The sequence below is a fragment of the Grus americana genome, chromosome 1 (genome assembly GCF_028858705.1).
Source record: "Grus americana isolate bGruAme1 chromosome 1, bGruAme1.mat, whole genome shotgun sequence".
NCBI classification, from domain to species: domain Eukaryota; kingdom Metazoa; phylum Chordata; class Aves; order Gruiformes; family Gruidae; genus Grus; species Grus americana.
This window is the reverse complement of record NC_072852.1, coordinates 172322059-172462457: the sequence shown is the minus strand read 5'-3', so window position 1 is coordinate 172462457 and position 140399 is coordinate 172322059. Positions and strand designations below refer to the sequence as shown.

The 140399-nt window shown below is 47.1% G+C and overlaps 6 protein-coding genes across 7 annotated transcripts; all 6 read right to left on the bottom strand.

The window, feature by feature from the left end:
- Positions 1-72315: 72315 nt before the first annotated feature.
- On the bottom strand, positions 72316-76488 carry LOC129205334 (T-cell activation Rho GTPase-activating protein-like). Its single transcript, XM_054822727.1, has 10 exons — positions 76325-76488; positions 76110-76182; positions 75532-75803; positions 75101-75262; positions 74814-75046; positions 74499-74694; positions 74143-74268; positions 73801-73856; positions 73555-73714; positions 72316-73171 (listed from the first exon to the last, which is right to left on the bottom strand). The coding sequence occupies exons 1-9, from the start codon at positions 76418-76420 to the stop codon at positions 73594-73596; spliced, it is 1335 nt and encodes a 444-aa protein (XP_054678702.1). The 5' UTR covers positions 76421-76488; the 3' UTR covers positions 72316-73171; positions 73555-73593.
- Positions 76489-82001: 5513 nt separating this feature from the next.
- LOC129205280 (uncharacterized) lies at positions 82002-88821 on the bottom strand. The gene is made up of 15 exons (XM_054822599.1): positions 88619-88821; positions 88266-88343; positions 87189-87367; positions 86710-86803; positions 86470-86619; positions 86095-86262; positions 85874-85915; positions 85627-85711; positions 85467-85520; positions 84737-85000; positions 84227-84388; positions 83940-84049; positions 83625-83820; positions 82681-82982; positions 82002-82328 (listed from the first exon to the last, which is right to left on the bottom strand). The coding sequence occupies exons 1-14, from the start codon at positions 88819-88821 to the stop codon at positions 82923-82925; spliced, it is 1845 nt and encodes a 614-aa protein (XP_054678574.1). The 3' UTR covers positions 82002-82328; positions 82681-82922.
- Positions 88822-92577: 3756 nt separating this feature from the next.
- LOC129195734 (T-cell activation Rho GTPase-activating protein-like) lies at positions 92578-94837 on the bottom strand. The gene is made up of 6 exons (XM_054802074.1): positions 94674-94837; positions 94459-94531; positions 93944-94116; positions 93426-93587; positions 93139-93248; positions 92578-93019 (listed from the first exon to the last, which is right to left on the bottom strand). The coding sequence occupies exons 1-6, from the start codon at positions 94767-94769 to the stop codon at positions 92809-92811; spliced, it is 825 nt and encodes a 274-aa protein (XP_054658049.1). The 5' UTR covers positions 94770-94837; the 3' UTR covers positions 92578-92808.
- Positions 94838-100420: 5583 nt separating this feature from the next.
- Positions 100421-104007, bottom strand: LOC129214917 (T-cell activation Rho GTPase-activating protein-like). Of its 2 annotated transcripts, XM_054847231.1 has the most exons (8): positions 103844-104007; positions 103629-103701; positions 103150-103322; positions 102644-102805; positions 102357-102466; positions 102042-102237; positions 101098-101399; positions 100421-100745 (listed from the first exon to the last, which is right to left on the bottom strand). In XM_054847231.1, exons 1-7 carry the CDS (start codon positions 103937-103939, stop codon positions 101340-101342), a joined length of 870 nt encoding a protein of 289 aa, XP_054703206.1. In that variant the 5' UTR covers positions 103940-104007; the 3' UTR covers positions 100421-100745; positions 101098-101339. The 2 variants fall into 2 exon arrangements, with proteins under 2 accessions (XP_054703206.1, XP_054703197.1); XM_054847222.1 differs by lacking the exons at positions 100421-100745; positions 101098-101399 and having other exon boundaries at positions 102101-102466; positions 103150-103701.
- A 6499-nt stretch (positions 104008-110506) lies between these two features.
- LOC129205223 (uncharacterized) lies at positions 110507-116384 on the bottom strand. Its single transcript, XM_054822464.1, has 15 exons — positions 116182-116384; positions 115829-115906; positions 114751-114929; positions 114272-114365; positions 114032-114181; positions 113657-113824; positions 113436-113477; positions 113189-113273; positions 113029-113082; positions 112311-112574; positions 111785-111946; positions 111498-111607; positions 111183-111378; positions 110756-110952; positions 110507-110540 (listed from the first exon to the last, which is right to left on the bottom strand). Exons 1-15 carry the CDS (start codon positions 116382-116384, stop codon positions 110507-110509), a joined length of 2016 nt encoding a protein of 671 aa, XP_054678439.1.
- Positions 116385-118169: 1785 nt separating this feature from the next.
- LOC129205160 (T-cell activation Rho GTPase-activating protein-like) lies at positions 118170-123443 on the bottom strand. The gene is made up of 11 exons (XM_054822360.1): positions 123412-123443; positions 123172-123321; positions 122576-122617; positions 122269-122413; positions 121954-122026; positions 121445-121620; positions 120924-121085; positions 120637-120746; positions 120322-120517; positions 119378-119679; positions 118170-119025 (listed from the first exon to the last, which is right to left on the bottom strand). Exons 1-10 carry the CDS (start codon positions 123441-123443, stop codon positions 119620-119622), a joined length of 1146 nt encoding a protein of 381 aa, XP_054678335.1. The 3' UTR covers positions 118170-119025; positions 119378-119619.
- Between the last annotated feature and the right edge of the window lie 16956 nt (positions 123444-140399).

Here is a 140399-nt window from a genome sequence, read left to right as displayed (position 1 = left end):
GGAGAAGAGAGGAGAAAAGTTTTAAAATCTCAAAACTTTTTAGATGTCAAAACCTTTTCTTTCCCAAAGGAGCCTTTGAAATTGTACCTGAATGAAATATAATTAAGGATCGTTTGGTGTTTTAAAAAATGTTAGTAGCTAAAAACCAAACCAAAACAAATGTGAGCAATGTATAAGTTTCTTGGATTTGAAAGAATTCGCCTGACAGTACTAGGCTGGAGGTGTCAATAAGCGGGCAGAATAAGTGGGCAGACCTTGAGCAGGGTTATGTATGTTCCCCTTCTTGATTGCAACAGGAGCTGCAGGATGTCCGTGGCTTCACGGAGCCGGCTGGAGGTGAATGGCTGTCTGCTCCTGTCCCTTTGCTGTCGGTCTCGTTCAGATCTTTAACACTTACAAAGGTGAACTTGGTGAACTTGGGTTGTCATACAATGCTTTTCTTTATCCTGGAAAAAACCCCTTCTTTTCCTTTTAAGAGGAGTTATGGCAGAATTATTTTGTCTCTACCGTTAAAATGAAATTCCAGCTTTGGTCCCATGCTTATGCTGGCCTGTGGCTGCAATTCATGGGGCTTTTGTGGTTTTACACTTTTCCGGCCTTTATAGCTTGCCTTACAGAAGTTTAAGATATCAAGTGTGCTTGGGTTTGTCTCTGCTTTTTGAATAGGCAGATGTGTTTTAGGTACTTGTGCCCACAATTTGTATCTGGCAAGTATTACTAATGCAGAAAAACTCTGCTCCTGTTCTTACTGCTGGTTAAGAAAACACACTTTGCTGGACAGATGTTATCAAAATACCAGGAAAAAAAAATAGCTTAAACATTAGCTGCAATTTCTAGGCAAGTATGAAGGAACTGAGGTGAGGAGGAGGAGTAACTTTTTTAGGGTAATGTACAAGGGATGATAGGCTTGCCTAGACATTAACACTTATTAAAGTGAGTATTAAATTACAAGGGAGCAGGGCCATTTTACATCCATATAAGAATACTCACAAAAAGAACTTAGTTCGCTTGAGTGCAGTACATCGTGCCTTTAGCTAATTTGAACTTATCCGCAAGTTTTTCAGTGGCCAATTGCTAAGAAGGTAAATTAATGAAAAGAAATGTAGACGACAAATGGATCCCGACTGGGTGGTTTGATGCAGGTGTCTTCAGTACAGATTTGACCCAAATACGTTTCAAGTTACTGCTGATAAGAAACCAGTTATTAAGCATTAAGTTTTCGGGGCAGTGCCTGGTAGTTAGGGAACATTTATGAGTGTTTTATTTTACATATAAAGCTCACATTGTCTTTACAACAGGATTTCAGAAAAAGCGTTTGTCTCATGACTCCTTGACATCTCTTGTTCCCTTCTGCCCTGTACCAGTTTCTGTGTCACGTATGTTTAATCGTGCACTGTTCTCTGAACAGCAATTAAAGCCCAATTTGACTTGTTGCTGAGCAAGATGATAAGAGCTCTGGCTATCAGCACGGTCAAAGATCAACCATTACCCCATACAGAGCTTACTGCAGCTTCATAATTTATTCTGCTGAAAGCTCCTCTGAGAACAGGACAGACTTTGCAGCTGTTGGTGTGCCTCTCCAGTTGTAACACTTCTGGAGAAAAAAACAAAATCCAGTTCTATTATAGCTATTCCTGGAGTTCTTACTCATATGTGTCAAAACAAGGGATTCCTTTTGTGCTTTTTTTAATTTTTTTTTTTTTTTTTTTTTTTTTTTAAGATTTAAGCTGGTATAAGATGTCAGTTGAGCATATTTAAAAGTTTGTGTGTGCAGTTAAGGATATCAAAGAAACATCTCTGCTGCTGAACCCTACACTGAAAGACTCTGCTTTCCTTCAAATGCGCATAAGTGAAATAGGGTTTGAAAGATCATTTACATGTAAAGATTCAATTAAACTGTCATACTTCTTTATGGCACTAAGAGAGAATGAGCAATAAAGCATCTGTGTGCAAAGAATGTCTACAGTATAATGTGCAGTCAATAATTGTGAATTGTCTAGTCATTCCTGGCAAAAAACTTGAGTCTGGCATTCTCCATAAATAAAGGAACTATAGAATGCATCAGAGATGGAAAATTGATATTAAGTCATCAGTGACAAATGTTGAAATTATCTTTTGCTGCAGCTTTTCCAGAACTTTGTCCTATCACATTTTACTGTACTAGCCGTTAAACTTCAGTTCCAGATGCGTTTAAGATATTCAGTTTAACCAAGAGCTAGTAACATCCTACTAACAATCTGAATGTTTATTTTCAATTCCGTTCTGAGTTACTGAGCAGTGAAAATTACCCAGCTGCTGATAAAAATATGCCAAAGAACCTCCTCCAAACTTCCCTTATTTTATTTGAGTAATTTGCTGTAGAGGACTGAAGCTCAGCTCACCCCTTCTCAAGCTCTGCCAGTTGATGTCTCATGTTTGTGTCTTACATCTGAGGAACTTTCTGGACCAACTCTGAGTAACTGGATCTGTGAGACTTCCATTCACTCGTTCATTCTACAGAGGTGCCTCGAAGCTGTTGGTCTCGGAGGACAGGACACTGATATTCTCTCTCAAGCCTGGAAAACTGTAATACTATGACAGAGTTCTCAGAGTGTTTCTCATACACAAACTCCCTTACTTGAGACTAACAATAGTTATAACATTTTTCTCTGCACAATACTGCCACTTATCTCTGACAAATTTCAGACACATTTCCAGTATTCTCCATTACTTCATTTCAGTAATCTGCATTTTGGGTACCATGCTCTTTTTTTTTCTTTTTTTCCCCTTCTGTTTTATCAGTTCTTAAGATCTGCCTAGTGCATTACATGACTTTAGATTGATACCTTTCAGCTTTCATATTCTTAGATGAAAATTTCTGCACAACAATAATACTGAATTAGGGAAAGCAATGGCTATTCAAAGTCTGTGTTACTACCCAAAACCAAAGGCTCAGAATTTTGACTTTAGTTAGCTAAGTCAAAGCTTCCAGTAAACATTATTTTGTTTGCATGCAAACCAGCAACATACTGGGGATCAAAACTAAATATATTTTTAAATAAGTTTATGAAGTAACCATATGGATAAATTGTGTATTCAAGAATTCAAAGTTGTTCACACTGCAATTTTTATGAATTCTATGACTGATTTAAAAATCAAATAAATTATATTACAGGTCAGGATATTTTTATGAATTGCAGAACATCATTTGATTGTGAGAATGAAATTATAGTCTTGAGCGTTAACATTTTGTTTTGTGTGGACATTTTAAAGCATGTTAGTTCACATTTTCCTTCTTTACTCACTCTTGATTGTTAAAATATTAGTGCCAGCAAGAGCAGAGATTTGTAAACTAAGTCTTTCCTTCCTTCCTTTTGGCCTGATGAGACCAGTTGATATTAGAGGGTGCAGTACCAAATAAATGCAACTAAAGGAAAAAAAGAATGAGTAGAAGTAGATTTTCATTTTTTTTGGCTAAACATTAGCATCCTTTTACATGTGCTGAAGTGATTGGTATGTACTACAAAGGGGAAAAAATGTGGGCATTTTCTTTGTGAAAACAGGCACTGCAAATTTGGGGAAAAAAAGGATTTCTGCCCATCTTTTGCATCTGGAATGTAAAAGAAGTTAAAGAAAGAGGCAAATAGAGCTTCAAGGCTGAAATTTCCAGAAAAAATAGCTTTGTGGTTTAAGAATTAATTTGAAATAGAATCCTTGAATGTGAAAAAGTGTTGCCTTTTATCCTTTAACACAGAAAATCTGAGCTCTCTGGAGTTTTTTATTTGAATGAAGTCTTAAAAACAGATCCTGCAGCTTGGATAGTTTTGTTTGTTGTAATGCCTAATTTATACATCTCTTTTCTGCGTTGCCATTAGCAAATTTCAAATAAGACCTAGAATTTGTTTTTCAGTATCAAGCTGTAAAGGTTCCATAAGGACTTTCCTGGAGTAGGGTTTTCACCCAGTATCCTTAACCAGATTTTCCATTCCTGTGTAATTCAGTCAAATTATCTCTCTTTGCTATCCCCCCCTTTATGCCAATTGTCTGTCACAGAACTCCATCACACACAAAGCCTGTATTGCTTTTGTCCAGTGTTCAGTTTTGAACAAAGTTGTAAGTATTAAAATACATGTGCATCACTCCAGTGAAATGCTTTAGCCATAGAAATCTATTTTACAACATATTTTCAGGTATGCTAATCAGCTCTCTGTGCCATTAGGATTCAATGTTGCCCACAGCTTTATTTCTTCTACTGAAAAATAGTTATGAGATTCATAAAGCTGTTATTCATGGTCAAGCCCTGTGCAAATGGAGACAGAAGAGGAGAAGAAACGTCTTTGTTGAGGCTGTTTATCATTGGCTGGGGAATTTTCCCCCAAGCAGTCCTCTAATAATTTTGCTCAGATTGCGGGTATTTCTGTGTGACCAGGTTGCAGGCTACACAGTGGGTCTCTAATCCGTGAAACAATGTGAGGTCAATCATGTCCCTGCATGTGGAGTAAGCATGAGGCAGTGAAGAAAGTTCTAAAAACAATTGTCTGGTCTTTTCAACGACCAGCATGAAGAACATGTGTAAAAAAAAAAAAAAAATTACCCTATATCATGTTTTAAATATTTCTTTTAGTGGAAGATTATGGCCCCAGTTTAAAGTCTATTTGAACATATGCATTTAGAAATGGGGACATATTTAATCCTTCACCAGAGATTAATTGCTCAGTCACAATTGTTCAGTGTATTAGAAGATCATTGTAAGTTACTGTTCAGCTAAATATACCCTTCAACCCTACTGTTTTATAAAGAGTTTTAGAAGTGATAATAAGCTCAATTTGAAAGATGTTGTTTCACACAGCAGAAAACATGGGACAGATTTTAACTTAATATGTAAATGATAGATAAAATAATTCCAAGAGCAAACTATGTAGCTAGTAAAATTGTAAAGGAAATTTATTTTATGTGGTTTTGGCCGATAAAAGAACCAAATGAATTTTGCACATTGACAACTGTGCATTTTAATATTTTTTATTTTAAAAGAAGTTATTAGAAAAAATGATCACTGTTGAAGTACTGCATATTTGGAGAACTATCTCAAGTATTCAATACAGTGATGAAGATTTGGATTTAAATTTTGTTCCTACTTTTCTCAATATAATATACAAAAATATTTTTCCTTGTGAAAAGTCTTTCAATGAGATCATATTGAAAACATAATGAAATTATTCTTTGAGTAATTTAAAGGCACACCTTCTTCCAAATATTAGACGAGATAAAGGGTTTGGGGGTCCAGAACTAATTACTGAAAACAAAATAGCTCCCTGACGTCAAAAATTTGCACAAGAGATGGAATTAAATTAATAATGAGTACACATAGACTGCATTTTTTTTACTATGACCTCAGACTTTTTTTGGTCTATGTCTCCAAAAACAATAACAGCCTCTAGCCCAAAGCCATTTACCTGGTGGTCTGTACCTCAAAATTTTACAAAGTGATTATAATGAAGGAATTTTTTTTTTTTTCCTGTATATTCATTAACAAATGCCCAAATTAATCTTCAGCCTCAGGCATCTGCCTGAGACCTAGCCAGTGAAAAGAATTAGGCTGTCCCTCTGGACAACACTCTCATCCTAAAACAGGTGGGATAAATCATCTTCTAGAGGGAATTGTCCCTTTTTTTTTATATTAGATGGATACTAGACAAACACCTTTGTTAAGGCAGGTCAGTTTCAGATGGTCAAAATTAAGTGAGATAAGTCTCTCTTGAACCATCTAAGGCCTTAATTGGTTTCTGGAATATCTTTTGTCTTCTAGAGGCAGACTAAAGCAAAACTACTTCTCACTATGGTGCCTTAGCTATATGCCTGAAGTCACACTGTATTCCTACAATTGTGATCCTACTTTTAATGCTTTAACTGTAAAACAAAATTCTTGACAGTAATCATTGGCCACATGGATATTCCCCTTGATTATTCCATGATTAAACCTTTGCAGTGTGATCTGAAGAAAATCTCCTACATCTGCCCAAATTTGCTCTTCTACAAACTGAAAATATTTCTTACATGTTAAAATCTAAGGTTTAGTAAGTGATTGTAAAGTTATCTTTAGTTGGACACGTTTACTATCTTTCACAAGAACTAAAAGGAAAAAAAATGCGATGTATTGTAGGAGATAACAAAGGAAATCTATGTTTGAGCTGGATCGTTTCCTTTCTTTAGTCTCGATACGGATGATTAGAGTCAATGATATAGAATAGTACTTTCCTTTAAGTATAGAGTACGAAAGCACTTTGTATGAAAAGATGGGCAAATTTACTCTATTATCTACACTTGAACAGCTGTTTCCTCTGAAATCCTTTCCTTTAACCTCTTAGAAGAGGTAAACAAACTTTGAGAAAGGTTTCATATGTTCTAAGAGAACAAAACAAATTAAAGCATGAGTCTGAAAATAGTTCTCAAATATCATCTTAGAGCCTTTGAAAGAGAGCAGAAACAATCTAGAATAAATTTTAAAGAGTTTGAAAAGTGACTAAAACCACAGAATATTTCAGGTTGGAAAGGACCTCTGGAAGGCAAGCTAGTCCAACCGCCCACTCAAAGCTCGCCAACTAGACCAGGTTGCTGAGGGCCGTGCTCAGTCAAGTTTTGAATATCTGCAGGGGTAGAGAGGCCACAGCCTCTCTGAGGAACCTGCTATAGTGACCACACTCATGGTAAAAAGATTTTCCATAATTTTCCAAGAATTTTCTTGCTCCAACTTGTGTCCATTGCGTCTTATCACTGTGCACATCTAAGAAGAGTCAGGCTCTGTGTTCTGTACGCCCTCCTATCAAACAGTTGAAGACAGCAATAAGATTCATCCTTAAGACTGGACAATCCCAGTTCCCTCAGCATCTCCTCATACGTCATGTGCTCCAGTTCCCTGAACCTCTTGGTGGCCTTCTGATGGACTCACCAGTGTATCAGTTTCTTTCTTTTTATATTGGAGAATCCCAAACAGGATACAGCACTCCAGACGTGCTGTTGTAAGTGCTGAACAGAGGGGAAGGATCAGTTCCCTCAACCAGCTGCTGACACTCCTACTAATGCAGCCCAAGATGCTGTCTGCCTTCCTTGCTGCAAGGGCACATTGCTGGCTTGTGTTCAACCTGGGGTCCACAGGGAACCCTGGTCCTTCTCTGCAGAGCTGGTTTCTATCCAGTCAGCCCCCTGCCTGTATTGGTGCATGAGTTATTACCATTATTATTCCTCCAGAGGTGCAGGACTTTGCACTTTCCTTTATTGAATCATAAAAAGATAATCTAAGACTGAAATATGTATTAGTACTCTATGAATATACAGAGAATTAGACCTGATGCATGTGCTCCTGGCATGGAGGAGGCTTGCTTTATTCTTATTGTTTCTTGGTTTTGATTGTGTATCTATTCAATGGTACTTGACATTACTATGAACACGTGTATGGTTGTGGGATAGAAATCATGCACTTATTTGATTAAATTATTCATAGGTGCTAATAGTTTACATTGGAAGTTCAACTCTCTCTGAAATAAATATTCAAGGTGCTCTTACACTCTTGAATTACAATCACCATCTTTCCCAGGTGAGCATCCTGGCATTGGCTTTTAAGTATTATTACCGAAAAAGTACTCTTACTGGGTAATATCTCTTAATATAATCCTATTAAGAAAGTAATGGTTATTGTCTGTAAAGCCTGATATTACTATTGTTAGTACATGACACATTCATTCACTATGGCTAGGATGACACAGAAAAATTAACAAAGATCTCATGTTCATTTCTATTTTTCAGGATTGCACATTTTAGAGGATGGTATGAAATTATGCCCCCTCTTCCTTTACTGTTTGCTGTCTGGAAGATGTCTGTCTATTAGACTCTCATCTTGGCAGTTTTTGTGAGCACTAAACTAATTATAGTAATGAAATTCAGGAAGATTGGCATGGGAAGAAAGCAGATGCAGCAAAATGAAGGATGAATTTGAGTGCTAAAAAATAAAGCAGTTTGTCATTCTGTCAAATAACCCATTCCTTCAGACTATTCACATCTTAACAGTCCCAAAAACACTGCTTGTATTAGTTGTTGACTGTTCTATTCTAATTTTATACCTGAAGCTCAACACCTACTTGATTTGTTTCCTTTCTTGAACTACTGTAGAAAAGGTGCTATAATGTACCTCTTTCAGAGCCTGGATATGAGAAAGCAGTCTAATGAGAGACATGATTTGTTTTCTAATTCTCTGGCCTCTGCTGGCATGTGATAATACCTCCTCGCTTTTTAAAAAAAAAATCATGTTTTGCTTTTTGAGTATCAGATTTTGTGCGGCGCCATGAAGTGAGAGAGATGTGTGAGGAGTTTTTTTGTTGGGTGGACTTCAGCTTCTCATGTGGAAAATTGGACCATCAAAAGGAAGCACCTGCTTTTCCCTTGAACACCCACGCTTCTTCAGCTCTGCAATATTGTTGCACGATTTCCCATGTTTCCACTTAGTAGAACACCCAGCTGCACTCCAAGGTCAAGACTTCGCTAAGACTCAAAACACAACCTGTCGTTTAAAGTAATTAAGACACGGCTGGGCAAGTACACCAACATCTAACATCACATCAAAAGAAAATGACAGCACATGTGAAAATGTTGCTTCAATAGGATGAAGAAAGAACTGTAAGCAGATGTGTTCCATTTTAAATGTACTGTTTATATACATGCAAGCCAGCACTACCTGAGTTATTATTGCAGATAAATAATACTGAATCAGCAAGTCAACATTTCTCTGGAAAGTTATTATTATAGACAAGACAACAGCTATCTTACATGTGTTTCCACAAGTACTTTTCAAAATAAATCTATTTTTTTTACTATGTATAAAAGAAGCTTGCCTTTACATGTGATCATCTATACTAGGTAAAGAGGTGTCAAACATAACACGGAATTAGTAGAGAACAAATGTTGATATAATGTCAAAGAGAAAAAAAACAAACACAATAATTGATCTAAAGTAAATATCTACCTTAGAATTTTGTACTGCTGCCAAATTATCTAAATACCTGAAACACCGAATCAACAAGAAAAACAAACTCCCTTGAGATTTTCCTGGAGATCCTGTCACAACACCACAACCTGCTCAGGCAGGTTGTTTTCCTTTTTGGGGGATTAATATGAAAAGCTTTCCGCATTCCTGGAGAATGAAAGGATTTTGAATTATATCACTTCTGTGGGGAATCCTTTCTTATAGGTTTACCTTCAAGCAAAATAATTCTGGTTTTGTAAAGTTTCACCAAAATAAGCCAAAGAGTCAGCAAATCAAATTCTCTGGAAATTTTAGGTTTTAGTCAACATATTTTGCATGGGTAAATATATACATAAAGTGTTCCATGTAGTTAGTTTAACACTGTTTTATAATTAAGCTATATATAACATGCAGGTTTTATGCATTATTTTTAATCATGCTAGTTGCATTACCCTCTACAGCTGTCTACATTGGCCTAGACTAAAAGCTTTTTTATGCATTCTTTCTATGAGTATTTCTTCAAGTTTCTTTACCCAAAGAAAGGTGAGAAATTCAAATGAACATGCCAATATGCAATATTGTATACTTATATATATTTCATGTTTTAAAAAAATATCTGAATTCATAGAATCATAGAATGGTTTGGGTTGGAAGGAAAATTTAAAGATCATCTAGTTCCAACCCTCCCTGCCATGCGCAGGGACACCCTCCACTAAACCAGGTTGCTCAAACACTTCCAGCGATGGAGCATCCACAGCTTCTCTGGACAACCTGTTCCAGTGCCTCACCACCCTCACAGTAAAGAATTTCTTCCTAATATAAAATCTAAATCTACCCTCTTTCAGTTTAATTAATCTGCTCTACCTCAATTATATAAAACTCTGATTTATGCTACTTGCCGTTATTCTGCTGGACCTGCAACTTTCACCATCAACTCATAAATGAAAAGATTGACACAACTGTGTTAGCTTTAGTAAAGATCTGTTTATCAGAGGTGAACTACGAACAGAAGCTTTTGTAAACATTTTGACCTACAAGATTTTTATTATGCTGTTGTTAGGTTGCCTACATCCATCATTTCGTACTGGGTTATGTTTCACCATCCTTTTTAGTGACTGCTTTCTATCAGAATGCACTGGATGTAGAAAACTAATAAAAAATATCAATGATAAAGTGTTTCCTGTACAATTTAAACTCCTGAGAGTAGCATTAGCAGCCTACACAATATATCAAAGTGATATTTTCAAAAGCATCCAGGGATCATGTCATCAGAGACCTTATTTTGGTGTCTAGCCTGCATCTTTGGCTACAGAGGAGAAGGACAACATGGATGGGATGCACATGACCAAATGCAGATGTGTACAGTGCTGCCTAACTTAGGCCAGGTGGATCACCTGTCTCTAAAGAAGCCTAAGGTGACAAACTCTGCTGTAGGTATCTATACCATAGATGTCTCAGGTTAGGTGAAACTAACTTCTAGTAACATCTGATGTGCTTACTCTTCTCACAGACCCAAGAACCTGGTATTCTTAGTTTCTCAATCATTCTGAGTGTACAGGAAGAAGGAGACCATCCAAATCCATTCAAATTATTCTGTAGCCTGGTACACCATAACATTTGGAAGCAAGAGAGGAAGGTATGAATTGTTTCCTCCCCAAGACAGGAGAGGGGAAAGGTACCTCCATTTCCTTTTTCCTGGTGAGTACCTCAGGTACTGAAGTTTCATATAAAAGTCTGCCATTCTTTCAGTGAAAAAAAAGTCACCTAGTCTCTGGTGCCTAAAAGGAGGAATACAGAATCTAAGCTTAAGGAAGTGTTTCAAGGCTGTGAAGCCCAGCTTCACAGTGATCTCTATACTAACTCAGGCATGACTCTATATCTGGAAGAAAGAGATTTCTGATACACATCTACTTTAGTTTTTTCAACTGGTTAATTTAGAACAAAGTTTATTGTGAAACCCAGCCCAAGAGCCTAACATTTTCCTAGGCAGGACAAGCCCTTGGCACCATGTACTTGGCTGTGGGATCTAGTACCTGACTTTTTCTTTGGATATGGCTTTTCAGTTCCAGTCACAGGAAAACAAATGACCAAACATCAGTGAGAATATGTGCCTAAGCAATGATCTGATGTCACACTGGATGCTTGTGAAGAAGCACAAAGCCTAACCAATGAACTGCTAAGTCCTGGACTCTATCTGAAACTTTTATGCTTTCTTCGCCCAACAATATTGTTGCCAGACTATCAAGGTGGTTGAAACACACTGATGATAATTTCTTAGGCAGAGGTACAATTAGCATGTCCTCATGGCAATATATCACGTACAGTAAACAATTTATAACATAGCTCAGGAATATCTATTCGAAGGAAGTTTGAAATATTTAGCAGTCAGTGAACTTCTTTGTACAGGGATAGAAAAGGGTATTAGCTCATCTCTAGTATAAATACTTGCACCCAGTAGCAGAGATCCGTTATAGGAGTACGCTAGTTAATGTTATTTAGGTAAATCAGGAAATTTCAGACCAAATATTTATGTCAGAAATTATGGAGCCATTTACATCCCTATTTTTAGCACACTGAAAACAATAATGAAAAAACTGGATTTAATAGGCTTTAATAGGTAAAGTAACAAGCAGGAAAAGGGATTTCCATTAGAGGCCCTGATTTCTGTACGAGGACCATTCTTTTTTCCATCTTCTCACTGATATAATAACCTAAGTAGGAGCCCTTTTATAGACCTTGTAGAAGGCATGACCCTGGGACTGCCTTTCATCTCTGCAACTAAAGGCTGCCCTACTTAATTTTTCAAGCGTCTCTACCTTATGCCAGGTGATCTGCCCCATTTATTGCTGTCCCCTGTATGGGTAGTTACCTGTACAACAGAACTGCAGTTGCCTGCTTTTCAGAAAACTTCTGACTTCTTTATCCGCTTCTTTGGTCTTCTCCAATAAGTATCTGGTGCTGCAACAGTGAAGTCAATAAAACCAATTTAATTAGATGCAGGTGCAAATCAAAATGTTGCAACTTCTTTTATAAGTAAACAGGGATTGAAATGGGCATTCTACTCGTTAAGACAATGTTTAGCTCAAGCAAGGAAAAATTTGACTGCCCTTTTCATTTCTCTGTGTTATAATGAAAGTCGTCTATTTTTCTGACATGGATGAAAATTGTTTTGAAGTTTACCCCTTTATATATGCTGTAATTCAAATTCAAAATGAGCTATAATTCAGATCCATACATTTGAAAACCTCAAGCAAAAATGGGTGATTTCATTAGCTCAGAGAAGATGCAATACACATGATGAAGTTTTAGTTTAACAATAATTTCAAATTAATTTGTGATTTCATTAATTCAGAGAAGATTTGATACACATGGTGAAGTCTCAATTTAAAATTAATTTTGCCCTTGAAAAGTCATGCTGCTGGTTTTTGAAAGAGTAGAAAATCAAGAACTCTATTCCCAAAATAACTTGAAATCCTTATCAAGAAAGGATATTAACAGCCTTCAATTTTAGCAAGTCTTTCCTCTCTCTTCTCCAGGTTTCCTTTATCATCTAACATTTGACCCATACTTATCAATATGTATTGTAAAGCCTTTTAAACTTGTCATCAGAGAAACTGTAGTTGAGGTGTAGGTAGAGATAAATATAACTTCGCAACATGTTTCCCATGATCCACCCATGAGCAACTTGTTTGAGGTTTGTGGCTTCTTCCTCAGAGAAAGCTCCCTCATTGTCTTCAAAGAATGATTGATTCAGTACGCTGAGCTGAGGACAAGAAGTCACAGGAGAGGTCTCTGCCCCAGTATCATGGCCTGGAAGAATGATGATAGGTTATCATTTCCCTTTTGTTGCAATGAATTCAGTTCATGGATATGCTACGGATAAACATCTAACAGGAACCAATCCCTTTTAGAATTGCTCTCGGACCTGGCAGGCAGAGAAGTCCTTGAGACAGTTGTGAACTATACACCAGAAAGTCTGCTGTGCCTTTTAGGGCCTTATGTAATGTTGGAAGAGTATGTCAAAGTGACATTTAATCAAGGTATTATAGAATAGATGAACTTTCTAGTTTTGATCTAGACTTTGAATAGTGAGTGTTATTTGCTAGGAAAATATATTTTATTTAGGGGAGTGAGTAAATAGAAACAACATTTCCTTTGTCTTTTGTCTTTCAGTTCTCAGAAATTATTGCCTTCTGGACTGCAAAAAAATCAGTCAAGCTTAGTGATTACTATAATATAAATTATATTATATTACATATATGTACTAACATTTTTATGATTAAATTATTATTTCTGAATATATGATCAGATACATTTTTTCCTCCTTGTCCTTTTTTCCTCTCATTTTATTTTTTGTATTTGTTACCAGCCTGGAAAAATGATATCTTATTCTGTTTCTCCCACAGTAACCTGTTCTGATTTACAGTTCAGTGCAGATATGTTTAAAACCCATGATGAAACAGTCCTTTCTCATATGTAGTTTAACATCTACATGAAGGCTGGTGACTGAGCTACAAATGGAAAAAGTACATGAATGAATGCAGCCTCCTGATCTTTGCCTTACAATGCCCTTTTGTTCTATAAATTTCCATGTGGGAAGATTAGGGAGGGTCAGTAAACAAAAATGTCTTTGCAGTTCTTAAGAGAGCTAAGTGCTCTGCCTGTAGAGTCAGCAACTTTCCATTGACTTTCAAATAATCTGAAATAGATGAGTTCCTTTCACAGCATGAAAATTTTGGCTGGGGCGATGGGTATTGTATTCTGATTCCTTATTCTTATGTGACTGAGCCACCTGGCTAGAGGACGTTTGGCCATTTTTACTATATCAAAAACAGGGATTATCTCATCAAATGTATGTACTATCAGTTCCTCATTCCAGTCAACACATTTCCTTTATAATCACAGAATCATAGAATGGTTTGGGTTGGAAGGGGTCTTAAAGACCATCTAGTTCCAAGCCCCCTGCCACAGGCAGGGACACCCTCCACTAGACCAGGCTGCCCAAAGCCCCATCCAACCTGGCCTTGAACACTTCCAGGGAGGGGGCATCCACAGCTTCTCTGGGCAACCTGTTCCAGTGCCTCACCACCCTCACAGTGAAAAATTTCTTCTTAATAGCTAAATTTACCCCCTTTCAGTTTAATAAGACATATTTCCTTTATAATTTATAAAATATGGCAACTGCTTTGTAACAGATTCAAAAGCAGATGAACTGTCCAATCCTCACATGTGTTCGCATATTCTCTAGGATTGTGGAGAAATAAAGAAGAATTTGAAGGGTTATGGAAGAAATATAAGGTGTAGGGGATGCTGTCCGCAGATTATAATTTGGCTTTCCAGCTTTAAATTTCAAGGAGGACAGCGGCTATGGGAAAACATCACAGTTTAATGGCTCACACCTTCTGCTCTTAGGAAATTATCTCATGAAGCAGCTTCTGAAACATGAAACTTTGTGCAGAAACAGATCTGTAAGTCTGATGCTGCAGCTTAGCCTTTGGCTGATGTGGGAATTTCAGAATCAGACCTTGAGAAGATAATTCTGGTGTATTGTGCATAGATAAATGTAATAGGTTGATTTGCTACCTGTACAGTCTCCCATTATACACACTGTTAAGACAAGCAATTCTAAATAAAACAGATGTCCAAACCCCACATACTTATAAGGTCACTGAGATGAGCTTTAAGATACACATTGCTGTTCAGTTCATAACACAGAAGCTTTGGAAGGAATTTAGATACTAATAACTGACCTAAAGATGTGACTGTTTATTCCAACCATTTACAAACATAGGGAATTATGCAATGCTCTGACATCATTTCTGCTAGCAGCTGGAAACCTCCGTTGAACATCTGTCTGAAGTGCTGTTCTCACAATTCAGCTGCCAAAACTAGCTGAGAAAATTAAAATTATATTCCAATTTTTATTTCTTTATAAAGATTTGTGTCCTTTTTGATGGCAAAATACTTTTGTGAAAACTCCTCTTTCAACAATTCTTCATGCCATTTCTGTAGCCTTTAGTTAAATTTTGTAGAACACTGGAACATGTGTCACTGTCAGAAGATCCATGAGATTCATTTGCACTAGCTGTTATTTATATGTTGGCATCTTTGAAATGATTGCATGCTCCTCTGGAAAGCAGGGGCAATTTTAGCCAGGGGCCTCAGTTCTGAAAAGGCAAAAATGCTGTGGGGTAATTTTAGCTTTTGTTAAAAGAAAAGGATCATGTCCCCAAAATATGAAAAAAAGTAAGAAAAATGTTTGGCCCATTCATAATAGCTACAAGTCTAAGCACCATAAGTAGAAAAACAAAGTGATTAAGGGAGGGAAAGGTTCCCTTCCCCATAATCTGAATTTGCTACAGGTACGTATACTTTTAGACCATCTCTAGTGACCTCCACATGTATCCTGAATAAAACATGGAAACGAGAAACAAACTAATTTTCCAGATGGAGAGCAAAGAACTCTCGTTCTGAACTAATTTTAACTATGTCCTTAGCTCTTAGCATTGGCTTTATTTCTCCTAATGTACCTCAAAATAGGTTAATTGCATTAGTAGTGCACTCTGGAATTGCCTGTTTCTGCTCACTGACTTGAGCAGCTTGGACTGACTACTGATTTACATGTTCCTTTTATTTATCTTCCTAAACTTGAAGCATGATATTCCTATGTTTAATCTCTTTATATTTCAGTTCAATTGTAAAATAGGGATTATTATGGTTTGATATAAGAGCTATTTTTTGGGATGGGTATTTTCTGTGTGAAATTGTGCGTAAAGAAAGTTACACAAAATTCATGTTTCAGCTTCATTTAAGGGGCAGCAAATCCCCCCAAAAATCATGACCACTCAATTGTGAAGGGGTACAGTGGACAAAAGACTAAAGTCTTTACAAGCTCTGCCTAATTTCTTCTGAAGAAAAAAAGAAAGGAAAAAAAAAAAAAAGAAGAGTCTGTAAGGCTTTATATGATGGAAATTATTAATTTCCTTATAACTAAATAGCATGGAATTTTCATGATAATTTTTGAAGATTCAGTAAAAGTTGGGTTTTGAATTGATTCCATCCTCATTTATCCTGCCATTAAAATAGAAATTGGAGAAGTTATGCTGTGTAAAATGGATATAAGTGACAGCAGAATTGGGATTTGAGACACACCTCTCCCTCCACTGGGGACAACTGATACTTCTGGCAGTAGGAAAAGTCCCGTAGCTGGTATATTGGAAGGTAGCTGCTCAGTTCTTAAGTGTTAAGAATGTCCAGCCCCATGCAATAGGTTATCTATACATCCTGACCCAACTGCTTTTTTTAAGTAAGTAAGTCCATCATTTATAGGTCTTGTTAAGTCTACTCTGTCTCCCAAATAAGCCATTAGGTCACTAGGCCACATAATTTATTAAACTGCTTTTTGTGAACAGGGAGTTCATTCGTGAGGATATTGTGTTTCCCAAGGAAGTCAGAAAGAAATTTGCCAAAAAGGAACTAAGGTTAAAAATTCAACAGATATCCGTTTCTCTGGAGTTCCTCTAAAAGATGTTTCTGAATAGATGTGAGATGCAACAAGAAAGAAAACCTCCAGTGAAATGCTGAAGTGAAGGGTACCAACGTGGTGAGTTGCACCTCTACAATGAAAACTACTCCAACTGGAATGCAAAAAACCCCCCTAGTTCATAGTAGGCCAATTGAACTATAATGCAAAAATCTAGATCCACAAGAGGATTTCAGGCTCAAGATTCCCAATTTCCACACCTCAGCAGTTACCTCACACTCCAGATTCCTCTTATAGATGTGCTGTTCTGAGTGCCTTTGTCTTGGGAGTGCTAGGCATCTGGGCACACAGCTCATCCTTGTGTCCCAGGGCACACCCAGAGTGTGTGTCCTACAGATGTCTCTGATGGGTAGGTCTTATCTGCTAGCTGTCATATTCTACACCATGCTTAGTACAGAAACCAGTTTGTGAAAAGTATCGGGACTTCATACTCTTCTTTAGTCAATAACTGGCTTATTGGAGTATTTACCTGAGCTGTAAGAGGTGCTATTCCTTACAGCTTCTTCATGAGACCACCTGGAGACTGTATCTCTAAAATTTGTGGATAAAAACACCAGGCTTTTGAGTTTTTTGAGTGTTGATGGTGTGTTTCTCAAAGGGTCTATTTAACTCTCTTGCTGAAACTGTGTTTCTTTACATGGCAATATTAAACATGCATTGGGCCAAAGACACACTGAGAACACTGGAACCTAGTGATGGGGAAACTTAACTGGCAGCAGGATGACTTGCTTAAGAGTGTCTGCTCCAGTGAGGCAGTTTTTGCAAAGTAGAATATGTTCAATAGGTGAGACTGGGAAAACCTTGATCCTGGCTCTCTGACAACACTGTGGTCAGACCTTTCCTGTGAGAAATCAAAGCTGGAAGGAAGCAGAAAAGACAATTTCATTTGTATTTCTTCACATGTCTAGTAACATTAGGCTTTTGGGATAATTGGAGAAGGCAACATAAATTCTTTCTAAACTGATGAACAGATGTGTAAGAGGGGGCTGTATCAAGCACAGGTCTTGGAAGGGTTTCACAACAGAAAATCCCAAATACAAGTTGTCCTGGTTTTCAGGTAGGATAGAGTTAATTTTCACAAGAAGCTGGGAGGGGAAACAGCCAGAACAGCTGACCCAATCTAGCCAAAGGGGTATTCTATACCATAGGACATCATGCTCAATATATAAAGGGGACTGGATGGGAAGGAGGCGTCATTGCTCAGGGACAGCTGGGCATTGGGCTCCAGGGTTGAGCAAATTGCATTGTGTACCACCCACTTTGTAAATTCCTTTATCAGTTTTGTTGTTATTTTCCTCTTCCTTTGCTGTCCTGGTAAACTGTCCTTATCCCAACCCATGAGTTTTACCTTTTTCTTCTGATTGTCTTCCCCATTCCACTGTGGGGGGGAGAGGAGTGAGCGAGCGGCCGCGTGGTTCTTAGCTGCCGGCTTGGGCTAACCTGCAACACAAGTAACTGTTTAACTTAATAAGAGTTGTAGAATATAAGTTTTGCCTTTTGTCCCAGTTTTCATTACTGGTCAACATGATAGCTTAGATTGCTGGCTTCTCTGGAAAATCACCTTGTGTTGTACACTTAGGGCACTGTGGTATGATCTCAAAGTACTGTCTAGCTTGGCCAGTTGTAGGTACTGCTGCAATCTTGCAGATAGTAATTGTTAGTATTTCATCAGAATAAACAGTGTGAGAGCAGTCATTAGCAGTATTATAATAATTACATACTTAATGAGGCCTTATCCCCTCTTGTATTACAGCTGTGATATTTTAATTTTAAATGGTTGATGTCTCTGTTGCCTCTGAATAGCTGACTATAGGGTGTTATTTTACAGTCAGTTTAGGTTAATACATGTCCCTACTGCAGCTATGATGAGTAGCGCTGCCCTTCCCTTAACACTGGCCACATATTGTCACTCTTTTATGCCAGCAACTGTGCGACTTGATGGACAGTTTGATAACTCCCTGATCTGGCTCTGCCTTAGTTTTCAACCAGACAAGCTTCCTTATCTGGCTGCCAAATGCTTATTTAATCATTTGGGCCAGCACAGTGGAAGAGGATGGGATGCACATCTGGAGTGACAAGGTGTTCAAAGGCTGGTTTCCACCAGATGTATTCCCTTATGTAAAGGCTTTTGCTTCTACAGTGAAGATGAAATGATGATAAAGCAGAGACGATGATTCTTTGCAGTAGGAAAAAAAAAAATCTTTTTTGCACATCTGTGCTTAGAGTCTATATCTGCAGGCACTCTAAATGTTAAACACTGCATCAGCAGGAATCTCATATGTGGCATCCAAAAATCTGTATTTCTTGAGATGTGAATACTACATAAAGAAAACACTAAGGAATCTTAATCATTTCTTAAAGTATTTGATATGATAGCTCTTGGAGTGGAAGAAAAATCACTTTCAGTTATCTTTCAACCTCAGTAAATTTAAACAAAAAGACAGAATATCAAATACATGTTATATTTATACACAGTAGAACACGCCAACTAATAACAAGAAATAGATCATGACCCTAGAGGAACTCACCTCATTTAGAGATAATTATTTAGAAATAATCAAATATAAACAATTTGAAATGTGAGTGTAATGCAGACTTTGCCTGTGATGCTTAAGACCAGATTAGCTTTATAAAGCAATTTGAAGCAACTTTTGTTGCATGTCTTTTCGAACAGCTCAGCAGCATTAGAAATACTTAATATCATAGGTATTACAAAGTTATTGCTTCTTGTAACTAAACACCTTGTCTAGATTTAATAGGAGCATCCTAGCTATCCAAATATTTATGAAGGTTGGATTTGACAAAGATTCAGTGTGAAGTTTACCAAGATAAGTGTCATTCAAGAAATGACTAAGATTCCTTAATACAATGCAGATCTTTCTTCCTATGGCGGCAGTGCAGTGCATTCATTACTTTCAGCTGATTCGTTTTAGGAGCAAATGGTCAAAGACACACTGAAACTCTGTAGACTGTGTAGTAAGTAAAATGATTTGCATCCTTTGGAATAGACAGTTATGAATGGCAGACTGGTGCTAAGCATTAAAAGTTCTGAGGTGAACTGCACCACTGATGTACCTTTGAAGTACTGCAACCAGATTAGCTTGGAAATTGCTTTGAAAATAAATTAATGAAAACAAATTGTTTGGAAAATACATTTTCTATGCTGTGACTGCCTTGTTTTCACAACATTGACATATTTCCTACATACTTTTCACACTAACCTCCTTTGTCCCCTGCAGGACTCAAGCTTGCTTTGGTTGCTAATGACTCAGTGGGGGGAAATTTTTTTCACAGTTTATCAGAAATTAAATTATCTGATTATTGAAAAAGCAGGCATTTGGATTATGGATTTTTCAGGGGATGTCAAGTCCATCACTATGTATTTCTACAGGGCACTCTAAACTCCAGCATGGAGTCTCCATGCTAATGCATTAACAGCAATGACAAGTCACGTCTCTGTCACGGGCTCCTGACAGTGCATCTGCCACATGCTTCACTGATGCCTACTGCTACCAGTAGTAGCAGTTTCCTGTCTGTCCCCAGGTAAATCTGACCCTGTAGTAGCAGTACTAAATCAAAATCATTATTCAGAATTCTCTAAGTGTGTGTATGTCTCCTCACAGAGAGAACTAGACTGTTGCTATTAAAAACAGTGTGCTTCATTTGGTTAGGAAGAGAAGTAGTTGACCAAAATAACATCCCCACTACTATTTAAGTACCTAAATAATATAAAAATAGTTGAAACAGAAGTCTGGATAAGAAATGTAGGTGGAAAAGAAATAGTTTTACATGTTTTCAGAAAATGTAGACAATGTCAAAATATTGGCATTAATTTCAGTCTGACTTTACTAGACCAAGACCAAGGAAAAGGGAAAGAAAAAAGAAGGAAAACCTTCCAACAATTGTGGAAGAACAGTTTAAAGCCTAGCAGCTGCTGGCCTTCCAAATACCTACTGAATGCAGTGATACATATATATATATTAGGTCATCATCAGTGCTGGAGAGACAAAGTTGGATGATACTAACTCTACAAGGTTTTCAGTGTTTCACATATGGATTTTGTATCCTTTGTCAACATCAGTATATGGTGTTAGAAAATCTGAGATCCTCTCCACTGAGCTTCTAGTGACAGGGAGGAAATTGTACACAGTACTGGAGTACAGGAAAGAGCTCTGAACCTACAAACTATCACGAGCCTGGTTTTAAACATTGTAATGCCATCTAGCAGAGGAAGTGCAACTGAAAGCATGGTTAGATAGCTTCTATCTTTATAGGGGAAAATAGACTTTAGGCTTGAATTTTAAATAATTTTTGTTCAAAAGGTGAAAAATCAACATTTTCCTTATCTGAGATCACTGTTAAATATATATATCTTGAGTCATGTTTAAAAACGGCACTATATATCTACATGCCTGTGTTTATGTCTGTGAGAAAAAGGAAGACAAAAGGGAAAGAGAAGAGACTGAGGAGATTGCTTTCATAAACCTACTTGGTTGCCCTTGAAAACAAAGGCTCAGCTATTCTTCAGATCTTTTAACTCTGTCTTAATGAATAGGTATTACCTAGCCTATCAGTCTCTCTAGATCCATACAGTTTATTTAATTTTTCCTTATGTGTTAGGTATAGTCTAGTAAATGAGAATATTCTTGCAGTACCAATTGAAGCCCTCAATATGAATTTCCTTTGGCACAGTGGTTCTAATGGCCATGTGAGTTGTGTGGTCCCTCAGGGAAAACAGATATGACCCCTAGCATTTATTGAAGTGTGCTGTACACAGTGTAGTGAAATGCACCCAAATAAGTCAACATGGTGCATCAGAAAAATAAAGTCATGAAAAGGCGAACATAATGCCATTTTTAAGACCACTGTTTTTATTGTACAGGATTTGTAATACTTCATAGAATCATAGAATGATAGAATGGTTTGGGTTGGAAGGGACCTCAGAGATCATCCAGTTCCAACCCCCCTGCCATGGGCAGGGACACCCTCCACTAGCCCACGTTGCCCAAAGCCCCATCCAACCTGGCCTTGAACACTTCCAGGGAGGGGGCATCCACAACCTCTCTGGGCAACCTGTTCCAGTGCCTCACCACTCCAACAGTAAAGAATTTCTTTCTCACATCTAATCTAAATCAACCCTCCTTCAGCTTAAACCCATTGCCCCTTGTCCTGTCACTACACTCCCTGATAAACAGTCCCTCACCAGCTTTCCTGTAGGCCCCTTCAGGTACTGGAAGGCCACAATTAGGTCTCCCCGGAGCCTTCTCTTCTCCAGGCTGAACAACCCCAACTCTCTCAGCCTGTCCTCATAGGAGAGGTGCTCCAGCCCTCTGAACAAGCTTCATAAGCTTGCTCACAAGCTCTGGTTCTGGTAGCATTTGATTTTCAGGGGAATCCTTCGAATTGCTTCAGAAGGGACAGAGCCTGGGTTCTTGCAGAAGGACCAGTGCTTTGGTCTGTGTGGTGACACTGTCAACATATGAAGCAAATAAGGTCAATGAATGACTTCTGCTAAGAAGTGGAGACTAGGGCACTATCTGCTTGTTTAAAGATTGTAGGAAAAACACTTCTGGAAGTCTGAAACAAGAAAGGAACTGTACACTATTTGCTTTGATAGCTGTCAGGCTCTTTTCCTGTCTTTCCTTTCCCTCACATTGTTTTTGCCTGAGTTGCCAGTTGGATGAGTGGGGTAATTAGTAGTGACACAAAGCCTGTGAAAGCAGCCAAGTCCTGGTTAGAATCTGCTGCTGTTCACGTTGTGGAGAGAGGATACAGTCAGGCATGGAAAGTTATTTCCTGCACTTAATATCTGATCAGTCATTTGAAATGTAAACATGAATGGAGGAATAACAACTGTTAGAAATAAACGTACCAAAAGAGAATAGTTCTCCTTCTACTTTAGCAACCAGCTGCTATTCTTAGAAGTCTCCAAGGTGAAAAAATCCTAATAATACATTTATAATACTTAACCTTGGGGGTACATGGGGTTTGAAAATTCTCTACAAACACAGAAAATAGTGTAAATGATCAAGATTACTAGCATCTGCAATTTTGCAAGATTATTCATCTTCAAGTGCTATCCAGATCGTTGTAAATGGCTCTTTCTTCGAAATATTACTACATCATTTGCCCAACCACAACTTTTGGCGTTCTCTGCTGAAAACCAAAGATATGAGTCATGTGAAAGGCCATGGCAAGACATCCAGAAGGAAAGATCCTCATTCAGCTCTTAATGAAAACTAATGGAAAACTGGAAGTGTAGAATTTGTTTCATGGGCATTGGATCTTCAATCATGAACTAGTTGCGGTGAACTTTTTTTTTTTCCCAGTAGATGTGGGGAAAAAGCACCTTTAAAGGGATTAATCTTATTTTAGATGTTTATTTTAGGGTATGATTAATTTCTCTCATGAGGTTTCTCTCTAATGAATTGTAAGGAAGTTCAGTCTAACTATTAGGTATTTTGAGCTGATTGAGAGGAACCTGACACACATCAGTCTTGTGTTGTGGTTTAGCCCCAGCCAGCAACTAAGCACCATGCGGCTGCTTGCTCACTTCTCTGCTCCTCCCCCGCAGTGGGATGGGGAGGAGAATTGGAAGAAAAAGGTAAAACTCATGGGTTGGGTTAAGCACAGTTTACTAGGACAGCAAGGAAAAGGCAAATAACAATACTAATAAAAGAATATACAAAGCAGGTGATACACAATGCAATTTGCTCACCACCTGGAACCCAATGCCCAGCAATCCTGAAGCAGTGATCCCTCCTCCCTGGCCAGTTCCCCCACTTATATACTGAGCATGACATCATATGCTAAGGAATATCCCTTTGGCTATTTTGGGTCAGCTGTTCTGGCTGTTTCCCCTCCCAGTTTCTTGTGAAAATTAACTCTATCCCAGCCAAAAACCAGGTCATCTTGTCAGAAAGGGAATCTAGGAATCAATTGTCTCCATCCCCACTTAAAATCACTTTAAGTGTTATAGTATCACAATAATGCATAAAATAACACAGAATATATTATGTTCACTAATATGTAAGCGCTCTTTTGCTAATTCTTTGCTAATTCTGCAAATAAGTCTGCATAACTCCTTGTTGAGATCAGTGAATGAGTCTTTCATTTCAGGATCAGACTCTTAAGCTCGCATTAGTCACTTACCTTGTAGTTTATATATCTCGTTTGTGGGATCCAAGGAGATACTCTGATTATGTAATAAGATGATACTTGAGCTCAGAGATTGGCTTTGGCTTAGAGTTCACCAGTTCAGTGGAACTGGAAAATTCCATTATTCTCCTGCTGTGTGCTCTTGTGCTCTATAATCCCTTTCTTGAATTGATTAAACATCACCTTATACCAAGATGATTTTATTGTGCCTATTTAATTCTTCCTGAGATGCTGCTCTAATGTCTAATTCCACTAATGTTCAGAAAACTCCTTCTGATTTCCTTTAGAAGTTTATTCACATCCAGTATATATGCATTTGTTCTTACACCAGCACTGGTCTTCAGTATAGATAACTTTTATACTCCCCCAACCAAGTTTACCTCCGTTGTGTATTAATTGAAAGCAAATGTATTCACTATCAGCCTCCATCTTGCAAAGGCAAAAAAGCTATTCAAAGTTCCCCTTATGAGATAACTCTCCTTTCCCATGATCATCTTTGCAGCTCTTCTTTTAATCTTTCAGTTTGAAATCACCTTTCTTAACAGGGGAATTACCAGTATTATACAGAATCCTACCCACTAAGCTTTGCCATCATTTTGAACATCCTATCTGTTCTGGAAAAGGTGTTCCAGCTGCATCTTTATTTGTTCTTTTCACTGCTGGCTAAATAAAGTCTCCTAAAGTAATAGTCCAATTTATTGGCAGAAGTCTTTGTTGTTCTCTAGATGCAGAAACTTTCACTCCATTTGAAGTTTCATTCCATTACTATTGCAGTGGTTCCCCAGATCTTTTTTTTTTCATATAAAAATTTAAAAAAAAAGTTCTATTTGTGATGCCTCTCACATCTGTGTCATCAGCAAATTTTATGCGTATAGCCTCAGTTTTTGTGGTAAGGTTAGTACCTCATTCTTATGGATGATGAGATCATGTGTTTGTAGATAAATCCAGGAAGAAGTCCATAATTTCTGATTGTTTATTAGCAATATAACAAGCAAAGGTATAACCTTTCCTATAAAATAGAAGCAAAACAGGCATCCTTTCATTATAATTACATCATACCAATATGTTTGTAGGTCAATTACATCTCCTTTGTCCTATGGCAGCACAGAGACTGGGCTGGTGAAGCCATGACCCTGGAAGTGGTGATGGTACCCAAATATTGACTTCTGGAAGATAACTGTGATTCTGGTGGGTTCCTCTCCCCAAGGTAACTACCATCCCCACTTTCAGTGCCTGAATCACGCATCTGAATGGAGAATAAGCAGGAACATGATTCCTAAATGATCTCTATATGTGAACTGCTGTACAGAGAGACTCAGACCAGTAGTGTTAAAATTCAAGTGAGTGGGTCAGGATGGCTGTGGATGAGTAGTAAGAATCTATATAAACAAGAGGATGGTCCACACAGCTAGCAAGTTAGGGCTCCCGTAAAAGGATTTGTCAGATGCTCCACAGTTACTTCAGAACAGAGCTTCGTCCATGCATCACCTTGTCTCTGGGCAAAGTCATCTCACTTTTCAGGAAGACTGCTTTCAAAACAGCTACCATTTGGTCATTAATATGACAATGATTTGTAATAAAAACATGACTTAAGGATGTTAAGCATAAAACAATTTAAGTTTAACTTGCAGTAACGTAAAGCCCTATGTCAGTCTAATTTTATTTCAGTTCTGAATGTGTCTGAAAGATCTGTGGAGAGAGAGTATTGTCAGTTTATTGCCTGCTCCGTGGCACAAAGGTTGGAGGCAGAATTTGATCCTCTAATAACATGGAGAAAGGCTTGCAATCTCAAGTCAAGCAAAAGATCTGGCAGCATGCTACAAAGAGACAAGAAACCCAGGATTTTAAAAGCTGACATCAGGAAGCAATAACACTGATTCTTTGATCTTTTTTTTTCTCTCTCTGTTTTTGGTGAAGCCCAAGATTATATGTTATTAGGAGGTGAGGAGGGGAAAAAGAATTTTACTGTAAAAAAAAGGGAGCTTTTCAGATACTGAGATTGGTTCAGGCCTAGTGTTGACTTTTTTTCCTAGTAAAATCTGAATTCCTTGTGATACTTTGAACATTATTTATAGGCAAATCATATAAATAGTACTTAATCATTATTATATAAAAGTATTTGATGACTTTAAATGTAAACAAGGAAAATCAATAACTGAGAACTTGTAAATCACCTGGCCAGAAGTCCTATTCAAACAAAGGATTTATTCTTTAATAAAGTACCATGAACTTGAGTGTGCAATTAATCCATGAAAGTAATTTTATCAACATGAGTGCAATAGAACACAAAATCTGTAGACATAGAGGTACACGGAAGCTGCACAGTTGACATAAGTCAAGCCTATCTCACTTTGCTGCCGATGCCACTCATCTGCTTCTGGAACTGGCATGTAGGATTCTCACCTCATACAAGACAAAATCAAGTAGTAAAATAAAAAAGGTTATGAAGGACCAGGTTCTCCTTGATTCTGGTATTCATATGGATTCTCTTTTCCTGAGGTGCCTCACTGAAAGAGTATTAAGGCTGTAGAAGAACAAGCCAGAGGCACACCTGAGCCGCACAGAATGCCAAAAAGGCCAGTTAGTCCTGTGGCTACCTGAGATAACCACCCAAAGCTCACAACTGGTATTTTTTGCTTCATGTGGGTGTATGAGAGCTAGTCAAGTTTAGGCTTGGAGTTCCCTATGTCAGGTCAGAAAGACCTAAGTCTGATTTTCTTCTCTCTTTTTCATTGCCCTTTGTTAACTCTCTGTTAAATTTTCTTACCAAGTTGCTCATCCCCATCACCTTCTCTTTGGATGAGTCCCCTCTCAGACAACAGTATGATATATTCTGCTTACTGAAGTTTATGGAAATCTGTGGAAAAGCACTTAGCTCTTCAGATCTAATCCAATTCCTACTGAAGTTTGAGGCACAACTTTCATAGATTTGGCATAGCTGGGTACAGTGCAGACTTAGATGACTGTACTTTATAGCCTTGAAGAAGACAGACAGAAGCAGCAGAAGTGGTAGAAAACACAGGTTTCCCCACTGGATAAAAGCAAATGGATGTTTGGTTGCTACCATATGGGGATTGATACACAATCACATAGGGAAAAGAGCAAAGATTTGAGACCTACCCCAGGAAAGAGAAAGATGGAGGTGGGAGAAGGGAGATAAAGAACAAGAGTGGTGAAAGTACAGGGTAAAGAAAGACAATAATGATTGCAGAAGAGAATTAATAATATGGACAGCACTTCAAAGATGCCCAGGACAGGTGGGAATTGTGCCGACTGAACTTCATACAGTGTAACAGTGTAAAGAGGAAATAGGACCCTTATGGATAATTAGGGACAGATCCAGAGAGATCCTCCAGCTGCTTCTCACCACATCACTGATGCAAAGCAGATGGACCTTTATTTGGAGCAGCTGGTTATGACAGGTTTAGAGTACCTTTGTGTTCCTGGTGCAGATAACGCTTGGCTTCTACTTCCTCCTCATGACTTTTGGGGATGATATAAACCATCCAAGCTTTGATGTCATAGTTCATGATGGGACCAAGATCATTTTATAAGATTATAACCTGTTAATGCATGATTGACTTTTTTTTGTTTCGTTTTTTAAACTGTCCTCCGCTGAATGACCACCACCCTCAAGGGAGAAAGGAGGAGAAGGGAAATGTGAACAATTAAAGAACTATCAAAGACATGCTATTGTGTAAAACAATCAAATAAAGGGCAGGTTTAGGCAAGATTTTATCTACAGAATTATCAGCAAAGTGTATGGAGTGTGGAGGACCTAGAAGGAAGTAATTCAAGTAATTGTCCTTTAGAAATATCTGGGTTTGTTGTTTTATTGAAGAACCAATGCAAACATCCTAGTTTAAATGCTTGTTATTTATTTAGCTGGATTTTTTTTTTAAACTTCCATTCTAGAATCAGATGCTCAAGCCAAGGTCCTTGTGAGGTAATTTCCCTGTCAGGAAGTCCAGAGGTAATCCTAATCGTCAAACAGAACTGCAGTACTGAGAGCCTGGACAAGAGAATGCAACTTTGGAAAATGTTTCCTTGAGCAATTAGCTGAGAAACTGCCATGGAAAGTTCTCATCTTGTTAAGTTTCCTTGACCCCATCTTTTTTTTTTTTTTTTTTTTTTTCCAGCTGTTCTGTCATGTTTGCTCTGACTGCATCTGCACTGAGTGAGAAAGGGCCAGGAAGTGAGTTCAAGCACTTTACCCCCCTGTGCATCTGCTAGGCTGCACCCCGCTCAGCACAAAACAAGACAGAACTTGCCAACTTTCCAAGACGGATCTGTTCTACCGGGCTCTGCTCCTAAGCAGTGGGATGTGCGTCAATTAGTGCCACTTAGCATCAGAGCAAGGGGTTGGTCTCCGAAAGTTATTTATTTATTCAGCAGTATGCTTATAACCTGTGGGATCAAGATTCATCCAGAGAAGGGTAATGAAGATAAATATATCATAAAAGAAAGACAGAACACAATCGTCTCTTGTATCATCTACCAGCCAAAGATAAGCATAAAGTAATATATCTGACAGCACTCTTGTTTAAGACTCCTCCACTTTAAGCCCTTTCACCACCAGCTAGGCTGAAACCTTTTTGAGGAGAGAGAAGAGTCCATGTACTATATCAGTGAGATAACTGAAGTTAAAAGCAACAACCAGGGAAAAAAAAAAAAAAAAGCCCTTTTCCAGAAATCAGTGTTGTTCTTTTTGGCCCTGATCCAGTTAACAGACAGCGGTTTCCCTTGTTTTTTACCTCTCATTGTAAAAGCAAGAGAATGGATGCAGGAAAGGCCTTGGGATTCACCTTCAAATTCCTCCAGTTATAAACTTAAGCCATTCTACTCCATTAACACATCAAGGAGGCTGAGGCCTGGTTAATGACAGCTACTGTGGCAAATTCCTTTGCTTTCTTGGTTTCTTTTTTTTTTTTTTTTTTTTAATCTGTATTAGGCATCTAACTACTTATGAAACCGCAATTGAAAATGCTTGAATAGCTAACATATGGCCTGGTCCTCCTGATGAATACTACATCCTAGTTACCTGTTCCCTATTTCAGGGGAGATTGGTGGATCCAAGATGCTTTAAATTTTCAACACTTTTTATGGCCATTTACATAGCATTTCACAACAGTTTACATGGCTATTGTGTCCCTAATGTCAAATCACCGGTCACTTTGTGACAACACAATGCCACAGCCTTGGAAGGAAGGAGAGAACAGCTTTTTCACCTTCATGCAGTAACTGCCTCCATATTAGCTCTGCAGCTGACTGGTGTATTTGTTGCAGTCAGCAGCAACTGGTACTAATATTAGCTGAGAAAGAAACTGCAAATCTACAGGGATGCAGTTATATGAGACAGGGCGAGCCTGTGTAACAGCTTACTGCTGCTGAGAGGAACAGTCTTGTTTCCTCTTCAACATCTTTTTCACTTGTGTCTCCTTCTCATCTGCTTACTCCTTCCCTCCTCTTGCACGGATTCTCAGGCACCTCTGTCCCTTGGGCTACATGTTTTCTAATAAATGATGTTTGCCCAGAACCGTACTCTGGCACTGAGACCAGCTGGCAAGGAACAGCACCCTGCCCATCCATCACACTCTTGAAACTTCCAGCGCTTGGTCACCACATACAAGCTGCCTATGGGAAATGGTTTCTGGTCCACGATGGTTTTGCAGCTGTTCCTAGGAATTGTTGGAAGAGAGGTAGTTAACCTGGGCCAAAACCATAGCGGTGTGATTATAACAATTTACTGTAGACAGTGTAAACAGTCCAGTTCCAGTGCCTTGGAGTGTTTCCTGGTACTGTTTAATATATTATCATTGCTGTAACTCAGGGAGCTGATTCCTCTCAGTGAACTAGCAGGAAACCAGCTCAACCAAAAAGCAAGAAGAAAAAGCCTTTTGCCAGCCTTTTACATCAGCTTTTTAGGGATCAGATCACAGAGATGGGGCAAGGGTGAGGACAAGAGTACACGTCCAAGAACAGAGAGGGAATGATGGAAAAGAAAGTAAGAAAGACTTCTTCGGTATCAGTTCTGTCTTTTGTCTAACTGTACCCTCCTTAACAGTATAATTAGAGATGCATACATATAAATGTACACAGAGGAGGGAGGATTCTTTGCCCTGCAGTGATGCTCACTAAAAAGATTTGCAGCACAGCGCCGGCAACTCACTGCCATTTCTCTGGAGGTTTCTACCCCTTTGGATCTGCCATCTAATTTGAATTTGTAAGAAATTCCTAACTCTTTTCAGTCAAAATGAGCGCTGCTGTTAAGACCGTAAACTAATCTAGTGCATTTTACTTTAAATGGACTGGTGAGAGGGACACAAGCAGTTTAAATGGCAGATTGGAAGAGGTGATAGCATTCAGTAAGACACGAAGAAGGAGATGACCGTCCTTTAACCTCTTCGTGTGACATATCTGCAACCAGAAGAGAGTGGTACGTGTATACAGCTTTCAGAAAAGTTTGTGCTCTTCACTCTGAGTCAAGAGTTAGGCATTCAGCAGCAGTGCCACTACATTAGCATAGGCAGCCCCTGCCCTGGGACACAGATGTTCAGCTGGACTGAGGAATGGCTGCAAAACAATCTTGCATACCTCCATAAAACCAGTTGTGTGGTTATTTTCCCTGCCGCCCCCCCCCCCCCCCCCCAATCCTCAGTTTTTTAGTCTACATCACTGTATGATCACAAGGGAAAAAAAGTCTCAAGTCAGAACTACTGAATCTGGCATTGCTTATGGGGCTGTGGGCTGAGAAGGTCTCTGTTGTGCTGCTCTCGTTATAAGACTGTTCCCAAGTATAGATATATTCCATCTTTTTTAAAATAAACTTTCTGTCCTCATGCAAATATAACTAATTAAAAAAACCCCACCTTTGAGGTTCTTGGTATTCTGTGGAAACACTTCTTAAGGATAATTTTGTAGTATTTATTGTTTAAAATTCCTTGCCAGTTAATTTATACTGGTAGTACTGTGTTCAGTCATTCCACTTCATGTTTAAGATTTCCTCTAGCACATGAATATAATGGTTGTCACTCCATATCTAGTCTCCATTTTTTTCTCCTGTAACAGATTTTATTCTTTTCCAAGAGGGGTTTTTCTTGATTATGTGGTGGTTGTTTTTTTTTCTTTCCTAACAGATTGCAGATTTTAGGCTAGTGAATGCATTTCTGGAATTCAGGACTCTAGAGGCCTTGAGGTTTGACAGTTTTGGATGAACCTGAGAAAAACATTTTGCTTAACAGAGTAAGTCACGCAAGTCTTAACAAAATTAAAACAACCTTTTAGGTACACATGCTTGAGTCTCGTTAAAGCAACATCCTCATGTCATTTTAAAGCAGCTTTTAATTTCCATTCTAAAGATCTGACTCCTCTGCCCTTATTTACCAAACTGTTTTAGTTCAAAGTTTGCTAGTAATTGCTATTGCAATTAGACGCTGTCCTGATTTGCAGATTCCCCTAAATTCTGTTTTGTGTTGTGGCTTTACAATTGTAAACCAGCAGGAAGCTCCCTCTATGTGCATATTCAAAAGATGAAGAATAATTCTTGCTTATGGAAAATGATCAAACAATTAAAAAAAAAGAAAGATGGTCAATGTTCATCCCATTTTCTATTGCAACTAATAGATTCTGGTTTAGGTTTATATTTTGCTGTTTTGACAAAACATTAAATGTCAGTTCTATCCATAGAGGTCTGAAGATAGATTAATATTCCTTGTTTCTTGTGAATTAATGGCAACCTAGTACTTAAATAAAATAATTTTCTGAGGTTGACTCTGACTTCAACCTTGTAACTCCTTTTTTGAACTAATGTGACTCTTAAAAAATGACCAAGCAGATCTGTGGATCTTGTGGTTTGGGAGCATTCTTTTTTAGTGCCTTCAGTTGTGAATAAGGTAATAAGCGGATGTTTGATTTATGCCACTTTCGTAATGCACCTGTTAGAGAGTGGCACAGAAGCATATCGATGTTTCATGCAGTTTAATTCCTTCCTAACTTTTATAGATCCATCAGTTTCCTTCCTCCATTGTCTAGTGTTAATTCTGTCGCTTTTGCTGTTTTCTTTATTCTTTCCTCTTTGGGTATGTATGTAAGCAAATACTCAGCTGCAGAGTGTGCATGAATACATTTATCTTGGCAGTGAGCAGCCTGGGTGGAAAGCAATGTTTTAGATGCTTTGACTATGCTAGTAGTGCAATCACCCAAATATGTTGCTAGAATTTCAAGGAAGGGAGGGAGGGAGGGAGGGAGGGAGGGAGGGAGGGAGGGAGGAAGGAAGGAAGGAAGGAAGGAAGGAAGGAAGGAAGGAAGGAAGGAAGGAAGGAAGGAAGGAAGGAAGGAAGGAAGGAAGGAAGGAAGGAAGGAAGGAAGGAAGGAAGGAAGGAAGTTGAGTCATGGTATTAAAACATTTTTACCTCATTTTTACTTCATCAATGTAGAATGATTTAGCAATTTTAAAGGCATTTTCCTTTTCAAAATGTCAGGGAAAACAACATGATCTTATTAAAAAATTCTGTTCTGACAAAAATGCTTTTTAAAATAACTCTTCAGTGGGGTTTCTAGGTCTTCAGTGAAAACAAACTTTTAATAATCCTTTCCTTCTGGTCTGCTAGTAAAGCATCTGTTTCACAGAAGATGCTATGCAAAATAAAGTAGAGTTGTCTTGGGGTCTGGTCCTAGGAACACTGTTTACCTGATGGATTTGGATAATAAAATCTCTGGACGCTACATGCTTGGCTTCCTAAATTAACAAAGATGCATGGATACTGTTATGCAAAGCAACCTCAGTGGACCACTTTGAATTGTTTGGGTTCATTGATAAGAAGCAGCTGAGGATCGTTTGTTTAATGAATCACTTCTGCTGGATTTCAAGTGGCAGCAAGAAAAGAGAGGAGTAAATACTTCTTAATGGCATGGGAAGCTTAGATCCAAGGAGTCCCTTGGTGTGAAAGGCAAGGGAAAACAATCCTCACAAAGTGAAGAGAATATGTTTAATAGATGAACCTTAGAGGAATAGACTGTTCAGTCACCTACAAAAGAGACAGACAAGGTAATGGCAGGCAGTTTATGTGGTCTTGGTGTGGGGTTTAAGGAAACAGGGCTGGAGGAAACAGAAGATGAATTTGCAAGTGTGGAGGAGATGTGCAAATTTATGAAGATCTTGCTTTGTTATGTTGATGATGCAAAGAGAGCACATTTTATTAGCATAATAAGATTCCTCAAAGAGAATCAAAGTGATTTAAATAACCATTAGTCTATTGAGTTCCTATTTATGTTAAAAGAAAGAATCTAATCTAACTTTATTTCAAAACAGAATGTTTCACGCTTCTTAAATACACTTGAATTACAAAACACCCATGTCCTCTTCCTCTGCAAAATGCACAACGCAGGTGTATTCCACCAGAATTAATAACATCCCTCTGACCGGATGTCTATCTTACAAACATCTGCACAGAAAGAATGATACTTTAGTGAGGATCTGTGTTGTGACAGACTTTTTATTAAATATGTAGATTTAAGGGCACCTTTTATAACAAGCTGTGGAACAGCTTTTATGGCTGGCCTTTCGTGTGTTGGAAAAAGTCAGGCCAGATTTCAAGTGTAGTTCGTGTTTTAGGCCAAAACCATTAAGAGTTTGGTTTGGACTCCTAAAGAAGCGCAGCTTGATAATCTTGGCTAAGCTTTGCCCTGGATTTTTACTTGCTGCCTAAGCAGAATTTGGGGCATGAAAATCAGAATCTACCTAGAATCAAAAGAAAAGCTTATATAGGTCCTTCTGAACCAAAATTTCAACCACAATGCAAAACTAGTTAAGAAATCTAAAATAATTGCCATAGCAGCAGTTATTATATAACAATCTGTATCATCATATAATGTATGATGGTCAATTAAAGTTTAAGTTTATGAGCTTATAGAATATGATTTTATAGAATAGCCTACTATTTCTGAAATCAAATTGTGATTGTTTTCTTGTTCCCTCACCATCTAACTAGTATATTTCCATCCCCCTGTTAAAGTATTTCAGTTTAAGGGGTTAATTTTTATCAGACGGACAAGTTCCATTGGAATTTGATTCCATTTTCAGCAGTCCCTGGCTTCTGGAAAATGAGCGCTTGGCAATATGTGTTAATTTAAATCATTGGTCATAAACAATGGTGGAATTTTAGATATGTCAGACCCCTGTTTGAAATGCAGTGTGCTTTTAGAAATACTGGAAAATACAGTTCAACAACCACTGGGACATGCTTAGTTTCAGTGAAAGATTCTCTTTGCTATTTTATCTTTCTGCATAAACTAATGTTGAATTTCTAGAAGATATAATATCTTTAGGAAAAATGAAGTTTAATTCCTGCATTACGTGACACAATGCAGAACATAAGCAGCTCCAATTAAAATGCCAATTGTTATTTGAAGGGCTTTAACTTAAAATGTAATAGAGCTTGTTTCTTTTTTTCCCTAGCACATCTTCATCTCGTGCAAAAAACTGGGGTGGAACAGATTGTCAGAAACTGCTTTTTTAACATAGTCTTTCAGGGGATCTTGCACACATAATAGTTCATAATCAAGAGGTATAGTAAAACTTGAGCAGAATTCTGAGGATGAGAATGTGGAACCATAATGAGTTGGCAGAGTCACACGGAGCAGAGCAGCAGACAAATGTGTTAGTCTACTTCTCTTCCAGGTCTGACAATGAACACAACGATAGTTTCTTTAAGTCTGTCTTCTAAGTGGTGAGAATGCATAGGGAGAAGTAGAAGGAGGCTTAACGTGTCGTCAGGAGATAAAATGAAGTGATAAGAGTTGGTAAAAGGAGGAAAGATCTTTGGGGAGAGGTTATATTTCTGTAAAGCAGTTTTAGGATGGTGGAAGACAGCAGATATGAGTCCTGATTACTGGACAGAGCTCTTCTACCAGTACCAAGACCAGACCAGGCTGGCAATCTGTGATGACACAAATCTGTCACAGAAAGTCACCAGATCATCATGGGGAAAGGATGACCTGGTGCCAGGAACAGCCTAGGACCAAGGTGGAATGGAGATGTAGTAGAGCAGCAAGGGTGAACCATTGCAGAAAGGGTAGTGATAAATTTTGTCTGATATGCTGCTCAGTATTTCTAAGTGGGTTAATAAAATTGCAGATTACTTAAATGATTATTTGTGCATCTTGTCTTTTGTCAGGCAGGGCTGAGATTATATGCCTCACTCCTCACAGCCCATCCACAGAGAGACGATGTGCAGGACACTTGAGAGCAATGAAGAAGCATCATGTGCTATTATTCTATTGCTTTCTGAATGACGTGCTTAATTACCGGTGTAGAGGTTGGAGCACTGAAAGTAACTTAATTTGGTTAATGAAAGAAAGGTCTCGGTCCCTGCTTTGCAAAATCATCTTTTGTAATCAAGCTTTCAAAAATGAGACTGAAAGTGACTCAAGTTGTGCATATCCATTATGTAAACAAATGGGGTTACATCACTAAAATATAACTTGTGAGGATATTTTAGTTGATTAAGGACAGTGATTCTGCATGGATATACAAAACTAGCTATTTTTCTCCAAGAACTCTTAAATTTGCAACTATGCTGAGGTTTTATTCCAGAAAAATAAAATAAAATAAAATAAAATAAAATAAAATAAAATAAAATAAAATAAAACAAAACAATAAAACGCCCCCATTTTTAGTGTGTCTTTCTCTGCAATTTTCCTTTCATTTCCTTTTTCTCCATCATTTTCCGTACCATCTTTGGCTGACAAGGAACGGGCAGCCTTTCATTTCCAGTGTGAACTTTGCAGTGGCAGGTTGCATTTGTGTGACCTAAAGCCTAATTTGCCATTAGGTGGGTGGCATGGTGAAACACCTTCTGGTAACTGGGAGCTGAAGGCGTTGCAGAGTACACCAATGCTTCCTCCTTAAACTGTACTTAAGGTACACCGACCAGGCCAGCGCTCTGTGTCAAGCAGCTTTTAGTAACTTATCTAGTGGACACCTAATAGTGTGGTTTTTCCTATAAACCCAACATATTTAGGGAATTTGGCTGTGTTTATTATGATCTATTTTTCTAAATCACAGAATTTCAGATGTGGTCAAAGGTGGTTGCTGCCTCTTAAAAGACCCTCCCACTTTGAAGTTTAGCCTTTGCTTACCAGAGTCTGTACTTAACCTCAAAAACTAGTAGCGAGTCTTCCCCGCCCCTTTTTCCCTTGGCAGTATAGCTTCATTTGTGAGAGATTTTCCACTGTCTGTCTTTGTTCTATTTTTCTGGGGTTATTTTTTTGTTTTATTTTTTAATTTGTGGTTATTTTAAGACCTCAGATCTAAATCAGAGTTCGTAACATGCTAACTAAAATTGTAGTATGCTTGTTTACTTCATCTGTGGTGGTATACAGCGTTGGCTGTTTACATTCATCTGTTTAATATATGCTAATTCTTTTTGTTTTCTAGGGTTTAGGAAGCCCTAGCCCTAACCCCAATTAGGAAGCTGTAATTCCTCATGTTTAGGAAGGGATGTCAGTACACTTTAAATTTTGGTTCTGATCTCTTTCTACAATTATACTTGTTTCAAAATGGCACACATTTAACAGTAAAGCTAGATTTGAACTAGCCATATTAAAACCAAAATGAGCCTTTGAAAAAGCACCTGATGGACTTTTATTCCATACTGATGTTATGGATTATGAGTATAATTGCAAATTTCTAAATAAGGCAACCAGATGGCTAGACATATATTTTGGATGCAGTTGTCTGTAAAGATGAAAAATCTGTGTTTTGTAGGAGATGATCATGAGGTAATTCTTCAGTCAGAAATTTTTTGCATCTGAATTTATGAATGTTGCACAGGAATTAAAAATATTACAAGGTTACAGAAAGACTTTCATATGGAGATAAAAAAATATCTCCTGGACAGATATGAGAAAATTTATCAAACAATTTTTATGAGGTACTTACTTAAACTCCTCATCAGCATTACTCAGGATTTTATCAGTCTGCAGACCTCAGGTCTATGAGTGGAGCCAACTGACATACATAATTCTAGTTGCTAGTACATGTATATTTAAAGACAGTGAATGAAGTAAGATGATAAGTAATGTTTGTGCCCTAGCAGCATTTCCTACTAGCTCTTTTACAATTATTTGACAAGATAAGAACAGGGATAAAATCTGTCATCCAAAGAAAAAGCCTTTCCTTATCACTGAAAAAACCCCACATTTAATATCCTAGTAGAGAAGTCATATTCTGCCTTGTAAGCTTATTTTGTGGGGTTTATGATCTTCTTTTATCATTTTTATTTTAAAGCTTTTACAGTTTTTTGTGGGGTTTTTGGTTGGTTAGTGGTTTTTTTGGTCTGAAATCATAAAATCATGTAGCCAACTGTGATCAGGATTTTTTTTCTGTTGGCAAATAATAGACATACCTTCCATGAAACAAGTGTAGCGCTGCTTTAGCTTGGTTTATAAAGCTCATCTGAGGAAATAGCAACGGATAAGAGATACACAGCCGGTTATGGGAATCTAATATTCTTTTATCAGTGTATATAGTACAGGGCTGAAAGCCAAACAGAAGAGATTTGCAGGGAAGGCCAATAACCTGCACTGTCATATCTGAAAACTAGAGGTAAAGTTACAAAAAATAGCCTTTTGAAATAATCGTTCTGACCAAATTATTAATCTTTCTTGGGTTTTGAAAAAAATACTATGATTTTGTAAGAAACACATCAGAAAGGGCTAGTTAGTGAATCGGAAGGAAATCTGAATGTTCTGTAGTCATGCTGAGGTTTTGGGTAGCAGGTAAGTAATTATCCCCCTCTACTCAGCACTCGTAAGACCACATCTATAGTACTCTTTCCAGTTTGGTGCTCTGCAGTACAGGAAAGGCATTAATAAATGGCAGGGAGTTCTGTTGGAGGCTGGAGTGCTTGCCCTGTAAAAAGAGGCTGAGGAATCAGGGCTTGTTGAGCCTGGAGAAGAGATGGCTGGAGGGGACCTGATGGCAGCCCTGGTACCTATGGAGAAGTTGGCAGGTGATGGAGCCAGGCCCTTCACATGGGGTATGGTGGGAGGATAAGGGGCAGCAGAGATAACTTGAAACATGGGAGGTGGAGGCTGGACGTTATGAGAAACTTTTTCCCCCATGAGGACAGTTGGGCAGTGGAGCAGGCTGCCCAGGGAGGTTGTGCTGTCTGTCCCTGGAGGTTTTCGAGACCTGATTGGACACAGCCCTGAGCGACCTGGTCTGAGCAACCTGGTCTGACCTCAGAGCTGCCCTGGCTTTGAGAGAGAAGTTGGAATAGAGACCTCCTGAGGTCCCTTCCAGCCTGAATTCTCCTGTGACTCTGTGAACCCATGATGATCCTATCTCCACCATTGCAGAGAAGAGAAAAATTATGAAAACTTTTTTTTGTTTCATTTCAAAATCCCAAATCAGTCCATTTTCATTAATACAAACAAGCAAGTCTTGATCATGTGCAAACTTATTCCATTGAAAGTGGCAGTATTTTAATCAATGGCTACATGGAATTATTCTCATTTTTCTGTTTCCTATGACTTTAAAAATCATCATAGTGGGAAAAGAAGTATGAGACATAAAAAGATCAAAGATTTTTGTTGATTTTATGAAACCAAGCTTTTAACTATACTCTTTCATTTTAATCTTTCTCTCTAGAACTCTACACTTGAAAATATAATTAATTGTTGAATATCATTATGTGATACAACAAGCCATAGTAGAATACTGGAAATAAGTCATGTCTAAAAAGTAAATATAGCTGTACCAATATATATCAGTAGGAGATCCAGATCTCTTCTCTGAAGCATGAATATTATACATGTTCCTTATTAATTTGTAAAAATAAGTCTTTTTCATAGCCTAAGTAGTAGTGTAGCTATGTTTTGATAACAAAACAAATCAGACCTTTTTGGTTCCCTAAAATAAGCATTTTCTTTAGATTAATTTTCTCAGAGAATAGATTTATTAAATGTATTTTCTTGGAGTTCACCTGTTCATATTGTTTCTTAAAAATAAAATTACTACAGTAGACTTTAATCTATTTTGCGTGTTAACAGCAATACAAAATACAAACAGCAATACAAAATAAAACAGTCTTTTAAACTTGTAACTCAATGCGTTATGTATTTGAGGCTTTGGATAAGGCAGGCATTTTTTTGTTTGTTTGTTCTCAGGTTGGCCATCCCCTGAAAACCTTTGGAAACAATTCTTTTGGCCTGTTCATCCTTTCAGTTGGACCTGGGAATGATTCATGCCATAAATGTTACCCCTGTGCTATTAAAATATATTCAATTATAATGAAAACCATGTGAAATCAATTGAAGATTTCAGTCTGAATTTTAGGTGCAATTGTTGCTTCCTTTTAATTCATAACTCTTGATGAAATGTGCCTTGTGTTTAATATATCAAATCCACTAACAATTATATCATAGTATGATTCAGAAGAAGGAAGAAAATTAGGAGTTATTGTAACAGATGTGAATGACAACACCAATTCCACAGCTTGTAAATCAGATTTGTCTGGGTAAATGTGGTTCAGGGAAGTCGTGAGTCATATAGGCATAGAAATTTGTTGATGACTAGAACTTGTGAAGAAAGATCAGTAAATCCATCTCGCTGTACATATCTCAAGATTTTATGCTATTTTATAGAAGCGATATCCGTTCAGCACCTGACTCCAGGCAACCTCCATATGAGACAGTGAGTCCCTGCCCCCAGACTGGAAACCATTGCTGTTCTCATGCACAGAGAACAGGTTTTGTGAATTAGAAATATGTTCTCTTCTGAGATTAAGACCAAGTTCATCTGCTCAGTCTGCTGCTATCTTTCCTTGTTGGTCTCAGCTGATTTTCAGGGATACCTGGATTTGCAATTCACCTTGTCCTTTACTCACCAGTAAACCCAAACAGAAACGGAGCTTGGTGTCCGAGTACCTGCTTAGCTCCAAATATTCTTAAAACAAACATTATTGTTTTTTCTTTTTCTTCTCCTGTGGCCTTCTGATTTGTCAAGCATTGGAACAGGCTGTGTGGGGAAACGATTGAGTCACTATCCCTGGAGATATTTAAAAGACGTATGGTGCTTAAGGACATGGTTTAATGGCGGACTTGGTAATGTTAGTATAATGGTTGGACTCACTGATCTTGAAGGTCTTTTCCAACCTAAAATGATTCTATGATTGCTTCTTGATCACCTTCCTGATTGACTCTGCTCGATTTCTTATTTCTTCTTCAGAAAGTTTTTGCCTACCTTGATCTAATGCTATGTCCGATTTCTAATAAACCAACCTGCCAGGTGACTGAATGAGCGTAGTCGTATCAGAGCCCACTGTTCTTTTACTCCAAGCATTAGGATGAGCAGACCTAAAAAATTTTCAAGCTGTGCAGAACCATGAGTTCAGAGGAGATGAAAAATACGGTAGAGCATTTTTAAGGAATATGTAAGTTGGAAGTATTATTCGTGCATGGCTACTGAATGCATTTCAGTGAAGGGGAAATGTAATATGTGGAATGTCCTGCCCTCACTACTCAGAAGTAATTCTAGTGGCCTAATTAGCAAATTGTGTTCTAGAAGCTTGATTAATTTGAAGGTTTGTTAATTGCTATAATAGAAATGGGAAATTGGAAATAAATTGCCTTTGACAGACTAGAAGGTGTTTCATTCAAGAGACAATAGTTTTTATAAAGAATGTTCTTAATCTGGTTGAAGGAGATGTTCTAATGGGATCTTTGGGATGCTGGGCTGTTCTGAGGCTGATCACTTTAATAAGATATTGACAAGGACACCAATGATGTTGTCAATCATACATATAAACATAAACAAAACAGTATTTGAGCGCTTGAAAAAGTATCCTAAATACATTGTGGGACTTAAGACCATGTCAGGTTTAAAGAATATGCAAGTTAAATAGTTTAGATTACAACAAGACAAGTCTGAAGAATGCTTTTGGGACCATTCTCAAAGACAAGACACTAATCAGCAAGTTACCCTAACATTTCAGGCCAAGAGGTGTTAGGTTAGAACAAGGATAACAAATTGTTGGTAAGATTTTGTTTTGTAAGAATGTGCCTTCAGGTCTAGTAATAAAGCAGAGCAACTTTTCACTTCTGATTTTTGCCTGAATAAAACTTTGACTTCCTGGAATATTTTTAGCGTGACTGATCACAAACAACTTAAGGAAAAGTAGGAAATTCTAATTAGAATTGATCTAATCTGACAACTGAACAATGCTAAATTGGACAGGAGAACAGAGGTTTCTCACAGTTTACTGAGCAAAATTAATTGGGCAGCCAACAGCAAGACTTCTCTTTCTCTTCATAGTACTTATTTCAACACATTTTGACTTTCTTTTCTAACAGAGCTTGTCTGGTTTTTTTGTTGTTAAATGGGAGAATTATCATTGTGAGATGTCCTTGCACTATTTAGGTGTATGCTGTCTCACTCACCAAGTGATGCAACAAATTTGGACCTATGGTGCTGCTGAGTCTGTGGTTTAACAAAATATAATCTATATTCATAGTTGCCAGAATAACACAAGAAGATAAGCATGTAATGAGATTTACGCTATTGCATAAAGCTATTAAAGGATTAACAATCCCCATCATGTTCTAATTAATCAATAAAATTGGTTATAGAGAATTGTTGTTTACTGGCCATCTCAACCAAAGGTACTCTGGCTACACCTTCTGGCAGGCAAATTGTTGCAGTCGTCTCTTAGTGACTGCTTAGTTTTGTTAATTGTTCCTCTGGGACTCAAACAACGGTCCTGATTTCATTTACCGTGAGTTCCTGTGTGTGCATTAGAAGGGAAGAGGGAGAAGTAGACCTTTTGCAGGTTTTTTTTTTTTTCTCTTTTGCTTGCTGTGTGAGGTTGCGAGTTGCAAAAGGAGCACTCTTTATCAGAGCATTAAGAAGCCTTAGACTCACATCAGAAGGGTGAGATTGTGATATTAGGGTGATGGGAGAGATATGAGTGTCTGGCCTAACTTTGGTTCAAGAAAGCTATATGTTAAGTTCAAGATGGTCTTTGAAGTCTTATGAAGAGAAAAATAAATCCTCAAGCTTTTTCTTGTGCTATACAAAGTCAGTTCAGCTGCCCACTGGGTTGTTTCCATGGGCTATAGCTGAGTGAAGCTTAGCCCTCAGTAGATGTAGACATCTAACACTTAGAGGTTGGTTTGCTTGCCAAGACACAGTCATCAAGTGCCATTTGAAATATCCTAAGGTGCTAGGGATATCACCACAGGGCTGGCAGATATGATGTGAAGCTTATGGGAACACGTGCTTTTCTGTAGCGGCAGCTGAGGGCCATGTGGGATCTCAGATGGGTCAGGATGACTGTGTGTGGGAGTCAGTCCTATACTCTGCCTGGTGATAGCATCTCCATGTTTAAAAATAATACATGCAGGAATGCTATGTTGATAGGAAAGTTGTGCATGCAGCTTTTGCCTTTAGTGTAGTATTCATACAGCCTTAATACAGTATTTACAAGCAGCACAAAGCTAAATGCGTATAATATGTACATATATATGTTATTCTGTATTCTTAGCAAATCTTTCTTCAAAGCTTAAAGGATGTATCATGTTCCAGAATTTGGGTTAATCTTGCATTCCCTCACAGAGTAAAAAACCTTAGTATATAAAAATATATATAAAGTGAGTAACTTCATATATTTCCTTCATTGTGCTTTATTTATCATACTGAGTTAAACTTCTGTAGCTACTGCAATCACTATCAACTTCTAAGTAAGAACAGCCACAGCATAATTTAATCTACTTCCTGGTTAATCTGTTTTTCTTTAAAAATAAAGCTATTTTCATTTTTACAGACAGCCACACTGAAAAAACCCAAAATAGATATTTTATCTATGTATCTTTTCTTAGGTTAAATTTAGCTACGGTTGCCTGTAGCCATCATCTAATTACTGAGTGGCCCAAACCAGAAACTTATTGTTGTTTGCTTTGTGTGGAAATAGCATACATACCATGTACCATACGTTGTTGGCAATTTCTGAGGAGCTTATGAAGAATAAGCACAGAGATTGTGTTGTTAATTTAAAATTAATCAGTACTGGATCCTCTTTTTTATCAGCCTTCTGATAATGTTGAGAATTGCAGTTTTCTAAAGAAGTGACAAAGATGCCTTTTTATTAAGTTTTTTTTTTTTTTTCAGAACAGATGTATTGACATTTTTTCATAGCTATGATACTAAAATGTCTGTATTTGAATTCTGGATAAGTATGTGTGTGAGAAGCAGCTGAGTAAAACTGTGCAGCTTATCCCATGCTGCTATTGTCCCAAATAATCTAAGAAAAATTTCAGCTCAGCAGTAACTGGCTGTGTTATTAACTTTCTGTACAGGAAGATGTTTAAGGAAAATAAAACAAATATTGAAATCAACACATATAGAAAAAATGTATTAAAATTCTCAGGTACTTCCAGTATATTGATTCAGCTGTAAATTGGAGGTGGTTTATCTTTCATTTTGAGTGTCTACACATTACACATTACTAGGAACTGCATCTGCTTGTGCTGTGAAATCTTCCAGATGTTGCTGTTTCTTTCAATATTTTGAGATATTGCAAATCCAAAACAGTGATTGTCTCCTGGTATCTTTATCTTCTTTATAACTGAAGGATCTTAAAATGAGAAAAAAATAGATCATTTTTAATGAGAGCTCACTAATTTATTATTCTATTCTCATTTCTCTATGGCAGCCATAATTACTCGCCTGTGTCACAGCGAGGCTGCTGTAATCTCAGATATCTTGTTATTGCCATCAAAAACTTGTGAGATTAACACAGATGAAAACTGGTCCTCTGTCTTGCACCCTTGGCTTTCAACACGAGCCCTTTCTTCCCTGGCCCTAGCGCCATTTATGTCCATTATACTATGTCTATAGAATGGACAACGTTGAATGAAACCAACAAGTGGCCGATTTAAAAGAGGAAAATAGGAGATGGTTCATCACATGGCCTTCTTCACAATCCTTTCCTGAGGATGCTGTATATGCTAAAAGTTTGGAAGAAGGGTTGCAAAAGTGATTGTCTGAATGGCTAAAAGAAAAATACATCAAGGACAACATCTCTGGCTTAAAAATCATGTGTCAGAAATTGCTGGTCATTGTGAAAGTATCCAGGCAGGAACTTATCTCGGCCCCTGCCAGTTGGGATCGACTTTTAGTCTAAACCATTACAGACTGAAGTCTTCCTACAACTGTCCTCTGGGTGAGTGCTATTTTATAAATGTGGGTGCTACTGCAACTGACAGGTGTATTTTCAAAGTATATATCCTGTTCACTCAGGTGCCTGTGCTCTGAAGGGAATTTCTGGCTGACAGAAATATCTGGGGAACCCGACAGTGTTTCATGCAGCTCTGCTCAAGAGATTAGCCACTTGCTCAGATTTTCTTACAAGCAAGCCAAGCATCCCGACTGGATGCAGAGACGATGTTAGCTATCCCCATTGGCTGTGCAGGGAGCACCTAACTCCCTTCTCTGACTAATCCTCCACAACCCTGGTCCCTTGTTTTTATACTGGATGAAGTTTAAATGGGAGATGGCTGAATGAACTCTCTTGACCATACCGTGAGCACAAACCAGCATATGCGTTCATCGCAGAGCAGCGTGTTTATTCTCGGCGCAGATCCTTGACACAGGGAAATGACAATCCTCATTTTGCCAGCCTGGAACTTGAGAACAGACATCTGGGCAGCATGCCTAGGGTCCTACATGAAGCCTGCATCACAGCCAGGATACTTAGTACTGAAGTTGCCATAATTTATGGGTTATATGAATCAGATGGCAGTCTTGAAAGTTAATACAAATGTACAACATGGGAGTTAGGTCCAAGTTAGAGCTGATATGAGCATGAAGGACCCTGGCCCATGTGCTATGTATTTTGGGAAGACTCTTCCCGTAACTGCTTGAGTGATTATTCTGAACAATGCTCTACCATCCATTACTATCCTTATCTCCACTACCACTTATCCTAAACCTGAGTCATCTATTGTATCTCAAGTGGATTTTACAAAGTGTTCATATTTTATATCCTATGCGACCATATTGGCCAGTTTTCTATAATCTTTTGTTGGAGTTTCCTGGACCGCAAACCGCAGCCAAAACCTTCTCAGGCTGCCAAATTAAATATAAACTGGCATGATATAAGAAAAAAGCAGTTATACTTCATTGGATTTCTTAATCAGAAATGAGGGAAAATATCACCAAATGGTACAATTTTTTCCTCATTTTTGAGTGGTTCTATTTTAATATAATTAAAAAATACAAGTGTTCCAAATACTACTGTAAACTTGATCCATACATTTTTAATGTGGTCAGAGCATTTGTCTACCAATTTTCTGAACCAAGTGCATTCTCACTGTGTTTTCTGATTACAGAAAAAGACTGTAAACACTAAGTGTAAACACTTAAAATGTCTGAAAAGAATCTCTGGTAGTTATTTAAAAACCACATTTTTTCCTTACTGGAATTATTGTATTTTTTATTGTTGGTAGTAGAATTAATTTTCCTCTTTGGACCAATATCACGTGATTCTTATAAACAATCAATCTTTCCAAGTGTCTTTAGACACAAGTTCAGGCAGTGGCCTAATTTAAGATGTAATGGAGTTGTGTATCATTTTGACTTCTATTTAAAGTTTTCTTGCCATAATCCTTTCCCTTGAAATAGCTTGATTCTCCTGTAGTCTGGGTAGCTGTAATGTTAATGATCTGACATCTGTTTCTCTACTTTCTATTTAGGTTTTATTTTAATGCAGCTCTTTGCAACAAAAATGTATTGACAAAGCTAAAGCAATGCATTGGAGAGGTGCAGGTGATATTAATCTTGCCACACTATACATATGAATGCTGCGGTAAGCTGATAGTGTAGGTTCACCTGTAATTGGAGGAGATCTAATCCATAAAATTAGAGAGGTTAGAGAGTGATTTATGTGACCATGTTGCTCTTGTTCCTTGTTTTCTGCAGGGATGGGAACATGCCCTGTTGGGAAGTGAACATGGTCCAACATGGTAGCAAGCAGGGAGTTATTGTAACCAGATTTCTTCGTTGTCACTAAAACAGTGAATTAATGAACATTTATTGTCAATGCAGTGTCTTCACAGCAAAAATGGCTTCCTATATATGGCTAATCTACTGGATTTCTGAAGGAAATGACTGACAATGAAAATGCTCTCTGTCTTCTCTAATATGCCTTTAAAGGAAGTAGGGTGGGAGGTTTCGAGTACATAAAAGACTATATCTCCAGCTTACTTGAATCCTGAAAATTCTAATGATATTTCTAAAGGACAAGCATGATCTCTGTACTTCCCCTGAAGTGCACTGAAATCCATCTCCAATTGCAAAAGCCATTATAAAGAACCTGCATATATGCAATGTGTGGTGATAGTGATATTTATCTCAATGTTAAATTTAGGAATGAGCATTCCAATTGCTGTAAATGTGGGAGATGAAAAGACAAAATAGGCCTGGCTGAAGTTCAGAGCAACTTGGGTCTTTTGTGTTCGGTTATTTCTTTTGTTATGGTTGTTGTTTGTTAAAGGATTATTTCCTCCGCCAGATTTTTTTATCTCACATCAAAACCTAGCTTCATTTCTCAGCTCCTTCTCTACATACTAGTGAGCAAGCAGTTGCATTTTAGAAGGGGAAGATATGTATCCAGGTGGAGAAGAAGTATAATAACTAATGGTGTTACTTTAAGTCCCAATGCCCAAGAAACATAAAAATAATTTCTCACATCCTCCTACCACCAAATCTAGGCTGATTAATAGGAAAAAAACATGAGGAAACTGACTCTTAACATCAGATTGGGGTTTTTTTGGTCAGACATCTGGGACAAAATGAAAGGAGAAAATTCAGATCTATGGCTCGTTGGTGTCTAAAGATGTTGCTTTCATTTAAAATATCTATGCTTCACATATTTACTATGAAAGTACAGCATTAAAATGTCTGAGGCTGGAGGACTCAGCTGGTGTAAACTGGTATAGCTCTGGGGAGTAATATTGTCCCAGTTCTACTCTTTGAGGTCTTGTAGCACCTACAAAGGACTGCTCATTTCAAAACATGAAGACTGTGATACTCACCAGAGTTCATATCAGTTCATAAAAGGTAATGAATTTCTAAACAAAATGAGGGGGAAAGGTGCTATTCAACATAATAAAGCAATCAGAAGTGGGTTCTAGTGAAAACAAAACAAGCAAAAAAAGGCAAATCATAAACTGAAAACATTTCCATTTCTTTTTAAGAATAGAAACAGAAAACTGCTACCTAGATCTAAAGTTCTGGAAAGAAGGAAAGGCACATGCCTGCACAGAAAACAACAATGATGTCATTGATCAAATATATTGATATTTTTTTGAAACATAGTATCTCCACAGTATTGCTACTTCTAGTAACGCTCTCAAAGAAGTGGTTCACACAAAGACAAAACACTAACTTGGTGATAATGTTAGTCTTGCAAATGGGACATGGAGTGGGACTTATGTGCTGACCCAGAACGCTCTTCTCATTTTTGGGGCTGAGTTCCAGCACCTGGGCCACTGTGCAAACAGGTGGTTTGGCCTCTCTTGGGCACAGAATCACAGAACGGTTGAGGTCGGAAGGGACCTCTGGAGGTCACCTGGTCCACCCCTCCTGTTCAAGCAGGGCCACCTAGAGCTGGCTGCCCAGGACCATGTCCAGATGGCTTTTGAATATCTCCAAGGATGGAGACTCCACTACCTCTCTGGGCAACCTGTGCCAGTGCCCTGTCACCCTCACACTAAAAAAAGCGTTTCCTGGTATTCAGTCAGACTCTCCTGTGTTTCAGGTTGTGCCCGTTGCCTCTGCTGTCATTGGGCACCACTGAAAAGAATCTGTCTCTATCCTCTTTGCACCTTTCCTTCAGGTCATTACATACATTGAGATCCCCCCCCGATCCTTCTCTTCTCCAGGCCAAATCCCACCCTTTCCTCATAGGAGAGGTGCTCCGGTCCATCATTGTGGGGGGCCTTTGTTGCACTCTCTCCAGTATGCCCATGTCTCTCTTGTACTGGGGAGCCCTGAACTGGACACAGTATTCCAGGAAAACCCATGCCTGTTCCTCTCACAGAAATCTTTAGTAACAGATGAAAGATTTATACTTTCTGAAAAGAAACCAGAACACTCAGAGACTCCGTGGGCTCTTAGAGCCTGGGAAGTCTCTGCTCTCATCTCTGATGGACCAAGCTACCACACTGCTGACAATGAGAGACACAGGTATTTCAATTAGGCTTTAAAAATAATTATTCTTTCTTTATTAATTGTTTATAGAGCCTGTATGCCTAGTCTAAGGCTTCTGAACCACCCTGCCAGCCTTGGGGAATGTGGATTACCCTGCCAGCTCCATTAAGCACTGCAGTGCCTGAGTGGGGGACATAGAGGATGTAATAATGCTTTTAATTCTCATCAGTGACTGAAACATTGCGTATCATTTGGGTCACTCATATTGAAGAAAAATTAAATCAAGCCAGTAGAAGTGAAAATATAGTGAGTAGGTTGAGGAAGACAGAGAACCTGTCAGGCAGAGGGAGAGCACCAAGACATGGTTCTTTTTGCTTAATGAAATGAGAGCTGAGAGGAGTTAATACTTCTGACAGTAAATGTGAGGTGAGGAGAAAAAATATTTACATGCCTGGCATGTAAGTTCAATAAATGAATATAAAATGTCAGTAAGTAAATTAGGGCTGGAAATTTGAAAATTTTTCTCCAAGCAAGGAAGAGATTATTTGTCAAAAAAAAAAAAAAAAAAAAAAAGACATAGGAAACTCAAGTGGTTTGAAGATGGAAGGAGCTGCATTTATAGAAAATAAATAACAATCTTGCTTCCTATGGCAGGAGAGGAAATTACTTGGTGATCTAGGAATATTTTTCACCCTCATGTTCCCATCAATATTTTTCAATATCTTTTTTAATGCTTCAAATTCCCTCATGAATTTACTGGACAGATTTTTCCACAGCCTAGCAAGTCACAGAAGTGAGTTTCACATAATTTTACTCATGATCCGTAGTACTCCATTCTCTGAATATGTCTGTTTACTTAAATTGGATAGTAAAAATATAGGTATCACATTCTTGGCCATAGTTAAATAACGACCTCTAATATTTCATTGTAGTAAATTACCTTTGCCGCTTTAATTTTCCCTCATGTAAGGGAAAGAAAGAGAGAATCTAAAAATTTCCCTTCAACTATATGCATGAAATCCTGTTTCTAGTGAAGACAACTTTGTCTTCAGATGATGCAGTTGATTTAAATGAGGCCAAAGTCTTATCAGATGCTTTTGAAGTGCACCTCCACTGAAGATGAAATGTATTCACTTGATTTCAACGATACATATGTAGTTCAGAATTGATAATCAAAGGTGTTTGCGTACTGTTTTGTGCTTTATTATTACTGCTGTACTGAAGCTTGGAAACCATCACATTTGCGAATAGAATTCTTACTTGGCTAATTTATAAATGCTGAGATTTTCTGGAAAGCTGATAAAGTCCATATCTGCTTACTTAGGGTGGGGGACCTTTCTCAAAGACTTCTATCTCTTCAAAAGGACTGTTTCTTCCTCGTAAAGATTTTCATATCAACAGAGGTCACTAACCCCTAGATCATTTTGTGATTGAAAGGATGTTTGTTTTGGGAAAACTGGTTTCATGATGTCCAGGTTCCTGTTTTTTTTCAGATTGTGGTGCCCCAGAGTCACACTGTGCCTTTTTCCTAGATGAAATATTGTGAGAAATAGAAAAGGTGCATATATCTAGCAACTTGGGAAAAACAAAACAAACCCACAAACCCCCCAAAAAAGCATTTGTAGCATGAGTAAGGAGATGTTTTTTCAAGAAGAGTAGCCATGGACTAACTGAGGCATTGCCATGCAGAAAGCAGACCATGCCTTCTCTCTTCACTGCAGTTATTACTGAAATAAGACACAAGTAGGTTAGTCATGGGTTTTCTAAATTAATTTGTGCTGTTTCCACATTTATATTGTTGCAGCCATATTGAGATGTGTAGGCAGGTTGTGTAGGAGTATAAACTTGTAAGGAAAGAGGAAACAGAAAAGGGTGAGAAAGGCACACTTAAAAGCAACATTCATAGAATCATATAATTATTTACGTTGGAAAAGACCATCGAGTCCAACTGTAAACTACATAAAACCCTTCAAACCATATAAAACTCAGAAGCCCAGGTTGCTGCAGCTGAAAGAAGAGAGGACAGTCTAGTAATGAATAGAAGGAGAATTTGATAAATTCTGAGGTAGGCTAGATTCAGTTTAGTAGCAGCATATACTGCTTCAGTCACAATGACTCCGAATGTTTCTGTTATGGTATCTAATACTTTTTTTTAACAGCAGATCCTATCCCTAAGAAAATCCTGTATGAATTTTCTGGAAGCAGGTTCCTTATAAATGATCTGTTTCACACTTAAGCCAGTAGCTGAGAGTGAAGCTGCATGGTGCAGTACCACCAACCTTTCCTCACCCTAGTTTTAGTTGTATGGTCCTGCCTCTTGAGGCATCTCTGGCACTCGTGCAGCCCTGGTTCAAGTAGGTTGAACTAGCTTCCTGGCACAAAACAGTTCACTTTTTTGAGGGGGTGAGAGAGAGAGGGATGAGAAGGGGAGATGAAGTTTTCTGAAAGTTTAGCAAATTGAATTGTCTCTGTGAGTCCAATGAGGGCTGGAGTGAGCTCAAAATAAGGACAGAAAGGCAAAGTCAGGAGCCGAGCTGTTAATGGAAAGGATAAGTTGTTTTTTTTTTCTAATTTATAATGAAATGTTAAATCAGCTCAAATTGTATTGTGTAGCTTCAGCTGGGAAAACAGTACCCATTCAACAAACCCACATGCTTGAATTGTTCTAGCTCTGTGTGCGTCCCGGGGCTTTCTGACATGTTTTCATGAAACAATGCTGGGACAGTAATCACTGTCTTGCCTTCCTGCCCCTAGCATCCAACTTGCAGTGATTAGGTACTTCAACTACAATCAATTCACCTGTGTTTCAGACTGTCTGGTTCTTCTCTTGCAGATCTATTGCCCTTTGATAACATGAACTATGCTGGTTTATCATTCCAAATTGCTTTTCACATTTTATTTTCTGTCATACAAATGTAACTGTTTTACAGAATGAACAAAGATTTTCAGTGTATTTTTATAATGCTCAGTTACACTTACTCAGAGCCTATACTGAGTAAATATTAGATCATCTGGACTGTTATTAATACCTGCCAGCAGATAGCATTACACAGCAAAGTTTATTTTTCCTTAATCTTGGCAGTGGTAAGACAGACGGTTCAAGTTTAAGTGAAGAGTGAACAGAGGAAAGTAACACCTTTACTTTTTATAGCCACCCACTTCTATTTTCCTGTCTTTCGCATTTTCTTTGAGAGGTTAAAAGGGGATCTTTGTGCTCTTTACTATGTTTAAGTGTACAGTGAGTTGATAAAAGACTAGAAAGGACATTTCACGATCTATCAACCTTAACCTTCATGCCACTTGTGTGTTACAGTGTGGGCTTTGTAGTTATGTTTTGAAAGCAGAATGGTTTCATTGCTACCTCAGAGAGATAAAAGGCAGCCAGAATAAGATGTTATTACTGCAGAGTGAAAGATCAGCTTATCTATCAGTCACGATGCAAATGTATCACAAAAGGACGACAACAAACACCTGGTCAGAATGCGATATCACCAAGAGGTTCTTAAGCTTCCTTTTATGTAGTTGTTGCTACCATGTGATTGAAAGTTAGAAAATTTTCACAAGGAGGCTGAGACTTCTTGTGAAAGGAGGTGCAGCCTTTATCAATGTGTGCAAAGACTTGTGGAATAAACCGTTATGGGGGGGGAAAAAAAAAAGAAAAAAACAAAAACCAAACCCAAACCAAACCCACAAAAAACCAGAGAAAGACAAAAAAGCGATACTTTATGCAAAAACAACAGAAGCCGAGGCAATAAAGAATTTAATTGGACGTATTCGTTGTACTGGTAACACTCACTGTAGGTTCCCGCTCCCCTTTAGTCATTGGGATGTGGCAGTTTGGAGGGCTTAACAGCTCCCTTTGCTGGTAACAACCGAGAAGTGCAACTTGTGTGCCCGATCCCCGGTTCTGTTTGCTGCATCAGGCTTTAATTAGCTGCGCAGGCAATGTGTCCTGACTCCTGGTTTCAGTTATGATGTAGTAGATCTTTTCAATAATTCATCGACTCCAAGGAAAAGTATAGACAGAGCATCAAAAGAAACAAGGAAACAAATGAATCTAGTATAAATATACTAAATGAAATTAAGATCAAACCAAAACACGGTTTGATATAAACTTTCAGTAGAAGTGTATGACAAATAGAAAATCGAACAATTATTCTGTCTAAGATAGCCAAAATAAGACTGACTGAGAAAGGTAATTTTTCTAACACATACTACAACACAAAAATCTAGCCCATAGCCTATCCTCTTACCAGGAACCTTAAGCAGACCCAGAACCCTCACCCGAAGCCTTTCCCTAATCCCACAGGCTAAATCCTAAACCTCAAAGATGAGCTCCATAGCCAACCCTGGCCTGAAGGCAAACCCCTAAGCAGAAATCCTAATGAGATGGCTGAAGCCTTAGCCTTCCTAACCCAAGGTCATCACCCCTCTCTTCTAAGCCTCAAGTGCTACAGCCCCTTCCTAACCTTAGTTTGCATGTGTTAGGCCCCCAGGAAGCAGAAGAAGGGCAGGGGTTGTGAGATTGTGGAGTGAAAGCCTGGGGAGATGACTGTGATGGGCAAGAAAAACAGGTTTGTGTCAGGGAATTTCAATTTAACAAAACTTCTAATTACTGATTCTAGCATTAAAAAAATAAATGAACAATTAGGGAAAACACCTCAGCTTCCCTCTGGGCATCTCTGCTCTCCATTTTCATGCCTCCAGTCCATTTGCTGTGGTGTTACACTTAGTCCCTTTGGTGAGGCCATGGATGCTGCAGGAGATTGGGGTTGGTGTGTAGCGATTCCTTTTATTTTGCTGCTCCTTGTTTCTTACTTGACTGCTCCAATGTGGTTTTCTCCACCAGCCGCAGACCCTTTAGAGTCATACCTCCTCCTGAGTCTCCTCTCTGTCTCTGTTCAGTCTGATATTTGGCTCCAGCCCTTGCTCAGGCTGCTCTATTTCCAGCGCCTTCTCAAGCTGCAATTCTTCTTTGGCATTTCTCCTGCTCTGCTGTCCTCCTCAGGCACTTTCTTTTATGGCTTCTGCCTTAGCATCGTTGTCTCTTTCCTTATCTCTTTGTCTCAGCATTTATGACCTAATTTTTTTTTTAAGAGGCTCCAGAAACTCCTTCAATTGGTTCACTTCTGGCACATAACCCAAAAATTGAATCACTGACCCTCTGCCCTACCTAAAGCCCCTAACACAGCCCAGGGGAGCAGGGAGGTTATAGGATGGGAGAGGAAGAGGCAGATTAGAGAGCAAGTGCTTGGTTGTTGACTGTGAGAGCCACTCTGTTTCAGCAGCTGATTGTCCATGGGCAGGAGGAAGCTCAGTGAACAGAGCGGTGGGAGTTTGTGGACATAAGGAGGACTGAAGAGATGGTGATGTGTCTCAATCAGAGAACAAGAGATGACCTTCGCTAGGCCCTCACCCTAAGTCCACACAAGATCCCTCAGTGATACCAAAACCCTCAACCCTACCCTTAATCCTTACCCCAGTGCCTTTTTCTAATCCATAACCCCAAAATACATATCCAAATCCTGAACCCCTAATACCTTCCTCTATTCCTTACCTTAGGTTGTGCTTTTGCCATCATGTGCAACCATTAATACAGAATTTTCCTTAATATTTATTCTGAATATTTTTGAAATTTTTCTTTCCTAGGAAAAATTATTTCTGCTTTGATACAGAGGTAGAAGTGAGTGATGGTTCAAGTGATAACCACCTGTGGCTTGCACATAGTTCTAGGTCAAGAGAAACTATTTCACATAAAAATTTTCTGTGGTGCAGAAAGTTGTTAAAACCTATACAATAAAAGTTAACCAACATTTTTACAAAATTTTTGAGTAAAAAAAATTTCCCAAAGAAACTTAGAGGGCAAGCCGCTGCATCATACAGTGGTAGACTAGGAAGTCATATGGAGGTTTAAAAACACCAGAACAGTGAAAAGTTGTGTTCGTCCAGGTATATTAAGTTCTATGGTTACAGAGCACTCATTCTTTCACTGGGTTGTCATTTTACAAGTAGGTGGATTTCGGTTGGTGGTTGGAATCTGTATCACAAGTTCTGCTGTAAAATCAGGCTGACGCCTCTTCATCCTGTTCTTTGTGGAAGAGAAACCCAGAAGGGGCTATCAAATACCTGTGATTCAAGAAGGTCCAAAGCTGCAGAACTCTGGAAGGTGGCTGAGTACTCTGGGAGATGCATTGCTGCTCCCTCCTTAGCTCTTTGCCATATATCCACTCCTTTCTCCACTGTTGAAAACAGGATACTGGTCTAGAGGGACCTTTGGCATGAACTATGTCAAACATTTATCTTCTCTTGTGATTTTCTGAAGTGGATATATAAGAGATTTTATAGTCCTTCTTCTGCCAGATTCCAAGCAGTTTGTGGTATGCCAAACACCTTTTCTACCCGCAGACTTCCTTCCAAGGATGATAAAAATATTTCGGGATCATATTATGGTTTGAAAATAAGTTTAACAGCTTTTGATCGGAAACAGACTTGAAATACAAAATACTAGCTAATAATCAATTTACAATAAGCCTTATTAGCTGATATCATAAATTATATAATAAATATGGACTCATAATGTAAAGCTAAGCAACAGGTTTTGAAATTGTCTAAATATTACAGCTTCTCCCCATTCCCCTTAATTAAACCATATCAGGATCTTTTCCTTATCATAGAATCACAGAATGGTTTGGGTTGGAAGGGACCTTAAGGATCATCTAGTTCCAACCCCCCTGCCATGGGCAGGGACGCCCTCCACTAGACCACGTTGCCCAAAGCCCCATCCAACCTGGCCTTGAACACTTCCAGGGATGGGGCCTCCACAACCTCTCTGGGCAACCTGTTCCAGTGCCTCACCACCCTCACAGGAAAGAATTTCTTCCTAACATCTAACCTAAATCGACCCTCCTTCAGCTTAAACCCATTACCCCTTGTACTGTCACTACATTCCCTGATAAACAGTCCCTCTCCATCTTTCATGTAGGTCCCTTCAGAAACTGGAAAGCCACAATTAGATCTCCCCAGAGCCTTCTTTTCTCCAGGCTGAACAACCCCAACTCTCTCAGCCTGTCTTCACAGGAGAGCTCGATCCCTCTGATCAGCTTCGTGGCCCTCCTCTGGACTTGCTCCAACAGCTCCAAGTCTTTCTTGTACTGGGGCCCCCAGAGCTGCATGCAGTGCTCCAGGTGGGGTCTCACAAGAGCGGAGTAGAGGGGCAGGATCACCTCCCTCGACCTGCTGCCCTCCAGCATGTCGACCACACCACACAGCTTGGTGTCATCAGCAAACTTGCTGAGGGTGCACTCAATCCCACTGTCCATGTTGCCAACAAAGATGTTAAACAGTGCTGATCCCAGTACTGACTCCTGAGGAGCAACACTTGTCACTGATCTCTATTTGGACATTGAGCCATTGACTACAACTGTTTGAGTGCGACCATCCAGCCAACTCCTTATCCGCTGAGCAGTCCATCGGTCAAATCCATGTTTCTCCAATTTAGTGACAAGGATGTCATGCAGGAAAACATCAAATGCTTTGCACAAGTCCAAGCAGATGACGTCTGTCACTCTTTCCTTAGCCACCGACGCTGTAACCCCATCACAGAAGGCCACCAAATTTGTCAGGCACGATTTGCCCTTGGTGAAGCCATGATGGTTCCCATCAATCACCTCCTTATTTTCCCTGTGCCTGAGAATAATTTCGAGGAGAATCTGGTCCATGATCTTGCTGGGCACAGAGGTGAGACTGGTCGTCCTGTAGTTCCCTGGGTCTTCCTTTTCTCTATTTTTAAAAATGGGGATTATCTTTCATTTTTTTCAGTCAGCGGGAACTTCGCTGGACTGTCATGACTTCTGAAATACAATGGAGAGTGGCTTAGCAACTTCATCCGCCAGTTCCCTCAAGACCCGCGGATGGATCCCATCAGGTACCATGGACTTGTGCAACTTCAGGTTCCTTAGATGGTCTCGAACCTGATCTTCTGCTATAGTGGGTGGTTCTTCATTCTCCCAGTCCCTGCCTTTGCTTTCTGAGGCTTGGGCGGTGTGGCTAGAGCACCTACCAGTGAAGACTGAGGCAAAAATGTCATTGAGTACCTCAGCCTTCTCCATATCCCAGGTAACCAGGTGATCTTTTCCCTTACTGAGCTAGCCTTAGACTCTTCATTCTTCGTATCTTCCAATATAACCACTAGCCATGCTTTTTTTTTTTTGGTCTAAGTTCTCTCTGCGTATTATCTTATCACTGAGTGTTTCTGATGGCTAAAGTTTGCATCTTTTAATGCTTCTGTAAAGCTCATCATTTAAATTTGTCTTTCATAGCCCTCCAGGCATGAAAGTATTTTCTATTCCTTTGCATGTTTTACATAGCCCATTCTTCATAATGTGCTTGTCTGACTCTTGCTGGTAAATGCTTAAGATGGGACACAATGAGGTGCCTGTAAGTTAGGCAGGGAGAGGATTCAGCTCCAGACTTTTAGATGCTTCTGGCTCAAACACAAATCTAGAGCCATTTGAGATTCCTTCTTGGATCCCTTCCACCTGCCACTCCAGAAGAGCGTAGATTTTCTATACACTCTGTCATATTTCTCAGATTCACTTGGAGATCTCAAAGGTCTCAGGATGTCTACCCTTGGGCAACCAAATCAAGGCTGGTGGTACAGGACCCCCTGGCAGCAATACAAGCTGGGAATTGGTGGTTTAGGGAGCAACTCTGCAGAAAAAGCCCTGGGAGCTCTTCGGGACAGCGAGCTGAATATGAGTCAACAGTGTGCCCTGGCAGCGAAGACAGCCAGCAGAGTCCAGGGATGAATCAACAGAGGCACAGACAGCAGGTCCAGGGAAGGGATTACGCCCCACTTTACTCAGTACTCACTGGACCACAGCAATAATACTGATCCAAATAAACATCCAATAGAAGTTTTGGACCCCTCAGGTACCAGAAAGACATCTGTAAACCAGGACAAGTTAGGGGAGGGTCACCAGGATGATCAGGGCTGGAGCACTTGTTCTGTAAGGAGAAGCTCAGGGACCAGAGCTTGTTCAGCCTGGGGAAGATATGGGTGCAGGGGGACCTAACAACAGCCCCCAGTGCCTATGGGGAGGTCAATAACAGCCAGAGGCAGGCTTTTTATAGTGGTGCTCAGCAGGAGGATGAAAGGCAATGGGCATAAGTTGATAAAGGAGAGTTTCAGACTGAGCGTAATGAAAAACTTTTGTCCCCATGAGGACAGTCAGGAAGTAGAGCGGGTTACCCAGGGAGGTTGTGCTGTCTCCATTCTTGGAAGTTTACAAAATCTGACTTGATTAATCCCTGAGCAACCTTATAGCTGCCCCTGCTTTAAGCAGGAGATTGGGCTAGAGACCTCCTGAGGTCCCTTTCCACCTGGATTATTCTGTGATCCTATGCTTCTGTCTGAGACTAAGCTAGGGATTATATTTAATTATTTTAATCTGAACTCAGCAGCTCTCATTGCAGTCTAATACTATCTGAGCTGCTCTGGGGAGTCTCACCTGGCTTTCAGCTTCTTCTTCAGAAGGTAGTAGCTTTGCTCCACTTGCTCCTGGGTCACATCTGCTAGCTCCATGTGGTTGTCTGAGATCCAGTGGGCATCTAAATTGACACTAAATGTTGTTTGCAACTGAATCAAGTCACTGATCACCTGTTGCTACATTTGGAGCTTAGACACCAACCCACACGTAAATGTCTGCATAGACATCTAGCTTCATGTGTGAAAAGCCCAAACTGAACCCCAGCTGTAAATATTAAACCTAAATGCATCACATGAGCTAGGTATTTAAACTCCCAGCATAGCCAGTTGACTAAACTTAGCTGCCCAGTGCCCTTTTGGATACACTAGAGTATTTGAGACATTTCTGTTGGACTGTCAGGGACCCTGCGGGTGTCAAAAGGATTTTTGGAAGAGCCTGGTGTTTCTGGAGTGGAAGCTGGAGGCAAATGAGTATGCTCAAGGATGTCCAGGTGACACTGAATGAAACATGCCCAGATGTCCACATCTGGTGTACACACCATGTATTCTCTTTGTAGTCAGTGAAGAGAAATGTGGACCTGCTATCAGTGGTTCAGTTTATTTTAGCTGAGGTGTCCGCATTCAAGGTCACCAAATTTTTTGTCTTCCTTGCTGATGACCAAACTTCTGTGTATATCGGGCATATGAAAGTCAGCATTTGCTTTCACATCTACTAGATGTCATTTACATAAGGAGCCCCGTAGCATGCCTCATATGCCCTGTGACTACCTAACAGGTATCTTTTGCTATCTTTTAGTTTCCTTTGTGATTTGGTGTCACCTTTGTGTTACAAAGTGCATTTCATTTTTGGAAAATGAGAAAATCCAGGGAGAGGCTTTAACTATCGAGGACCAAGTAATAAGTACAGTGCTTGTGAATTCAGGTTGTGTATTCAGGCAACTAACTTTAGTAACCTATGTTAGCAAATTTTGCCCTTGAGCATTTCTTGAGTTGGCCCATGCCTGCCTGCAGTGAGATCAGCTTAGGCTGGTGTTACTATAAGCTAATCTCCTTAGGTTCCCTTGATAATCACTGAAGACTTACCTTGGCTGCCTATTTAGGGTAGGATAAATCACCTGTGGAAGTATTTATTTTCCCTTGTTGACTGAAAAGGAAATGGAGGACAATAAAGTCAGACTAACTGTGAGACACCCAAGTTAGATCTGAGGAACGCTTATGTTGCTTTTAAGCTTTTTTTGCTTAAGCCATTTATCAGGTTGTTGTGCTGAGGGACAGATGTTTCTGATGGGGCTTCCTCATCATGAAGAGCACTGTGCATTCTGCAGCATCATAGACCGTATTGTAATTGGTAGGCTGTTTATTATTAGTTCTTGTTTTAAATTAGCTATAAGCTGTTAGTTTGTGTCTTGCATATTACTTTCACAGCACTTACATGCCCCATCTGTGACTTTTTTCAATACTTCAGTGTTCTGCTGGCTTGTGCTCTTGCATTCACACTTAACTGAATATTTGGGGCATGCATTGTCCTGCAAACTGAGCTCTGTTTTCTTGCGTGCTGTTGTTAACACTATGTTTTGGTTAACTTTTTTTTTACAGTAGTGTAGAAATCATGTAATGGTACCTTCCTTTCAGAGATTTTTTTCAGAGTTGATCTTTGTACCACTAGATGGCAATATTAGGTAAACTACAATTATGTTTAAGCCCTAAATGTACATCTGTATCAAGACAATGGGAAACACGTTTCAAGAAAAACATTGCTGTATTTCTACACAGCATTTACTGTTGGAGATCTGTCATGACATAGGATAGGGCTTAAGCATAAGATACTCACTTTTCCTTGTAGAGGTAGGATTCCTTGTGATCATGTTTTATTAGGTGCAAATTACCTATCTGTGTTTTGTCTTTTCTTTCTCAGTTGTCAGGTATGTTTTGTGTGTAACTCTTTCCAACCTCTTCATATGTGGAAGCTCTTGTATTTATCTTACTGCTTTTTTTTTTGTTTGTTTATTCTGGTTTTGGTCTCTGTTTCTATTTTATACATGAATTCAAATCCTGCAGAAGAAAGCCAACTTCCCAGTGCAGCCCTATGGTTGTTGGTCTGTGGAAGGTATTTGTGGAATCGTGGAAGAAGACACAAAGAGCCTTTGCTACAGGGCTGTCTGGGCTGTCCTGCAGGAAGTAGTTCAACAGTGTTGTTCATTTTGTACTACTTTAGCTTGTATTTTCTTAACTTAGTTTGAAATGTTACAATTTGACACAGCTTAACAGTGAGGAGGTTTCATTCTTTGTTTTGTTTTTCTGCCCTGTTCCCCCATCTGGATCCAGTTTTTGTGGAAATATATATACGCACTTTTTTTTTGTTTTAAATAAATTACATTCTCCAGCTGGCTGTCCTGCCTGTCCTTTCTCATGGACTTCTGCCTGCCAAAACCTTGACTCCTGAATACTAGCCAGCTTACCAAGAATCTCCTCAGTCTCTCCACCTCTTTATAGCCATCTTCTCCTATGCGTATATATACAGACAGATGGAAGGTAAAAGATAAGCAGGGAGAAAACTCTGTGAAGAAGGGAAGGAGATGAGCAGAAGAGAGCTTTAAAGTGTACACACTTGAGCTGGTAGAAGTTAGGGGACATTTAAGAAGGCTGGAGAGCCATCAGAAAGTAATGATAAGGTCCTAAGATGAATCACGGGATGTCACTAGCCCTCAGGGGAGTATTCCAGAAGTCAACAAAGACTAAGAGAACATCAAAGAGGGTAACAAAGTGAAGGGGAGAAACAGAAATGCAGGGGGCTAACGGAGGAAATAGGCATTAGCTAGGTAGGACATTGTAAAGCTGGTCAAGAGCCCTGGACTCTTCCAGCATCAGGCTCTACCTCTACAGTGCTTATAAAATCAGAGGCCAGTGTGAAAACTCAAAGTTTATCTATGACACTGAAGCATGCAAGAGCAAAAAAAATTAGCACTTTTCTCACATGCAGATTGTGATTCCACTTATTCTACAGTAAAAATATCCCTTCATTGAGAGGTGTTCTTTTTAAACCAGATTATAGCTGGTTTAACCAGAACTGCTGCTAAGTGCACCACAAATCAGCTCTATCAGCAAAGACAGATAGAAAAGTGCAGGACAAGGTGGGAGCCAGTCATTGACACCGAAAACCTCGTTTCTGTCATTGCCAAACTCCAGTGTGGACCTGCAGCCTGAGAGGGATAATTCTGCAAGGCTTTCTGCTGTGTTACTTCTGCACTAATTGTAAACCACAGCAATCGCCACAGTTACAGGTTTGGAAAAAATATACAAGGTACAAAGAAACCTTTGACAACAGGTTTGACTATTTCTCTAACTTGCTGGCCTAGTCAAATCTTGTGTTGTTATCTTTTCTTTCTGGTCTTTTCTTGAATAGTACTTGGGTTATTTCATAAGCACCGATCAAGAAATGCACTGAATCCTTCACTCGTCTGTGATTATTGATACCCAGTCTGTTCAGCTGTTTCCTACAAGGCCCAGGAGCAAAGGAAGTGTTTTCCAGCAAGCAACGGGTGAACATGTGGTGAGCGCAGCTGTGGGTCGTGGACCTCTGAACTTTGGGCCACAATGTCAGCTGCAGGGCTGTCACTGGTAATAATCTGCCAGGGGCAGCTCAGAGAGCTTTGTCATTTTTTGGTGAAGAACAGATTTTTTTTTTTTTTTTTAATTTTTTCCCCTCATAAGGCAATTGGACAACTTTTCACCTGGGACAAAGAAATATGACAGATTTTACCACATGAGGGGTGTTCAGTGGCTGAACTACTTCAATTTAGTTAACTTTTTAAAATTTGGCCTGATCACTTATGATAACAATGCTTGGTGTCTGCTTAGGACGTACATAAAAAGTGTGTTGGCTAGATATGGCAACTGAACGTGCTGAATATGCTGCGTTGTAGAATTCATGAAAATCCTGAAAGACTAACTCTCTCAACAAACTAATACTGTGTCTGGTAAGTGTCCTGATATGAGAAGTAAATCAGAGCATTTCACTGTTTTGTTTTTCGCTAAAGACCTGTCCTTTTTCTCAGCATTTCTTTAGCTCACCTCTTGGCAGGTAAGCTTTTCCTTCCAAGTCAAGAAACTCTACATGTCAGGACTCTATTTTGCACAGAGGAACACAAGACAGAGGAAGGTAATTTTTTAGTAGAAAGCCTTGATTCACCAGTAGCATACACGTCCCAGGACCTACACAGGAAAGAGTGAAGTGTTAACAACCCTCTTTGGATTTCTATGGCCACCAATGCCTATGTCACCAACTTTTTAAAAACACCTGCTCAGTTTCTGCTTATCCTGTTTGACTGACTGCACCTCCAAGTGTGGACACTAAGTCCAGTGAGCTCTGACAGTGCATTTGCTCTTTGGACACCCTCAAATTGCCATTCAAGTGGCCACACCAGAGATTCTCTCTTTTTACATGCTTCGTCTTGCTTTTGTGGGAGATTTCCAGGTCTTCCAGGTCTTTTAGGTGGCCTCTGATTTGAGAAACCATATTGGGCTAGCAGGTTAGGATACATGAAATGCTCTAGCACCTTGGCCAGATTCTGCTGCTTCTGTAATCAGTGGCATATTACTACAGTAGAAGCCAGTAAACATGAGTAAAGGTGAAAAAAACATTAATCCATTACCCACTAGTTTCCCCCCCCTCACAATGTTTATACAATCCTTAGCTTTCATGGGAGAAATAATGCCTGTTGGAAAATGTAATTTAAAAAAATATTATGGCAAATAATGTGCTATTTCTAATAGTTATTTTACTAGAAAATCTCCACATTGATTTTTCTCTTTTTCTTCCATCTTCTATGAAGCCAACTATAACCAACTACACAAACATAGAAAGCTTTCTTTTTTGGGGTGAATCCTCCAAGCAGAAATAAAATTGCATTGAGGTTTGAGTTTTATCTCCTAATTAAAAAGAAAAAAAGTGTTTACTTGTCTCATTCTTAGGAAAATTCATATGTGAACTGATTTCCACTGTTTCCAGCCCATTTAAGCACATGCTTCCTGATAAGCGTGCAATTGTGAAAAGGGACGGTGTGGGAGGGGGAGGATGGTATTTGCAGCAGTGTGAAGATATTTTATTACTGCTAATCCATCAGCACATCACGTTCTCACTGCAAGCAGCCCATTAACAAAGATGCTTGGTGCAATTAAAATGAAAGTACATTTTGGTGTGAGACAAATGTCTGTATAAAAATATACATATGAAATAAATATAAAAAAATTACAATAATCAAGCACATTTCATGTAGTTTCTGTGTGAGTACAAATAATCACTTCATTTTTTTTCCCTGTGTATTTTTTTAATCAGCCTAAGGCACAGTGGGAGGTATTGCTTCAGCTTTCCAATAAGGAAGAGGCCAGGATTAAGGGGGGATCTGCCTTCAAAGCCATGCTAAGGTCCAGAGGGAGTCTCCTCCTGGGGTTTTGGCATTGGAGGGTCTTTGAAGTTTTTTGGATTTTTACTTACCAGGTGGTCTTAACTCATAGCAGCGTCTCCTCTGAGCCGCAGTCGCACAGCACAGCAGGGAACCTACCTGCTTCACTTTCTGGACTAAAGAAGCCACAAGAAAAATTATACTTTTGCAGGATGGTTATATCTCTTATGGGAGCACAACAATCCCTGGTTCAGAACCTGATATGAAATAGAAATATCTGCCAGATAGCAGAAAGTCTGATTCAGTTAAAAAATAGCGTTTAACAGGAGAAGAAAGAGCTATCTGAATCCAGCCATTAGATGGCAGAATTGATCAAGCAATAACCTAATTTATAGTGCTGTGCAGTGTATGCCCAAAACCAGATGGTTTAAAGAATAGATACCAAGTAGCAGCTGGTGCTTGTACATATTCCCAAAATACCGTACCTGGCCTACCTGCAGGCACTTTGAACTAACAGAGACCACAGTATTTGTATATCATTTCCAGAAGCAGCACTTTGGGGACTGGGGATCAGAGCATCAATCAATGAGCATTGCTGGATCTTTTCTAGACATGTGCCTTTGAAGACCTATACCTGTGTAAATATTGACCATCATGATGCTGTCTGGCTATACATTTGTGGCGATAGCACAGGTACAATCCACGTGTGTGTTTCCCTAAATAACATTGTTTTGAGAGGTATCTGTTCTGAAGTGAATCTGCTCAGCCAGCTTTTAACTGCAGTTAGTTTCTTTGGGCATGGGCAACTGCATTAAATTACTTATCATTGGCAGATCATTACCAGCAGTTAAATTTTGTGGGAAGTCGCTGCTAAAATTTTAGACATTATTTTGTAACCGCAATACCTTCAGATAAAGTTGCACAATACTACCAAATCTAACAGCCCTCAAACCCACATAATTTCATTACTTCTTTCCTTTTTGTGAGAATAACAAAAATGTTATTTTTTAATCAACCTGCTGACCCCAGTAAATTATTTCAGCATTAACTTTTCTAATATTCCTCTTGCCATCAAAATTCCCTGTAATCTAATTGCTGTTCCCAAATGATACACGCCTCTAGCTCTGGATTAAGATGTCTTATATTCTTCCTTAGTGCCTAAAGACAGTATTTCATATTGCCTACTTCACACTAAGCAACACTAGAGAAAGGAACTTAAGCAGAATTTAGATCATCTGCAGCTAGAATTATCAATTTTGTGTGCAGAAATAATATTGACAGGTATGCCTCTAACTGGTTGTTCATACAGATGTTTAAATATGTTACATCCATATACGTGATTGGCTTGAAAGAAACTTAAAGGATTTCAGCTCTTTCTCCCAGGATTCAAACTGGCATATTAATCCCTTTCTTTCAAACTTTCATCAGATGTTTGTTATCTTTCCTTTTTTTTTTTTCCTTCACCTACAAGTGCATACAAATTCTGATAATAAACCAGTCTATATTTCACAATTGACTTAAATTTATTTCTTCTTTGCAGGGATATTGGGAGTCATACCTCCTAACATTAAGTATCTGCTTCTGAACTTGTCACCTGGGATCCCTTTATAGTCAGTGGAAAGCAATAGTCAGTTCTAGAGGCAATTCATCCCATCTATTTTAGATGTCTGCTTTAGGATTTGTCTGCTCTAGAAGTGATGATTTCTCTCCAGTGCCTATAAAAGGAGCCTGGGGGGACTTAGCTGAGATACAAATTGCCAGTCTCAACATTTGGTCAGGTAAATCCCATGCTGAGACAGTCTAATGTCTTGCAATCAGGACTGCGATATTTTGCTACCTGCTTGGATAAGAACCAAATGAAATCTGTATCTGTTTTGCTACGCAGAAGTAGATTGTGAGGGGCATAATCCACCAATGGCATGTTTTTTAAAGGTGACCAAAACACTTCTATTAATAGACTATACTAATCAGGATGCTAACGTGTATTTATGTTAAGAAAGAGTGGTGGGGAAATCACATCAATTAGCTGAGAAATTCTCAGTTAGGAAATGTAAAACAGGGATTAAAAGTAAATTGTAATAAATAAGCTGGATACAAATGGCTGTATCAAATTGTACAAATGGTTTTGTACAATTTGTTTTTTATTTGACTATACAGTGATCTCATTTTCACTTCACTGAATAAATGATCTGACCAAATCTGCTAGGCCTAAATTTTAAGCTGAAACAAGCAATAAGATAAATAGCTAGAAACCCACTTATTAGCTTTAGTATATTTGAAGGACCACTCTCTCTCTTGATATTTGGTGTGAATAACAGTAACACTATAAATCTAACAAGTGTGCAAGTGGAACAGCGTCCCTAGCAAATTCTGTTATGACGTTAAGCTCTTTCTTCACAGGTCTCATTCCCAGTAGTTTTGAGCAACTCAGGAATAGACCTATTTATCCTTTCTTCTGTGTTTTTGTGCGTTTTGTTTTTATAACCGCTAAGAAATGCTTTGCTATAAAGAAGATAAAAAATTGATTTTTTAAAGCTTACTTTGGCAGTATTCCTTCTGCTAGTATGTGCCATACACATTGCATCAGTACATGATGAATTTCTAAAGATACACTTTAAATCACCAAGACTTCTTAAGTATGTGGAATCCTAGTTCTTCACTTAATTATATTCCCTGCTAGTTTTCTGGTCAATCAACAGCTGCCAACAATGTGTATCCATTATGAGATATACTTGTCTTACAAACATATCTACTAGTCTGATGTAACAGAGGAGCTATGATGTATAAAAGTGTTACAATCAGTTTCAAAGGAGCATCAGAAGTATTTTTGACTGGCATTCTGCATGTATGATAATGGGCTGCTTCAAAGGGAACAGAGAATGTCCAGTGAGTCTCTAATAATACCATGAGAAAACATCTCCAGTAGATGTTTGTATCAACGGTTAAACACTCCCCCTCTATTTTCATTTCCTTCTTGATGTATGATATTCTTATAGACCAACCTGAAATGAGTTAACACTAATTTCAATATTTTTGAGTCTCCCACATTAGGTGATCTGGAGGGCTTTATCAATTTTTTTTGATATGGTAAGTCTTGACTACACTATTTTCAACACTCTTTATTAATTTCTGCTTCAATTCAGCTCCACAGAAGGTTACAAGTGTCAGTAATTTGTTTCTTGTTAAAATAATTAGAATAATACTTTCTGCTCTCAACATTTTGCAGCCTAAGGACAGCATAGGACCACTCAGTTTAGCTCATTGCTTCAGGTAGCTGATATGTGAAATTAAAGAGTAAGCCATGTTGATTGGACCCACATGGATATATCTTCCTCTGGGCTGATGAACTGAACTGAACTGAACTTTTAGAATTAGTGTTGAAATGAATAGTCACAGTTTCAAATTCAAAATACCTTTCAGATACTCCCTGCAATATTCCCTGACAAGTGTCTTTTTAAGGGGCATTATTGATATTAAAATAAAATTTCAAAGTTGGTACATGTAAGGCTGTGTAGAGAACAAATAGTCTTTTAAACATTCACTTTCCTGTGAATGATATATGCATCCTTTAGTTTATCTTAATAGTCAAAGTTTTCATAGTTATTTGTGCTTTAAGATATTTTGGAATATTTTTTATAGATAAAATATAATTATTCAAATTAAAACAACCCATAACATTGAAGAAGTAGAGACAGCGAGACAGTTTTATCGACCTTCAACAAGAAATGCATCTAGATAAGCACTGACTCTAAGAAAAAAACCTTTAGCTAATTTTGGCCTGCTTAAAATTCCCGTGAGTTTTATGGAATGTCTCAGCCTAGAGACACTGGCACTAACCAACCATGCGGATAGACATTATAATTTTATTGCTACTGAATGTAATGAAAGGTCTTTTTTTTTTATTCACAGCTGCAGAGTACTTCTCTGCCTCAGAGCTTTATATCAGGTACAGATTTTAAGAAACTTCATTGATTTTAGTGGATTTATACTGGAGTTATGTACATATAAATTCATCCAGAATTTGTTCGTACTTTTAAAATCCATTCACTGTGAACAGTTAAAGGTTCCCAAAACCTTATTGAATTGTATTTTTACAAAGCAAGCAATTACGTTCAACACAGTCAGAGTATACAAAGAAGATTGCTGTATAGTGCTTCTTTTCTCTGATACAAAGAAGTATAGCAGTTCTGTGGCACTCGCTCATATTTATATCTCTGTTGAGGAAATACAGACAAGTTCATCCCCAAAATGCTGTGGCCAAAGTCCATTCTTCTGCACAACAACAGGCATTTTATCAAAAACATTATTAGAAAGGGTGACCAAATGGGATATCATCCAAAGTAGCAAATAGCCTGTCTTACACTTCATATTTCCAACACTAGCATATGTTAATGCCACAAGTGTACTAATTGTTCCCTGGGGGATACTGGGTGCCAGCAAGCTGTAGCAGTGATAATTGTGATATCTAAGCTATGTGGAAGATACACTGACAACATATATATGTATAGGATTGTGAATACTCTGCCTTGGTACTCAGGTTAATAGCTGAATCACTTTATTTAAGAATGTCTCTGAAGGGATCTCTTGTTCATTACTGGATATGATTCTTCTTTATATTACAGTGCTGCTTGTTTTCATGATTGATTATAACCAAATAATAAATTTCTGGTCAACTTATGCTGATACCATCAGCTACAACTTGCATTGCACAGTCCATAACACAACTCTTATGAATTTGAGCCGATGTTTGCGGTTACATGCAATCTACTGTGCCATGGATCAACAAGAGGCTCAAACAAGGGACTTTTACAGCAACCCTATAACTATTGCTCCTTCCCTATCCAGAGCCATTGCTGACTCATTGACCGCTGTACATGCTTGAATTGTTTTGATATTTATGATCTGATATGGAGTCCTGGTTTTAAATGGATTTTTCATTATCTTTTTCTTCTCTCCACTTTATTTTAAAAAAAGATATGTGCTATTTTCTTTTTCTTGACTGCCTACTTGACATGGCCATTATTTTTCCCCAAGCAAATGAATAGTGAAGAGAAGGCTAATATCTCAGTATTTAATAGTCTTGATGATGTTTAAGACATAATAATTAAAAAACACCAAGTCCAAATAGAACTGGGCTGGGAACATGGATATAAAATGCCTGTATTAAGGAAGTTTTTTATTTAATAGACCGGTGTTATAGCTTTCACTTTATGCAAAAATGAATTTCCTTTTGAGTGTGCTTTGGAATCTTACATCTCTTAGGACAGCAAGGATAGTGTGAATTTGTAAGGTCTGACTACACAATAATTCTGATTCACACCAATATTTTAGATGTTGACACTGGTTGTGATCAGTGGTAGAAACCCCAACTCACAGGTAACTGCTATTGGTATCCCCTGGGGATAAATTCTGGTGCAAATACTGTTTAACACCTTTATTAACAATCTTATGAGGGGGTGGAGAGCAGTCTCAGTCATTTCTCAGATGATGTGAAATTGGTTGGGGCAGTAGTCGATACCCTGATGGGCAGAGCTGCTGTTCAGACGTACTTCAGCAGGCTGAAGGAATGGGCTAATGGGAAACTCATACAGTTCAGCAAAGGTGAACGCAAAGACCTGCACCACTTGCAGCAGTACGGGCTGGCACTGACTGGCTAAGAAAAGGTGATGTCCTGCTGGACAACAAATTGGACATGAATCAGATCTGTGCACTTGCAGGGAAAGAGACCAACAACATCCTGGGCTGTATTAACAAGTGATGATTCCCCTTTATTCAGCACATGTGAGAGTCCACATCTGAAGTATTTTATCCATTCTTGGACTGCCCAGCACAAGAAAGATACTGACATGCTGGAATAAGTCATGCCGAGGTCATCAAGCTAGTCAGGAGCTGGAGCCCATGACATAAAAGTAGAGGCTGAGAGAGGATCTGTTCATCCTGGAGAAGGGGACTCCTCAGGGTCAATCCTAACGTCATCTACAACTACCTATGGAAGAGAATGTCATGCTTCAAAATTCTACTGTGGATAAAAAGGAGACTCACCTTATATGTGAAGCTAAGAATTTGTTACTAGCATAATAGAAATATTAACAGTCTAATAAAAGATTTATTATTACTCCAGATTTAATGGCTATAGGAGAAGAAAACAAAGAATACTATTTTACAGAAAAAAATAGTTTATATATCAGTAAAATAAAACTATGGTAAACATTGTTGTTCATACCACTTTCCTTGATATTTTGGTTGCCCTACCGCTGCCTCTCAAGGTGCTAACATTGGCAGTTTCCATCTGGATATTGGGGGAGCTATGGGTAATGATCTGCACCTGAAGCACTATGCTGCAAGGAGTGTGATGTTGATGCTTACTTCCTCCTCACTTTAATATCCACTAGAATCATTTTTATGTTTGCTAAGAAATTTTTACATCTTGCTCTTTTTTCATTAGTTTATATCTCGACATTACATCTGCATTTAATAAATATTGCCTTATATAAATACTTTGATCCCTTTGTTACCCTTAAAAGAAGTTTTCAGCAGCTCCAGATCTGCATTTTTTTATGTCAACAGTAGTGAACTGCTTATAGGTATTGAGTCTCAAGTGCCAAGTCTGTGCCTTTTTTTTAATTACCATTCACCTGTACTTTTCTACATCACATCATACAATCACAGAATTACAGAATCATAAAATGATTTGAGTTGGAAGGCATCTTTAAAGATCATCTAGTCCAACCCCACTACTATGGGCAGGGACACCCTCCACTAGACCAGGTTCCCAAAGACCCAAACAACCTGGTCTTGGACACTTCCAGGGAGGGGACATCCACAGCTTCACTGGGCAACCTGTTCCAGGGCCTCACCACCCTCATAGTAAAGAATTTCTTCCTTATGTCCAATATAAAACTGCTCTCTCTCAGTTTGAACCATTGTCTCTTGTCATGCCACTATGGGACTTGGTAGAATGTCCCTCCCCATATTTCTTGTAAGCCCCTTTGAAGTATTGAAAGGCAACAGCTAGGTGTCCCCGGAGCCTTAGCTTCTGCACACTGAACAACCCCAGCTCTCTCAGTCTGTCTTCATAGGAGAGGTACTCCAGCCCTCTGATCACATTTCTGGCCCACCTCTGGACTCGCTCCAACAGATCCATGTCTTCCTTGTACTGGAGACCCTGAGGCTGGATGCAGTAGTCCAGGTGGGATCTCATAAGAGCAGAGAGGGAGACAGGGAGAATCGCCTCCCTCAACAAGCGAGCCATGTTGCTTCTGATGCGGTCCCAGATACGGTTGGCTTTCTGGGCTGCAAGTGCTCGGTGATGGCTCGTGTACTACTTTTCATGCACCAGTACTCCCAAGTCCTTCTCCGCAGGGCTGCTCTCAACCCCCCAGCTTGTAGTGATACCGGGGCTTGCCCCAACCCAGGTGCAGGACCTTGCCCTTGGCCTTGTTGAACTTCATGAGGTTTCTCATGGGCCCACTGCTTCGACATGCCAAGGTCCCTCTGGATGGCATCCTTTCCCTCTAGTGAATCGACCACACCACTCAGCTTGGGGTCACCTGCCAACTTGCTGAGGGTGCACTCAATCCCACTGCCCGTGTCGCTGATGAAGATATGAAATAGTATTGGCGCCAGTATAGATTCCTGAGGCACATGGCTCAGTACTGCTTTTCGCTTGGACATTGGGACATTGACTGTCGTGTTGTGTCTTGCCTCACTTGGTCAGGTGAATCCTATTAGGTCCCAACACACCCAGCTTCTCCAAGGTAGATCCATGAGCACAGAAGCCAAACCCACCAGTCGTGAAGCCAGGCGTTCACCTTTTCAACCAGCCTCCTCCTTCCTAAGCCCCTTTCTCTGGCTGGGAGGTGTGGTCATCCTTGTGATGGAGTTCGTGCTCTTTGGACACAGATCTGTTGTGTTGTATTATATTGTGGATCAGGCTTGCAAAGGCGGTGCCCTGTCTGTCCCATTGCAACTCAAGGGACGTTTTCCTCAAGCACAGCAGCTAGGCTCCGGACAGCCTCGCCTCATGGTGCTTTTCACTTTGCCAGCGAGGAACAAGTTTCTATCCCTGGATTTTCATTTAGAAACCTCTTACTGAACAAGTCCTGTTTTAATGGAGTGGTGTCTCAAACAATGTGACATTGGCAGAAAGCCTTCAGAAGAAGTCTGGTGTCCTCCGGACCTCAGAGTGTGGTAGCCAGCAGCTCTGGAACTGCTGTAGCTACAAACATCCGCAACTGCAAACAGTTGCGGCTTTTAGTGTGGTTACAGAGCCTTACACTGTTCTCAGCAGGCACAAAGCGTACCTTTGTTTTTAATTTTCATTCATCTGGAAGAAGATCATTAGCGTAATAGAATGTGTATTAGATGTTTATGAGAAGTAAATAAATTAACACCTATACGGAAAGGATCTTTTCCTCATCACAACCAACACTAAAAGGATGAGCAACTCTGCAAGGAAAGGTAAATAAGGCCCTCCTGCAGGAAACCCCAAGCTTCCAAGCAGAAAGGTGGAAGAGCTGTAGGTCCTTATGTCACAGGACGACCGGTGACTAACCCAAGTTATGGACGCTGTCACATCACAGGTAGTCAGGGCCAGTTCAGATCAACAGCCTTCTAGATCCATGCTCCTGATGACCTGGATGTTTCAACTCTTACAAAGCTGTGGAATCAACTGGAATTAAATACCGACATGACTGTATTGGCTACAGGATGACTAGAAGGAATACGGAAGTGGAAGATACATCGAGGTCTTAGTGAGTCCTTCGAGAGGCCTCTTCCTGTCATGGAGAGTGGGTGGGATTGTGGGCACCATTTAACGTGGCTGTTCTTTTTCAAGCCCTCCTTCCCATCAGTCCCTTGGCATGGATTGTGGCTCAAAGCCAAGCGTCACCACTTTACGCTGCAAGAGCAAGGCAACGTCACGATCATGACCCAGGCACAAGTCTGGAGCTTCTTGTCACTCAAGAGCTGAGCACAGGGCCAATGGGAAGGTAGAGGAGATCAAAAGCATAGCAAGAGAATAGATTGACCAGTGGTGGCCTTCTGGACAAAAGGCGGTGCTTTTCTTTCCCTGATCTGAAGAAGTGGTAACATACTCGGTTCTTTCCTTCTCAAGAGCTTTTCTTGGATGCAGGTGTCTCCTCAGGTTTCCTCTGAGAACAAATAAAGCTGCTGGGAGAAAGGCAAGGCTTCTACAAGTGCAGCCCTTGCATGACCTTGGTGTCTTCTTGGGCAGGTAAATCTGTGAGAGAGAGAGCTGAAACACAAGAAGGGAAGGAGAAGGGAAGGAGAAGGGAAGGAGAAGGGAAGGAGAAGGGAAGGAGAAGGGAAGGAGAAGGGAAGGAGAAGGGAAGGAGAAGGGAAGGAGAAGGGAAGGAGAAGGGAAGGAGAAGGGAAGGAGAAGGGAAGGAGAAGGGAGGACTCATGCAAACACTGAGACTGGCCAGACATACATTTGACACTTTATTTCTGTAAAGAAATAGTAAGAAATTTCAGAAAGGCCATAGGAAGAAATGCTAAGAACTGCAGACAGTCCCTACAGCTGCGTGTACAGTAGCACCACTACAGCTACTACAACAGCTACCACTACGGCTGAAAAGTCACTCTAACACTAGGCTTGTGAAATAAAACTAAATTCCTAGAAATGCGTGCTCAAAGAATGTGAAACGACTACTTTCTAAATGGCAAAACCACTAAAGCAGAACACTTAGCAATGTACCTATATGGGCTTAAGGGGGGAAAGGGAGCTAAGACACTACATTTCCAAGTTAATAGTAGAACTTGTATCCAAAAAACTATAACGCACCTCCAAAAATTTGTTTCTAAAATCCATAGTAATAGGGGATTGTGGGAAAGGGTATTCTGCTGCGTGCCGCTATACATGCACTAGCCAAAGAGCAGCAATGGGTGCTCCCTTCTTGTACTGAGCAACTTGGTTCAGCATCTGGCTGCCAAGAATGAGTTGGTGCAAAGAAAACCTGGAGGGGTTTGTAGTATGGGACGTGCTGTCCAGCATAAACGCCGTCCCCCGTGTCCCTCCCTCCCAGACGACAGACACCGCCACCCACAACACCCTCCCTCGAATCTGAAGGTCACAGGCCAGCTCCCCACCGGGGGAGACGTGCCAGCCGGTGGGCTTTTGTTGAGGGAGCTGATGAGGGAGCCAGCAAGGCCTCCTGCGCAGGCTGGGGGGGTCTGACGGCGGTGCGGGGCTCTCCGGCTGAGCGGAGCACGAGGGAAATCTGCCGGCCAGAGCAGAAGGGCATGGGTGCCTCTCTCCTCGCCTCCGCCGAGGGGGTGCTGGGGCTGCATCGTGCCCCTCCAAGCCCAGGCGTCGCAGCTCATCCGGGGAATCCAAGCAGCAAAACCACATCGGCACCTACAAGGACAGAGTCAGAAAGCGCTGATGGAACCAGGAAGGCAGGAACGGGCGTGCCTTTGTCCCCCCTTCTTTGGGAAGTCCTCTGGCACGGCAAAGAGACCCCTTCCTGGCCGCAGCTAGTGTTGCTTTGGCCCCTTCTCCACATGGGCCATAGCCTCAGAGCAGGGCAAGTTGACAGAGATGTGCAGGGGCCCCTGGCCAGGCAGCGGGGCTCGGCAGGGAGCCCCCAGGGAGCCGTGATGTGCTCCTTGCCAAAACCCGAGCAGCAGCAGCATCTCTGTGCACCATGGAAATATTTCCTTGACTCAGAGCATTTGAAAGAGGGATGGCAGGGTCTGCTACACACCTGGCCTCCTCGTTCTTCTCGCCCTGCTACACACCTGGCCTCCTCGTTCTTCTCGCCCTGCTTGGATTTCGTCTCAGTCGCCCATCCCCGAGAGCTCCCTCTCCAGCCTTCTCCTCTTCCTGCCCGGGTGCCCGTCGCTCCCCTCTTCACAGGTCAGTTTTCGCTTTCTGCTTTCTTGTGAAGGGCCTGGCAAGCTTTCCATTCAATAGTATGGTTAGACAGGGAAAGCTGTGACAAACTTGAACCACTCCTGCTCTTAATCAAAGCGAGCTCATTTTACCTTCTCTCCCCAGAGGAGCTCTTCAGGTGTTGGCTTTCTACAGCGACTGGAGGCACCTGCAGTGGGAATGTGGAAGTTACCAGCTGGCAAGGACCTACCTGCCCAGTTGCTCCCTTAGCTCTCAAAGGCAGCTCCCTTGGGTGGGTTTGCTCAGCTCAGCCCAGACAGTTCTGGCGGGATCAGCGCGCAAAGCGCGACGGCCAGCCCGCACCAGCCTCACCCTGCGCTTTTGCAGGGCTGCAGGCTGGGGGATGACCTTGCTTGTCCCTGCAGCAGCGGCGGCAGTCCCACCTTCTGAGGGGGGAGGCTTTTGTTGTCACGTTGCCTGTGGCCCTGACGTACCTCTGCTGTCTCTGCTTCCAGCCCTGGTGCCGGCGACTCCTCGGCCGATGTGCCGGCAAGCCCGGCCACCTCCTCCCCAAAGAGGTCCCCGTGGTGCTCAATGAGGAACTCCACCAGCCCTGTCACCTGCACACAGCAAACCAGTGGTTTGCACCTGGGTGGCTGAAAAGGGGTCAAACAGGAGCCTTTCCTGATCCCGACCCTCGCTTCTGCGCAGAAAGCTGCAGCTGTGGGGATGCTCTTCCCAGCAGCTCCCCCACCAGCGTTTGCGGAAGAGAGGAGGCAGCCAGGCACCTCTGAACACCAAAGCTGGGCTGGGCCCGCAAGGCTGGCGCCAGCTGCTAAACACGGCGTACCTGCCCCGTCACCTGCACCAGGGCGTCCAGGGGCAGCGTCTGCTCCTCGGGTGGGCTGAGCAGGTTCGGCCCCACGCAGATGGCCAGGTTGCCGGCAGTCATCCTGCTGCTGGCCGCGTTTCTGCTGATCCTTTGCAGCAGGGACAGCAAGCTCTTGAGGAGCAGGAGGTTGGCCTGGGGCAACTTGCCGGCCACCCTGAGGCAGCAGGAAGGCAACGTGAAGAAAGCAGACCTTGTCATCACCGCTCTCCGGGGCTGATCTCACCCAAGCCCAGCCCAGGGAAGGCTCCCTGGCCACGCCTGGTCTCCACTTACTCCCTGAGTGCTGCCAGCTTCTCCTGCCTGCTGGTCTTCTGCAGGGCGCTCATCCACTCCTCGTACAGCTCTGCCCCGAGGAGCTTAGAGGGGATCTTCCGCAGGAAGTCCTGCAACGCCAAGGGCTCCGGGTGAGGCTTGGAGCGCTGCCGCCGCGAGCACAGGCAGCATCCCCGGCACTCGGGCTCCCGAGCAGGCGGCTGGCTTTTGGCTCCTGCTCTCGCAGGTGCCCATCAGCAGCATCCCCAGAGCCGGGAGCTGCCGGGCTCCAGGTCAGCAGGGTTCACCTTCAGGAGGACGGCCAGCACGTGCGCAGGCTGGCTTTCAAGGTGGACCTCTGCTCCGCTGTCGAGGGCCTCCCTCAGCTCCCGGGAGACGTGCTCCTTGACCGCCAGCCGGAAGATCCCCTCCGTGGATGGCCCGTGCTCGGCCAGGAGAGCCAGCAGGTCCTGCGGGAGGGGACAGAGGAGGACAGTGGCCGGGCTGGAGACAGGCCCTGGGCCAGGTGATCCTTCCTTCCTTCCTTCCTTCCTTCCTTCCTTCCTTCCTTCCTTCCTTCCTTCCTTCCTTCCTTCCTCCCTCCCTCCCTCCCTCCCTCCCTCCCTCCCTCCCTCCCTCCCTCCCTCCCTCCGGGGCAGGAGCCAGTGTGGCCGGCTCTGCTTTCCCCGGGGCGGGACAGAGGGGTGGCTGGAGGTGGGGGACCCCCGCGGGGAGGAGCCGGCTTTGTCCCCGAGCCCCAGCCGGGCTTCCTCTGCCGGGGACAGCGCCTGTCCGCAGGAGCCAGCGGGATGGGCACCCCCTGGCCAGGCTTGCTTACCTGGATGGGCTGGGGCAGCGTGCCGTCCTGGCTGCAGAGAGCTGCCAGGGGCTGGCCGAAGAGAGCCCCCCTGCCGCCAGAGCCCGACTGCCCGGCTGCCTCTGCAGCGGCCGAGCTGCCTCGCCGCCGTGCGAAGGGCCAGGGCAGCCCCCTCCTCCTCCTGCGGGTCCCGCCTGCTGCCAAGGTCAAGAGAGCAAAGAGCCGTGGAGGAGGAGAAGCGCCGGGCGAGCGCTCCCGGGGCCTCTGGGCGCTGTCCCCCCGCCGCTGAAAGCAAGGCAGAGGCAGAGGCAGAGGCAGAGGCAGAGGGGCGCCGTTTGGGAGCGAGGGGCCCCGGGGCTCAGCTCTGTCCCGCCGCAGAGCGATGGGGACGGCCGTGCCCTGCGGGAAGGGCAGCAGCAGCGCCAGTGCAGCAGGAGTGGCCGCCGGGCAGAGGAGGGGAGAAGGGCCGTCCTGCCCCCGTCTTCTGCATCCGCACTCACCAGCCGAGGGGCCAAGGCCACGTTCGCTGCTGCCGCCGGAGGGGACGGGAGGTGGCCGCTGCTCTGCACCAGCCTGCAAGAAAGGCGCTGCGCTCAGCGAGCGGCCCCGCAGCAGAAAGGGCCTCCCCGGCGAGCTGCCTCGGCCCCTGGCCCTGCGTGAGAGGTGGGGACGGCCGAGCTGGCACCCCGAGCCGTGCGATCCGCGCGATCCGCACCTGTGCCTGGCCCTGGACCAGCCTCTGCAGGCTGCTGGCGTGCAGCGTCGTGGCCTGGGCAAGGGGAAAAGAGAGCAGAAGGTGAGAAGCAGCCATGCACCTGATGCTGGGCTGGAGCAGCCTCGGGGCTGGGCAGAGCGGAGGCAGGAGGGACACTCACGGCATTGCGGCCGCTCAGCTCCTGCAGCAGGAGCTTGATGGAGGGCAGCTGGGTCAGCCGGGCTCCTTCCACTCCTTCTGGTGGCCTGTGCCAGGGGAAGGGGCAGAGAAAGAGCCCTGTGAGAGAGACCCCAGCTACCTCTCCCCAGCTCCGGAGGGGGATTTCCGTGCGCATGGTCGGGCTACTATGCCTCGAGCATCCCTCCACCCTCCCTGGTGTGAGCACGGACCCCCAGGCTTGGGCTTACCCAAGGAGCGCGCTGAGCCAGAGCTCCTTCAGCGCCCGGGAGCTGCGGCAAGAGAGAGAGGAGAAACAGCCTGAGTGCCCGCTGCTGCCCAGGCTGCGGGCAGAGGCGGGCGCCGGCACAGCCCTGCCCCGTGGGGACAGCTGCAGAGGCAGGACGAAGGCCCGTGGGGCAGGACAGAGGCGCTGCCCAGCCCTGGCGCGGGACGTGGCAGCCAGACTCACGGGAAAGTGACGGTGCAGAAGCCGCAGGGCCAGACGAGGACGAGGGAGTTGGTGTGCCGGCCCTCCTCCTCCTCCTGGGCGGCATCCCCGGCTGCCCCCTTCCTGCTGCTCAGCACCTGCAGCTGGCCCAGGGCCAGGCAGAGCTGCGGGCGCGGGGCGCTGCCCCGTCTGCAGAGAGAGAGGAGCGGCAGGGAGTGACCTGGAGGTGGCCCAGCCCGGTGGCTCCCCTCCAGCGTCCGCCTGCCACGGGCATGGCCATGGGTGCGTGCGGCGGCAGCAGGGCGCCGGGGGCCTGGGGCTGCTGCTTGGGTGTCCCTGCCCTGGGGCCAGGGCCAGGGCTTGGGAAGCAAGGCAGCCGGGGTCTGCGAGTCTTACTTGGGCTTGGCGATGACCAAGGCGTCGCCGAAGAGGAGGAGGTCCCTCTTCCTCGTCGCACGGCCCTGGCTCAGCCGCACGCGCTGGCGGAGCAGCGGCTGGGGTGATGCTGGGACAGGCGTGCACTGCTGCACGGGGTCAGGGTCGTCCCTGCAGAGCAGACGGCGTCGGGCGTGGGAAAGGCGGCTGCTGCGGGGCCCGGCTGTGCCGGCGTGTCCCCGAGCCGCGGGGGGAGCCTACCTGGGGCCGCGGCAGCAGTTCACCTGGCCCATCCCGCCGAGGCCAGGAGAGGTCTCGCCTGGGACACGCTGGTGGGGCTCAGGGCAGTGCCCAGGTGGCCCGAGCGAGGACGCCAAGGGGGTCGCAGTGCCAATCGGTGCTGTCGGGCAAGAGCTTCACTGTCACCAGTGCCGCTCCGTGCACCGTCCCTGCAGGCACTGGGTCCGTTGCCGGGCCAGCGTTGGGACAACACAGCTTGGCATTCTGACCCCAACAGTCGCACTGGGGGGGAGGGGCCCTGGGGGGGAGGGGCCCTGGGGGGGGTCTCCCCAGGACGTCCGTGTCTCTCGTACCGGGGAGCCCAGAGCTGGGCACAGCGCCGCAGGCTTGGCCTCACCGGCGCTGAGCAGAGGGGAAGGGTCACCTCCCTCCAGCTGCTGGCCATGCTTTGCCCAGCGCAGCCCAGGGCACCGCTCGTGGTCGCCTTTGGGCAAGAGCACCTTGCTGTCTCCTGGTGGACTTGGTGTCCACCAGGACCCCCAGGGCCTTTTCTGCCACACTGCTTTCCAACACCTTTGCCAAGCTGCTTTGGTCATGAGTAGGTTTCCACAGAACTCCATTTTTGCCTTTCTTCCTTAACTCCTCATTTGTCTCACTAACTTTATTCTTCACATAATGTCTGGGTAAAAGGACGTACTGGGTGGCTGAAAAGGGAGATCGAGGAGCGCTCCCACAGTAATTTGATGTGGGTATATGTAGGAGAAAGCATTGTTTGACTATGACCACAGCTTTTGCAAGTGATCAAGGGTGGCTGCTGAGAGTGCAAAAGCCGACGAGCCCTCTTGTATAGGACACCAGTGAGAGTCAAGCTCCGTTCTTTGCACACCAGGTACTTTTTGGGGTAGTGGCTGCCTGTCCAAGTGACTTTGGACTTTTGGAAGTTCTGCTGCTGTCTTGACACTGCAGAGAAACCAAAGCACGCGCCAAAGAGCAGCCAGAGGTATTTCCAGCTTCTCAGGAGACCTTCCGGCTGAGGTGGGAAGGGCTGCTCTTTGCCCTCTTAAGAGCTTCACAAGCCAACACGTGTGCTGACATTTGTCCTGCCTCCAGCCACAGCAGCGACCGATGGGTTCTGCGGCTTGAGGAGCTCCCCGTGACATCGCTGCTTACGGTGACCTGAGACAGAGAAGCGCTATTTAACAGCAATTAAAGCTGCCTTGAGAAAATGGTTTCTCGTGCTGCCTGGCAGTTTATTTTGAAGCCTTTCTGGAGGATAGCTGGGGTGGGTCTTTGACAAATCTTTGCTGTCGTAGAGGGAGTGGTTTTTTCTTTGGCAAAACTTCCAGATTATTAGAATGTGTACGTTCCTGGACACACTACATTTTACTAATTAGATGAAGCTGAAATACATTAGATGTATTAAAAAACCCTCTTTCTTGTAAGCCCCTTCGAAGTATTGAAAGGCAACAGCTAGGTGTCCCCGGAGCCTTAGCTTCTGCACACTGAACAACCCCAGCTCTCTCAGTCTGTCTTCATAGGAGAGGTACTCCAGCCCTCTGATCACATTTCTGGCCCACCTCTGGACTCGCTCCAACAGATCCATGTCTTCCTTGTACTGGAGACCCTGAGGCTGGATGCAGTAGTCCAGGTGGGATCTCATAAGAGCAGAGAGGGAGACAGGGAGAATCGCCTCCCTCAACAAGCGAGCCATGTTGCTTCTGATGCGGTCCCAGATACGGTTGGCTTTCTGGGCTGCAAGTGCTCGGTGATGGCTCGTGTACTACTTTTCATGCACCAGTACTCCCAAGTCCTTCTCCGCAGGGCTGCTCTCAACCCCCCAGCTTGTAGTGATACCGGGGCTTGCCCCAACCCAGGTGCAGGACCTTGCCCTTGGCCTTGTTGAACTTCATGAGGTTTCTCATGGGCCCACTGCTTCGACATGCCAAGGTCCCTCTGGATGGCATCCTTTCCCTCTAGTGAATCGACCACACCACTCAGCTTGGGGTCACCTGCCAACTTGCTGAGGGTGCACTCAATCCCACTGCCCGTGTCGCTGATGAAGATATGAAATAGTATTGGCGCCAGTATAGATTCCTGAGGCACATGGCTCAGTACTGCTTTTCGCTTGGACATTGGGACATTGACTGTCGTGTTGTGTCTTGCCTCACTTGGTCAGGTGAATCCTATTAGGTCCCAACACACCCAGCTTCTCCAAGGTAGATCCATGAGCACAGAAGCCAAACCCACCAGTCGTGAAGCCAGGCGTTCACCTTTTCAACCAGCCTCCTCCTTCCTAAGCCCCTTTCTCTGGCTGGGAGGTGTGGTCATCCTTGTGATGGAGTTCGTGCTCTTTGGACACAGATCTGTTGTGTTGTATTATATTGTGGATCAGGCTTGCAAAGGCGGTGCCCTGTCTATCCCATTGCAACTCAAGGGACGTTTTCCTCAAGCACAGCAGCTAGGCTCCGGACAGCCTCGCCTCATGGTGCTTTTCACTTTGCCAGCGAGGAACAAGTTTCTATCCCTGGATTTTCATTTAGAAACCTCTTACTGAACAAGTCCTGTTTTAATGGAGTGGTGTCTCAAACAATGTGACATTGGCAGAAAGCCTTCAGAAGAAGTCTGGTGTCCTCCGGACCTCAGAGTGTGGTAGCCAGCAGCTCTGGAACTGCTGTAGCTACAAACATCCGCAACTGCAAACAGTTGCGGCTTTTAGTGTGGTTACAGAGCCTTACACTGTTCTCAGCAGGCACAAAGCGTACCTTTGTTTTTAATTTTCATTCATCTGGAAGAAGATCATTAGCGTAATAGAATGTGTATTAGATGTTTATGAGAAGTAAATAAATTAACACCTATACGGAAAGGATCTTTTCCTCATCACAACCAACACTAAAAGGATGAGCAACTCTGCAAGGAAAGGTAAATAAGGCCCTCCTGCAGGAAACCCCAAGCTTCCAAGCAGAAAGGTGGAAGAGCTGTAGGTCCTTATGTCACAGGACGACCGGTGACTAACCCAAGTTATGGACGCTGTCACATCACAGGTAGTCAGGGCCAGTTCAGATCAACAGCCTTCTAGATCCATGCTCCTGATGACCCGGATGTTTCAACTCTTACAAAGCTGTGGAATCAACTGGAATTAAATACCGACATGACTGTATTGGCTACAGGATGACTAGAAGGAATACGGAAGTGGAAGATACATCGAGGTCTTAGTGAGTCCTTCGAGAGGCCTCTTCCTGTCATGGAGAGTGGGTGGGATTGTGGGCACCATTTAACGTGGCTGTTCTTTTTCAAGCCCTCCTTCCCATCAGTCCCTTGGCATGGATTGTGGCTCAAAGCCAAGCGTCACCACTTTACGCTGCAAGAGCAAGGCAACGTCACGATCATGACCCAGACACAAGTCTGGAGCTTCTTGTCACTCAAGAGCTGAGCACAGGGCCAATGGGAAGGTAGAGGAGATCAAAAGCATAGCAAGAGAATAGATTGACCAGTGGTGGCCTTCTGGACAAAAGGCGGTGCTTTTCTTTCCCTGATCTGAAGAAGTGGTAACATACTCGGTTCTTTCCTTGTCAAGAGCTTTTCTTGGATGCAGGTGTCTCCTCAGGTTTCCTCTGAGAACAAATAAAGCTGCTGGGAGAAAGGCAAGGCTTCTACAAGTGCAGCCCTTGCATGACCTTGGTGTCTTCTTGGGCAGGTAAATCTGTGAGAGAGAGAGCTGAAACACAAGAAGGGAAGGAGAAGGGAAGGAGAAGGGAAGGAGAAGGGAAGGAGAAGGGAAGGAGAAGGGAAGGAGAAGGGAAGGAGAAGGGAAGGAGAAGGGAGGACTCATGCAAACACTGAGACTGGCCAGACATACATTTGACACTTTATTTCTGTAAAGAAATAGTAAGAAATTTCAGAAAGGCCATAGGAAGAAATGCTAAGAACTGCAGACAGTCCCTACAGCTGCGTGTACAGTAGCACCACTACAGCTACTACAACAGCTACCACTACGGCTGAAAAGTCACTCTAACACTAGGCTTGTGAAATAAAACTAAATTCCTAGAAATGCGTGCTCAAAGAATGTGAAACGACTACTTTCTAAATGGCAAAACCACTAAAGCAGAACACTTAGCAATGTACCTATATGGGCTTAAGGGGGGAAAGGGAGCTAAGACACTACATTTCCAAGTTAATAGTAGAACTTGTATCCAAAAAACTATAACGCACCTCCAAAAATTTGTTTCTAAAATCCATAGTAATAGGGGATTGTGGGAAAGGGTATTCTGCTGCATGCCGCTATACATGCACTAGTCAAAGAGCAGCAATGGGTGCTCCCTTCTTGTACTGAGCAACTTGGTTCAGCATCTGGCTGCCAAGAATGAGTTGGTGCAAAGAAAACCTGGAGGGGTTTGTAGTATGGGACATGCTGTCCAGCATAAACGCCGTCCCCCGTGTCCCTCCCTCCCAGACGACAGACACCGCCACCCACAACACCCTCCCTCGAATCTGAAGGTCACAGGCCAGCTCCCCACCGGGGGAGACGTGCCAGCCGGTGGGCTTTTGTTGAGGGAGCTGATGAGGGAGCCAGCAAGGCCTCCTGCGCAGGCTGGGGGGGTCTGACGGCGGTGCGGGGCTCTCCGGCTGAGCGGAGCACGAGGGAAATCTGCCGGCCAGAGCAGAAGGGCATGGGTGCCTCTCTCCTCGCCTCCGCCGAGGGGGTGCTGGGGCTGCATCGTGCCCCTCCAAGCCCAGGCGTCGCAGCTCATCCGGGGAATCCAAGCAGCAAAACCACATCGGCACCTACAAGGACAGAGTCAGAAAGCGCTGATGGAACCAGGAAGGCAGGAACGGGCGTGACTTTGTCCCCCCTTCTTTGGGAAGTCCTCTGGCACGGCAAAGAGACCCCTTCCTGGCCGCAGCTAGTGTTGCTTTGGCCCCTTCTCCACATGGGCCATAGCCTCAGAGCAGGGCAAGTTGACAGAGATGTGCAGGGGCCCCTGGCCAGGCAGCGGGGCTCGGCAGGGAGCCCCCAGGGAGCCGTGATGTGCTCCTTGCCAAAACCCGAGCAGCAGCAGCAGCATCTCTGTGCACCATGGAAATATTTCCTTGACTCAGAGCATTTGAAAGAGGGATGGCAGGGTCTGCTACACACCTGGCCTCCTCGTTCTTCTCGCCCTGCTTGGATTTCGTCTCAGTCGCCCATCCCCGAGAGCTCCCTCTCCAGCCTTCTCCTCTTCCTGCCCGGGTGCCCGTCGCTCCCCTCTTCACAGGTCAGTTTTCGCTTTCTGCTTTCTTGTGAAGGGCCTGGCAAGCTTTCCATTCAATAGTATGGTTAGACAGGGAAAGCTGTGACAAACTTGAACCACTCCTGCTCTTAATCAAAGCGAGCTCATTTTACCTTCTCTCCCCAGAGGAGCTCTTCAGGTGTTGGCTTTCTGCAGCGACTGGAGGCACCTGCAGTGGGAATGTGGAAGTTACCAGCTGGCAAGGACCTACCTGCCCAGTTGCTCCCTTAGCTCTCAAAGGCAGCTCCCTTGGGTGGGTTTGCTCAGCTCAGCCCAGACAGTTCTGGCGGGATCAGCGCGCAAAGCGCGACGGCCAGCCCGCACCAGCCTCACCCTGCGCTTTTGCAGGGCTGCAGGCTGAGGGATGACCTTGCTTGTCCCTGCAGCAGCGGCGGCAGTCCCACCTTCTGAGGGGGGAGGCTTTTGTTGTCACGTTGCCTGTGGCCCTGACGTACCTCTGCTGTCTCTGCTTCCGGCCCTGGTGCCGGCGACTCCTCGGCCGATGTGCCGGCAAGCCCGGCCACCTCCTCCCCAAAGAGGTCCCCGTGGTGCTCAATGAGGAACTCCACCAGCCCTGTCACCTGCACACAGCAAACCAGTGGTTTGCACCTGGGTGGCTGAAAAGGGGTCAAACAGGAGCCTTTCCTGATCCCGACCCTCGCTTCTGCGCAGAAAGCTGCAGCTGTGGGGATGCTCTTCCCAGCAGCTCCCCCACCAGCGTTTGCGGAAGAGAGGAGGCAGCCAGGCACCTCTGAACACCAAAGCTGGGCTGGGCCCGCAAGGCTGGCGCCAGCTGCTAAACACGGCGTACCTGCCCCGTCACCTGCACCAGGGCGTCCAGGGGCAGCGTCTGCTCCTCGGGTGGGCTGAGCAGGTTCGGCCCCACGCAGATGGCCAGGTTGCCGGCAGTCATCCTGCTGCTGGCCGCGTTTCTGCTGATCCTTTGCAGCAGGGACAGCAAGCTCTTGAGGAGCAGGAGGTTGGCCTGGGGCAATTTGCCGGCCACCCTGAGGCAGCAGGAAGGCAACGTGAAGAAAGCAGACCTTGTCATCACCGCTCTCCGGGGCTGATCTCACCCAAGCCCAGCCCAGGGAAGGCTCCCTGGCCACGCCTGGTCTCCACTTACTCCCTGAGTGCTGCCAGCTTCTCCTGCCTGCTGGTCTTCTGCAGGGCGCTCATCCACTCCTCGTACAGCTCTGCCCCGAGGAGCTTAGAGGGGATCTTCCGCAGGAAGTCCTGCAACGCCAAGGGCTCCGGGTGAGGCTTGGAGCGCTGCCGCCGCGAGCACAGGCAGCATCCCCGGCACTCGGGCTCCCGAGCAGGCGGCTGGCTTTTGGCTCCTGCTCTCGCAGGTGCCCATCAGCAGCATCCCCAGAGCCGGGAGCTGCCGGGCTCCAGGTCAGCAGGGTTCACCTTCAGGAGGACGGCCAGCACGTGCACAGGCTGGCTTTCAAGGTGGACCTCTGCTCCGCTGTCGAGGGCCTCCCTCAGCTCCCGGGAGACGTGCTCCTTGACCGCCAGCCGGAAGATCCCCTCCGTGGATGGCCCGTGCTCGGCCAGGAGAGCCAGCAGGTCCTGCGGGAGGGGACAGAGGAGGACAGTGGCCGGGCTGGAGACAGGCCCTGGGCCAGGTGATCCTTCCTTCCTTCCTTCCTTCCTTCCTTCCTTCCTTCCTTCCTTCCTTCCTTCCTTCCTTCCTTCCTCCCTCCCTCCCTCCCTCCCTCCCTCCCTCCCTCCGGGGCAGGAGCCAGTGTGGCCGGCTCTGCTTTCCCCGGGGCGGGACAGAGGGGTGGCTGGAGGTGGGGGACCCCCGCGGGGAGGAGCCGGCTTTGTCCCCGAGCCCCAGCCGGGCTTCCTCTGCCGGGGACAGCGCCTGTCCGCAGGAGCCAGCGGGATGGGCACCCCCTGGCCAGGCTTGCTTACCTGGATGGGCTGGGGCAGCGTGCCGTCCTGGCTGCAGAGAGCTGCCAGGGGCTGGCCGAAGAGAGCCCCCCTGCCGCCAGAGCCCGACTGCCCGGCTGCCTCTGCAGCGGCCGAGCTGCCTCGCCGCCGTGCGAAGGGCCAGGGCAGCCCCCTCCTCCTCCTGCGGGTCCCGCCTGCTGCCAAGGACAAGAGAGCAAAGAGCCGTGGAGGAGGAGAAGCGCCGGGCGAGCGCTCCCGGGGCCTCTGGGCGCTGTCCCCCCGCCGCTGAAAGCAAGGCAGAGGCAGAGGCAGAGGCAGAGGCAGAGGCAGAGGCAGAGGCAGAGGCAGAGGCAGAGGCAGAGGGGCGCCGTTTGGGAGCGAGGGGCCCCGGGGCTCAGCTCTGTCCCGCCGCAGAGCGATGGGGACGGCCGTGCCCTGCGGGAAGGGCAGCAGCAGCGCCAGTGCAGCAGGAGTGGCCGCCGGGCAGAGGAGGGGAGAAGGGCCGTCCTGCCCCCGTCTTCTGCATCCGCACTCACCAGCCGAGGGGCCAAGGCCACGTTCGCTGCTGCCGCCGGAGGGGACGGGAGGTGGCCGCTGCTCTGCACCAGCCTGCAAGAAAGGCGCTGCGCTCAGCGAGCGGCCCCGCAGCAGAAAGGGCCTCCCCGGCGAGCTGCCTCGGCCCCTGGCCCTGCGTGAGAGGTGGGGACGGCCGAGCTGGCACCCCGAGCCGTGCGATCCGCGCGATCCGCACCTGTGCCTGGCCCTGGACCAGCCTCTGCAGGCTGCTGGCGTGCAGCGTCGTGGCCTGGGCAAGGGGAAAAGAGAGCAGAAGGTGAGAAGCAGCCATGCACCTGATGCTGGGCTGGAGCAGCCTCGGGGCTGGGCAGAGCGGAGGCAGGAGGGACACTCACGGCATTGCGGCCGCTCAGCTCCTGCAGCAGGAGCTTGATGGAGGGCAGCTGGGTCAGCCGGGCTCCTTCCACTCCTTCTGGTGGCCTGTGCCAGGGGAAGGGGCAGAGAAAGAGCCCTGTGAGAGAGACCCCAGCTACCTCTCCCCAGCTCCGGAGGGGGATTTCCGTGCGCATGGTCGGGCTACTATGCCTCGAGCATCCCTCCACCCTCCCTGGTGTGAGCACGGACCCCCAGGCTTGGGCTTACCCAAGGAGCGCGCTGAGCCAGAGCTCCTTCAGCGCCCGGGAGCTGCGGCAAGAGAGAGAGGAGAAACAGCCTGAGTGCCCGCTGCTGCCCAGGCTGCGGGCAGAGGCGGGCGCCGGCACAGCCCTGCCCCGTGGGGACAGCTGCAGAGGCAGGACGAAGGCCCGTGGGGCAGGACAGAGGCGCTGCCCAGCCCTGGCGCGGGACGTGGCAGCCAGACTCACGGGAAAGTGACGGTGCAGAAGCCGCAGGGCCAGACGAGGACGAGGGAGTTGGTGTGCCGGCCCTCCTCCTCCTCCTGGGCGGCATCCCCGGCTGCCCCCTTCCTGCTGCTCAGCACCTGCAGCTGGCCCAGGGCCAGGCAGAGCTGCGGGCGCGGGGCGCTGCCCCGTCTGCAGAGAGAGAGGAGCGGCAGGGAGTGACCTGGAGGTGGCCCAGCCCGGTGGCTCCCCTCCAGCGTCCGCCTGCCACGGGCATGGCCATGGGTGCGTGCGGCGGCAGCAGGGCGCCGGGGGCCTGGGGCTGCTGCTTGGGTGTCCCTGCCCTGGGGCCAGGGCCAGGGCTTGGGAAGCAAGGCAGCCGGGGTCTGCGAGTCTTACTTGGGCTTGGCGATGACCAAGGCGTCGCCGAAGAGGAGGAGGTCCCTCTTCCTCGTCGCACGGCCCTGGCTCAGCCGCACGCGCTGGCGGAGCAGCGGCTGGGGTGATGCTGGGACAGGCGTGCACTGCTGCACGGGGTCAGGGTCGTCCCTGCAGAGCAGACGGCGTCGGGCGTGAGAAAGGCGGCTGCTGCGGGGCCCGGCTGTGCCGGCGTGTCCCCGAGCCGCGGGGGGAGCCTACCTGGGGCCGCGGCAGCAGTTCACCTGGCCCATCCCGCCGAGGCCAGGAGAGGTCTCGCCTGGGACACGCTGGTGGGGCTCAGGGCAGTGCCCAGCTGGCCCGAGCGAGGACGCCAAGGGGGTCGCAGTGCCAATCGGTGCTGTCGGGCAAGAGCTTCACTGTCACCAGTGCCGCTCCGTGCACCGTCCCTGCAGGCACTGGGTCCGTTGCCGGGCCAGCGTTGGGACAACACAGCTTGGCATTCTGACCCCAACAGTCGCACTGGGGGGGAGGGGCCCTGGGGGGGAGGGGCCCTGGGGGGGGTCTCCCCAGGACGTCCGTGTCTCTCGTACCGGGGAGCCCAGAGCTGGGCACAGCGCCGCAGGCTTGGCCTCACCGGCGCTGAGCAGAGGGGAAGGGTCACCTCCCTCCAGCTGCTGGCCATGCTTTGCCCAGCGCAGCCCAGGGCACCGCTCGTGGTCGCCTTTGGGCAAGAGCACCTTGCTGTCTCCTGGTGGACTTGGTGTCCACCAGGACCCCCAGGGCCTTTTCTGCCACGCTGCTTTCCAACACCTTTGCCAAGCTGCTTTGGTCATGAGTAGGTTTCCACAGAACTCCATTTTTGCCTTTCTTCCTTAACTCCTCATTTGTCTCACTAACTTTATTCTTCACATAATGTCTGGGTAAAAGGACGTACTGGGTGGCTGAAAAGGGAGATCGAGGAGCGCTCCCACAGTAATTTGATGTGGGTATATGTAGGAGAAAGCATTGTTTGACTATGACCACAGCTTTTGCAAGTGATCAAGGGTGGCTGCTGAGAGTGCAAAAGCCGACGAGCCCTCTTGTATAGGACACCAGTGAGAGTCAAGCTCCGTTCTTTGCACACCAGGTACTTTTTGGGGTAGTGGCTGCCTGTCCAAGTGACTTTGGACTTTTGGAAGTTCTGCTGCTGTCTTGACACTGCAGAGAAACCAAAGCACGCGCCAAAGAGCAGCCAGAGGTATTTCCAGCTTCTCAGGAGACCTTCCGGCTGAGGTGGGAAGGGCTGCTCTTTGCCCTCTTAAGAGCTTCACAAGCCAACACGTGTGCTGACATTTGTCCTGCCTCCAGCCACAGCAGCGACCGATGGGTTCTGCGGCTTGAGGAGCTCCCCGTGACATCGCTGCTTACGGTGACCTGAGACAGAGAAGCGCTATTTAACAGCAATAAAAGCTGCCTTGAGAAAATGGTTTCTCGTGCTGCCTGGCAGTTTATTTTGAAGCCTTTCTGGAGGATAGCTGGGGTGGGTCTTTGACAAATCATTGCTGTCGTAGAGGGAGTGGTTTTTTCTTTGGCAAAACTTCCAGATTATTAGAATGTGTACGTTCCTGGACACACTACATTTTACTAATTAGATGAAGCTGAAATACATTAGATGTATAAAAAACCCCTCTTTCTTGTAAGCCCCTTCGAAGTATTGAAAGGCAACAGCTAGGTGTCCCCGGAGCCTTAGCTTCTGCACACTGAACAACCCCAGCTCTCTCAGTCTGTCTTCATAGGAGAGGTACTCCAGCCCTCTGATCACATTTCTGGCCCACCTCTGGACTCGCTCCAACAGATCCATGTCTTCCTTGTACTGGAGACCCTGAGGCTGGATGCAGTAGTCCAGGTGGGATCTCATAAGAGCAGAGAGGGAGACAGGGAGAATCGCCTCCCTCAACAAGCGAGCCATGTTGCTTCTGATGCGGTCCCAGATACGGTTGGCTTTCTGGGCTGCAAGTGCTCGGTGATGGCTCGTGTACTACTTTTCATGCACCAGTACTCCCAAGTCCTTCTCCGCAGGGCTGCTCTCAACCCCCCAGCTTGTAGTGATACCGGGGCTTGCCCCAACCCAGGTGCAGGACCTTGCCCTTGGCCTTGTTGAACTTCATGAGGTTTCTCATGGGCCCACTGCTTCGACATGCCAAGGTCCCTCTGGATGGCATCCTTTCCCTCTAGTGAATCGACCACACCACTCAGCTTGGGGTCACCTGCCAACTTGCTGAGGGTGCACTCAATCCCACTGCCCGTGTCGCTGATGAAGATATGAAATAGTATTGGCGCCAGTATAGATTCCTGAGGCACATGGCTCAGTACTGCTTTTCGCTTGGACATTGGGACATTGACTGTCGTGTTGTGTCTTGCCTCACTTGGTCAGGTGAATCCTATTAGGTCCCAACACACCCAGCTTCTCCAAGGTAGATCCATGAGCACAGAAGCCAAACCCACCAGTCGTGAAGCCAGGCGTTCACCTTTTCAACCAGCCTCCTCCTTCCTAAGCCCCTTTCTCTGGCTGGGAGGTGTGGTCATCCTTGTGATGGAGTTCGTGCTCTTTGGACACAGATCTGTTGTGTTGTATTATATTGTGGATCAGGCTTGCAAAGGCGGTGCCCTGTCTGTCCCATTGCAACTCAAGGGACGTTTTCCTCAAGCACAGCAGCTAGGCTCCGGACAGCCTCGCCTCATGGTGCTTTTCACTTTGCCAGCGAGGAACAAGTTTCTATCCCTGGATTTTCATTTAGAAACCTCTCACTGTTTTAATGTCCTGTTTTAATGGAGTGGTGTCTCAAACAATGTGACATTGGCAGAAAGCCTTCAGAAGAAGTCTGGTGTCCTCCGGACCTCAGAGTGTGGTAGCCAGCAGCTCTGGAACTGCTGTAGCTACAAACATCCGCAACTGCAAACAGTTGCGGCTTTTAGTGTGGTTACAGAGCCTTACACTGTTCTCAGCAGGCACAAAGCGTACCTTTGTTTTTAATTTTCATTCATCTGGAAGAAGATCATTAGCGTAATAGAATGTGTATTAGATGTTTATGAGAAGTAAATAAATTAACACCTATACGGAAAGGATCTTTTCCTCATCACAACCAACACTAAAAGGATGAGCAACTCTGCAAGGAAAGGTAAATAAGGCCCTCCTGCAGGAAACCCCAAGCTTCCAAGCAGAAAGGTGGAAGAGCTGTAGGTCCTTATGTCACAGGACGACCGGTGACTAACCCAAGTTATGGACGCTGTCACATCACAGGTAGTCAGGGCCAGTTCAGATCAACAGCCTTCTAGATCCATGCTCCTGATGACCCGGATGTTTCAACTCTTACAAAGCTGTGGAATCAACTGGAATTAAATACCGACATGACTGTATTGGCTACAGGATGACTAGAAGGAATACGGAAGTGGAAGATACATCGAGGTCTTAGTGAGTCCTTCGAGAGGCCTCTTCCTGTCGTGGAGAGTGGGTGGGATTGTGGGCACCATTTAACGTGGCTGTTCTTTTTCAAGCCCTCCTTCCCATCAGTCCCTTGGCATGGATTGTGGCTCAAAGCCAAGCGTCACCACTTTACGCTGCAAGAGCAAGGCAACGTCACGATCATGACCCAGACACAAGTCTGGAGCTTCTTGTCACTCAAGAGCTGAGCACAGGGCCAATGGGAAGGTAGAGGAGATCAAAAGCCTAGCAAGAGAATAGATTGACCAGTGGTGGCCTTCTGGACAAAAAGCGGTGCTTTTCTTTCCCTGATCTGAAGAAGTGGTAACATACTCGGTTCTTTCCTTGTCAAGAGCTTTTCTTGGATGCAGGTGTCTCCTCAGGTTTCCTCTGAGAACAAATAAAGCTGCTGGGAGAAAAGAAAGGCTTCTACAAGTGCAGCCCTTGCATGACCTTGGTGTCTTCTTGGGCAGGTAAATCTGTGAGAGAGAGAGCTGAAACACGAGAAGGGAAGGAGAAGGGAAGGAGAAGGGAAGGAGAAGGGAAGGAGAAGGGAAGGAGAAGGGAAGGAGAAGGGAAGGAGAAGGGAAGGAGAAGGGAAGGAGAAGGGAAGGAGAAGGGAAGGAGAAGGGAAGGAGAAGGGAAGGAGAAGGGAGGACTCATGCAAACACTGAGACTGGCCAGACATACATTTGACACTTTATTTCTGTAAAGAAATAGTAAGAAATTTCAGAAAGGCCATAGGAAGAAATGCTAAGAACTGCAGACAGTCCCTACAGCTGCGTGTACAGTAGCACCACTACAGCTACTACAACAGCTACCACTACGGCTGAAAAGTCACTCTAACACTAGGCTTGTGAAATAAAACTAAATTCCTAGAAATGCGTGCTCAAAGAATGTGAAACGACTACTTTCTAAATGGCAAAACCACTAAAGCAGAACACTTAGCAATGTACCTATATGGGCTTAAGGGGGGAAAGGGAGCTAAGACACTACATTTCCAAGTTAATAGTAGAACTTGTATCCAAAAAACTATAACGCACCTCCAAAAATTTGTTTCTAAAATCCATAGTAATAGGGGATTGTGGGAAAGGGTATTCTGCTGCGTGCCGCTATACATGCACTAGCCAAAGAGCAGCAATGGGTGCTCCCTTCTTGTACTGAGCAACTTGGTTCAGCATCTGGCTGCCAAGAATGAGTTGGTGCAAAGAAAACCTGGAGGGGTTTGTAGTATGGGACGTGCTGTCCAGCATAAACGCCGTCCCCCGTGTCCCTCCCTCCCAGACGACAGACACCGCCACCCACAACACCCTCCCTCGAATCTGAAGGTCACAGGCCAGCTCCCCACCGGGGGAGACGTGCCAGCCGGTGGGCTTTTGTTGAGGGAGCTGATGAGGGAGCCAGCAAGGCCTCCTGCGCAGGCTGGGGGGGTCTGACGGCGGTGCGGGGCTCTCCGGCTGAGCGGAGCACGAGGGAAATCTGCCGGCCAGAGCAGAAGGGCATGGGTGCCTCTCTCCTCGCCTCCGCCGAGGGGGTGCTGGGGCTGCATCGTGCCCCTCCAAGCCCAGGCGTCGCAGCTCATCCGGGGAATCCAAGCAGCAAAACCACATCGGCACCTACAAGGACAGAGTCAGAAAGCGCTGATGGAACCAGGAAGGCAGGAACGGGCGTGCCTTTGTCCCCCCTTCTTTGGGAAGTCCTCTGGCACGGCAAAGAGACCCCTTCCTGGCCGCAGCTAGTGTTGCTTTGGCCCCTTCTCCACATGGGCCATAGCCTCAGAGCAGGGCAAGTTGACAGAGATGTGCAGGGGCCCCTGGCCAGGCAGCGGGGCTCGGCAGGGAGCCCCCAGGGAGCCGTGATGTGCTCCTTGCCAAAACCCGAGCAGCAGCAGCAGCATCTCTGTGCACCATGGAAATATTTCCTTGACTCAGAGCATTTGAAAGAGGGATGGCAGGGTCTGCTACACACCTGGCCTCCTCGTTCTTCTCGCCCTGCTTGGATTTCGTCTCAGTCGCCCATCCCCGAGAGCTCCCTCTCCAGCCTTCTCCTCTTCCTGCCCGGGTGCCCGTCGCTCCCCTCTTCACAGGTCAGTTTTCGCTTTCTGCTTTCTTGTGAAGAGCCTGGCAAGCTTTCCATTCAATAGTATGGTTAGACAGGGAAAGCTGTGACAAACTTGAACCACTCCTGCTCTTAATCAAAGTGAGCTCATTTTACCTTCTCTCCCCAGAGGAGCTCTTCAGGTGTTGGCTTTCTGCAGCGACTGGAGGCACCTGCAGTGGGAATGTGGAAGTTACCAGCTGGCAAGGACCTACCTGCCCAGTTGCTCCCTTAGCTCTCAAAGGCAGCTCCCTTGGGTGGGTTTGCTCAGCTCAGCCCAGACAGTTCTGGCGGGATCAGCGCGCAAAGCGCGACGGCCAGCCCGCACCAGCCTCACCCTGCGCTTTTGCAGGGCTGCAGGCTGAGGGATGACCTTGCTTGTCCCTGCAGCAGCGGCGGCAGTCCCACCTTCTGAGGGGGGAGGCTTTTGTTGTCACGTTGCCTGTGGCCCTGACGTACCTCTGCTGTCTCTGCTTCCAGCCCTGGTGCCGGCGACTCCTCGGCCAATGTGCCGGCAAGCCCGGCCACCTCCTCCCCAAAGAGGTCCCCGTGGTGCTCAATGAGGAACTCCACCAGCCCTGTCACCTGCACACAGCAAACCAGTGGTTTGCACCTGGGTGGCTGAAAAGGGGTCAAACAGGAGCCTTTCCTGATCCCGACCCTCGCTTCTGCGCAGAAAGCTGCAGCTGTGGGGATGCTCTTCCCAGCAGCTCCCCCACCAGCGTTTGCGGAAGAGAGGAGGCAGCCAGGCACCTCTGAACACCAAAGCTGGGCTGGGCCCGCAAGGCTGGCGCCAGCTGCTAAACACGGCGTACCTGCCCCGTCACCTGCACCAGGGCGTCCAGGGGCAGCGTCTGCTCCTCGGGTGGGCTGAGCAGGTTCGGCCCCACGCAGATGGCCAGGTTGCCGGCAGTCATCCTGCTGCTGGCCGCGTTTCTGCTGATCCTTTGCAGCAGGGACAGCAAGCTCTTGAGGAGCAGGAGGTTGGCCTGGGGCAACTTGCCGGCCACCCTGAGGCAGCAGGAAGGCAACGTGAAGAAAGCAGACCTTGTCATCACCGCTCTCCGGGGCTGATCTCACCCAAGCCCAGCCCAGGGAAGGCTCCCTGGCCACGCCTGGTCTCCACTTACTCCCTGAGTGCTGCCAGCTTCTCCTGCCTGCTGGTCTTCTGCAGGGCGCTCATCCACTCCTCGTACAGCTCTGCCCCGAGGAGCTTAGAGGGGATCTTCCGCAGGAAGTCCTGCAACGCCAAGGGCTCCGGGTGAGGCTTGGAGCGCTGCCGCCACGAGCACAGGCAGCATCCCCGGCACTCGGGCTCCCGAGCAGGCGGCTGGCTTTTGGCTCCTGCTCTCGCAGGTGCCCATCAGCAGCATCCCCAGAGCCGGGAGCTGCCGGGCTCCAGGTCAGCAGGGTTCACCTTCAGGAGGACGGCCAGCAGGTGCACAGGCTGGCTTTCGAGGTGGACCTCTGCTCCGCTGTCGAGGGCCTCCCTCAGCTCCCGGGAGACGTGCTCCTTGACCGCCAGCCGGAAGATCCCCTCCGTGGATGGCCCGTGCTCGGCCAGGAGAGCCAGCAGGTCCTGCGGGAGGGGACAGAGGAGGACAGTGGCCGGGCTGGAGACAGGCCCTGGGCCAGGTGATCCTTCCTTCCTTCCTTCCTTCCTTCCTTCCTTCCTTCCTTCCTTCCTTCCTTCCTTCCTTCCTTCCTTCCTCCCTCCCTCCCTCCCTCCCTCCCTCCCTCCCTCCCTCCGGGGCAGGAGCCAGTGTGGCCGGCTCTGCTTTCCCCGGGGCGGGACAGAGGGGTGGCTGGAGGTGGGGGACCCCCGCGGGGAGGAGCCGGCTTTGTCCCCGAGCCCCAGCCGGGCTTCCTCTGCCGGGGACAGCGCCTGTCCGCAGGAGCCAGCGGGATGGGCACCCCCTGGCCAGGCTTGCTTACCTGGATGGGCTGGGGCAGCGTGCCGTCCTGGCTGCAGAGAGCTGCCAGGGGCTGGCCGAAGAGAGCCCCCCTGCCGCCAGAGCCCGACTGCCCGGCTGCCTCTGCAGCGGCCGAGCTGCCTCGCCGCCGTGCGAAGGGCCAGGGCAGCCCCCTCCTCCTCCTGCGGGTCCCGCCTGCTGCCAAGGACAAGAGAGCAAAGAGCCGTGGAGGAGGAGAAGCGCCGGGCGAGCGCTCCCGGGGCCTCTGGGCGCTGTCCCCCCGCCGCTGAAAGCAAGGCAGAGGCAGAGGCAGAGGCAGAGGCAGAGGCAGAGGCAGAGGCAGAGGCAGAGGCAGAGGCAGAGGGGCGCCGTTTGGGAGCGAGGGGCCCCGGGGCTCAGCTCTGTCCCGCCGCAGAGCGATGGGGACGGCCGTGCCCTGCGGGAAGGGCAGCAGCAGCGCCAGTGCAGCAGGAGTGGCCGCCGGGCAGAGGAGGGGAGAAGGGCCGTCCTGCCCCCGTCTTCTGCATCCGCACTCACCAGCCGAGGGGCCAAGGCCACGTTCGCTGCTGCCGCCGGAGGGGACGGGAGGTGGCCGCTGCTCTGCACCAGCCTGCAAGAAAGGCGCTGCGCTCAGCGAGCGGCCCCGCAGCAGAAAGGGCCTCCCCGGCGAGCTGCCTCGGCCCCTGGCCCTGCGTGAGAGGTGGGGACGGCCGAGCTGGCACCCCGAGCCGTGCGATCCGCGCGATCCGCACCTGTGCCTGGCCCTGGACCAGCCTCTGCAGGCTGCTGGCGTGCAGCGTCGTGGCCTGGGCAAGGGGAAAAGAGAGCAGAAGGTGAGAAGCAGCCATGCACCTGATGCTGGGCTGGAGCAGCCTCGGGGCTGGGCAGAGCGGAGGCAGGAGGGACACTCACGGCATTGCGGCCGCTCAGCTCCTGCAGCAGGAGCTTGATGGAGGGCAGCTGGGTCAGCCGGGCTCCTTCCACTCCTTCTGGTGGCCTGTGCCAGGGGAAGGGGCAGAGAAAGAGCCCTGTGAGAGAGACCCCAGCTACCTCTCCCCAGCTCCGGAGGGGGATTTCCGTGCGCATGGTCGGGCTACTATGCCTCGAGCATCCCTCCACCCTCCCTGGTGTGAGCACGGACCCCCAGGCTTGGGCTTACCCAAGGAGCGCGCTGAGCCAGAGCTCCTTCAGCGCCCGGGAGCTGCGGCAAGAGAGAGAGGAGAAACAGCCTGAGTGCCCGCTGCTGCCCAGGCTGCGGGCAGAGGCGGGCGCCGGCACAGCCCTGCCCCGTGGGGACAGCTGCAGAGGCAGGACGAAGGCCCGTGGGGCAGGACAGAGGCGCTGCCCAGCCCTGGCGCGGGACGTGGCAGCCAGACTCACGGGAAAGTGACGGTGCAGAAGCCGCAGGGCCAGACGAGGACGAGGGAGTTGGTGTGCCGGCCCTCCTCCTCCTCCTGGGCGGCATCCCCGGCTGCCCCCTTCCTGCTGCTCAGCACCTGCAGCTGGCCCAGGGCCAGGCAGAGCTGCGGGCGCGGGGCGCTGCCCCGTCTGCAGAGAGAGAGGAGCGGCAGGGAGTGACCTGGAGGTGGCCCAGCCCGGTGGCTCCCCTCCAGCGTCCGCCTGCCACGGGCATGGCCATGGGTGCGTGCGGCGGCAGCAGGGCGCCGGGGGCCTGGGGCTGCTGCTTGGGTGTCCCTGCCCTGGGGCCAGGGCCAGGGCTTGGGAAGCAAGGCAGCCGGGGTCTGCGAGTCTTACTTGGGCTTGGCGATGACCAAGGCGTCGCCGAAGAGGAGGAGGTCCCTCTTCCTCGTCGCACGGCCCTGGCTCAGCCGCACGCGCTGGCGGAGCAGCGGCTGGGGTGATGCTGGGACAGGCGTGCACTGCTGCACGGGGTCAGGGTCGTCCCTGCAGAGCAGACGGCGTCGGGCGTGAGAAAGGCGGCTGCTGCGGGGCCCGGCTGTGCCGGCGTGTCCCCGAGCCGCGGGGGGAGCCTACCTGGGGCCGCGGCAGCAGTTCACCTGGCCCATCCCGCCGAGGCCAGGAGAGGTCTCGCCTGGGACACGCTGGTGGGGCTCAGGGCAGTGCCCAGCTGGCCCGAGCGAGGACGCCAAGGGGGTCGCAGTGCCAATCGGTGCTGTCGGGCAAGAGCTTCACTGTCACCAGTGCCGCTCCGTGCACCGTCCCTGCAGGCACTGGGTCCGTTGCCGGGCCAGCGTTGGGACAACACAGCTTGGCATTCTGACCCCAACAGTCGCACTGGGGGGGAGGGGCCCTGGGGGGGAGGGGCCCTGGGGGGGGTCTCCCCAGGACGTCCGTGTCTCTCGTACCGGGGAGCCCAGAGCTGGGCACAGCGCCGCAGGCTTGGCCTCACCGGCGCTGAGCAGAGGGGAAGGGTCACCTCCCTCCAGCTGCTGGCCATGCTTTGCCCAGCGCAGCCCAGGGCACCGCTCGTGGTCGCCTTTGGGCAAGAGCACCTTGCTGTCTCCTGGTGGACTTGGTGTCCACCAGGACCCCCAGGGCCTTTTCTGCCATGCTGCTTTCCAACACCTTTGCCAAGCTGCTTTGGTCATGAGTAGGTTTCCACAGAACTCCATTTTTGCCTTTCTTCCTTAACTCCTCATTTGTCTCACTAACTTTATTCTTCACATAATGTCTGGGTAAAAGGACGTACTGGGTGGCTGAAAAGGGAGATCGAGGAGCGCTCCCACAGTAATTTGATGTGGGTATATGTAGGAGAAAGCATTGTTTGAGTATGACCACAGCTTTTGCAAGTGATCAAGGGTGGCTGCTGAGAGCGCAAAAGCCGACGAGCCCTCTTGTATAGGACACCAGTGAGAGTCAAGCTCCGTTCTTTGCACACCAGGTACTTTTTGGGGTAGTGGCTGCCTGTCCAAGTGACTTTGGACTTTTGGAAGTTCTGCTGCTGTCTTGACACTGCAGAGAAACCAAAGCACGCGCCAAAGAGCAGCCAGAGGTATTTCCAGCTTCTCAGGAGACCTTCCGGCTGAGGTGGGAAGGGCTGCTCTTTGCCCTCTTAAGAGCTTCACAAGCCAACACGTGTGCTGACATTTGTCCTGCCTCCAGCCACAGCAGCGACCGATGGGTTCTGCGGCTTGAGGAGCTCCCCGTGACATCGCTGCTTACGGTGACCTGAGACAGAGAAGCGCTATTTAACAGCAATTAAAGCTGCCTTGAGAAAATGGTTTCTCGTGCTGCCTGGCAGTTTATTTTGAAGCCTTTCTGGAGGATAGCTGGGGTGGGTCTTTGACAAATCATTGCTGTCGTAGAGGGAGTGGTTTTTTCTTTGGCAAAACTTCCAGATTATTAGAATGTGTACGTTCCTGGACACACTACATTTTACTAATTAGATGAAGCTGAAATACATTAGATGTATAAAAAAACCCTCTTTCTTGTAAGCCCCTTCGAAGTATTGAAAGGCAACAGCTAGGTGTCCCCGGAGCCTTAGCTTCTGCACACTGAACAACCCCAGCTCTCTCAGTCTGTCTTCATAGGAGAGGTACTCCAGCCCTCTGATCACATTTCTGGCCCACCTCTGGACTCGCTCCAACAGATCCATGTCTTCCTTGTACTGGAGACCCTGAGGCTGGATGCAGTAGTCCAGGTGGGATCTCATAAGAGCAGAGAGGGAGACAGGGAGAATCGCCTCCCTCAACAAGCGAGCCATGTTGCTTCTGATGCGGTCCCAGATACGGTTGGCTTTCTGGGCTGCAAGTGCTCGGTGATGGCTCGTGTACTACTTTTCATGCACCAGTACTCCCAAGTCCTTCTCCGCAGGGCTGCTCTCAACCCCCCAGCTTGTAGTGATACCGGGGCTTGCCCCAACCCAGGTGCAGGACCTTGCCCTTGGCCTTGTTGAACTTCATGAGGTTTCTCATGGGCCCACTGCTTCGACATGCCAAGGTCCCTCTGGATGGCATCCTTTCCCTCTAGTGAATCGACCACACCACTCAGCTTGGGGTCACCTGCCAACTTGCTGAGGGTGCACTCAATCCCACTGCCCGTGTCGCTGATGAAGATATGAAATAGTATTGGCGCCAGTATAGATTCCTGAGGCACATGGCTCAGTACTGCTTTTCGCTTGGACATTGGGACATTGACTGTCGTGTTGTGTCTTGCCTCACTTGGTCAGGTGAATCCTATTAGGTCCCAACACACCCAGCTTCTCCAAGGTAGATCCATGAGCACAGAAGCCAAACCCACCAGTCGTGAAGCCAGGCGTTCACCTTTTCAGCCAGCCTCCTCCTTCCTAAGCCCCTTTCTCTGGCTGGGAGGTGTGGTCATCCTTGTGATGGAGTTCGTGCTCTTTGGACACAGATCTGTTGTGTTGTATTATATTGTGGATCAGGCTTGCAAAGGCGGTGCCCTGTCTGTCCCATTGCAACTCAAGGGACGTTTTCCTCAAGCACAGCAGCTAGGCTCCGGACAGCCTCGCCTCATGGTGCTTTTCACTTTGCCAGCGAGGAACAAGTTTCTATCCCTGGATTTTCATTTAGAAACCTCTTACTGTTTTAATGTCCTGTTTTAATGGAGTGGTGTCTCAAACAATGTGACATTGGCAGAAAGCCTTCAGAAGAAGTCTGGTGTCCTCCGGACCTCAGAGTGTGGTAGCCAGCAGCTCTGGAACTGCTGTAGCTACAAACATCCGCAACTGCAAACAGTTGCGGCTTTTAGTGTGGTTACAGAGCCTTACACTGTTCTCAGCAGGCACAAAGCGTACCTTTGTTTTTAATTTTCATTCATCTGGAAGAAGATCATTAGCGTAATAGAATGTGTATTAGATGTTTATGAGAAGTAAATAAATTAACACCTATACGGAAAGGATCTTTTCCTCATCACAACCAACACTAAAAGGATGAGCAACTCTGCAAGGAAAGGTAAATAAGGCCCTCCTGCAGGAAACCCCAAGCTTCCAAGCAGAAAGGTGGAAGAGCTGTAGGTCCTTATGTCACAGGACGACCGGTGACTAACCCAAGTTATGGACGCTGTCACATCACAGGTAGTCAGGGCCAGTTCAGATCAACAGCCTTCTAGATCCATGCTCCTGATGACCCGGATGTTTCAACTCTTACAAAGCTGTGGAATCAACTGGAATTAAATACCGACATGACTGTATTGGCTACAGGATGACTAGAAGGAATACGGAAGTGGAAGATACATCGAGGTCTTAGTGAGTCCTTCGAGAGGCCTCTTCCTGTCGTGGAGAGTGGGTGGGATTGTGGGCACCATTTAACGTGGCTGTTCTTTTTCAAGCCCTCCTTCCCATCAGTCCCTTGGCATGGATTGTGGCTCAAAGCCAAGCGTCACCACTTTACGCTGCAAGAGCAAGGCAACGTCACGATCATGACCCAGACACAAGTCTGGAGCTTCTTGTCACTCAAGAGCTGAGCACAGGGCCAATGGGAAGGTAGAGGAGATCAAAAGCCTAGCAAGAGAATAGATTGACCAGTGGTGGCCTTCTGGACAAAAAGCGGTGCTTTTCTTTCCCTGATCTGAAGAAGTGGTAACATACTCGGTTCTTTCCTTCTCAAGAGCTTTTCTTGGATGCAGGTGTCTCCTCAGGTTTCCTCTGAGAACAAATAAAGCTGCTGGGAGAAAGGCAAGGCTTCTACAAGTGCAGCCCTTGCATGACCTTGGTGTCTTCTTGGGCAGGTAAATCTGTGAGAGAGAGAGCTGAAACACGAGAAGGGAAGGAGAAGGGAAGGAGAAGGGAAGGAGAAGGGAAGGAGAAGGGAAGGAGAAGGGAAGGAGAAGGGAAGGAGAAGGGAAGGAGAAGGGAAGGAGAAGGGAAGGAGAAGGGAAGGAGAAGGGAAGGAGAAGGGAAGGAGAAGGGAAGGAGAAGGGAGGACTCATGCAAACACTGAGACTGGCCAGACATACATTTGACACTTTATTTCTGTAAAGAAATAGTAAGAAATTTCAGAAAGGCCATAGGAAGAAATGCTAAGAACTGCAGACAGTCCCTACAGCTGCGTGTACAGTAGCACCACTACAGCTACTACAACAGCTACCACTACGGCTGAAAAGTCACTCTAACACTAGTCTTGTGAAATAAAACTAAATTCCTAGAAATGCGTGCTCAAAGAATGTGAAACGACTACTTTCTAAATGGCAAAACCACTAAAGCAGAACACTTAGCAATGTACCTATATGGGCTTAAGGGGGGAAAGGGAGCTAAGACACTACATTTCCAAGTTAATAGTAGAACTTGTATCCAAAAAACTATAACGCACCTCCAAAAATTTGTTTCTAAAATCCATAGTAATAGGGGATTGTGGGAAAGGGTATTCTGCTGCGTGCCGCTATACATGCACTAGTCAAAGAGCAGCAATGGGTGCTCCCTTCTTGTACTGAGCAACTTGGTTCAGCATCTGGCTGCCAAGAATGAGTTGGTGCAAAGAAAACCTGGAGGGGTTTGTAGTATGGGACGTGCTGTCCAGCATAAATGCCGTCCCCCGTGTCCCTCCCTCCCAGACGACAGACACCGCCACCCACAACACCCTCCCTCGAATCTGAAGGTCACAGGCCAGCTCCCCACCGGGGGAGACGTGCCAGCCGGTGGGCTTTTGTTGAGGGAGCTGATGAGGGAGCCAGCAAGGCCTCCTGCGCAGGCTGGGGGGGTCTGACGGCGGTGCGGGGCTCTCCGGCTGAGCGGAGCACGAGGGAAATCTGCCGGCCAGAGCAGAAGGGCATGGGTGCCTCTCTCCTCGCCTCCGCCGAGGGGGTGCTGGGGCTGCATCGTGCCCCTCCAAGCCCAGGCGTCGCAGCTCATCCGGGGAATCCAAGCAGCAAAACCACATCGGCACCTACAAGGACAGAGTCAGAAAGCGCTGATGGAATCAGGAAGGCAGGAACGGGCGTGACTTTGTCCCCCCTTCTTTGGGAAGTCCTCTGGCACGGCAAAGAGACCCCTTCCTGGCCGCAGCTAGTGTTGCTTTGGCCCCTTCTCCACATGGGCCATAGCCTCAGAGCAGGGCAAGTTGACAGAGATGTGCAGGGGCCCCTGGCCAGGCAGCGGGGCTCGGCAGGGAGCCCCCAGGGAGCCGTGATGTGCTCCTTGCCAAAACCCGAGCAGCAGCAGCAGCATCTCTGTGCACCATGGAAATATTTCCTTGACTCAGAGCATTTGAAAGAGGGATGGCAGGGTCTGCTACACACCTGGCCTCCTCGTTCTTCTCGCCCTGCTTGGATTTCGTCTCAGTCGCCCATCCCCGAGAGCTCCCTCTCCAGCCTTCTCCTCTTCCTGCCCGGGTGCCCGTCGCTCCCCTCTTCACAGGTCAGTTTTCGCTTTCTGCTTTCTTGTGAAGGGCCTGGCAAGCTTTCCATTCAATAGTATGGTTAGACAGGGAAAGCTGTGACAAACTTGAACCACTCCTGCTCTTAATCAAAGCGAGCTCATTTTACCTTCTCTCCCCAGAGGAGCTCTTCAGGTGTTGGCTTTCTGCAGCGACTGGAGGCACCTGCAGTGGGAATGTGGAAGTTACCAGCTGGCAAGGACCTACCTGCCCAGTTGCTCCCTTAGCTCTCAAAGGCAGCTCCCTTGGGTGGGTTTGCTCAGCTCAGCCCAGACAGTTCTGGCGGGATCAGCGCGCAAAGCGCGACGGCCAGCCCGCACCAGCCTCACCCTGCGCTTTTGCAGGGCTGCAGGCTGGGGGATGACCTTGCTTGTCCCTGCAGCAGCGGCGGCAGTCCCACCTTCTGAGGGGGGAGGCTTTTGTTGTCACGTTGCCTGTGGCCCTGACGTACCTCTGCTGTCTCTGCTTCCGGCCCTGGTGCCGGCGACTCCTCGGCCGATGTGCCGGCAAGCCCGGCCACCTCCTCCCCAAAGAGGTCCCCGTGGTGCTCAATGAGGAACTCCACCAGCCCTGTCACCTGCACACAGCAAACCAGTGGTTTGCACCTGGGTGGCTGAAAAGGGGTCAAACAGGAGCCTTTCCTGATCCCGACCCTCGCTTCTGCACAGAAAGCTGCAGCTGTGGGGATGCTCTTCACAGCAGCTCCCCCACCAGCGTTTGCAGAAGAGAGGAGGCAGCCAGGCACCTCTGAACACCAAAGCTGGGCTGGGCCCGCAAGGCTGGCGCCAGCTGCTAAACACGGCGTACCTGCCCCGTCACCTGCACCAGGGCGTCCAGGGGCAGCGTCTGCTCCTCGGGTGGGCTGAGCAGGTTCGGCCCCACGCAGATGGCCAGGTTGCCGGCAGTCATCCTGCTGCTGGCCGCGTTTCTGCTGATCCTTTGCAGCAGGGACAGCAAGCTCTTGAGGAGCAGGAGGTTGGCCTGGGGCAACTTGCCGGCCACCCTGAGGCAGCAGGAAGGCAACGTGAAGAAAGCAGACCTTGTCATCACCGCTCTCCGGGGCTGATCTCACCCAAGCCCAGCCCAGGGAAGGCTCCCTGGCCACGCCTGGTCTCCACTTACTCCCTGAGTGCTGCCAGCTTCTCCTGCCTGCTGGTCTTCTGCAGGGCGCTCATCCACTCCTCGTACAGCTCTGCCCCGAGGAGCTTAGAGGGGATCTTCCGCAGGAAGTCCTGCAACGCCAAGGGCTCCGGGTGAGGCTTGGAGCGCTGCCGCCGCGAGCACAGGCAGCATCCCCGGCACTCGGGCTCCCGAGCAGGCGGCTGGCTTTTGGCTCCTGCTCTCGCAGGTGCCCATCAGCAGCATCCCCAGAGCCGGGAGCTGCCGGGCTCCAGGTCAGCAGGGTTCACCTTCAGGAGGACGGCCAGCACGTGCACAGGCTGGCTTTCGAGGTGGACCTCTGCTCCGCTGTCGAGGGCCTCCCTCAGCTCCCGGGAGACGTGCTCCTTGACCGCCAGCCGGAAGATCCCCTCCGTGGATGGCCCGTGCTCGGCCAGGAGAGCCAGCAGGTCCTGCGGGAGGGGACAGAGGAGGACAGTGGCCGGGCTGGAGACAGGCCCTGGGACAGGTGATCCTTCCTTCCTTCCTTCCTTCCTTCCTTCCTTCCTTCCTTCCTTCCTTCCTTCCTTCCTTCCTCCCTCCCTCCCTCCCTCCCTCCCTCCCTCCCTCCGGGGCAGGAGCCAGTGTGGCCGGCTCTGCTTTCCCCGGGGCGGGACAGAGGGGTGGCTGGAGGTGGGGGACCCCCGCGGGGAGGAGCCGGCTTTGTCCCCGAGCCCCAGCCGGGCTTCCTCTGCCGGGGACAGCGCCTGTCCGCAGGAGCCAGCGGGATGGGCACCCCCTGGCCAGGCTTGCTTACCTGGATGGGCTGGGGCAGCGTGCCGTCCTGGCTGCAGAGAGCTGCCAGGGGCTGGCCGAAGAGAGCCCCCCTGCCGCCAGAGCCCGACTGCCCGGCTGCCTCTGCAGCGGCCGAGCTGCCTCGCCGCCGTGCGAAGGGCCAGGGCAGCCCCCTCCTCCTCCTGCGGGTCCCGCCTGCTGCCAAGGACAAGAGAGCAAAGAGCCGTGGAGGAGGAGAAGCGCCGGGCGAGCGCTCCCGGGGCCTCTGGGCGCTGTCCCCCCGCCGCTGAAAGCAAGGCAGAGGCAGAGGCAGAGGCAGAGGCAGAGGGGCGCCGTTTGGGAGCGAGGGGCCCCGGGGCTCAGCTCTGTCCCGCCGCAGAGCGATGGGGACGGCCGTGCCCTGCGGGAAGGGCAGCAGCAGCGCCAGTGCAGCAGGAGTGGCCGCCGGGCAGAGGAGGGGAGAAGGGCCGTCCTGCCCCCGTCTTCTGCATCCGCACTCACCAGCCGAGGGGCCAAGGCCACGTTCGCTGCTGCCGCCGGAGGGGACGGGAGGTGGCCGCTGCTCTGCACCAGCCTGCAAGAAAGGCGCTGCGCTCAGCGAGCGGCCCCGCAGCAGAAAGGGCCTCCCCGGCGAGCTGCCTCGGCCCCTGGCCCTGCGTGAGAGGTGGGGACGGCCGAGCTGGCACCCCGAGCCGTGCGATCCGCGCGATCCGCACCTGTGCCTGGCCCTGGACCAGCCTCTGCAGGCTGCTGGCGTGCAGCGTCGTGGCCTGGGCAAGGGGAAAAGAGAGCAGAAGGTGAGAAGCAGCCATGCACCTGATGCTGGGCTGGAGCAGCCTCGGGGCTGGGCAGAGCGGAGGCAGGAGGGACACTCACGGCATTGCGGCCGCTCAGCTCCTGCAGCAGGAGCTTGATGGAGGGCAGCTGGGTCAGCCGGGCTCCTTCCACTCCTTCTGGTGGCCTGTGCCAGGGGAAGGGGCAGAGAAAGAGCCCTGTGAGAGAGACCCCAGCTACCTCTCCCCAGCTCCGGAGGGGGATTTCCGTGCGCATGGTCGGGCTACTATGCCTCGAGCATCCCTCCACCCTCCCTGGTGTGAGCACGGACCCCCAGGCTTGGGCTTACCCAAGGAGCGCGCTGAGCCAGAGCTCCTTCAGCGCCCGGGAGCTGCGGCAAGAGAGAGAGGAGAAACAGCCTGAGTGCCCGCTGCTGCCCAGGCTGCGGGCAGAGGCGGGCGCCGGCACAGCCCTGCCCCGTGGGGACAGCTGCAGAGGCAGGACGAAGGCCCGTGGGGCAGGACAGAGGCGCTGCCCAGCCCTGGCGCGGGACGTGGCAGCCAGACTCACGGGAAAGTGACGGTGCAGAAGCCGCAGGGCCAGACGAGGACGAGGGAGTTGGTGTGCCGGCCCTCCTCCTCCTCCTGGGCGGCATCCCCGGCTGCCCCCTTCCTGCTGCTCAGCACCTGCAGCTGGCCCAGGGCCAGGCAGAGCTGCGGGCGCGGGGCGCTGCCCCGTCTGCAGAGAGAGAGGAGCGGCAGGGAGTGACCTGGAGGTGGCCCAGCCCGGTGGCTCCCCTCCAGCGTCCGCCTGCCACGGGCATGGCCATGGGTGCGTGCGGCGGCAGCAGGGCGCCGGGGGCCTGGGGCTGCTGCTTGGGTGTCCCTGCCCTGGGGCCAGGGCCAGGGCTTGGGAAGCAAGGCAGCCGGGGTCTGCGAGTCTTACTTGGGCTTGGCGATGACCAAGGCGTCGCCGAAGAGGAGGAGGTCCCTCTTCCTCGTCGCACGGCCCTGGCTCAGCCGCACGCGCTGGCGGAGCAGCGGCTGGGGTGATGCTGGGACAGGCGTGCACTGCTGCACGGGGTCAGGGTCGTCCCTGCAGAGCAGATGGCGTCGGGCGTGAGAAAGGCGGCTGCTGCGGGGCCCGGCTGTGCCGGCGTGTCCCCGAGCCGCGGGGGGAACCTACCTGGGGCCGCGGCAGCAGTTCACCTGGCCCATCCCGCCGAGGCCAGGAGAGGTCTCGCCTGGGACACGCTGGTGGGGCTCAGGGCAGTGCCCAGCTGGCCCGAGCGAGGACGCCAAGGGGGTCGCAGTGCCAATCGGTGCTGTCGGGCAAGAGCTTCACTGTCACCAGTGCCGCTCCGTGCACCGTCCCTGCAGGCACTGGGTCCGTTGCCGGGCCAGCGTTGGGACAACACAGCTTGGCATTCTGACCCCAACAGTCGCACTGGGGGGGGGGGGCCCTGGGGGGGCGGGGCCCTGGGGGGGGTCTCCCCAGGACGTCCGTGTCTCTCGTACCGGGGAGCCCAGAGCTGGGCACAGCGCCGCAGGCTTGGCCTCACCGGCGCTGAGCAGAGGGGAAGGGTCACCTCCCTCCAGCTGCTGGCCATGCTTTGCCCAGCGCAGCCCAGGGCACCGCTCGTGGTCGCCTTTGGGCAAGAGCACCTTGCTGTCTCCTGGTGGACTTGGTGTCCACCAGGACCCCCAGGGCCTTTTCTGCCACGCTGCTTTCCAACACCTTTGCCAAGCTGCTTTGGTCATGAGTAGGTTTCCACAGAACTCCATTTTTGCCTTTCTTCCTTAACTCCTCATTTGTCTCACTAACTTTATTCTTCACATAATGTCTGGGTAAAAGGACGTACTGGGTGGCTGAAAAGGGAGATCGAGGAGCGCTCCCACAGTAATTTGATGTGGGTATATGTAGGAGAAAGCATTGTTTGAGTATGACCACAGCTTTTGCAAGTGATCAAGGGTGGCTGCTGAGAGTGCAAAAGCCGACGAGCCCTCTTGTATAGAACACCAGTGAGAGTCAAGCTCCGTTCTTTGCACACCAGGTACTTTTTGGGGTAGTGGCTGCCTGTCCAAGTGACTTTGGACTTTTGGAAGTTCTGCTGCTGTCTTGACACTGCAGAGAAACCAAAGCACGCGCCAAAGAGCAGCCAGAGGTATTTCCAGCTTCTCAGGAGACCTTCCGGCTGAGGTGGGAAGGGCTGCTCTTTGCCCTCTTAAGAGCTTCACAAGCCAACACGTGTGCTGACATTTGTCCTGCCTCCAGCCACAGCAGCGACCGATGGGTTCTGCGGCTTGAGGAGCTCCCCGTGACATCGCTGCTTACGGTGACCTGAGACAGAGAAGCGCTATTTAACAGCAATTAAAGCTGCCTTGAGAAAATGGTTTCTCGTGCTGCCTGGCAGTTTATTTTGAAGCCTTTCTGGAGGATAGCTGGGGTGGGTCTTTGACAAATCATTGCTGTCGTAGAGGGAGTGGTTTTTTCTTTGGCAAAACTTCCAGATTATTAGAATGTGTACGTTCCTGGACACACTACATTTTACTAATTAGATGAAGCTGAAATACATTAGATGTATTAAAAAAACCCTCTTTCTTGTAAGCCCCTTCGAAGTATTGAAAGGCAACAGCTAGGTGTCCCCGGAGCCTTAGCTTCTGCACACTGAACAACCCCAGCTCTCTCAGTCTGTCTTCATAGGAGAGGTACTCCAGCCCTCTGATCACATTTCTGGCCCACCTCTGGACTCGCTCCAACAGATCCATGTCTTCCTTGTACTGGAGACCCTGAGGCTGGATGCAGTAGTCCAGGTGGGATCTCATAAGAGCAGAGAGGGAGACAGGGAGAATCGCCTCCCTCAACAAGCGAGCCATGTTGCTTCTGATGCGGTCCCAGATACGGTTGGCTTTCTGGGCTGCAAGTGCTCGGTGATGGCTCGTGTACTACTTTTCATGCACCAGTACTCCCAAGTCCTTCTCCGCAGGGCTGCTCTCAACCCCCCAGCTTGTAGTGATACCGGGGCTTGCCCCAACCCAGGTGCAGGACCTTGCCCTTGGCCTTGTTGAACTTCATGAGGTTTCTCATGGGCCCACTGCTTCGACATGCCAAGGTCCCTCTGGATGGCATCCTTTCCCTCTAGTGAATCGACCACACCACTCAGCTTGGGGTCACCTGCCAACTTGCTGAGGGTGCACTCAATCCCACTGCCCGTGTCGCTGATGAAGATATGAAATAGTATTGGCGCCAGTATAGATTCCTGAGGCACATGGCTCAGTACTGCTTTTCGCTTGGACATTGGGACATTGACTGTCGTGTTGTGTCTTGCCTCACTTGGTCAGGTGAATCCTATTAGGTCCCAACACACCCAGCTTCTCCAAGGTAGATCCATGAGCACAGAAGCCAAACCCACCAGTCGTGAAGCCAGGCGTTCACCTTTTCAACCAGCCTCCTCCTTCCTAAGCCCCTTTCTCTGGCTGGGAGGTGTGGTCATCCTTGTGATGGAGTTCGTGCTCTTTGGACACAGATCTGTTGTGTTGTATTATATTGTGGATCAGGCTTGCAAAGGCGGTGCCCTGTCTGTCCCATTGCAACTCAAGGGACGTTTTCCTCAAGCACAGCAGCTAGGCTCCGGACAGCCTCGCCTCATGGTGCTTTTCACTTTGCCAGCGAGGAACAAGTTTCTATCCCTGGATTTTCATTTAGAAACCTCTTACTGTTTTAATGTCCTGTTTTAATGGAGTGGTGTCTCAAACAATGTGACATTGGCAGAAAGCCTTCAGAAGAAGTCTGGTGTCCTCCGGACCTCAGAGTGTGGTAGCCAGCAGCTCTGGAACTGCTGTAGCTACAAACATCCGCAACTGAAAACAGTTGCGGCTTTTAGTGTGGTTACAGAGCCTTACACTGTTCTTAGCAGGCACAAAGCGTACCTTTGTTTTTAATTTTCATTCATCTGGAAGAAGATCATTAGCGTAATAGAATGTGTATTAGATGTTTATGAGAAGTAAATAAATTAACACCTATACGGAAAGGATCTTTTCCTCATCACAACCAACACTAAAAGGATGAGCAACTCTGCAAGGAAAGGTAAATAAGGCCCTCCTGCAGGAAACCCCAAGCTTCCAAGCAGAAAGGTGGAAGAGCTGTAGGTCCTTATGTCACAGGACGACCGGTGACTAACCCAAGTTATGGACGCTGTCACATCACAGGTAGTCAGGGCCAGTTCAGATCAACAGCCTTCTAGATCCATGCTCCTGATGACCCGGATGTTTCAACTCTTACAAAGCTGTGGAATCAACTGGAATTAAATACCGACATGACTGTATTGGCTACAGGATGACTAGAAGGAATACGGAAGTGGAAGATACATCGAGGTCTTAGTGAGTCCTTCGAGAGGCCTCTTCCTGTCGTGGAGAGTGGGTGGGATTGTGGGCACCATTTAACGTGGCTGTTCTTTTTCAAGCCCTCCTTCCCATCAGTCCCTTGGCATGGATTGTGGCTCAAAGCCAAGCGTCACCACTTTACGCTGCAAGAGCAAGGCAACGTCACGATCATGACCCAGACACAAGTCTGGAGCTTCTTGTCACTCAAGAGCTGAGCACAGGGCCAATGGGAAGGTAGAGGAGATCAAAAGCCTAGCAAGAGAATAGATTGACCAGTGGTGGCCTTCTGGACAAAAAGCGGTGCTTTTCTTTCCCTGATCTGAAGAAGTGGTAACATACTCGGTTCTTTCCTTCTCAAGAGCTTTTCTTGGATGCAGGTGTCTCCTCAGGTTTCCTCTGAGAACAAATAAAGCTGCTGGGAGAAAGGCAAGGCTTCTACAAGTGCAGCCCTTGCATGACCTTGGTGTCTTCTTGGGCAGGTAAATCTGTGAGAGAGCAGAAACACAGGGAAGGAGAAGGGAAGGAGAAGGGAAGGAGAAGGGAAGGAGAAGGGAAGGAGAAGGGAAGGAGAAGGGAAGGAGAAGGGAAGGAGAAGGGAAGGAGAAGGGAAGGAGAAGGGAAGGAGAAGGGAAGGAGAAGGGAGGACTCATGCAAACACTGAGACTGGCCAGACATACATTTGACACTTTATTTCTGTAAAGAAATAGTAAGAAATTTCAGAAAGGCCATAGGAAGAAATGCTAAGAACTGCAGACAGTCCCTACAGCTGCGTGTACAGTAGCACCACTACAGCTACTACAACAGCTACCACTACGGCTGAAAAGTCACTCTAACACTAGGCTTGTGAAATAAAACTAAATTCCTAGAAATGCGTGCTCAAAGAATGTGAAACGACTACTTTCTAAATGGCAAAACCACTAAAGCAGAACACTTAGCAATGTACCTATATGGGCTTAAGGGGGGAAAGGGAGCTAAGACACTACATTTCCAAGTTAATAGTAGAACTTGTATCCAAAAAACTATAACGCACCTCCAAAAATTTGTTTCTAAAATCCATAGTAATAGGGGATTGTGGGAAAGGGTATTCTGCTGCGTGCCGCTATACATGCACTAGCCAAAGAGCAGCAATGGGTGCTCCCTTCTTGTACTGAGCAACTTGGTTCAGCATCTGGCTGCCAAGAATGAGTTGGTGCAAAGAAAACCTGGAGGGGTTTGTAGTATGGGACGTGCTGTCCAGCATAAACGCCGTCCCCCGTGTCCCTCCCTCCCAGACGACAGACACCGCCACCCACAACACCCTCCCTCGAATCTGAAGGTCACAGGCCAGCTCCCCACCGGGGGAGACGTGCCAGCCGGTGGGCTTTTGTTGAGGGAGCTGATGAGGGAGCCAGCAAGGCCTCCTGCGCAGGCTGGGGGGGTCTGACGGCGGTGCGGGGCTCTCCGGCTGAGCGGAGCACGAGGGAAATCTGCCGGCCAGAGCAGAAGGGCATGGGTGCCTCTCTCCTCGCCTCCGCCGAGGGGGTGCTGGGGCTGCATCGTGCCCCTCCAAGCCCAGGCGTCGCAGCTCATCCGGGGAATCCAAGCAGCAAAACCACATCGGCACCTACAAGGACAGAGTCAGAAAGCGCTGATGGAACCAGGAAGGCAGGAACGGGCGTGACTTTGTCCCCCCTTCTTTGGGAAGTCCTCTGGCACGGCAAAGAGACCCCTTCCTGGCCGCAGCTAGTGTTGCTTTGGCCCCTTCTCCACATGGGCCATAGCCTCAGAGCAGGGCAAGTTGACAGAGATGTGCAGGGGCCCCTGGCCAGGCAGCGGGGCTCGGCAGGGAGCCCCCAGGGAGCCGTGATGTGCTCCTTGCCAAAACCCGAGCAGCAGCAGCAGCATCTCTGTGCACCATGGAAATATTTCCTTGACTCAGAGCATTTGAAAGAGGGATGGCAGGGTCTGCTACACACCTGGCCTCCTCGTTCTTCTCGCCCTGCTTGGATTTCGTCTCAGTCGCCCATCCCCGAGAGCTCCCTCTCCAGCCTTCTCCTCTTCCTGCCCGGGTGCCCGTCGCTCCCCTCTTCACAGGTCAGTTTTCGCTTTCTGCTTTCTTGTGAAGGGCCTGGCAAGCTTTCCATTCAATAGTATGGTTAGACAGGGAAAGCTGTGACAAACTTGAACCACTCCTGCTCTTAATCAAAGCGAGCTCATTTTACCTTCTCTCCCCAGAGGAGCTCTTCAGGTGTTGGCTTTCTGCAGCGACTGGAGGCACCTGCAGTGGGAATGTGGAAGTTACCAGCTGGCAAGGACCTACCTGCCCAGTTGCTCCCTTAGCTCTCAAAGGCAGCTCCCTTGGGTGGGTTTGCTCAGCTCAGCCCAGACAGTTCTGGCGGGATCAGCGCGCAAAGCGCGACGGCCGGCCCGCACCAGCCTCACCCTGCGCTTTTGCAGGGCTGCAGGCTGGGGGATGACCTTGCTTGTCCCTGCAGCAGCGGCGGCAGTCCCACCTTCTGAGGGGGGAGGCTTTTGTTGTCACGTTGCCTGTGGCCCTGACGTACCTCTGCTGTCTCTGCTTCCAGCCCTGGTGCCGGCGACTCCTCGGCCGATGTGCCGGCAAGCCCGGCCACCTCCTCCCCAAAGAGGTCCCCGTGGTGCTCAATGAGGAACTCCACCAGCCCTGTCACCTGCACACAGCAAACCAGTGGTTTGCACCTGGGTGGCTGAAAAGGGGTCAAACAGGAGCCTTTCCTGATCCCGACCCTCGCTTCTGCGCAGAAAGCTGCAGCTGTGGGGATGCTCTTCCCAGCAGCTCCCCCACCAGCGTTTGCGGAAGAGAGGAGGCAGCCAGGCACCTCTGAACACCAAAGCTGGGCTGGGCCCGCAAGGCTGGCGCCAGCTGCTAAACACGGCGTACCTGCCCCGTCACCTGCACCAGGGCGTCCAGGGGCAGCGTCTGCTCCTCGGGTGGGCCGAGCAGGTTCGGCCCCACGCAGATGGCCAGGTTGCCGGCAGTCATCCTGCTGCTGGCCGCGTTTCTGCTGATCCTTTGCAGCAGGGACAGCAAGCTCTTGAGGAGCAGGAGGTTGGCCTGGGGCAACTTGCCGGCCACCCTGAGGCAGCAGGAAGGCAACGTGAAGAAAGCAGACCTTGTCATCACCGCTCTCCGGGGCTGATCTCACCCAAGCCCAGCCCAGGGAAGGCTCCCTGGCCACGCCTGGTCTCCACTTACTCCCTGAGTGCTGCCAGCTTCTCCTGCCTGCTGGTCTTCTGCAGGGCGCTCATCCACTCCTCGTACAGCTCTGCCCCGAGGAGCTTAGAGGGGATCTTCCGCAGGAAGTCCTGCAACGCCAAGGGCTCCGGGTGAGGCTTGGAGCGCTGCCGCCGCGAGCACAGGCAGCATCCCCGGCACTCGGGCTCCCGAGCAGGCGGCTGGCTTTTGGCTCCTGCTCTCGCAGGTGCCCATCAGCAGCATCCCCAGAGCCGGGAGCTGCCGGGCTCCAGGTCAGCAGGGTTCACCTTCAGGAGGACGGCCAGCACGTGCACAGGCTGGCTTTCGAGGTGGACCTCTGCTCCGCTGTCGAGGGCCTCCCTCAGCTCCCGGGAGACGTGCTCCTTGACCGCCAGCCGGAAGATCCCCTCCGTGGATGGCCCGTGCTTGGCCAGGAGAGCCAGCAGGTCCTGCGGGAGGGGACAGAGGAGGACAGTGGCCGGGCTGGAGACAGGCCCTGGGCCAGGTGATCCTTCCTTCCTTCCTTCCTTCCTTCCTTCCTTCCTTCCTTCCTTCCTTCCTTCCTTCCTTCCTTCCTTCCTTCCTCCCTCCCTCCCTCCCTCCCTCCCTCCCTCCCTCCCTCCCTCCGGGGCAGGAGCCAGTGTGGCCGGCTCTGCTTTCCCCGGGGCGGGACAGAGGGGTGGCTGGAGGTGGGGGACCCCCGCGGGGAGGAGCCGGCTTTGTCCCCGAGCCCCAGCCGGGCTTCCTCTGCCGGGGACAGCGCCTGTCCGCAGGAGCCAGCGGGATGGGCACCCCCTGGCCAGGCTTGCTTACCTGGATGGGCTGGGGCAGCGTGCCGTCCTGGCTGCAGAGAGCTGCCAGGGGCTGGCCGAAGAGAGCCCCCCTGCCGCCAGAGCCCGACTGCCCGGCTGCCTCTGCAGCGGCCGAGCTGCCTCGCCGCCGTGCGAAGGGCCAGGGCAGCCCCCTCCTCCTCCTGCGGGTCCCGCCTGCTGCCAAGGACAAGAGAGCAAAGAGCCGTGGAGGAGGAGAAGCGCCGGGCGAGCGCTCCCGGGGCCTCTGGGCGCTGTCCCCCCGCCGCTGAAAGCAAGGCAGAGGCAGAGGCAGAGGCAGAGGCAGAGGCAGAGGCAGAGGCAGAGGCAGAGGGGCGCCGTTTGGGAGCGAGGGGCCCCGGGGCTCAGCTCTGTCCCGCCGCAGAGCGATGGGGACGGCCGTGCCCTGCGGGAAGGGCAGCAGCAGCGCCAGTGCAGCAGGAGTGGCCGCCGGGCAGAGGAGGGGAGAAGGGCCGTCCTGCCCCCGTCTTCTGCATCCGCACTCACCAGCCGAGGGGCCAAGGCCACGTTCGCTGCTGCCGCCGGAGGGGACGGGAGGTGGCCGCTGCTCTGCACCAGCCTGCAAGAAAGGCGCTGCGCTCAGCGAGCGGCCCCGCAGCAGAAAGGGCCTCCCCGGCGAGCTGCCTCGGCCCCTGGCCCTGCGTGAGAGGTGGGGACGGCCGAGCTGGCACCCCGAGCCGTGCGATCCGCGCGATCCGCACCTGTGCCTGGCCCTGGACCAGCCTCTGCAGGCTGCTGGCGTGCAGCGTCGTGGCCTGGGCAAGGGGAAAAGAGAGCAGAAGGTGAGAAGCAGCCATGCACCTGATGCTGGGCTGGAGCAGCCTCGGGGCTGGGCAGAGCGGAGGCAGGAGGGACACTCACGGCATTGCGGCCGCTCAGCTCCTGCAGCAGGAGCTTGATGGAGGGCAGCTGGGTCAGCCGGGCTCCTTCCACTCCTTCTGGTGGCCTGTGCCAGGGGAAGGGGCAGAGAAAGAGCCCTGTGAGAGAGACCCCAGCTACCTCTCCCCAGCTCCGGAGGGGGATTTCCGTGCGCATGGTCGGGCTACTATGCCTCGAGCATCCCTCCACCCTCCCTGGTGTGAGCACGGACCCCCAGGCTTGGGCTTACCCAAGGAGCGCGCTGAGCCAGAGCTCCTTCAGCGCCCGGGAGCTGCGGCAAGAGAGAGAGGAGAAACAGCCTGAGTGCCCGCTGCTGCCCAGGCTGCGGGCAGAGGCGGGCGCCGGCACAGCCCTGCCCCGTGGGGACAGCTGCAGAGGCAGGACGAAGGCCCGTGGGGCAGGACAGAGGCGCTGCCCAGCCCTGGCGCGGGACGTGGCAGCCAGACTCACGGGAAAGTGACGGTGCAGAAGCCGCAGGGCCAGACGAGGACGAGGGAGTTGGTGTGCCGGCCCTCCTCCTCCTCCTGGGCGGCATCCCCGGCTGCCCCCTTCCTGCTGCTCAGCACCTGCAGCTGGCCCAGGGCCAGGCAGAGCTGCGGGCGCGGGGCGCTGCCCCGTCTGCAGAGAGAGAGGAGCGGCAGGGAGTGACCTGGAGGTGGCCCAGCCCGGTGGCTCCCCTCCAGCGTCCGCCTGCCACGGGCATGGCCATGGGTGCGTGCGGCGGCAGCAGGGCGCCGGGGGCCTGGGGCTGCTGCTTGGGTGTCCCTGCCCTGGGGCCAGGGCCAGGGCTTGGGAAGCAAGGCAGCCGGGGTCTGCGAGTCTTACTTGGGCTTGGCGATGACCAAGGCGTCGCCGAAGAGGAGGAGGTCCCTCTTCCTCGTCGCACGGCCCTGGCTCAGCCGCACGCGCTGGCGGAGCAGCGGCTGGGGTGATGCTGGGACAGGCGTGCACTGCTGCACGGGGTCAGGGTCGTCCCTGCAGAGCAGACGGCGTCGGGCGTGAGAAAGGCGGCTGCTGCGGGGCCCGGCTGTGCCGGCGTGTCCCCGAGCCGCGGGGGGAGCCTACCTGGGGCCGCGGCAGCAGTTCACCTGGCCCATCCCGCCGAGGCCAGGAGAGGTCTCGCCTGGGACACGCTGGTGGGGCTCAGGGCAGTGCCCAGCTGGCCCGAGCGAGGACGCCAAGGGGGTCGCAGTGCCAATCGGTGCTGTCGGGCAAGAGCTTCACTGTCACCAGTGCCGCTCCGTGCACCGTCCCTGCAGGCACTGGGTCCGTTGCCGGGCCAGCGTTGGGACAACACAGCTTGGCATTCTGACCCCAACAGTCGCACTGGGGGGGAGGGGCCCTGGGGGGGAGGGGCCCTGGGGGGGGTCTCCCCAGGACGTCCGTGTCTCTCGTACCGGGGAGCCCAGAGCTGGGCACAGCGCCGCAGGCTTGGCCTCACCGGCGCTGAGCAGAGGGGAAGGGTCACCTCCCTCCAGCTGCTGGCCATGCTTTGCCCAGCGCAGCCCAGGGCACCGCTCGTGGTCGCCTTTGGGCAAGAGCACCTTGCTGTCTCCTGGTGGACTTGGTGTCCACCAGGACCCCCAGGGCCTTTTCTGCCACGCTGCTTTCCAACACCTTTGCCAAGCTGCTTTGGTCATGAGTAGGTTTCCACAGAACTCCATTTTTGCCTTTCTTCCTTAACTCCTCATTTGTCTCACTAACTTTATTCTTCACATAATGTCTGGGTAAAAGGACGTACTGGGTGGCTGAAAAGGGAGATCGAGGAGCGCTCCCACAGTAATTTGATGTGGGTATATGTAGGAGAAAGCATTGTTTGAGTATGACCACAGCTTTTGCAAGTGATCAAGGGTGGCTGCTGAGAGTGCAAAAGCCGACGAGCCCTCTTGTATAGAACACCAGTGAGAGTCAAGCTCCGTTCTTTGCACACCAGGTACTTTTTGGGGTAGTGGCTGCCTGTCCAAGTGACTTTGGACTTTTGGAAGTTCTGCTGCTGTCTTGACACTGCAGAGAAACCAAAGCACGCGCCAAAGAGCAGCCAGAGGTATTTCCAGCTTCTCAGGAGACCTTCCGGCTGAGGTGGGAAGGGCTGCTCTTTGCCCTCTTAAGAGCTTCACAAGCCAACACGTGTGCTGACATTTGTCCTGCCTCCAGCCACAGCAGCGACCGATGGGTTCTGCGGCTTGAGGAGCTCCCCGTGACATCGCTGCTTACGGTGACCTGAGACAGAGAAGCGCTATTTAACAGCAATTAAAGCTGCCTTGAGAAAATGGTTTCTCGTGCTGCCTGGCAGTTTATTTTGAAGCCTTTCTGGAGGATAGCTGGGGTGGGTCTTTGACAAATCATTGCTGTCGTAGAGGGAGTGGTTTTTTCTTTGGCAAAACTTCCAGATTATTAGAATGTGTACGTTCCTGGACACACTACATTTTACTAATTAGATGAAGCTGAAATACATTAGATGTATTAAAAAAACCCTCTTTCTTGTAAGCCCCTTCGAAGTATTGAAAGGCAACAGCTAGGTGTCCCCGGAGCCTTAGCTTCTGCACACTGAACAACCCCAGCTCTCTCAGTCTGTCTTCATAGGAGAGGTACTCCAGCCCTCTGATCACATTTCTGGCCCACCTCTGGACTCGCTCCAACAGATCCATGTCTTCCTTGTACTGGAGACCCTGAGGCTGGATGCAGTAGTCCAGGTGGGATCTCATAAGAGCAGAGAGGGAGACAGGGAGAATCGCCTCCCTCAACAAGCGAGCCATGTTGCTTCTGATGCGGTCCCAGATACGGTTGGCTTTCTGGGCTGCAAGTGCTCGGTGATGGCTCGTGTACTACTTTTCATGCACCAGTACTCCCAAGTCCTTCTCCGCAGGGCTGCTCTCAACCCCCCAGCTTGTAGTGATACCGGGGCTTGCCCCAACCCAGGTGCAGGACCTTGCCCTTGGCCTTGTTGAACTTCATGAGGTTTCTCATGGGCCCACTGCTTCGACATGCCAAGGTCCCTCTGGATGGCATCCTTTCCCTCTAGTGAATCGACCACACCACTCAGCTTGGGGTCACCTGCCAACTTGCTGAGGGTGCACTCAATCCCACTGCCCGTGTCGCTGATGAAGATATGAAATAGTATTGGCGCCAGTATAGATTCCTGAGGCACATGGCTCAGTACTGCTTTTCGCTTGGACATTGGGACATTGACTGTCGTGTTGTGTCTTGCCTCACTTGGTCAGGTGAATCCTATTAGGTCCCAACACACCCAGCTTCTCCAAGGTAGATCCATGAGCACAGAAGCCAAACCCACCAGTCGTGAAGCCAGGCGTTCACCTTTTCAGCCAGCCTCCTCCTTCCTAAGCCCCTTTCTCTGGCTGGGAGGTGTGGTCATCCTTGTGATGGAGTTCGTGCTCTTTGGACACAGATCTGTTGTGTTGTATTATATTGTGGATCAGGCTTGCAAAGGCGGTGCCCTGTCTGTCCCATTGCAACTCAAGGGACGTTTTCCTCAAGCACAGCAGCTAGGCTCCGGACAGCCTCGCCTCATGGTGCTTTTCACTTTGCCAGCGAGGAACAAGTTTCTATCCCTGGATTTTCATTTAGAAACCTCTTACTGAACAAGTCCTGTTTTAATGGAGTGGTGTCTCAAACAATGTGACATTGGCAGAAAGCCTTCAGAAGAAGTCTGGTGTCCTCCGGACCTCAGAGTGTGGTAGCCAGCAGCTCTGGAACTGCTGTAGCTACAAACATCCGCAACTGAAAACAGTTGCGGCTTTTAGTGTGGTTACAGAGCCTTACACTGTTCTTAGCAGGCACAAAGCGTACCTTTGTTTTTAATTTTCATTCATCTGGAAGAAGATCATTAGCGTAATAGAATGTGTGTTAGATGTTTATGAGAAGTAAATAAATTAACACCTATACGGAAAGGATCTTTTCCTCATCACAACCAACACTAAAAGGATGAGCAACTCTGCAAGGAAAGGTAAATAAGGCCCTCCTGCAGGAAACCCCAAGCTTCCAAGCAGAAAGGTGGAAGAGCTGTAGGTCCTTATGTCACAGGACGACCGGTGACTAACCCAAGTTATGGACGCTGTCACATCACAGGTAGTCAGGGCCAGTTCAGATCAACAGCCTTCTAGATCCATGCTCCTGATGACCCGGATGTTTCAACTCTTACAAAGCTGTGGAATCAACTGGAATTAAATACCGACATGACTGTATTGGCTACAGGATGACTAGAAGGAATACGGAAGTGGAAGATACATCGAGGTCTTAGTGAGTCCTTCGAGAGGCCTCTTCCTGTCGTGGAGAGTGGGTGGGATTGTGGGCACCATTTAACGTGGCTGTTCTTTTTCAAGCCCTCCTTCCCATCAGTCCCTTGGCATGGATTGTGGCTCAAAGCCAAGCGTCACCACTTTACGCTGCAAGAGCAAGGCAACGTCACGATCATGACCCAGACACAAGTCTGGAGCTTCTTGTCACTCAAGAGCTGAGCACAGGGCCAATGGGAAGGTAGAGGAGATCAAAAGCCTAGCAAGAGAATAGATTGACCAGTGGTGGCCTTCTGGACAAAAAGCGGTGCTTTTCTTTCCCTGATCTGAAGAAGTGGTAACATACTCGGTTCTTTCCTTCTCAAGAGCTTTTCTTGGATGCAGGTGTCTCCTCAGGTTTCCTCTGAGAACAAATAAAGCTGCTGGGAGAAAGGCAAGGCTTCTACAAGTGCAGCCCTTGCATGACCTTGGTGTCTTCTTGGGCAGGTAAATCTGTGAGAGAGCAGAAACACAGGGAAGGAGAAGGGAAGGAGAAGGGAAGGAGAAGGGAAGGAGAAGGGAAGGAGAAGGGAAGGAGAAGGGAAGGAGAAGGGAAGGAGAAGGGAGGACTCATGCAAACACTGAGACTGGCCAGACATACATTTGACACTTTATTTCTGTAAAGAAATAGTAAGAAATTTCAGAAAGGCCATAGGAAGAAATGCTAAGAACTGCAGACAGTCCCTACAGCTGCGTGTACAGTAGCACCACTACAGCTACTACAACAGCTACCACTACGGCTGAAAAGTCACTCTAACACTAGGCTTGTGAAATAAAACTAAATTCCTAGAAATGCGTGCTCAAAGAATGTGAAACGACTACTTTCTAAATGGCAAAACCACTAAAGCAGAACACTTAGCAATGTACCTATATGGGCTTAAGGGGGGAAAGGGAGCTAAGACACTACATTTCCAAGTTAATAGTAGAACTTGTATCCAAAAAACTATAACGCACCTCCAAAAATTTGTTTCTAAAATCCATAGTAATAGGGGATTGTGGGAAAGGGTATTCTGCTGCGTGCCGCTATACATGCACTAGCCAAAGAGCAGCAATGGGTGCTCCCTTCTTGTACTGAGCAACTTGGTTCAGCATCTGGCTGCCAAGAATGAGTTGGTGCAAAGAAAACCTGGAGGGGTTTGTAGTATGGGACGTGCTGTCCAGCATAAACGCCGTCCCCCGTGTCCCTCCCTCCCAGACGACAGACACCGCCACCCACAACACCCTCCCTCGAATCTGAAGGTCACAGGCCAGCTCCCCACCGGGGGAGACGTGCCAGCCGGTGGGCTTTTGTTGAGGGAGCTGATGAGGGAGCCAGCAAGGCCTCCTGCGCAGGCTGGGGGGGTCTGACGGCGGTGCGGGGCTCTCCGGCTGAGCGGAGCACGAGGGAAATCTGCCGGCCAGAGCAGAAGGGCATGGGTGCCTCTCTCCTCGCCTCCGCCGAGGGGGTGCTGGGGCTGCATCGTGCCCCTCCAAGCCCAGGCGTCGCAGCTCATCCGGGGAATCCAAGCAGCAAAACCACATCGGCACCTACAAGGACAGAGTCAGAAAGCGCTGATGGAACCAGGAAGGCAGGAACGGGCGTGACTTTGTCCCCCCTTCTTTGGGAAGTCCTCTGGCACGGCAAAGAGACCCCTTCCTGGCCGCAGCTAGTGTTGCTTTGGCCCCTTCTCCACATGGGCCATAGCCTCAGAGCAGGGCAAGTTGACAGAGATGTGCAGGGGCCCCTGGCCAGGCAGCGGGGCTCGGCAGGGAGCCCCCAGGGAGCCGTGATGTGCTCCTTGCCAAAACCCGAGCAGCAGCAGCAGCATCTCTGTGCACCATGGAAATATTTCCTTGACTCAGAGCATTTGAAAGAGGGATGGCAGGGTCTGCTACACACCTGGCCTCCTCGTTCTTCTCGCCCTGCCTGGATTTCGTCTCAGTCGCCCATCCCCGAGAGCTCCCTCTCCAGCCTTCTCCTCTTCCTGCCCGGGTGCCCGTCGCTCCCCTCTTCACAGGTCAGTTTTCGCTTTCTGCTTTCTTGTGAAGGGCCTGGCAAGCTTTCCATTCAATAGTATGGTTAGACAGGGAAAGCTGTGACAAACTTGAACCACTCCTGCTCTTAATCAAAGCGAGCTCATTTTACCTTCTCTCCCCAGAGGAGCTCTTCAGGTGTTGGCTTTCTGCAGCGACTGGAGGCACCTGCAGTGGGAATGTGGAAGTTACCAGCTGGCAAGGACCTACCTGCCCAGTTGCTCCCTTAGCTCTCAAAGGCAGCTCCCTTGGGTGGGTTTGCTCAGCTCAGCCCAGACAGTTCTGGCGGGATCAGCGCGCAAAGCGCGACGGCCAGCCCGCACCAGCCTCACCCTGCGCTTTTGCAGGGCTGCAGGCTGGGGGATGACCTTGCTTGTCCCTGCAGCAGCGGCGGCAGTCCCACCTTCTGAGGGGGGAGGCTTTTGTTGTCACGTTGCCTGTGGCCCTGACGTACCTCTGCTGTCTCTGCTTCCGGCCCTGGTGCCGGCGACTCCTCGGCCGATGTGCCGGCAAGCCCGGCCACCTCCTCCCCAAAGAGGTCCCCGTGGTGCTCAATGAGGAACTCCACCAGCCCTGTCACCTGCACACAGCAAACCAGTGGTTTGCACCTGGGTGGCTGAAAAGGGGTCAAACAGGAGCCTTTCCTGATCCCGACCCTCGCTTCTGCGCAGAAAGCTGCAGCTGTGGGGATGCTCTTCCCAGCAGCTCCCCCACCAGCGTTTGCGGAAGAGAGGAGGCAGCCAGGCACCTCTGAACACCAAAGCTGGGCTGGGCCCGCAAGGCTGGCGCCAGCTGCTAAACACGGCGTACCTGCCCCGTCACCTGCACCAGGGCGTCCAGGGGCAGCGTCTGCTCCTCGGGTGGGCCGAGCAGGTTCGGCCCCACGCAGATGGCCAGGTTGCCGGCAGTCATCCTGCTGCTGGCCGCGTTTCTGCTGATCCTTTGCAGCAGGGACAGCAAGCTCTTGAGGAGCAGGAGGTTGGCCTGGGGCAACTTGCCGGCCACCCTGAGGCAGCAGGAAGGCAACGTGAAGAAAGCAGACCTTGTCATCACCGCTCTCCGGGGCTGATCTCACCCAAGCCCAGCCCAGGGAAGGCTCCCTGGCCACGCCTGGTCTCCACTTACTCCCTGAGTGCTGCCAGCTTCTCCTGCCTGCTGGTCTTCTGCAGGGCGCTCATCCACTCCTCGTACAGCTCTGCCCCGAGGAGCTTAGAGGGGATCTTCCGCAGGAAGTCCTGCAACGCCAAGGGCTCCGGGTGAGGCTTGGAGCGCTGCCGCCGCGAGCACAGGCAGCATCCCCGGCACTCGGGCTCCCGAGCAGGCGGCTGGCTTTTGGCTCCTGCTCTCGCAGGTGCCCATCAGCAGCATCCCCAGAGCCGGGAGCTGCCGGGCTCCAGGTCAGCAGGGTTCACCTTCAGGAGGACGGCCAGCACGTGCACAGGCTGGCTTTCGAGGTGGACCTCTGCTCCGCTGTCGAGGGCCTCCCTCAGCTCCCGGGAGACGTGCTCCTTGACCGCCAGCCGGAAGATCCCCTCCGTGGATGGCCCGTGCTCGGCCAGGAGAGCCAGCAGGTCCTGCGGGAGGGGACAGAGGAGGACAGTGGCCGGGCTGGAGACAGGCCCTGGGACAGGTGATCCTTCCTTCCTTCCTTCCTTCCTTCCTTCCTTCCTTCCTTCCTTCCTTCCTTCCTTCCTTCCTTCCTTCCTTCCTCCTCCCTCCCTCCCTCCCTCCCTCCCTCCCTCCCTCCGGGGCAGGAGCCAGTGTGGCCGGCTCTGCTTTCCCCGGGGCGGGACAGAGGGGTGGCTGGAGGTGGGGGACCCCCGCGGGGAGGAGCCGGCTTTGTCCCCGAGCCCCAGCCGGGCTTCCTCTGCCGGGGACAGCGCCTGTCCGCAGGAGCCAGCGGGATGGGCACCCCCTGGCCAGGCTTGCTTACCTGGATGGGCTGGGGCAGCGTGCCGTCCTGGCTGCAGAGAGCTGCCAGGGGCTGGCCGAAGAGAGCCCCCCTGCCGCCAGAGCCCGACTGCCCGGCTGCCTCTGCAGCGGCCGAGCTGCCTCGCCGCCGTGCGAAGGGCCAGGGCAGCCCCCTCCTCCTCCTGCGGGTCCCGCCTGCTGCCAAGGACAAGAGAGCAAAGAGCCGTGGAGGAGGAGAAGCGCCGGGCGAGCGCTCCCGGGGCCTCTGGGCGCTGTCCCCCCGCCGCTGAAAGCAAGGCAGAGGCAGAGGCAGAGGCAGAGGCAGAGGCAGAGGCAGAGGCAGAGGCAGAGGCAGAGGGGCGCCGTTTGGGAGCGAGGGGCCCCGGGGCTCAGCTCTGTCCCGCCGCAGAGCGATGGGGACGGCCGTGCCCTGCGGGAAGGGCAGCAGCAGCGCCAGTGCAGCAGGAGTGGCCGCCGGGCAGAGGAGGGGAGAAGGGCCGTCCTGCCCCCGTCTTCTGCATCCGCACTCACCAGCCGAGGGGCCAAGGCCACGTTCGCTGCTGCCGCCGGAGGGGACGGGAGGTGGCCGCTGCTCTGCACCAGCCTGCAAGAAAGGCGCTGCGCTCAGCGAGCGGCCCCGCAGCAGAAAGGGCCTCCCCGGCGAGCTGCCTCGGCCCCTGGCCCTGCGTGAGAGGTGGGGACGGCCGAGCTGGCACCCCGAGCCGTGCGATCCGCGCGATCCGCACCTGTGCCTGGCCCTGGACCAGCCTCTGCAGGCTGCTGGCGTGCAGCGTCGTGGCCTGGGCAAGGGGAAAAGAGAGCAGAAGGTGAGCAGCAGCCATGCACCTGATGCTGGGCTGGAGCAGCCTCGGGGCTGGGCAGAGCGGAGGCAGGAGGGACACTCACGGCATTGCGGCCGCTCAGCTCCTGCAGCAGGAGCTTGATGGAGGGCAGCTGGGTCAGCCGGGCTCCTTCCACTCCTTCTGGTGGCCTGTGCCAGGGGAAGGGGCAGAGAAAGAGCCCTGTGAGAGAGACCCCAGCTACCTCTCCCCAGCTCCGGAGGGGGATTTCCGTGCGCATGGTCGGGCTACTATGCCTCGAGCATCCCTCCACCCTCCCTGGTGTGAGCACGGACCCCCAGGCTTGGGCTTACCCAAGGAGCGCGCTGAGCCAGAGCTCCTTCAGCGCCCGGGAGCTGCGGCAAGAGAGAGAGGAGAAACAGCCTGAGTGCCCGCTGCTGCCCAGGCTGCGGGCAGAGGCGGGCGCCGGCACAGCCCTGCCCCGTGGGGACAGCTGCAGAGGCAGGACGAAGGCCCGTGGGGCAGGACAGAGGCGCTGCCCAGCCCTGGCGCGGGACGTGGCAGCCAGACTCACGGGAAAGTGACGGTGCAGAAGCCGCAGGGCCAGACGAGGACGAGGGAGTTGGTGTGCCGGCCCTCCTCCTCCTCCTGGGCGGCATCCCCGGCTGCCCCCTTCCTGCTGCTCAGCACCTGCAGCTGGCCCAGGGCCAGGCAGAGCTGCGGGCGCGGGGCGCTGCCCCGTCTGCAGAGAGAGAGGAGCGGCAGGGAGTGACCTGGAGGTGGCCCAGCCCGGTGGCTCCCCTCCAGCGTCCGCCTGCCACGGGCATGGCCATGGGTGCGTGCGGCGGCAGCAGGGCGCCGGGGGCCTGGGGCTGCTGCTTGGGTGTCCCTGCCCTGGGGCCAGGGCCAGGGCTTGGGAAGCAAGGCAGCCGGGGTCTGCGAGTCTTACTTGGGCTTGGCGATGACCAAGGCGTCGCCGAAGAGGAGGAGGTCCCTCTTCCTCGTCGCACGGCCCTGGCTCAGCCGCACGCGCTGGCGGAGCAGCGGCTGGGGTGATGCTGGGACAGGCGTGCACTGCTGCACGGGGTCAGGGTCGTCCCTGCAGAGCAGACGGCGTCGGGCGTGAGAAAGGCGGCTGCTGCGGGGCCCGGCTGTGCCGGCGTGTCCCCGAGCCGCGGGGGGAGCCTACCTGGGGCCGCGGCAGCAGTTCACCTGGCCCATCCCGCCGAGGCCAGGAGAGGTCTCGCCTGGGACACGCTGGTGGGGCTCAGGGCAGTGCCCAGGTGGCCCGAGCGAGGACGCCAAGGGGGTCGCAGTGCCAATCGGTGCTGTCGGGCAAGAGCTTCACTGTCACCAGTGCCGCTCCGTGCACCGTCCCTGCAGGCACTGGGTCCGTTGCCGGGCCAGCGTTGGGACAACACAGCTTGGCATTCTGACCCCAACAGTCGCACTGGGGGGGAGGGGCCCTGGGGGGGAGGGGCCCTGGGGGGGGTCTCCCCAGGACGTCCGTGTCTCTCGTACCGGGGAGCCCAGAGCTGGGCACAGCGCCGCAGGCTTGGCCTCACCGGCGCTGAGCAGAGGGGAAGGGTCACCTCCCTCCAGCTGCTGGCCATGCTTTGCCCAGCGCAGCCCAGGGCACCGCTCGTGGTCGCCTTTGGGCAAGAGCACCTTGCTGTCTCCTGGTGGACTTGGTGTCCACCAGGACCCCCAGGGCCTTTTCTGCCACGCTGCTTTCCAACACCTTTGCCAAGCTGCTTTGGTCATGAGTAGGTTTCCACAGAACTCCATTTTTGCCTTTCTTCCTTAACTCCTCATTTGTCTCACTAACTTTATTCTTCACATAATGTCTGGGTAAAAGGACGTACTGGGTGGCTGAAAAGGGAGATCGAGGAGCGCTCCCACAGTAATTTGATGTGGGTATATGTAGGAGAAAGCATTGTTTGAGTATGACCACAGCTTTTGCAAGTGATCAAGGGTGGCTGCTGAGAGTGCAAAAGCCGACGAGCCCTCTTGTATAGGACACCAGTGAGAGTCAAGCTCCGTTCTTTGCACACCAGGTACTTTTTGGGGTAGTGGCTGCCTGTCCAAGTGACTTTGGACTTTTGGAAGTTCTGCTGCTGTCTTGACACTGCAGAGAAACCAAAGCACGCGCCAAAGAGCAGCCAGAGGTATTTCCAGCTTCTCAGGAGACCTTCCGGCTGAGGTGGGAAGGGCTGCTCTTTGCCCTCTTAAGAGCTTCACAAGCCAACACGTGTGCTGACATTTGTCCTGCCTCCAGCCACAGCAGCGACCGATGGGTTCTGCGGCTTGAGGAGCTCCCCGTGACATCGCTGCTTACGGTGACCTGAGACACAGAAGCGCTATTTAACAACAATTAAAGCTGCCTTGAGAAAATGGTTTCTCGTGCTGCCTGGCAGTTTATTTTGAAGCCTTTCTGGAGGATAGCTGGGGTGGGTCTTTGACAAATCATTGCTGTCGTAGAGGGAGTGGTTTTTTTCTTTGGCAAAACTTCCAGATTATTAGAATGTGTACGTTCCTGGACACACTACATTTTACTAATTAGATGAAGCTGAAATACATTAGATGTATAAAAAAATCAAGTTGAAAATATAAACCAGATGACGTGATAAATATGTTTCCCTCGTACAAATAAAAACAAGTAAATGAAAGACTCGATCCTGTTAGTGCTCGTGATATGGTCTGGCTATGTCAATTTGTCATTAAAGTTTCAAAGTCACATTAAAAAGTCATTTCCTTAAAGAAAGTCACAATGAAGTTTATCATATCCGGACAAAATACTTTATGACTTTTCTGCTTTAGCTTCCATGGAATTTAGGCCTGAGTGTACACAAGGTTTCTTTTGTGAAGAGTCAATTTCCAAGACTTCCTTGAAAAGTATATGCTTATAAAGTACTTAAGGTATGCAACGGTATAAGAATGAATAATACAAACGTGTGCCAGAGCTGCAAAGCTGAGCATGGCCTGCACTGACGTGGAAACCAGGCATGTTTTTCTAGCAGGTGTTACTTCTGGCCTGTTCCTGTTGAAAATGTTGCTACCAGGAGAAGGAGAAGTTGATAATACTACTTTCCTAATGGCTCTTTTTTGCAGGCAGTAGCGGAGCATGAAATAGCTCCTGGGGCAAATATGCTGCCCTGGGCAGTGGTGGTAAGTGGAGAGACGGGGTATTTCTTGCAGAATCCTAGAATGGTTTGGCTTGGAAGGGACCTTTAAAGATCATCTAGCCCCTCTCCCATGGGCAGGGACAGCTTTCACTAGATCAGTTTGCTCAAAGCCCCATCCAGCCTGATCTTGAACACTTCCAAGGATGAGTCAGCATGTTCCAGATTCTCACCATCCTGATCGTAAAAAATTTCTTCCTTATATCCAATCTGTCCTTATATCCAATCTAAACCTACCCTTTCTCAGTTTAAACCATTGCCATGGTTTAAAGACATGACAGGTCCATGTCTTTCTTGTACTGGGGACCCTGAGGCTGGACGCAGTACTCCAGGTGGGGTCTGACGAGAGCAGAGTAGAGAGGGAGAATCATCTCCCTCAACTTGCTGGCCACACTTAATTTGAGGCAGCCTAGGATACAGTTGGCTTTCTGGGCTGCAAGCGCACTTTGCTGTCTGTCCTCACTGACGTCATAAAAGTTTCATTCTAATGACTACTTGTTCTTACCAGCTATTCAAAAACTATTGTTGTACCGTACAAAGATTAGCAAAAGCAAGACAAACTAGCCACAGCCATTTTGTTGGAAGAAAAACAAGTAAACCGAATAAAATCAAAGCTCCAAGCCAGTCAAAGGAGGTTAACATAGACCTAGTAAACCTCAGTCCTCAGACCTTGCAAACCCAGTACAAAGCCTGCAGCCTGGTACTAACAATGGCAACACTTTATTGACCAGACTACAGAGCTACAGTATAGAGAAGATGGATCTGGAGTCTTCTCAATGGTGTGTGCTGATAGGACAAGGCACAATGGACACAAGCTGGAACACAGAAAGTTGCAGTAAGGTACGCTTCTTGTGTAGCACACACGATTTGTCTGTTTGGATGAACTTGCTCTCAAAATTGCAGGAAGAAACCTTTTTAGTATGCTAGCATCAGTTCAGATAAAGGAATAACAGTATCAATGAGGGTTTCCTGTATGGTCATCCCTTTTAACATCAACGTAATTTCTGAAGACTTTGAACAATTTCAGCATCATATAAGCAATATTGTCTAGATTTCAGTATTAGTACTTCAGTGAGGCTGGTGAAAAGCTTGTGATTGCAGTTCAGAAAGCTCTTTCATTTGCAGTTGTGCTTTGTGTGACTAAATACTTTTTGCGTTTGCTGAGACGGCACCCTTGTTTTGGTATCTATTTATAGTTTCTCAGCGTAGAGATTTTTTTGCTATAAATTTTTGCTATACAGCTTATTTCAGAACAACTGAGTAACTAAAGAAAAGTACAGCTTAGCAAAACAGAATATCCTGCTTTATAATCCTTACTATGTCAATATTTTCAAACCTGTATTAATAGTTAGATATCTAAAATTCAGATTGATTTTCAGAGTATTTAAGCTGTTTTCAGTTGTAGTCTTACAGGATTTTTTAAGTCAGCCAGGTATTTTGAATGTGGATGTTTATGCCTAACTTCAGGCATTGACACATTCAGTTATTGTCTTAACTGCCTAAGCAAATTTGGTAACAGGCCAGCATTTCTGAACATAAAATTCAGGATTTTTTTAGTTTTGGGAAGTGAAGCTATTAGATGATTCTTCCACTTGTATATAGAATCTGAATAGACTTACTTTACATCCGAGTCGGAAAAAAGACATTATAATAAACTTATGATTTAGGATCTGACTGTACTGTGTTTACGTGGCAAGGTTTTGTTGGCAGGACTGCTGTGAGAAGACCGCAGAAGCTGCCCCCATGTCCAATAGAGCCAATGCCAGCCAGCTCCAAGACAGACCTGCCGCTGGCCAAAGCTGTGCCCATCAGTGATGGTGGTAATGCCTGTTATAGAAAAAATTTGATTAACTGTATTCTTCTTTCTGAATAGTCTCGTTTAGCAGATAGAGATAATTGCCAAACGAGGGTGGGGTGTGCGTGGAGGGGGTTAGAAATCTGATAAATGCATTTAGAGCTTGCAAGGGAATAAGAGTAAATTGAACTGAAGTACAGGAATGTAGACAAAGGCCAGAGGAACACCCCAACAAGTACCGGGGAAGATCGTGACAGGCTTTGTTGATGTAAAGGAGAATGACTCTCCAGAATTTTAATAATGAATTGGCAGCAAGTGTGTTTGTGGACGAAACCACCTCTGACATCCACAACTATTTTAAGGATCACATGCCAGGGTGGCAAGGAGAAAATCTGAAAGCTATTATATTACCTGGAGGCCCTATACTTGTACAATATGTAAATGATTTATTACTTGCCAGTAAGACATATGAAGATTGCTTGAAAGATACTATTTGTCTGTGTATTGCTTTAGCGAAAAAAGGTCACTGTCCATCTCTTTCTAAGCTTCAGCTGTGTCAGCGGGAAGTAAAATATTTAGGATTTGTATTAAAAGATGGACAAAGGTTAGTAGACCCAGAATGGGTCAAGGCTATTGTAGAAATACCTTGACCAGTAACAAAACAATTGTGAGGATTTTTTTGCGCAGTAGGATACTACAGACCCTGGATACCGGGACTAGGGGAGTTAAATAAGCCATTGACAGAAGCTACCAAGGCAGAGGAAGTGGGACCTATATGTTGGGGTCCAGAGAAAGAAAAGGCTTTCCAAGCTCTAAAAGGCGCTTTAGCTTCTGCTCCGACACTGGAATTGCCGGATTACTCGAAACCCTTTGAACTGTTTGTGCTTGAGAACAAAGGAGTAGCCAGCGGAGTCCTTACTCAAAAGCTAGGTCCACACCGCCGCCCTGTGGCTTACTACTCATCTCAACTGGATGCTGTAGCGGCAGAGAATAATTCCTGTGTTAAAGCGATAGCAGCAACAGCGACTATCAGAGAGAGCAGCAGACCATTAGTCCTGGGTCACCCAAAACCCGTGTATACCCCACATGAAGTAGAACTGATTGTTAAGCAACATGCTACACAAGGGTTGTCCCTACAAAGAGCACATCGTTATGAATTAAAGATTTTAAATGCAGATAATATTACTGTAAAAAGATGTAATGTTTTGAATGCAGCAACTTTACTGCCTGCTCCCTCTGATGGTGAGCTGCATCATGATTGTGCTGACATAGTGTTCCACTCCAGCCGCCTAGGGGAAGAACTGTGGGATCAACCTCTAATCTAATCCTTTTCACTGATGGCTCTTCATACTATGTGAATGGAAAATGACACATGGGCTATGCAGTAGTAAGAACCGTAGAGGTACTTGAAGCAGAACCTCTGCAACCCTCAGTGAGCGCCCAACGGGCTGAATTAACTGCATTAGCAAGAGCAGCCTGGTGGGGACATAATCAGTGGTTAACTGTTCTGATTCCAAATATGCTTTTGGAGTTTGTCATGCAACGGGTATGCTATGGAAAGAACGAGAGTTCCTTACCTCAGTGGAAAAAAATATATCTAATTGAACTGAAATCCAAATGCTGTTGGAAGCTATTAAGCTTCCAAGGGAAATGGCTGTAGTACACTGTCCAGCTTATACCAAAGGATGCAGCTAAATTGAAAGAAATACTGAATTGGCAGATAAAGCAGCTAAAGCTGCTGCCCACCAACCTATATATGAGCGTACTGCCATAACAACTCCCTCTGCTGATGATTGGCCAGATATCAATAATCCAGCCCAAATATATGCAGAGGTTACTCAGGAAGAATGGATTTGATGGGAAAGTTGGGAGGCTCTGAAACATGAAACTGGAATTTGGACTGTTGGGGAAAAACCCATCTTACCAAGAAAATATTTAATGACTTTGGCTAGGTGGTTTCATGATAGCTACACATGGAGGCATGACAGCAGTTGTCAACCAGATTGAGAAAATGGAATATATATGGCAGTAAAAGGGATTGTGAGTTGTTGGCCGACATGTTGGAAGTTTTCTGATGCAAAACCCAAATAGGAAGTTGGAGGATGACCATGGGCATACTTTCCACTCCAAGGACTGCAAATTGATTATGCTGACATGCCTCCTGTGAGCGGACTTAAGCACCTACTGGAAATCATGGATCAGCTGTCAGAATGGGTAGAAACTTTTCCCATCAGGAAGGCTGATACTGCAGGAGTGGTCAAAGCACTCTTGTGGGAAATCATTCTCAGATATGGAATACCTGAAACCATAGAATCTGATAGGGGTTTCATTTTTCAGTGGGAATACTAAACAGTATCTGTAAAAGTTTAAGAACACAGTGACAGCTACATATTCCATATCATCCACAGTCCTCAGGACAGGTGGAAAGAATGAATAGGAGTTTTGAAAATAAAATTGCTTGAACTTGTAGTCAGGTAGATTTGATTATCTGAAGTTTTAGGAGCAGTGTTATGGGATATTAGAAATACCCCTTGCCAATCTTTAGGGTTTTAACCTGCAGAAATAGTGTTTGGCAGGCACTTAGCTGTACCTGGGACCTTTGTCCCCACTAGGACCAGCCTCTTAGATGGCGATTAACAAGCTACCAAATTTGTATGGGGGATACAAAACATGTACAAGAAAATAAGGCACAAGCTAGATGGTCTCAGCCAGTACCAGCTGGAATGCGAGTACATGATATCCAGTCTGAAGATGCATTAATGATAAAAGTCCACTCTCACAAAACAAATTTGGACCTTAAATGGGAGGGTCTGTATACTGTGTTATTAACTTCTTACTTTGCTGTAAAGGTTGCAGAAGAGGATAACTGGATTCACCACTCTCATGTTAAATGACTGTCCAAAGAACATCAGGACTCCATCAGTCCTACCTTGGAGATTGAAACTGGGACCGTTTGAGCTTACCAAGGTTGAAGGAATCCTGTCCAAAGAACATCAGTTAGATGGACCACCGTCAATCCCACGGGACTCCGTCAATCCTACCTTGGAGATTGAAACTGGGACCGTTTGAGCTTACCAAGGTTGAAGGAAACCCAGAACCATGTCGGTTTTGTTTGCTTTCTAGAGCAATCTAGACCAGAGAGTCACTTGCTGCTTGGCCAAGTGGACCATCAGAGACTGTAAATCAAAGACAGTATCCTGTTTGGTGTATTCACCATTCTTATAGAATAGCAATCACTCCAGGCTCAGTTCCAAGAGGGGACGGTTTGAGATAGCATCAGCACAGTTGGCTTTGGTTGTCCTGCAATAATTGTGGCCCATGTCATCCTAGGTGATGTATGAATAACTGTTATAAAGGTAATTGGAAAAATCATGGAGGTTAGGGTGGGGAAATATAACCTGAAGAGGCGCAGTCAGATACATAAACTGGTGCTGTGCATGCAGATGGCACCAACAGCACAGTGAAGAAGAGTTAGCTGTGAGATCATCTTCTATACCCTCTTAAAATGGAAGTAGAATGGATAGCCCTAGTTCTGGTATTAACCCCTCTTTGCATAGGTATTTTGGGGGTTTTTGTTCTTTCTTTTATACATTTGGTCGAAAATGGTGGGCAAACTGTTACCAAAATGGGCTCATGCATCGACAACCCCATTCTGTGAGAGTTATTCTCAAAACTGTAATATGCTTAGGAAATCTATACAAGGGTATCGAAGAACCCTCATACAAGACCAACTATAGATGGGCAGGAATGCCTGAAAAAAACAAAGTGAGGACTGTTATAGAAGAAATTTGATTAACTGTGGTGTTCTCTCTGAATAGACTCGTTTAGCATCAGTAGCTTAGCACTAGTAGCTAAAGTAGTTGAAGCCTTAGACCACAAGAGCTGACCGAGAGTAACTAATTGATGAAACTAATGTTGCTAACACAGAACTAGCTGAATCCAGCAAATACAAGCGGAATGAAGATAAGGACCAAGGAAACAATTCCAGGAGAATAAGGTAACTTCAGAAGAAGGCCAGCCCAGTGACAGTGAAAACCAGTAAGAAATCAAGAGACCACCAACCAGAATTAAGTGATTGGACTTGGAGAATGGGTGATGGGTGGTACAGGTATAATTGAGGAGCGCAATCTGGGGTAGGGGTACCTCTCTGGAGGCTCCCAGCTCAAGCTGTAACCTGAGAACTAATAAAAGAGGGATTGGAAACCTTCACTCAGACCTTGCATTAATCAGTGGGATCCTAGAGTTGGACCCTGTTGTGGTGGCCAGCGTGCGTAAATCCGTAACAGTGCCTCTGTGATAACATATGTAAGAAGGGGGAAAAACTGTTGCACAACAGCAGCTAGAAGAGAGGAGTGAGAAGATGTGGGAGAAACAACTCTGTAGACACTAAGGTCAGTGAAGGGGGGGTGGAGGAGGTGCTCCAGGCACTGGAGCAGAGATTCCCCTGCAGCCCGTGGTGAAGACCATGATGAGGCAGACTGTCCCCCTGCAGCCCATGGAGGTCCACAGTGGAGCAGATATCCACCCTGCAGCCTGTGGAGGACCCCACACAGGAGCAGGTTTTCTAGCAGGACCTGTGACCCTATGGGGAAACCACGCTGGTGCAGTCTGTTCTGTTCCTGAAGGACTGCATCCCGTGGAAGGGACCCACGCTGGAGCAGTTCATGAAGAACTGCAGCCTGTGGGAAGGACTTACATTGGAGAAGTTCGTGGAGGACTGTCTCTCATGGGTGGGACCCCACACTGGAGCAGGGGAAGAGTGTGAGGAGGAAGCAGCAGCAGAGAGAACCTATAATGAATTGACGACAGCCCCCATTCCCGGTCCCACTGTGCTGCTTGGTGGGAGGAGGTAGAGGAGTCAGGAATGAAGTTGAGCCTGGCAAGAATGGAGGGTGGGGTGAAGGTGGTTTTAGATTTGTTCTTATTTCTCATTATGCTACTCTGTTTGACTGGCAATAAATTAAATTAATTTCACCGAGTCAAGTCTGTTTTGCCCGTGATGGTAATTGCTGAGTGATTTCCCTGTCCTTATCTCAACCCATGAGCTTTTCATCATTTTTTTCCCCTTCCCCTGTCCTGTTGAGGAAGGGGAGGGATAAAGTGGCTTAGTGAGCACATGGCGGCTAGTTAAGGTCAACCCACCACACTGAGAAAAGCCACACTGATTTAACTAGTGAGACTGAAGTGATGGGTTTTGCTTCTGTAATGTCTTAGCTAGTGATATTTCCCATTAACATCTGTTTTCAAAGAGGTAAGGCAGTTTTGCCCTACAAAAGGAAGTCTATGCTGGTAGATGATAGTGAAATTGTGAAAAAAAAAAAAAAAAAAAAGGCCTAGAACAACTTGAATAAAACTTAATAAATGTGAAGAACTTTTCTGTGTGAGATGAAGTCCTGACTCTTGAGGATAAGTACAAAATGAGAATACAAATCAGAGTGCCATCCAACTGCAGTGTGGTCTTCTGGGAGATCACAGGTTATCTTTATGTACTGCTTCTTCATCAATAACAGATGAGCTACTATTTCTTCTTGCATGTCATTGCCCTTTCCTCAAAAACAAAAGGATGAAGTGGAGCACTGGGGGCAGAAAAAGGTGAGGGAGAGATCCATGAGTGGGAATAATTGGATCAGTTTTTTGAACTACACTTATATAAACAAGGTTGGTGAATTACCTAAGTCTAGTCTTTTCTGATATAAGATGAGCAAGAAGAATAAATTTATTGGCTAGAAAATTCATTGGCTAAGTTCATTGGCTAGAAAATTTTTAATTCAGAAGACTTAATTCATAGAATCATTAAATATAAGGAAAAGCTGCTAATATTTATGTGTTAAGATTATTTTGTGTAACCCTCTGAGGGATAAATTGATGATGTTCTTTTTCCACAATGTATTACCATTAAATAAGACTTTCTCTATTCATGCAGATATAACTGTATATAACTGATTACAACTGAACTATGAGTGTACCAAAAAATAGGATGTCATTTTTTTGTACCCACCATCCATGTAAGAGCTGAAAGGACAGCAAAAGGAATTTCTAGTCAGGTGTTTGGATGATTACTTTTCACTGGTGATCGCTCTATCAGTTCCAAAGATGGCTTTTCTGGAGAAACAGTGCACATTTGATGGGACAGTAGGTTGAATATTCATAAGGTGCTTGATGTGATGACTTAAGAAACGGTAAATATATCAACTGATATTTCTGATAGCCAATTCCACAGCTTTTTAGTGCACACACTGGTCTAACAATGAAATGTCTGAAGAACAATGAACATCAATTTAAGATTTTCTAATATCCACTTATGGTATTCAGAAGACAAATTTATATTTGGAAGCTGATGACCTACTGGACTGAGCATCAAAATAGTCACTGTTCCCAAAATGATGTACATCTGTGGAAGAGGAAGGAGAAATTATCATTCTGTTTTCTGTGGAGTGTGCCTGCAGCTGCAGAATGTCCCATGTAATATAAAGGCCACTGTGAAGCCTACATAATTTCATGTGTTAGCTCAAATGTGAATTACTACAAAGAGTGTCACTGTAACCAAGACTCATCAAAGGTTCTTCAGCACCAACTTCCCACTGAAGTATGTAGGAAATCAGATGAGGTGAACGTCACAAGCATTTTGGGTAGGAGTCCTCTCATTTATGTTTTTATCTGAGCTACCCAGCCTGTACTGCCTTTGTAATCAATGGAGAGAAGTAGGTCTTTTAGGCATCATTAGAAATGGTTTATTTTAGTCATGAGATTAAAACCATGCCCTTCACACAAGTACTTTTATCTTTCTTTTGACCAGAACAGAACCCTAGATGACTAGTTCAGATGTAGAAAGTAATGGCTTGAATCACTTACCTACACATGTGCCTGTAAGGATATTTGAGATGTTCTATGGGAGATATATGGGGTTTAGTGATATGACGTAGGACCCATAGGAGACCTGTGTCCTTCTGGAACAGCAGCCTGACGCTAACTAGGATGACTAAAGTGTTGTGATCATATGGTGTCTAAAGTGACATTAGATGTTTATGTCATATCTGAATTCTGCCCCTATTGCTTGTTCCCATCATTACACTTCATGCAGTTGTCCATGTGTAGTCCAAGAGTTTCAGAAGGGTCTGGAAGACCTGATCCATGGTAAGAAATCCATGTCCTCTGGAGCCGCAGATTTAGGTCATCTCAAAACCTGACATACACTTCTGATCTTCACTGATTATTTGAAAACCTCAACAGCTGGCTTATATGTGGACACCCAATTTTAGATGCATACCATCTGTAACTGGGAGAAATCCCAGATCTGTATAGTTCTGTAGCTTTATTCAGTGGATCCATCTACAGATCCTATGTCTTGGAAACCTTAGCATGCCTGAAATACAGTAGGACATCTATGCTTAAGCAACTGAGCCTTGAGTTCAGATTTGACCCTAAGGGCCTGACCTAGGCTAATAATGGAGACTAAATGTGTAACCCTGCTGCCTGGACTTGCACCTAAAGTACAGGCACAGCGTGAACTAGTCCTCTCCAAGTCCTTTATTACCAGTAGGAAGAAGATGATGCCTTTGAAAAAGGATTACTTGTGCCTGTATTTTCCCTGATTAAAAAGTGCCCTTTTCACCCATGAAGAAACATTTTCCATGATACATCAGTGGATATAATTTATCGTACTATTGAAATTTATCCTATGTGGGAGATAAGACCATATGGAAAACAGCTAAAGCGCATTTTAAAAACCAAGGAAAGGGAACTATAAATCTTGAGGTATGCTGTGCTGGGTGTTACACCAAATAGTCTGACATAATTTTTTTTTTAGCTTCAGCAGAACAGTAGAAAAGCTTTTAGGAAAAAAGAAAAAAGGTATGGGAATAATTTAACCTACATTCCAGTGCTTTCATCTAAGAAAAATTTGGTGCTCATTCTTTCCTAACAGTCTCCATATCACCACAGTATAGAGGGACAAATATTTGAAATGGGATTGTACATCTGTTTGTGTGATCTACAACAATGACTGCATCAGCAGAAATACTGAAGCAATAATCTTGGGTGATAGTTCTGTGGGTTGAAGTACTTGACTTTCTGTTACCAAGCTGATGCTCATGTTGTCATTGTCTCCAGGCTGTAGTCAGTTCATCTGGCAGGCAAATAAATAATCAAAATAATCTATACTGGCTGTAGTGACAGCTACAAAGTTGAATTTGGTTTTGGATAGCTAAAACTCTCTTCTAGTCATTTAAGTGATGATACGGTGCTATCATTATCAGAGGAAGTACTGGATATCAGCATGTCATGATTTGAAATAGAGGAGATGGGAATGGCATCACAGGCCTTTGGATGAGGTATCACATCTATAAGCTGCTGGTATTTAGTGTGTTCTGCAGGATCAGGCTGTTACTGTGGGTTGTCAGTGAGTTGTCATATGGTCAGATGGGATATTCATTTGCAGATGAGGAGAATATGGTTTGGCATGCCCAGACACCTGGAAGGAGGATTATTTTTGGATTATGTGCAATCCTTTGAGAACTGAATATCTGACTATTAAATGCATTTATAAAAGTGGTGTGTGGGCAAACAAATATGCATTCAACTGGTTTCTGATTTTAGGTATTCAGGCTCTGCCTGCCCCCAGCAAATTAAACAGTGTCAAGGAGAACTCCTCGGCCTGGAAGTTGATCATCCACACTGTTGAGTCATTGGAGTGGTCCCAGAATAGCTTTCACCTGGGCCAAGTAGCATTTTCCCCAAACAATTCCCACCTTGACAGTTAGAGTAGATCGGGGACCATTCCTAGCAGGCAAGTTGAGCGCAACCACACTGTTTTGCATGGCAAAAGTGGTTGATGTATATGCACCAGGGCAGCTCCGTGTCAGCTGGCCAGTTGCAGGCATCTTCTGTAGTTCAGACATTGCCTTGGGATACAAACTCACACCATCATTTTGCTCTGTTCTGTATATTCAGCAAACATGCATCATTTGCCCATCCATGGTGCGAGTAACATCTCCCCATCGAATATCAGCTATTTAACAAAGCAAGGTTTCTTGGCTTCTAGGAAAGGGAATCTGAATTTATTGGATCTTTTCAGTATGGGATCATAGTCACCCTTTCATGCTTAAGACACTGTGACACTGAAGCAAAAAGAGTGGCAGCAACTCTCATGTCGCAAGGTTGCATACAGCAGCAATAGAAATACACTGTGTAATGTCAGCCACTCAAACTGAATTGCTTAGCAGATGGTGGGCTCAAATTTAAAAACACTGCTTAAGTGCATCTCTCTTTTGTGTCCCTTCTGGGGTGCCTTAAATAAAGATCTCTGATTTTTCTGAAGGGGGAAGGGGTAGGTTGATCAACCTTTCTGAAAATTGGTCTTTTCTGAGGTATCTCGGGTTAGGAGAGGAATGAGGCAAGTAAAATAAGAAGTTATTTTTAAAAAAGCCATGAAATCCTATTAGGTGGTTAGAAAGAATCAATACATAGGTGTAACAGGGTCTTCATGATAGTTGGTGTTTCTGGTGGTTTGTGATTATAATAAGGATAAAGAAATCCATGTGTTCTAAGGACAATACGGAAAAGGAAAAATACATAATGAAACCCACAGGACAGCATGAAATCAGGGTATAAAAGCAGCATCAATATCATAGACTGCTGTCTTAAAACATTCTTTAATACAGTTTCTACTTAAAAGAAGCTTCAAAGACTTTTTCTTTATAAACGGCATTTCCAAATTTCTTTCTAAATCATCCCCCTGCATTTTTGGATGCTGTTCAGAGGTAGGAACAAGTAGAGCACACATCAGCTTTATCTTAATCCTTAACCTTACACATGACAGTGAAGAGCAAGCCTCTCTGATGTTCTGCATCATATATTTAATTTCTAAGAACTTTAAATCTCCTGGAAATGACAAAAGTAACCGACACATCTATAAAATAGGACATCAATCAGATTCTCCCTGCTTTTGAATCACAGTAATAAAGGGAATATTTTCAAATAGGGAACTGTCTCTTTTATTTATAGATATTCAGCTGGAAATAAGGGAACAGTAAAATGTTTCTTCCGTATCTTTTTCACTGTATGAAAACAGGGTTACAGATCAATTGATTTACCATCACAATCGATTAGGTGACTCTCCTGCTATCTCTATTGTGACAGTAGACAGGCGCTCATATAGATCTTTCATTAGGGGAGTCACTGAAAAGCAAAGGTTCATTGCATGCCTAAATGGCTTGTAGCTGACTCATTAGGCCATTAACTAACCATTAATATTGTTTAACCTCAAACCTTACAGACAAAATAAATTATAGTCACGTTATCCAAACAAAATAACCTTAACCTCCTTAACAAGTATATAATTATGTGAATTTATTGCCATCTGATCCCATTGAACTGAGGGGTTCATTTTCAGAGCTATGAAGGGGGAGATGAGAATACATCACCTTCGAGACAAGTGGTACTGGGATGCAGGTGCCTCAGTCACTGATACGCTCCATGAGGCATGAGCCCATAGGGTCTGCACTCGTCTGGTTAATGCCCTGTGTTGGGTTTTGTGTGGCAAGGTTTTGGTAGCGGGAGGCGCTACAGGGGTGGCTTCTGTGAGAAGCTGCTAGAAGCTTCCCCTGTGTCTGACAGAGCCAATGCCAGCCGGCTCCAAGATGGACCCGCCCCTGGCCAAGGCCAAGCCAATCAGCGCCTCTGTGATAACATATTTAAGAAGGAAAACAAAAGAGTTAAAAAAAGCTTTTTCAACAGGAGAGAGGAGTGAGAAGATGTAAGAAACTCTGCAGACACCAAGGTCAGTGCAGATGGAGGGGAAGGAGGTGCTCCAGGCGCCGGAGCAGAGATCCCCCTGCAGCCCGTGGTGAAGACCATGGTGAAGCAGGCTGTCCCCCTGCAGCCCATGGAGGAAGGATGAGGGGGTGTAGAGATTCCACCTGCAGTCCGTGGAGGACCCCACGCCGGAGCAGGTGGAGGCACCTGAAGGAGGCTGTGGCCCGTGGGAAGCCCACGCTGGAGCAAGTCCGGGCCGGACCGGTAGACCCGTGAAGAGGGGAGCCCACGCCAGGGCAGGTTTGCTGGCAGGACTTGTGACCCTGTGGGAGAGACCCCACGCTGGAGCAGTTTGCTCCTGAAGGTCTGCACCCTGTGGGAGGGACCCCACGCTGGAGCAGTCTGCTCCTGAAGGTCTGCACCCTGTGGGAGAGACTACGCTGGAGCAGTTCGTGAAGGACTGTAGCCCGTGGGAGAGACTCCATGTTGGAGCAGGGGAATGTTGAGAGGAGTCCTCCCCCTGAGGACAAAGAAGCGGCAGAGACAATGTGTGCTGAACTGACCGCAACCCCCATTCCCTGCCCCCTTGTGCCGCTGAGGGGGGCGGAGGTTGAAGCCGGGAGTGAAGTTGAGCCCGAGAAGATGGGAGGGGTGGGGGGAGGTGTTTTAAGACTTGATTGTATTTTCTCATTGCTCTACTCTGTTTTGCCTAGTAATAAATTAGATGACTCTCCTCTCTACATTCAGTCTGTTTTGCTCGTGATGGTAATTAGTGAGTGATCTCTCCCTGTCCTTATCTCGACCCAAGCCTTTTGTTATACTTCTCCTCTCCCATCCCGCTGGGGGAGGGGTGAGTGAGCGGCCGCGTGGCACCCAGCTGCCGGCTGGGCCTAAACCACGACATGCCCAAACAAAATTATCCTACACACAAAATGCTTCCCCCTTACGCAGTACCAAATTTCTTCTTATTTGTTTTTAAATGTTTCTGCATTTCAGAAATTAGTTGCATGTATAAAATGGCCTTCTCTATCTCACTGTGGTACCAAGGCTTCACATAGACAAACAGAATATAATAGCAATAAGCAGTAATTGAATGAGAAGGCATTGGAAATTTTCTTTTATCATAATCTTCTCAAACTTGCAAATTCTGTATGCGTGTTGCAATGATCTCCTGAAATTGTATTGAAGAAAGAGTATGAAAAAAACCCATGGCATATGTTCTGAGAAATAAAATAAACTTATGTCAGTGTGCTTCCCTTGGAATGATGCCAGATGAATCCTGGTTATTATCAATAATATAAACAAAATATGTTACATGCTTTATACAGAATTTAAAATAAGCAAAAAAACCTGCGTTACCACATTTCTGATATCCCAGCAGGTCAGCCATAATGAATGCACCAGTTCTCAAACACAATTTTTTATAAGATAACTTGCCTGAAACTGAAGCAGTCAATAGACTCATTTGCAGGCACATTTCTCTCCAGGAAAAACAACCATAATACAATATCAATTGTTTCTTTTGGGTGTACAAAAAAGTGGATGCTGAGAGAGGAAAAAGACAGCAATAGTGCATAAACTCAGTCACAGATGTGCAAGAAGGAATGAGAATGGAGTAGTACTGGTAATTAGAGCTGAAAATATACTGTTCTTACAGAAGAGCAGTCAGAAAATTACAAAGACTGTAATACAGTGGACACTTCAGTAAATTAAAACTATTGTTACTAATCAAAAAGAAAAACCCTTACTCTGCATGCTTACTGGACCAAAATATTGCCACAGAATCTCCCCCCAGCCACACCAAATATAAGTATAAATTTATATTTCTATATAAATAAGGCTTGAACATTTCATGGACTATATTAGTTCAGCTGAAGGTTAAAATATTTGTCTCAAACGTAGATTAAGGAATGATTATGATATTGAATATTTTCCATAGAAGTAATTCATTTTATAAAAAATATGGTAACTTATTTTAAAAAATCTAGTTACCGCACCTCAAAAATCCAGTTAACAGTGTTACTTGGTGGAGGTTAGTAACACTTCTGCTCACTGTCCTGCCAATAGGGTGGTCTGGGAAACCACAGATTTTGCATTTTGCAGCAAGATGCATGTTATAAAAAGGGAGCTAATGCCCAGGGCCAGACCTTTCAAATGCATTTTAATTATTTTCAGTGCACTGTCAGAACTTTGATACACGCTCGTGGAATCATGCAAATACCTCTTTGTAGAATATATGTCCTATACCCTAAGGCACTGAGGGGATTGAAATACACTTTGGTGAAGTTAGGTGTCATAATACAGTGAGGTAATAAGAGCATGCCACCATATTACACAATTAGAAATCTACTTCTAAATCTGCTGGTTAGCATGGCTATGTTTTATATTTATGAAGGAGAAAATGTTCTGATTTTTCACTAACAGTGTTATTTGCAGGACAATGAAAAA

Bases quoted from the DNA above. Each gene is read 5' to 3' on its own strand.
- LOC129205223 (XM_054822464.1), bottom strand. From the start codon at position 116,384: ATGTCCAAGCGAAAAGCAGTACTGAGCCATGTGCCTCAGGAATCTATA. The intron at 114,182-114,271 runs GTAGGCTCCCCC...TCTGCTCTGCAG, and splicing joins AACTGCTGCCGCGGCCCCAG to GGACGACCCTGACCCCGTGC. The intron at 110,541-110,755 runs GCAGGGACAAGC...TTCCCACTGCAG, and splicing joins GTGGGACTGCCGCCGCTGCT to GTGCCTCCAGTCGCTGCAGA.
- LOC129205334 (XM_054822727.1), bottom strand. From the start codon at position 76,420: ATGGCTGCTTCTCACCTTCTGCTCTCTTTTCCCCTTGCCCAGGCCACG. The intron at 76,183-76,324 runs GTGCGGATCGCG...CCTTTCTTGCAG, and splicing joins TGGTCCAGGGCCAGGCACAG to GCTGGTGCAGAGCAGCGGCC. The intron at 73,715-73,800 runs GTAAAATGAGCT...TTGAATGGAAAG, and splicing joins AGCTCCTCTGGGGAGAGAAG to CTTGCCAGGCCCTTCACAAG.
- LOC129214917 (XM_054847222.1), bottom strand. From the start codon at position 103,939: ATGGCTGCTTCTCACCTTCTGCTCTCTTTTCCCCTTGCCCAGGCCACG. The intron at 103,702-103,843 runs GTGCGGATCGCG...CCTTTCTTGCAG, and splicing joins TGGTCCAGGGCCAGGCACAG to GCTGGTGCAGAGCAGCGGCC. The intron at 102,806-103,149 runs GTAAGCAAGCCT...CCCCTCCCGCAG, and splicing joins CGCTGCCCCAGCCCATCCAG to GACCTGCTGGCTCTCCTGGC.
- LOC129205280 (XM_054822599.1), bottom strand. From the start codon at position 88,821: ATGTCCAAGCGAAAAGCAGTACTGAGCCATGTGCCTCAGGAATCTATA. The intron at 86,804-87,188 runs GTGCTCTTGCCC...CGCTCGGGCCAG, and splicing joins GTCCACCAGGAGACAGCAAG to CTGGGCACTGCCCTGAGCCC. The intron at 83,821-83,939 runs GTAAGTGGAGAC...CTGCTGCCTCAG, and splicing joins AAGCTGGCAGCACTCAGGGA to GGTGGCCGGCAAATTGCCCC.
- LOC129205160 (XM_054822360.1), bottom strand. From the start codon at position 123,443: ATGGGCCAGGTGAACTGCTGCCGCGGCCCCAG. The intron at 121,621-121,953 runs GTGAGTGCGGAT...TGTCCTTGGCAG, and splicing joins TGGCCTTGGCCCCTCGGCTG to CAGGCGGGACCCGCAGGAGG. The intron at 121,086-121,444 runs GTAAGCAAGCCT...CCCCTCCCGCAG, and splicing joins CGCTGCCCCAGCCCATCCAG to GACCTGCTGGCTCTCCTGGC.
- LOC129195734 (XM_054802074.1), bottom strand. From the start codon at position 94,769: ATGGCTGCTTCTCACCTTCTGCTCTCTTTTCCCCTTGCCCAGGCCACG. The intron at 94,117-94,458 runs GTGAGTGCGGAT...CCTTGGCAGCAG, and splicing joins TGGCCTTGGCCCCTCGGCTG to GCGGGACCCGCAGGAGGAGG. The intron at 93,588-93,943 runs GTAAGCAAGCCT...CCCCTCCCGCAG, and splicing joins CGCTGCCCCAGCCCATCCAG to GACCTGCTGGCTCTCCTGGC.